The sequence below is a fragment of the Bos indicus x Bos taurus genome, chromosome 10 (assembly GCF_003369695.1).
Source record: "Bos indicus x Bos taurus breed Angus x Brahman F1 hybrid chromosome 10, Bos_hybrid_MaternalHap_v2.0, whole genome shotgun sequence".
NCBI lineage: Eukaryota > Metazoa > Chordata > Mammalia > Artiodactyla > Bovidae > Bos > Bos indicus x Bos taurus.
Window position 1 is genome coordinate 91,692,224 of NC_040085.1, and position 144,179 is coordinate 91,836,402.

Here is a 144,179-nt window from a genome sequence, read left to right on the forward strand (position 1 = left end):
CAGGAGACATATGTTCTATCCCTGGGTCAGGAAGATCCCCTGGAGAAGGAAATGGCAACTCACTTCAGTATTACAATGCCAAAGAATGTTGAAACAACCACACGATTGCATTCATTTCACATACTAGCAATGTAATGCTCAGAATTCTCCAAGCTAGGCTTCAGCAATGTTCTTGCCTGGAGAATCCCAGGGATGGGGGAGCCTGGTCGGCTGCCATCTATGGGGTCGCACAGAGTCAGACATGACTGAAGTGACTTGGCAGCAGCAGCAGCAGCAGGCTTCAGCAATATGTGAACAAAGAACTTACAGATGATCAAACTGGACTTAGAAAAGGCAGAAGAATCAGAGATCAAATTGCCAACATCTGTTGGATCACAGAAAAAGTATGAGAATCCCAGAAAAACATCTACTTCTACTTCATTGACTCACAACAAACCAGGAGATTCTTCAAGAGATGGGAATACCAGACCATCTTACTGCCTCCTGTGAAACCTCTTTGCAGGTCAAGAAGCAACAGTTAGAACTGAACATTGGGCAACAGACAAGTTCAAAATTGGGAAAGAAGTACATCAAGGCTGTGTCTTCTCACCTTACTTATTTAACTTATATGTAGAGTACATCAAGTGAAATGCCAGTCTGGATGAAGCACGTGCTGGAATCAAGATTGCCAGGAGAAATATCAGTAACCTCAGATATGCAGATGATGCCACTCTTTTGGCAGAAAACGAAGAACTAAAGAGCCCCTTGATTAAAATGAAAAAGGAAAGTGGAAAAAAAAAAAAAAACAAAACTGGATTAAAACTCAAAAAAATTCAGTCCCATCACTTCATGGCAAATAGATGGGGAAACTAGTGGAAATAGTGACATACTTTATTTTCTTGAGCTCTAAAATATCTGCAGAATGTGACTGCAGCAATGAAATTAAAAGATGCTTGCTCCTTTGAAGAAAACCTATTACATACCTAGGCAGCATATTAAATAACAGAGACATTACTTTGCCCACAAATATCTGTCTAGTCAAAGCTATGGATTTTCCATTAGTCATGTAGGGATGTGAGAGTTGGACCTCAAAGAAGGCTGAGTGTGGAAGAATTGATGCTTTTGAACTGTGATGTTGGAGAATTGCTTGAGAGTCCCTTGGACTGCAAGAAGATCAAACCAGTCCATCCTAAAGGAAATCAGTCCTGAATATCCATTGGAAGGACTGATGCTGAAGCTGAAACTCCAATACTTTGGCCACCTGATGCAAAGAACTGACTCATTGGAAAAACCCCTGATGCTGGGAAAGATTGAATGTAGAAGGAGAAGTGGACAACAAAGGACATGCTGATTGGATGACATCGCTGACTCAATAGAATATGTTTGAGCAAGATTCAGGAGGTGGTGAAGGGCAGGGAAGCCTGGCGTGCTGCAGTCCATGGGGTCACAAAGAGTCGGACATGACTGAGTGATTGAACAACAATCAGGATTCTTGCCTGGGAAACTCCATGGGCAGCAGAGCATGGCAGGCTACAGTCCCTGGGGTCACAAAAGAGTTGTGTGTAACTTAGGAACTAAGAACAAGAAACAAAAATATCAGTCTTCAGAAAGGAAATCTAGCAGGTACATAAAGCCTTTGCAAGTAGTACCCAACAGAGGTAGTAGACAGGAGTCAATTTTGAAATCCTCAATTGTGAGATTCTGAATTTTCACGTAGTCTCTTTCTAAAGCTGAATGCGAGCATGCATGATCCGGAGAGCCTTTCCCTTACTTCACAAAAGAAAGGTATAGCACTAAGCTTCATCAAAGAACAAAGAAAGGACATATATTATTTTTATATAAACTCCACTAATGATTAATGGATATGACTTAAACTTAGAGGCCTGCCTTCTTTTCCTGGCATTTTGCATATAAACATTAAGAGTGTTGGAATGTTCTAAATTCAAAAGAACTCTTGAGTTAAGGGTAACTGAACCTGATTCTTTTAAACCTAACGGAATTTTTGCCTGGGATGACCAAATTCCTCAAGGCATATTAAGTAAAAACTTCAGGATTAAAAAAAAAAATGTACATGAGTCTTTAAGATAAGATGTGCATTATTCAATAAGATATTTAAAACACATTTTATTAAAATATTAAATATTTATTCCAATTACAGTGAATCCTTATTTCATTTTACAAAATACTGAATGCACTTGTCTCCCATTAACCAAATATAATCTTCTAAAATTGTGATGATATATTTAAATTTGGGATAATTATTGAGGGAGAATGAAAGCAAAATATTTTGAAGACTATGGTTGAGGTCTTCAATGGTGAATCCCAAGGCAGGAAGAGGTGGACTTGTTAATCGCAGTTAACCTTGAGTGATATTAACAGTGAGATGGCAGAAGTTCTATCATGATGCATTAAGGATTTTAAAAGTATTGTGAAATCGAAGTGCAAACCAAATTGCTGCTTCTGTCTTCCACAGGTGTGCACGCACCCTTCAGTTAGTTAAGCAGAGAGCTTCTAAAAACTCCAGGGTGGAGCAGGGGTATGAACATGGCAGATGTGTCTTCTCCCACAAGATCATGTACATAATGCTCTCCCAGTGTTTTTAATTATCATTCTTAAAGGTAAAGTATGTCAGTTTTGGAAGTTCTACAGGAAAGAAATTTGATGCAATGCTTTTATAGAAAGGAATATTCATTTTTTGAAAAGTGAGTTCAGTATTTTCAGAATGAAAGAAAAAGTCTGTGACCTGATCAAAGACATGTTAAGAACCATTATCAGAGGATCTTAATTGCGTCATGCTTCCATTTTTTTGCTTCATTTTATTCCTTTTTCTTCTTTCCTTCTTTTTCTCCCCCATCTTCTTCTTGGTCATATTCTCTCTCCCTTCCTCTTCTTCATTTCTCTCTCACTCTTTCTTCAGTAGTGATATTTGAAAACAAACTATGATGTTGATAATGTCTGTAATTTTACATTCTGAGAATTTTGCTTTCTGGTTCTCCTCCTTGGAACTGTCCAGTGAAAGCTTCATCTATGGCCCACTGCCGTATATGTGGGCTGTGTCTAGAAATGTAACGCTTGCACCATGATGTTGCTGAAACTTCAGGTCTGTAGTGAGAAGTGCTGGCGCATACACGGAGAGGACATCGTGATTATCTGGTAGCCACGCCTTACTGGAACGTGGATGAAACCACTGAACACCCATCCCACATCCTGCAGTGAAAATCTTCAAGAATTTTTCAAAGACGAAAGCCTGCCAGAAAGGCCAATTTTGAACTTCAGCTGTCTGAGCAAACAAGAATTGTTTTAAAGCCAAAATTGGAAAGGACTTCGGAGACCAATGTTCTCTGCCATAAAAATGAAATGGACTTTTTTTTTTCCAACTGGAAACAATTGCAAAATAATTCATGATCAATTGAAAGAAGAGTAAAAGTAGTGAATAACTTGTTTTGAAGAAGCAAACCTGTGTCTAATGAAAGTATGACTGCTTTAGGAAATTAATGTTGATGTTTATATATTTTGTGTGTTGGTTTCTATGAGCATTTCTGCTTTCTCAAAATATTTCCATAGTTTGTCAGATTCCTTTCTTACTGTCTCCCTTTCTCTCTCAGGAAATGTGTAGTTGAATACAATACTACCATTTATCTTCTGCTGCCACATGTTATATGTGTAATTATAAATTTCTGTTTAGAATTCAAACTTTTGTTGAAACATAAAGTCTCCTCCAATAACCCAATAAATGAGATCAAAATTGGCATTTTTGCTGTGAGAAATACCATCATCTTATATCAAGTCAAAGAATCATGGCCTGAAGTTGCTGACTGACTTGCCTGTCATTTCCTTTGCATCATGTGGTATAAGTAAATATGACTTTCTAGTAAAAATAGCAAATTTAAAAGAAATTCCTCCTGTCACAGTGTATCAAAAGCAAACTTCTGATTCAAGGCAAGGCTCAGAAAAACTTAGACCTTAGACAAATTCACAGGAAAGCTTTGGCAGAATGCTTAGTTGATTAATAAATATGCTCATGCTGTAATTTGGGTATCCAAGAGAAAAGTAAATCTATTTAGCAGCACTTGTTAAGCAAATATAGAGCTTCATAAAACCATGCCCTTGAGTGCTTAGTGAAAGAAACTGGAATATCATAAATGACATGGTGAGCAAATTATTATTTTTTGTATTAATACAAGAACTGCAGGGGGGAAAAAAATCAGTGTCTGAAATGCTCTCTTATTCTAGGAGTGTGGTATCATCAAATGGTTAACTGCAATGTTAATGCAAAATGTCAGGGTGAATTGTCAAGGTTGTGAGATAGTATATATTAATGCTACATAAAAAGCTCGTATTATGTAGTATACAATAAGGCGCTGTCAATTCAAAGGCTTATTTTAAAAGTAGATAATTCTGAATTATATTCTTGTCTCTGTGCTGTGACAGCCTAAACCGAATATGTTCTTTGCTTTTCATTCTAAAGATGAAACTGATGTTAGTTCATCCGAGGGGAAAAGAATGGAAATGGGAGGCATCACAGGGAGTTTGGGACTATATCATAGTCTAAATTAAATACCAATTTTGCCTCTATGTGAGCCAAGGCTTTCCCGCTGCACAGAGGTGGAATTCAGCAAAGGCAGAAGCTAATTTCCTTGCTCTGTTCCTGGAATGCCAAAGGCAGAACATTCAGCACCCCATCAGGCAAGACACCCATAAAGCTAATAGATTTAGCAGAACTGAAAAGTAATGTGACCCCTGGAATTGAAAAACTTGTTGGCAAGGTAGAAATACCATAACCTTAGGATTTTCTACTCTTGGTTCTATAGCCAACTCAGAGGAGTTTGGCGCCTGCAGAGGACCACCTGGTAAGACAACAGGCTTTTCAGAGGAAGAATCCAAGACCCATAAGCTTTATCATTTGGTCAGGCTCACAGAGTGGTCTGTGGGACTACACACAACTGGGAGTGGTGACCACAGAAAATCCTGGTTTAACGGGAGATAAACGATGCAGCTGGTGCATCGTGATAAGACTTTCACGTTTTATCAGATTCCCCTCTTTCTCTTTCCTTCCCTTTCTCTCTTAGGAAGCAATGTAATTAAATGGGATACTACTGTTGACCTGCTGCTATGTCTTATGTTCACGAATAAAAATTTGTGTTTAAAACTAAGACATAGGTTGAATTACAAAATCACTACGAATAACCCAATATATGAGATCAAAGCTGACGTTCTTGCTCTGAGAAAATCATCATCTTAAATCAAGTAGGCTATTTTGGGAAGGTCAAGTGGGGTCAGCAGGAGAGACGGGACAGAGTTACACAAGTCTCCCAGTCACAGAACAGGCAAAAGTCAGGTCGCTGAAACTAAGAACCAGAGGTTATTACGAACGATTATGAAAAATGCTCCACTTCCAACTTGGCAAATTAAAAACTTGCATTTTGCAATTTCTATATAGTTATGAAGGTGTACATGAGATATATTATTGTTACCATAAAATTCATATTCATATTAAATCACTATGACCAAAGGGTCTGTAGCTTTATGTGTCTGCGTATGTAGAGAAAAAGAGAAAGAGATTATTAGAGGTTGCAAAAGAGCTGATAAACCCATTGAAGAGGATAGATCAAATATAGCAAACCAAAATAAGGTCAACATTTACCTAACAAATTTCCGATAGGCTGAAGGAAACTCCTCTTATCTTTGACAACAGTATAGACAGTGCAACATTCAGTTATATTGAAACGTTTCGCTTTTATCTGCCTCAAGAGTTTAATGAGCTCCAACTCATTATATTCCTAATAATACAAGTTTAGATTACTTGGCAATAGAGTGCATAACTAGCAGTTGCATTTATTAAAGAAAATGTTTTGTATTTTACAACCTAATATTTGAGAATTTGTTGGTCAAAATCTGAGCTGCTTAATTTAAAGAAGCCAGTTATCTGAACTTGTTTCCTAATAATAACTGTTAGATGATAAATCTTTTTTCTTGAAAGACCTTTGTGTTATTCATACAGGTATTGAAATTTGGGGTTATGCCCAAGACATTTCTCGTGATAAACATCTGACTTTCGAGCAGCTAAAATTTTAGCATGTTCCTATGGGTTAACATCGGAGAAGGCAATGGCAACCCCCTCCAGTACTCTTGCCTGGAAAATCCCATGGATGGAGGGGCCTGGTAGGCTGCAGTCCATGGGGTCGCTAGGAGTCAGACACGACTGAGCAACTTCACTTTCACTTTTTACTTTCCTGCATTGGAGAAGGAAATGGCAACCCACTCCAGTGTTCTTGCCTGCAGAATCCCAGGGACGGGGGGCCTGGTGGGCTGCCGTGTAGGGGGTCGCACAGAGTCAGATACGACTGAAGCGACTTAGCAGCAGCACGGGTTAACATAATATATAAATACATACATATTCTAATCACCTATAGCAGAAATGGTATTAGTAATAAAATAAATGCTACAATAAAATATTAGATAATAATTAGAACAAGGAAGTTAAACATCATTTAAATTATTACTGATAATTTTCTGATGTCTCATTTATGTTTCAAATATTTACCAACTGTGCCTTAATCAGGATACTCTGAATGTAGGTAGTTTAATATTGAACACAGAGACAAACACACACACACACATACATATATATACATGCAAATATATCTTTTTTAAACTTACTTTTTCTATAAAAATAGAAGGAAAAAATAATAGATTATATAAGCTGAATTATGAATTTTGCTTCACTTGTATAATGTCATAAGATGCTCTCGTAAGAAAATGGGTTCCAAGAGATTTTGCCTGAGTATTAGTAAAATTAAACTGGGAAATTTTGTTGGTTACTTTGTATCTTATAAAGGTCAGAAGGGATAAAGTTTACTGTCCTCCAATGTAGAGAATTGGCAAGGTCATTTAATGAAAAAATTAAAACATTTTCCAAAAGCTGCATTTACATGTTGAAGTCATCCAAAGACTGTGTTTATGTCCCATTAAGGTATGTGGGTTTATATAGCTATCTATTACATTATTGAGACCAGTTCTAATAGCAGCTGCCATTTACAATACCTGAGAGATACTGAACAGTTTATTAAAGTGCTTATTTTCACTAATAGGAAATCTGATCACTAGTTTTTTTTTTTTTAAGTTTTTTTTTTAAATTTTATTTTATTTTTAAACTTTACAATATTGTATTAGTTTTGCCAAATATCGAAATGAATCCGCCACAGGTATACCTGCGTTCCCCATCCTGAACCCTCCTCCCTCCTCCCCCTGCCACCCTCCCTCTGGGTCGTCCCAGTGCACCACCCCCAAGCATCCAGTATCGTGCATCGAACCTGGACTGGCAACACGTTTCATACATGATATTATACATGTTTCAACGCTATTCTCCCAAATCTCCCAACCCTCTCCCTCTCCCACAGAGTCCATAAGACTGATCTATACATCAGTGTCTCTTTTGCTGTCTCATACACAGGGTCATTGTTACCATCTTTCTAAATTCCATATATATGTGTTAGTATACTGTATTGGTGTTTTTCCTTCTGGCTTACTTCACTCTGTATAATAGGCTCCAGTTTTATCCATCTCATTAGAACTGATTCAAATGTATTCTTTTTAATGGCTGAGTAATACTCCATTGTGTATATGTACCACCACTTTCTTATCCATTCATCTGCTGATGGGCATCTAGGTTGCTTCCATGTCCTGGCTATTATAAACAGTGCTGCGATGAACACTGGGGTACACGTGTCTCTTTCCCTTCTGGTTTCCTCAGTGTGTATGCCCAGCAGTGGGATTGCTGGATCATAAGGCAGTTCTATTTCCAGTTTCTTAAGGAATCTCCACACTGTTCTCCATAGTGGCTGTACTAGTTTGCATTCCCACCAACAGTGTAAGAGGGTTCCCTTTTCTCCACACCCTCTCCAGCATTTATTGCTTGTAGACTTTTGGATCGCAGCCATTCTGACTGGTGTGAAATGGTACCTCATAGTGGTTTTGATTTGCATTTCTCTGATAATGAGTGATGTTGAGCATCTTTTCATGTGTTTGTTAGCCCTCTGTATGTCTTCTTTGGAGAAATGTCTGTTTAGTTCTTTGGCCCATTTTTTGATTGGGTCATTTATTTTTCTGGAGTTGAGCTGTAGGAGTTGCTTGTATATTTTTGAGATTAGTTGTTTGTCCGTTGCTTCATTTGCTACTAGTTTTTTTCTAGTGTTATTAGGAAGGCAAAAAATACATATTCTCTAGGTTAGATTTGGAAGCCATTTGTCTTTGTAGTAGATATAGATTTACCCTTACTGTTTCAATATATCAAAAAGGTAGGATTATGAAAGTTGTTTAATAAAAGGAAATCTGCAGAAAATGTAAAGAGTAATGGTGCACTCTGCCAGAGATATTTCTCCCAGAGAATGAATTGAAGCAATTAACTCACCCACATCCAAGTATCTAGATCTCTCATTTACTTGACTTTTTCACTCCTTTTGAGGAAAAATATTGAATTTGGAAAATAGAGCAGGTGGCTTCAGAAATCTAGATTTCTACATAAAATTTCTTCTGCATGATTTGTTTTGCTATTAGTGAGCACAGTCCCAAGGTCAATGAAAATCGAACTTTATTTTTCTTGGCAAATAGAGATAAGTAGCAGCTTGAATAAAAGAAATCAGTAGAATCTATTTCAATACTTTTGGAAACAAACATTCTTAGATACTAAATATACCTCCAATTAGTCCAGGGTATTCCAGAATATTAAATCATACCATAACTTATGGTTACTTAAATTGGAATATCATATCATTTCAAACAAAATTTCCATAACATGGGAAATCATTTATAACAAAATAAACATCTATTTAGGACTAATGATAATAAAATAACAGTGATGATAATTATTTATTGTGTGCTGTCTGGATGCAAAGTATTGTGGCAAATGCTTTACCTACAATCTATTATCTCATCCAGACAACTGAAAGTGAAAGTGAAGTTGCTCAGTGGTGTCCAACTCTTTGCCATCCCATGGCCATGGGATTCTCCAGGCAAGAATACTGGAGTGGGTTGCATTTCCTTCTCCAGAAGATCTTCCTGACACAGGAATTGAACCCAGGTCTCCTGCACTGCAGGCAGACTCTTTACTGTCTACTCTATGGGTATTATACTAGTCACCACCAACTCTGATACTTTCATTAATTTCTGTCTCATTTTCCTTAACTCTTTGTAATTATCTCATTTTGCACCCTGCAGGGATGAAAAAATAAAAAGAAAAATTTTTTTTTACTTTGATTTCCCTAAAACATGACTTACAAAGACAATTATTTGCAATCTAGTTTTCATTCTATTTTGTAGGAAATAACAGAGTCACTTTTCTGAACATTACAGCAGAATGTATCCATGCAATAAAAATATTCCAGGTTTTTAAATCCTCATCCTTTCCACTTATTAGGTCTGGCTCAATTCATATCTTTGGTCTTGATGTGTGTCCAGAAATTCAAAAGCTCATTTAATTTTTGTGCAGAAGAATTTAACTCTCTGCCTATAATAATTTATATGTACATACCCTGATGAACTGCTGCATTTTAAATCAGTTAAAACAACAACAATAAACCACAAAGTTTCCACTACTACAGTTAAGAAAATAATATTTGACTCTGATTCTAACATGTAGTGATAAGACAAGCTTGATCTGTATCCTTTGCTGAATAAATTCATTTCTGACTAAGTAGCTTAATTCAGTTGGTCTCTGCTGGTTGCAACTCAAAATATCAGCTGGAAATATGGCCCAGAGGAAATGTGATCAAATTTTCTGTTATAGATCACATACATTCCAAAATGGGCTGTCTGGACTTCCGCACTCCGCCTGGCTCTTTGGAAGAGTACAGACTTAGGCAGAGTTTTCAAAGGTTTGGAAAGCATTTCCCCCTACTATGAACTCTGAGAGTATTTAATTGTCTGTATTTATTTGTCTCTTCCGGGTTTGCACCTCTGCACCATGCCGTAGTGAAGCAGAGCATGACCTGGACCAGAGACTGTGGGCTGTGTCTGTGACATGCAGCCTGCCAGGGGAGGTGCGTTTCTCATTCATACATGGCCTGTGGCCTTGAATAGTCTGCTTTTCATGCACCTGCGCTTATTATCTGGTGGAGTGGGCCGTGCTTGCTTCCTCTGTTCACTTAGTTTTTCAATCCAATTTTTAAAGTTTGAACTCCATTTACAGTTTTTACAAAAATATTGGCCATCTTCCTCGTGTTGCGTAATACATCCTTGTAGCCTGTTTTACATCCAATAGTTTGAATCACCCACTGGCCCACCCCTATTCTCCCCCTCGCCCCCCAGCACTGGCACCACCGTGCACCACTGACAACCAGTGCTTATTCTCTGTATCTGTGCTTCTGCTTCTTGCTTGCTTTAGTCACTTTTCTTTGGTTTGTTCCCTAGATCCCACATAAAGTGACAAGTATTTGTCTTTCCCTGTCGGATGTATCTCACTGTGTATAATGCCTTCCAAGACCATCTATGTTGCTGCAAATGGAAATTTTTCATGGCTGAGTAGTATTCCATTGTATGAATGCCTTTATCCACTCATCTGGTGTTTAGACACTGAGACTGTTTTCATATCTTGGCAATTGTAAATAACGCTGCTATGAACATTGGGGTGCATGTACCTTTTTGAATTAGTGCTTTTGATTTTGGATGAATACCTAGAAGTAGAATTGCTGTGTCATACTGTCATTCTACTCTTAGTTTTGGGAAACCTCCATACTGTTTTCCACAGTAGCTACACTGGTTAGAATGTATGAGAGTTCCCTTTTCTCCACATCCTTGTCAACACTTGGTGTTTGTATTCTTTTTGGTGATAGCCATTCTGACAGGTGTGAGGAGATATCTCATTGTGGTTCTGATTTGCATTTCCCTGATAATTAGCAATTCTATTCCATTCACTTTTGAGGGGCAGCACAAATATGTTCCTTATACACCTTTTGAGTTTTTCATATTTTTAAATCTGTCTGCAATGCAGGAGACCCTGGTTCGATCCTCGGTCTGAAAGTTCCCCCGGAGAAGAGATAGGCTACCTACACCAGTATTCATGGACTTCTCTGGTGACTCAGATGGTAAAGAATCTGTCTACAGTGCAGGAGACCTGGGTTCAATCCCTGAGTTGGGAAGATTCCTTCGAGAAGGGTATGACAACCCACTCCAGGGGGTGGGTTGGAGAATCTTGCCCGGAGAATCCCATGGACAGAGGAACCTGGTGGGCTACAGCCCATGGGGTCGCACAGAGTTGGATACGACTGAGTGACTAAGCACAGCCATATGGTACACACTGAAGGTGAATAGATGAACTATAATGACTAAAAGACTGAACCCAGCACTTATCTCACAAATCCCTTCTAAAACTTCCTGCATCACACATAGAGAACTCCCTAGAAAGTGTTCTACAAATGCTCACAAACAAGCCCAACTGGGGCCACAGTTGTTGGGTTGAAAGCCACTTTCTGGGAAAGCCTTCATTTCTCAGGAGTATCATGGCATATTACATGTTACTGCTCTGCTATATTCCTGGATAATTAGATATTTTTACATCCATGCCCCAATCAAATATTAGCTTTTCCCGCTATCTTCTCTGTAAAACGGTATGCTTTTTAAAGTTAAATTATGAGATACAATCTGGAGATACGCTCAAATGATAAAGTCATGCTTAGAAAATATGGTTCTCTCTAAAAATTCTAGCTGAAGTGTCCATGAGAGATGAAATAAATGTTTCCCATGACAATTTTCTGCTGTGAGCACAGTAATGCAGAACACTCGTCCTCAACTCTCACAGCCCAGGAGAATTCACCTGGGAGCTTTTAAAATTCAGGATGCTCAGGGTGCATCCCAGGCCAATTAAATCAGATGCTCTGGGGGTGGAGCTAGGGCACCAGAAGTCTGTCACACTTCCCAGGTGATTCTAATATGTGACTGAGGTTATGAGCTCCTGATGCATGTGCCATTTCATTTTATTTGCAATAGAATCAAGTATGTGATAGACACCAGTTAATAATAGAATGGAAAGAATATATATTACGCTTTTGATACAAGAGCCAAAAGCCAGTCTTACTTTAATTAATGAATCACTAATGTTTGACCCTCAAATTGTCTGGAAAATTCAAGGTAAAGAAACCCAACAGTCATAGCTATTTATTAGCTCGTATTTAATTTGAATAAGTGCGTGATGTACGTACGAGAGATATTTTTATAAGAACAAAACTTTCACTCTTAATAGAGCTCAGTTTCCTGCCGCCTGTTTCCCGCTTAATATCTTAATCTTCTGTGACATCACAATTAATTCCTATGGAGATGGTGCTAGTTACACAGAGAGGATTATAATTTCAGGCAAATGATAAACAGCAGGAAGAGAAGGTCATTTTTCACTTCTGAAGCAAAAACAGCCTGATAGGAATGACAGCCAAAAAAAGAAAAAAACAAACAAATAAAAAAATAGTTACTTCAGAATATTATGAAACTGTAGATTTAGCTTCTTTTGTGAAAGGCAATTTACTCTTTAAACAGTTATCTATCGATGGCACCAGCTTAATGACTTAAACGGTGAGTGTTTTGTTAGATCAGATATTTCATTAGGATTACTTTAAATTAAGATTACTGATGTACCTTTGTGGTTTGGATTTATCAGTATCATTATTGCGGATATTGGCTACCTGTGACCGTTTAGCTTTGCAAATACCTCCAATTTTAGAACTTTAGAATAATGATAAGATATATTTGGCCTTCATGGAGTGCATTCATTTCTCCTTAATTTTTCAAGAGTTGGGTGATAAAAGTTATTTTTTTGCTTATATAGCTTCATATTTCTTTGAGTGCAGAATCTATCTGCTCTTAATGCCATGGTATAATAATCAAAGGGCTCTGTACAAAAGATCTCCATCTGCACTTTCACTTGGACATCGTTACTTGACTCACAAGTCTCTCTTGATAATACTATCTGTCTATGTATCTAGAAAGTGAGTACCATATTTGGGATGTGACATAGGTTTATGCCAAAAATGGCAGAAATAGGAATAGCCAAAATGCAGATCAAGTTTGACTATTAAACAAATATTATTTGCACTTGGCCTGACCATCTGATGAGTTTACCAGCAGGGATATTTGAGTCGCTACAATTTTTATTTGTCTGTCTGTATAACAGATTTTCATAGAAGTTGTAGTCAAATACGTAAGGGGATGTAAATAACCAGCTCCCTCAACTAATCGTTTACACAAAAATCACATTTTAAGCTCAATGGTGGTTTTTTGTTTTGTTTTGATTTTTCAAAAATTTCTAGGAGAGCAGGAGCATTATTTAATAGTTAAACTATACTCAGTCTTGAAGGATTCAAAATTATCTACTTGGTTTCTAGAAATTCTTGAGTTCTCTTAGAAATCTTAAATGCTATAATCACAAATGGTTAACTCTTTTCTTTTTCACAATTTTGATACTGTGCTTGAAACTTAAAATCAAAACAAAATTTAAAAGTTTATAAATAACTTAAGGAACCTGCAAAATGGCATTATGTGAGGCTGTCTTTCTATAAAAACTTTCTTGATAATTGCCTGCATATAATTTTCACCCTGAAAGCTTTTTAGCTTTGAAAATTTCCTAAATTATAATTAATTGATTTAAATCTTGCCTTGATGAAAGAATCCAAGAAGATAAGATTAATTTCTTAGTCTCTAACTATCTAGCTTACCCAAGAGGCTATTCCAAAATGCTCAGCACTCATACACCCATCGATTATAATTGTATAAATGGTCTTTTTTTCTCTAAAACTACTGAGGAAGTATAACAGATACACAAGTCAGCAGGCTGGAGGGAACAGACAGAGCAGACTCTCCACATGGGCTATTATGAAAGCTGATTTAATTATTTCTTTCAGAAGTTTAATACATGAAAAGTTAACTTCTAGAAATAGTCAGACCCTTTCCAGATGGCTATGAAAATTGTTTTTCATTAAATTGGACTGTTCAAATTTTCCAGGCCCATGAACCCAAAGACAGTCTAATCATAGTCGAGAGGGAATAGTAACTCTGGAAAACTAAGTGGAACGCTGTAGCCAGGGCTATAAGGATAATTATAATGAACTAAGACCACATGATCGGCAATCAGTCTACAAGAAGTTAATTCTCGTCATCTCGTCATGGCATGAGAGGTTTATCAACAGCAAGCCTTGTGGAACATTTCTGGGTAGGTTCTTGAAGAAACAGGGAGTGGAAGTCTCTTTAGAAGACAAGGTGATGGACATTGTCATCTCTGGGTTGTGCGAGCCATTAAGTTGGGATTATGGTTTCTCATGTAATATTCATTTACCCAGTGAAAGGGACATTTATCAAATACCTAATTTGCTATTCAAAATTTGGATACAAACTCAAGTGATTGATTTTGAAAACTGTCAAATGAGTGACATTTTCACCTGTATCTTTATTAGACGTTTTCTGCAAGGCTCCCCAATTCTCAGACTATTTTGGAAATCCCTCTTTGCAAAGCATTTTCAGAATAATTTCCTAAAAATGGAAGAAAATATATTATTACTTCAGATGTAGAATGTTAAAAGCATCGGGACTGAATTTTGTGGCTTGATGAGGTAGTAAAGAATTTAAGACTAACCTGAAACAGAGTTATTTCCAGGCTATGTAGCAAGTATGGAGTGTGTGTGCACGCTCAGTCATGCAATCATGTCTGACTCTTTGCAGACCAATGGACTCTACCCCACCAGGCTCCTCTGTCCATGGAATTTTCTGGGCAAGAATACTGGAGAGGGTTGCCATTTCCTCCTCTAGGGTATTTTCCCAATCCAGGGATGGAACCCATCTCCTGTGTCTACTAAATTGCAGGTGAATTCTTTACCAGTGCACCTCCTGGGAACCCTAAGTATTGTGTGGCTCAGCAGTAAAGAATCTGCACCCAATGCAGGAGACACGGGAGATGGGGTTTGATCCCTGGATTAGGAAGACACCCTGGAGGAGGAAATGGCAACCTACTCCAATATTTTTGCCTGGAAAATCCCATGGACAGCCCACAAGATCGCAAAATAATTGAAAATGACTCAGCAAGTACACAAAAGAGTGGTACAAACGTAGCCTCTCAAAATACTCCCGCAGCAAGATCAAACTCCCAGTATTCATTGTCCTGCTGCAATGGGTACGTTTGATGGTGTTGTTTAGGGATTATTAGGTCATTCTTATTTGTGCAAAAACTAGGGATCTATTTTCACAGAAAAAACAGTCAGGGAATGCACCTTTGCACCCAGAGCAGATTTAATAAGTCTGATGCCTTCTCTAAGTTTGCAAACACTAATCCCACACTAAAAAAAGATAAAGTCAAAATAGAATCACTTTAATAATCACTCAGAGTTTTATAGACATTGCAGAGATACAAAGCCTTTCATAAACAATTAATGAAAAGTAGGTACCTGAAACCTTTACAAAGAGTAATTTAAATGCAAAGACTGGGCTCTGAAGCAGGACCCATACATCTTCCTCAGGAGTATTGTGAGATTCCCAGAAAACACTTGAGATTGTAACAGAAATATTCTCTTAGTTCTCCTGGTTACAAGTTGTACCTGGCCTCTGTAAACAAGAATTCAAGTCTAACAACAGAAACTGCTATCCTTCAAGATTTATATATATCTATGTGTGTGTGTATAAATATATATAAATGCATAATCATAATTCTCATTAAGGAATGGGATTCAGTAGATCTCAATTAGTGATTTTGTCATACTTCTAAACACCTTCATTCATTATTATAAAGATATCACAACTGAATTTTTATAGTCAAATTATGGGACATTGAAGGATGAACATACTGGTAAACTCTCACCTGTAAACGTCTGGCTGAAATAGACCTATGTTAGATAGCAGCTGGACTGTAATGTGTGTGTTTTTAAATTCAAAAGAAACTCCAACAAAAGCATTATCTAAGGCTGACAGCAATGGGTTAACTCCATGCACGAGTTTCCATTTGTTCTTTCCTGAAAAGCACTGAAGTATGCACATTATTTTCTAAAATAAATGTACTCGGTTATCGAATGACTCATTACAATTTGCCAGAAAAGAAAAAAAAAAAAAAGTCTCCTAATGGTGATTTTATATCCAAAGATGAGTCAAAGTGTTCATCGCTCAGTGGTATCTTTATCTTTGTGACCTCATGGACCGTAGCCCACTAGACTCCTTTGTCCATGGAATTCTCCAGACGAGTATACCAGCATGGGTTGCCATTCCCTTCTCCAGGGGATCTTCCTGACCCAGGAATTGAACCTGGGTCTCCGGCACTGCAGGCAGATTCTTTAGTATCTGAGTCACCAAGGAAGCTCCGAAGATGAGTCAAGGCTTACTTTAACCAATAATGACTGTTCCCTTTTCTGCATTTCATTAGGTAAAGGACAGAAAGGAGTTAAACAAGACTTTCTGAAAAAAAAAAAAATCGACATATGCAAGAAACTAGTAAAATGCACACCAGTAATTTGGTGTGGATTTTACACCAAATTACACCATATGTATATATATTTTCTTTTCTTATTTTTATCATAAAATACATCCCTAAAATTGAAATTGATGTGTCAAAGCCTTTTTTTAAAGGCTTTAAAACCTTGCAGCAAAATCCAGAAAGCTCATGCTTTTGTTTTGAAAATACTCGAAAGGCCTCAAAGAAACAAAGCTAAATGTTAGCACTTGATTTGAGGATGATATGTTTTCATTTGGTGATTATTTGGAGTCCTTCCTCAGAGACCGCCCTTAGGCTCATGGTGCATGTATGCTCAGTACTGTCTGGCTCTTTGTGACCCCCAGCACTGTAGCCCACCAGCCCCCTCTGTGCATGGAATTTTCCAGGCAAGCATACTGGAGTGGGTTGCCATTTCCTACTCCAGGGGATCTTCCCAACCCAGGGATAGACTCCATGTCTCCTGAGTCTCTGCAATGGCAGGCAGATTCTTTACCACTGCGCCACTTGGAAACCCAGCTAACATGGCTTATGACCCTGGCTCCAGCAAACACTGGGAGGGACAAATGATTGGACTTACTAGGAACTGGGATCTTTACATGAGCTCCCAGTGTTTTATCTGCCAGGGGTCACTGATATGTTCTTTGACTGACATAAGAGCTACAATTTTCTACTAGTATCCCAGGTGACACAAGAGGTACAGAGTCCGCCTGCCAATGCGGGAGATGTGAATTTGATCCTTAGGTAGGGGAGATATCCTGGAGAAGGAAATGCAACCCACTCCAGTATTCTTGCCTGGGAAATCCCATAGGCAGAAGAACCTTGCAGGCTACAGTCCATGGGGTCTCAGAGCGTTGGACATGACTGAGTTACATAAAAATGATCTAGTTTAAACCAAACTTTTAAAAAGAAAGTGTGGGTACATTCATGGCTGAACCCCACATCTGTTTATTTGCACTCTTAGAAAGGAAACATATCTTGGGAATCTCTGTTTCTATGATTCAGTTATTAAAAAAAAAAACTCTGCTCAACACTTGTTCCCAGAAATGTTGTAGATGGTTTGATCCTGAATTCTCACACACTTTCAGAACAATTCTTACCTCTGTCTTAGGATCATTGAGTTTAGTGATCTTTTAGGACCATTGAATTGAGTGACCTTTAAATGATTTAATATTTACAAAACATCTGGACCTCCTAGAAGTACTATGTAAATATGAAAATCACAGACAAGACAGTCAATATATGTAAATACCCCTTAATTAAAAAAAAAAAGAGAGAGAGAGAAATAAAAGGACTTGAATTAGGCACAAAAGGCTGTCTATTAACCTTATTTGGACAGAAAAAAAAAAAAAAAACAAAACAAAACACGAATTCTAGAGAAGGTTTTTCAATTTCACTTGTTTTTTCTTTCTTTTTTTTTTCTTCCGCCCAGCTCCCCTGCACTCTCTCCACACCCAGCCGACTCCCGGCTGCGCGGCGGGGTCACAGCTCCAGCTGCAGCGCCCGCGGAGCTTCCAGTGGTCGCCTTTCCCAGAGCCAGCGAACAGGAAGCTCCCGCCGTGCTCTCGCGAGAACAGCTCCCGGACCTCTCCTCGAGCCGAGATTTTACCCAATATCTTCACTTGATTTTAAAACAATCCCTTGAAAAATCCTTTTTAGCGTTTTTGAATAGTTGATGACTCAAATCTACACGAAGAAACAACATTGACTGTGCAACGTGACTTGTTTTCAGACTTTCTTCCCCACAAAATGATGCAGGTCTTGACCTGATGTAGCACATCACTCAACAAGGGCTGGGACAAAGCGGCAACCAAATATCAGACGTAGTCATGACAGTTTGCTTAGAATTCTTTGTGTTTATCCCTAAGGTTGTCAATTACCCCACACCCCTTGGTGCTGAGACTCCTTCCCGAGTTACAGGGATGAGAAACATTTGTCACAGCCCAAGAACTGCTTCCTGAGGTCATGCCATAAGACATAACAGGCTAGACCAAGCCCTAAAAAGTTTGCATGCTTATCTGTTCTCCATTCAAAAGCAATCTAAATGACTTTTGATATAATATTCTGACACTTTCCATTTAGATGTTGTTGGAGAGCAAGGGCAGAAGCAATAAAAAATGAGATAAAAATGTAAGGTGGGAAGAGTAAATATTGAGACTTCATGAACATAAAAGATTCAAATGAAATTTGTGGTGAAGGTCTGAAGAGTGTATTGATGGAAACTGGTTATCTATTACCATAGCAAAGCCATCCATCACGTCCCCCTGGAAAATGCACATACCATAGGGTTAGCTAAGATCCTTGTCTATGCAGGCTGTTCTGTTTCTCAATGGAATAACAGACCTAAGACCCAATTATCTATTTTTGTTGTTTGTTTGTCAACAAGATTCTGTTTTTATAAGCTGCATGAAAACAGAACAGGCACAGCAAAGACAAGCAAATTCCATGGTGTTCAGGGCTCACCCAGTTTACGGATATTGCTGATGCTGCCCCTCCCTGCTCAGAGCACAATGCTCACTCCTTACTGAATGGTGATAAAGGCATACCCAGAGTTGGGAAAGGGAAGACTTGGCTTCAGTACCCAGGCTTCCCTCAGCCATACCCTGTGATGGATGAGAATCTGTCTTCTTCTGCATTATAGTTGTGTGTGTATATGATCTATCTATCTATCTATCTCAATTCAGTGGAATGACTCAGAATTAGAAAGTAAGATAATTCTCTGGAAAATGAAAAATAATCAGAATGAGATCATGTCCAGATTAGAATCAGAAATATTTTACAGGCATGTAGCTTAAGAATTGGTTTGTAAATATATCACTGGAAAGCTGGAAAGGTTGGGAAAAAAGATATATATATATAAGTTCAATTCAGTTCAGTTGCTCAGTCGTGCCTGACTCTTTGCAGCTCCATGGACTGCAGCACACCAGGCCTCCATGTCCATCACCAACTCCTGGAGTTTACTCAGACTCATGTCCATCAAGTCAGTATGCCATTCAACCATCTTATCCTCTGTTGTCCCCTTCTTCTCCTGCCTTCAAATTTTCTCAACATCAGGGTCTTTTCCAATGAGTCAGTTCTTCACATCAGGTGGCAAAATATATATATGTGTGTGCGTGTGTGTGTGTGTGTGTGTGTGGTTGTGTGAGTGTGCTAAATCTCTTCAGTCGTATCCAACTCTTTGCAACACCATGGACCGTATCCGACTCTTTGTAACACAATGGACTGTAGCCCGCCAGGCTCCTCTGTCTATGGGATTCTCCAGGCAAGAATACTTCAGTGGATTGCCGTGCCCTCCTCCAGGAGATCTTCCCGATCCAGAGATTGAACCTGCATCTCTTAAGTCTCCTTCATTTCTTTACCACTGGTTTCTTTACCACTAGCCACCTGGGAAGCCCACATCTATGTATGTATATATGTAGAAAAATAAATAAATAAATAAATAAATATATAAAAACAGAACTTTCCCCCAATATTTTCTCTTTTTAAAAAGACTGTTTATTTGTTTGGCTGTGTTGGATCTCAGTTGTGGCACGTGGGATCTTTCACTGCAGTAAGTGGGCGTCTCTCGTAGTGGCTTGTGGGCTTCCCCATGGCATGTGAGATCTTAGTTCCCTGATGAGGGATTGAATCTAACTCCCTTGCATTGGAAGATGGATTCTTAACCACCAGGGAAGTCCCCCCCAAAATCCTTAGCAAATGTTTGAGTCTCAGTGGAGAAAAGAGTATTTATTTAATTATGTTTATTTTTGTTGTCATTGTTTTACTATTTTGATTTACTCTTAGACCCAAATGCCAAAAAGTGTCTGATACACTGCAGTTCTCAGTGTCAGTTGTATTAATAGAATTCAACAAATCAGTAATAAGCAAAAGCTAACATCTTAGTATAAATACTGAAAAAAAAATATAAGGGTACAGTTTAAAAAGTAAAGCAAAGAATTAGTAATATTGGTATTCAGCTTGTTAATAATCAAATATATATATATGTAAAACAAATACATTTGCCTATCAGAGTGACAAAAATTGACAAAAATCACTAATATAATTTTGATCAAAGTGTGGTACAGTTCTGCTTAAAAGTTAAATTCTGGAAAGCAATAATGTTCATATTTAAGCCAAATTTTCAAAATGTACATACCTTTGACATATCAATTCTAGTTTTAGGAATTTATTCTATGATAAAAATAAAAGAAAAAAACATACATACATATGTAAGGATATTTTGTCCAATAAAAATTCATAAACAAAGGAAACTTTATGGTAGATGTAATCTAAATTTCTATCAAATTCATTGAATATGTAAAGTATGGGTATAGTTGTAACCAACGGAGAAGGCAATGGCACCCCATTCCAGTACTCTTGCCTGGAAAATCCCATGGATGGAGGAGCCTGGTAGGCTGCAGTCCATGGGGTCGCTAAGAGTCCGACACGACTGAGCGACTTCACTTTCCCTTTTCACTTTCATGCATTGGAGAAGGAAATGGCAACCCACTCCAGTGTTCTTGCCTGGAGAATCCCAGGGACGGGGGAGCCTGGTGGGCTGCCGTCTCTGGGGTCGCACAGAGTCAGACACGACTGAAGTAACTTAGCAGCAGCAGCAGCAGTTGTAACCAAAACATGAGGTATATTAATCAATGCCACTAGATGTTAATAATCTATCATTGAATTGCAAAGATATTTATAAGTACTGTAGGTTTATGTGTACATTATGTGTGTCAAAAGATGCAAAGATTTCTTATAAGTATCAATAGAGGTTGGAGAAAAGGTGATTTCACCTTCACACTTTTATATTTAGTAAATATTAATACATATTTTTGAAGGATTTATGTTACATTTATAATCTGATAGCTTTTATTTTGGAATATATATCCTTATAGAAAGTTAAGAACTCTAAGTCTTACATTTACTACAATTTAAAGAATCTTTAAGGAAAAAAGTGTGTGATCTAGAAAATTAGTAAGAGTGATTCTAAGAGAAAGGCCCATGCATTTATTTTTAGGCCTCTGAAATGACTTTGATTTTGCACATAATTAATTTTACATTTTGTTTTTTCCCCATCGATGAATGGATTTGTTATGCTAACTTATTTTCATGTTTCCATCAGTAAAATTTTCCAACTCGTGTGTTCTGTTTGTAGGCTTCATGTGCAAGACAAAATGGACTACAAGTGGATACCAGTGTTCTTTCACATTTAGACCTCATGTTATCTGTCTCTTGTGAATCTGACCACCCTAAACTAGAATTCTAGATGAGCTAAACAAACTGAGTTTCTGATCTATAGAAGTGAGGACACGTTGGTCCTCTTACAGCAGAAGGCAGTGTCACCTGGGGAGAGGCATAGCTTCTCCCATGGCCAGCAGATCCTCCTGTAGGATGTGGCTTCATGGGTATGACTGGGGCCAGAATTTACAGCTTCCGTCTTATTGGACCATAGGGAGCTTTAAATATACACTGTCTGTACCATGCATGGCATGAAAATCCTCCTGTGATATGACTCATGCCTGCTCCTCCAGTGTGACCCCATGGACTGTAGCTCACCAGGCTCCTCTGTCCATGGGATTTTCCAGGCAAGAATACTGGAGTAGGTTGCCTTTTCCTTCTTTAATGGATCTTCCCAATCTGGGGATTGAACCCGCATCTTCTGAGGCTCCTGCATTGGCAGGTGGATTCTTTACCACTTGAACCACCAGGGAAGCCCCAGTGCTATCTATAATCACGGGCAGGAATTCATAATCCTCTTGGCTGTAGAAGCATGCATACATACCTGAGCACACCATTCCTCCAGACTCAGCCCTAAATATAAGCTCCCAATCATACCAACTGGCTAATTTTCCCTGTTTGCCATTGAAATGACCTCTGTGACTACAACTAACCCCTGCTTTCTGCAGTCCATTCTTCTCTGCTAAGCTTCCTCTGATGACGGTATTGTGCTCTCATAGTTCATTCTGCACAATTCCAGTTTCACGTTGCTCAGGTATATGTTGGTTTTCTTGTCTCTTTGCCTGTTAGATTCTAATTCCCTAGAAGGAGTGACATGTCTGGTATAGCCTATGGTAAGACAATGACAGACACTAACCACACAAAAACTGTTAATATGAATGAATGTATAAATAACAGCATAATTGAATGATGGAAAGTGAAATAAAGAGACTACTCTCCCTCTAAAGATAATCAACACAGTCCTCTCATAAGTGAAACTCAGCATTTTTGGACTTTGTATGTTTTAATTACTATATATTTTGCTATAGATATTATAAGATATTTAAATGACAGGAAGAAAAATCAAATAAATCCTAAGCATATAATTAATGTTATGCCTTGGACTTTATCTTTGTGTTCCTTATATTATTTGCACTGCTAGCTCAAAGTTAATATTTACAGTGAACTACATGACAAGACAAGACTCTGCACATGGACATCACCAGATGGTCAACACCAAAATCAGATTGATTATATTCTTTGCAGCCAAAGATGGAGAAGCTCTATACAGTCAGCAAAAACAGGACCTGGAGCTCACTGTGGCTCAGATCATGAACTCCTTATTGCCAAATTCAGACTGATATTGAAGAAAGTAAGGAAAACCACTAGACCATTCATGTATGACCTAAATCAAATCCCTTATGATTATACAGTGGAAGTGAAAAATAGATTTAAGGGCCTAGATCTGATAGAGAGAGTGCCTGATGAACTATGGAATGAGGTTTGTGACATTATACAGGAGACAGGGATCAAGACCATCCTAACGGAAAAGAAATGCACAAAAGCAAAATGGCTGTCTGGGGAGGGCTTAAAAAGAGCTGTGCAAAGAAGAGAAGTGAAAAGCAAAGGAGAAAAGGAAAGATATAACCATCTGAATGCAGAGTTCCAAAGAATAGCAAGAAGAGATAAGAAAGCCTTCCTCAGTGATCAATGCAAAGAAATAGAGAAAAACAACAGAATGGGAAAGACTAGAGATCTCTTCAAGAAAATTTGAGATACCAAGGGAACATTTCATGCAAAGATGGGCTCGATAAAGGACAGAAATGGTATGGACCTAAGAAGCAGAAGATATTAAGAAAAGGTGGCAAGAATACACAGAAGAACTGTACAAAAAAGATATTCACGACCCAGATAATCACGATGGTGTGATCACTCACCTAGAGCCAGATGTCCGGGAATGTGAAGTCCTGGAATGTGAAGGCCTTAGAAAGCATCACTACGAACAAAGCTAGTGGAGGTGATGGCATTCCAGTTGAGCTCTTTCAAATCCTGAAAGATGATGCTGTGGAAGTGCTGCACTCAATATGCCAGCAAATTGGGAAAACTCAGCAGTGGCCACAGGATTGGAAAAGGTCAGTTTTCATTCCAATCCCAAAGAAAGGCAATGCCAAAGAATGCTCAAACTACCGCACAATTGCACTCATCTCACATTCTAGTAAAGTAATGCTCAAAATTCTCCAAGCCAGGCTTCAGCAATATGTGAACCGTGAACTTCCTGATGTTCAAGCTGGTTTTAGAAAAGGCAGAGGAACCAGAGATCAAATTGCCAACATCTGCTGGATCATTGAAAAGGCAAGAGAGTTCCAGAAAAACATCTATTTCTGCTTTATTGACTATGCCAAAGCCTTTGACTGTGTGGATCACAATAAACTGTGGAAAATTCTGAAAGAGAAGGGAATACCAGACCACCTGACCTGCCTCTTGAGAAATCTGTATGCAGGTCAGGAAGCAACAGTCAGAACTGGACATGAAACAACAGACTGGTTCCAAATAGGAAAAGGAGTACGTCAAGGCTGCATATTGTCACCCTGCTTATTTAACTTCTATGCAGAGTACATCATGAAAAACACTGGGCTGGAACAAGCACAAGCTGGAACCAAGATTGCTGGGAGAAATATCAATAACCTCAGATATGCAGATGACACTACCCTTATGGCAGAAAATAAAGAGGAACTAAAAAGCCTCTTGATAAAAGTGAAAGAGGAGAGTGAAAAAGTTGGCTTAAAGCTCAACATTCAGAAAACGAAGTTCATGACATCCGGTCCCATCACTTCATGGGAAATAGATGGGGAAACAGTGGAAACTGTGTCAGACTTTTCTTTTTGGGGCTCCAAAATCATTGCAGACGGTGACTGCAGCCATGAAATTAAAAGACGCTTACTCCTTGGAAGGAAAGTTATGAGCAACCTGGATAGCATATTCAAAAGCAGAGACATTACTTTGCCAACAAAGGTCTGTCTAGTCAAGGCTATGGTTTTTCCATTGGTCATGTATGGATGTCAGAGTTGGACTGTGAAGAAGGCTGAGCGCTGAAGAATTGATGCTTTTGAACTGTGGTGTTGGAGAAGACTCTTGAGAGTCCCTTGGATTGCAAGGAGATCTAACAAGTCCATTCTGAAGGAGATCAGCCCTGGGATTTCTTTGGAGGGAATGATGCTGAAGCTGAAACTCCAGTACTTTGGCCACCTCATGCAAAGAGCTGACTCACTGGAAAAGTCCCTGATGCTGGGAGGGATTGGGGGCAGGAGGAGAAGGGGACGACAGAGGATGAGATGGCTGGATGGCATCACTGACTCGATGGACGTGAGTCTGAGTGAACTCCAGGAGTTGGTGATGGACAGGGAGGCCTGGCGTGCTGTGATTCATGGGGTCACAAAAGTCGGACACAACTGAGCAACTGAACTGAACTGACATGAAAGTATCTTTATAAGTTAGGGAAACAGGTGAATAAGATCAACAGGGTCCATGACCTCATAATATCTGTGCTGGAAGCAATGAGTACACAATCAGCAACCAAATAAACACATCTTTAAACAATATAATTTGAATACAATGGAAAATAGGAAGAACAGGTCTTATGAAGGAGAGAACAGTATAAATGGTATTTTTGATTTAGAATAAGTGGTTGAAGAGGATCTATCTAAAGAGGTGATGATTAAATACTTGACCTGGACAATATCAGAGTTTAGAAACTTCTCTTTGTCTGCCTGGTCATAACTTTTTTTCAAGTCCTAAATCTTCACCTAACTTGATAATCTCCCAAAACCAAGGATATGTTTGATGGAGAAAGAATTCCTCAGGAGATGGAATTTCAAGATTGTACTTGCTCCTTATTTCATGGATCTTAACAAAAGCTGTCAGATTTCAGGCTTCTTTTCTCTTGACATTTTGAGATGCAACTTTTTCTTTTCCTTTCTGCTGGTTAATTGGTGACATATTTGCTATTTTTTAAGGGTCGCTCCAGACCCGTGGGCACAGTGGGATACTTGTCTTCTGCATTTACACTCTTTGTCAAGAAAAAACAAAACAAAAAACCAAAGCTGTTGAAATTGATGAAGGAAACCACTGTCTCTCTAGCTTTAGAGAAAATATTTCTTCAAGTTTCATAAATATGTTCCAGTTTGTTACAGCTCTTGAATAATATTAATATAGTTGCTTATTGTTCAGTTCCCACTCTTTGCAGCCCCATGGACTGCAGTACGCCAGGCTTCCGCATCACTTCCTATTTTATTAACATGTATTATATATATACATATATATGCATGTATAGCATGTATTATATTAACATAAGTATATTTCACACTCTCCCTGTACAAACATAAATAGGCCATCTATGCAATGCATGTGTATAAATAATAAGCTATATGCCATGGCACATCATATAGGCTCAAAACATCATGTTCATTTTACTTAGTAAGCATTTTTCTAGATTATTTTTTGTAGACTATGATTGGCTTCTCCAACACATGGGCTAGATTATAAGATAAATTCTTAGATGGATATAGAAACCTTCTGACAATTTTAACTCTTCACAATTTAGTGATGTTCTCAGGAGGGAAATCTGAGATAGAAGACCAAAGTGATATGAAAAAAGTGCAGCCATCAAGTGGTGTCTTTCCCACTGCTTTCAAAACACTGTTTCTGTTGTCACACATTCCACTTACTCTCATGGGAACAGAAAAGCAAAACAAAACACAAACACAAAAATATCCACAAAAGAACAAGACGGACACGCATGCACTCAGAGATGCATGCACACCTTTAAGGCACAAACTTAAAGAGTTTGAAGCATAGCTTTCTATTTCACCTTAGAGAACAACTGTAGCAGTATTCAGACCAGCAAAGTTATAAAATGATAAATCTTTTTACAGTCTCTCTGACAGTTTCTAAAAGAGCTAAGGATTTCATGCCCCCTCTCCAACTTCCTGCCCCTTCCCTGGGCTTCCCTCATGGTTCAGCTGGTAAAGAATCCTCCTGCAATGCAGGAGACCTGGGTTCGATCCCTAGATTGGGAAGATCTCCTGGAGAGGGGAAATTCCACCCACTCCAGTATTCTGGCCTAGAGAATTCCATGGACTGCATAGTCCATGGGGTTGCAAAGAGTCAGACAAGACTGAATGACTTTCACTTCACTTGGCAATTAATCACTCATTATCTAGTCTTTGGTTTTGATATTTTGAAGTGTTACATAAATGGTCTATTTCCCTCAGCAGGTCTCCAGAGTTTCCTTCTTTATTTCCTCTAGAGCAGCAGTCCCCAACTTTCTTGGCCCCAAGGACCAGTTTCATGGAAGACAGTTTTTCCACAGACCAGGATGGGGATAAATGGTTTCTGGATGATTCAAGTTCATTGCATTTATTGTGCACTTTATTTCTATTATTATTACAAAAACTCCACCTCAGATCATCAGGCATTAGATCCCAGAGGTTGGGGACCCCTGCTCTAGAGCATTCAGAGCCTCAGAGAAGCTCCATTCACGTTAATTGATGCTTCTCTCTTCCCTTGTCAATAATTCTATTGCTTGAATAGAAACATATTATAAAAACAAGTATAAAATGACAACATCTTGTCATTAATTAATGAAAACAATAAAAGCCCTGGGATATTTTATCTAAAGGAGGAACACTTAAGTTGAGACCAGGTAAGCAGTTGGGATGGCACCCCACTCCAGTACTCTTGCCTGGAAAATCCCATGGACGGAAGAGCCTGGCAGGCTGCAGTCCATGGGGTCGCTGAGGGTCAGACACGACTGAAGGACTTCACTTTCACTTTTCACTTTCATGCATTGGAGAAGGAAATGGCAACCCACTCCAGTGTTCTTGCCTGGAGAATCCCAGGGACGGGGGAGCCTGGTGGCCTGCCGTCTATGGGGTCGCACAGAGTCAGACACGACTGAAGTGACTCAGCAGCAGCAGCAGCAAGCAGTTGGGAAACTGAGAATCAAGAAATCAAAGAATCTCACTGTGGCTGGTGATCAAAGAACAAGAGGAAATTCTGGTGAAACAATCCTAGAGGAGAATGCAGAAACCACATTATGCGATATTTGTACGACAGGCTATATAGATTTTGAATTGTATTCCACATGTTAAAAGATAAACTGAGGCACAGTAAAATGTTTCAATTCAGTTCAGTCGCTCAGTCGTGTCCGACTCTTTGTGACCCCATGAATCGCAGCACGCCAGGCCTCCCTGTCCATCACCAACTCCCGGAGTTCATTCAAACTCATGTCCATCAAGTCAGTGATGCCATCCAGACATCTCATCCTCTGTCATCCCCTTCTCCTCCTGCCCCCAATCCCTCCCAGCATCAGAGTCTTTTCCAATGAGTCAACTCTTAGCATGAGGTGGCCAAAGTACTGGAGTTTCAGCTTTAGCATCATTCCTTCCAAAGAACACCCAGTAAAATGTTTAGGTTTATTTGATTCCAATCTGCAACAGAAAAGCATAAGTGGTTGTTAGCACTCTACCCATGGAAGGTTGGGGGCAAGGTTTTTATAGAGAAGACAGAGAAGTGAAATAAGACAATTATTTGATTGGTTATGGCTTAAGGTTGCACTATTTAGGAAGGCCTAGTTGGCTGTTTGTGTTCGGTTTTCTTAACCTTGAGACATTTACAGAAATTGACTTTGGCTTAGGCTTGGGTTTGTTTATGTAGACCAAAGCATGAGAGCCACTTCACTTTAATGCCTCCTTTTTTGATCATTTTAGCACGGATATAAAGGGGAACCAATAAAGGACATTATGAAGGAGAGAGAAATTTTATACATCAAAACGATGTCATGATATGTTTTCCCCTTGACTCAAGGTCTTAATGTTTTCTTTCCTATGTTACTTCCTGGTTAAACAACTTCAAGTGCAGTTTTTATTTCACTTTATTCAGAAATATAATCACAATCACAGCTCTTTCTGGAGAGCTATCTGTGTGCATCTCACATACATTTTCACATTTATCCTTTATTGTCACCATAAAAGCCCCAGAGATGTAGGTGTTAATATTCTCATATTAAATATAAAGAAACTCAAGGCTAGAGACATTAAATAGCTTGCCATATTTATCCCAGGTTTGACACCAAAGTTGGTTGTGGGATATTGTCTATTATCCTCCACAAACCTCAATCACATTTGAACTCACAAATATATTTGTCGACATTTATCAGATGACAATCTTATATCTACATTTATCTCTCTATTGTCATCAAAGAAATTTCATTTGATTTTTTTTTCTTTACCCACTAATTCTCATCTACTGTTATCACTCATGACATGCTTACTCTATCATCTTGGATGACAATATACAAGATTGGCAAGATTGCTGGTCAGTAGAAAATTTCAGCTTCGGTTCTGTTTCTTCCACAAATTGGGCCTCAATGAATGAACCTCAAAAAGTTTTCTGTAATTTCAACATGGTTATTTTTAGTTCACCTACGCTCTAGGAATGAAGTGAAGTTTACATGATATGTTGAACATAAGCATTTTCTTTTAACTCTATGAGACTATGCTGCTGCTGCTGCTGTTGCTGCTAAGTCACTTCAGTCGTGCCTGACTCTGTGCGACCCCATAGACGGCAGCCCACCAGGCTCCACCGTCCCTGGGATTCTCCAGGCAAGAACACTGAAGTGGGTTGCCATTTCCTTCTCCAATGCATGAACGTGAAAAGTGAAAGTGAAGTCGTTTAGTTGTGCCTGACTCTTAGCGACCCCATGGACTGCAGCCCACCAGGCTCCTCCATCCATGGGATTTTCCAGGCAAGAGTACTGGAGTGGGTTGTCATTGCCTTCTCTGCTAAGTGACTATACAGGTGTCCATTTTATTTAATATCTTGTCTAAGATTCTGTGCTTAGTCAGTGATGGTTTTCTCCCATCCTCCATCTGTCTAAACACCACCATATTCAAGAAATGAAAGAGAAGAAATGCTGTGAACAATAAAGCTTTTCTCATTGAACATAGCTGCTGTGTTCTTTGACTGAACTCATATCCACAGCAAATTAAGAGCTAATAATTATATTTTCCTGTGTTTTTGTGTGTTTAAATTATATTTGGCTATCAGTGATGCAAAATTCTTACAAGGGTCATCTTTTCTGCTATCTGCATTCTTACCAGGCCTGGCATGATGCTACTAGAAAAGCCAAGCCTAGCAGCTTAGAGAACAGATCCTAGAAGCAGGCAGCTCTGAAATCGAGTTGTGGCTCTGATCCTTATTAGCTGAATAGGTGGCTTCTATGCTAGAGAATCTGCCTGCAATGCAAGCGACCCAAAATCTATCCCTGGGTTGGGAAGATCCCCTGGAGAAGGGGAGTATTCTTGCCTAGAGAATTCCATGGACCGGGGAGCCTGGTGGTTAGTCATTCCCTTCTCCAAGGGATCTTCCTGAGTCAAGGCTCAAACCTGGGCCTTCTGCCATGCAGGCAGATTCTTTACCATCTGAAGTATCCCAATAACAGGGAAGTGAGTGTATTCTATATGTACACTTAAAACAATTGAATTGAACTCACCAGATTTAAAAACATTTTATTTTATTTTATTTTTAACTTTACATAATTGTACTAGTTTTGCCAAATATCAAAATGAATCCACCACAGGTATACATGTGTTCCCCATCCTGAACCCCGCTCCCTCCTCCCTCCCCATACCATCCCTCTGGGTCATCCCAGTGCACTAGCCCGAAGCATCCAGTATCGTGTATCAAACCTGGACTGGCATCTCGTTTCATACATGATATTTTACATGTTTCAATGCCATTCTCCCAAATCTTCCCACCCTCTCCCTCTCCCATAGAGTCCATAAGACTGTTCTGTACATCAGTGTCTCTTTTGCTGTCTCGTACACAGGGTTATTGTTACCATCTTTCTAAATTCCATATATATGCGTTATTATACTGTACTGGTGTTTTTCCTTCTGGCTTACTTCACTCTGTATAATAGGCTCCAGTTTCATCCACCTCATTAGAACTGATTCAAATGTTTTCTTTTTAATGGCTGAGTAATACTCCATTGTGTATATGTACCACCACTTTCTTATCCATTCATCTGCTGATGGGCATCTAGGTTGCTTCCATGTCCTGGCTATTATAAACAGTACTGCAATGAACATTGGGATACACATGTTTCTTTCCCTTCTGGTTTCTTCAGTGTGTATGCCCAGCAGTGGGATTGCTGGATCATAAGGCAGTTCTATTTCCAGTTTCTTAAGGAATCTCCACACTGTTCTCCATAGTGGCTGTACTAGTTTGCATTCCCACCAACAGTGTAAGAGGGTTCCCTTTTCTCCACATCCTCTCCAGCATTTATTATTTGTAGACTTTTGGATCGCAGCCATTCTGACTGGCGTGAAATGGTACCTCATAGTGGTTTTGATTTGCATTTCTCTGATAATGAGTGATGTTGAGCATCTTTTCATGTGTTTGTTAGCCCTCTGTATGTCTTCTTTGGAGAAATGTCTGTTTAGTTCTTTGGCCCCTTTTTTGATTGGGTCATTTATTTTTCTGGAGTTGAGCTGTAGGAGTTGCTTGTATATTTTTGAGATTAGTTGTTTGTCAGTTGCTTCATTTGCTATTATTTTCTCCCATTCTGAAGGCCGTCTTTTCACCTTGCTAATAGTTTCCTTTGATGTGCAGACACTTTTAAGGTTAACTAGGTCCCATTTGTTTATTTTTGCTTTTATTTCCAATATTCTGGGAGGTGGGTCATAGAGGATCCTGCTGTGATGTATGTCAGAGAGTGTTTTGCCTATGTTCTCCTCTAGGAGTTTTATAGTTTCTGGTCTTACGTTTAGATCTTTAATCCATTTTGAGTTTATTTTTGTGTATGGTGTTAGAAAGTATTGTAGTTTCATTCTTTTACAAGTGGTTGACCTCAAAACAGAGGACACATATAGACTGAAAGTGAAGGGCTGGAAAAAGATTTTCCATGCAAATAGGGACCAAAAGAAAGCAGGAGTAGCAATACTCATATCAGATAAAATAGACTTTAAAACAAAGGCTGTGAAAAAAGACAAAGACGGTCACTACATAATGATCAAAGGATCAATCCAAGAGGAAGATATAACAATTATAAATATATATGCACCCAACACGGGAGCACCGCAGTGTGTAAGACAAATGCTAACAAGTATGAAAGGAGACATTAACAATAACACAATAATAGTGGGAGACTTTAATACCCCACTCACACCTATGGATAGATCAACTAAACAGAAAATTAACAAGGAAACACAAACTTTAAATGATACAACAGACCAGTTAGACCTAATTGATATGTATAGGACATTTCATCCCAAAACAATGAATTTCACCTTTTTCTCAAGGGCACATGGAACCTTCTCCAGAATAGATCACATCCTGGGCCATAAAGCTAGCCTTGGTAAATTCAAAAAAATAGAAATCATTCCAAGCATCTTTTCTGACTAAAATTTTTATTTTATACTAGAGTGTAATTGATTTTCCCTGGTGGCTCAGAGGTAAACAGGAGACCCAGTTTGGATCCTTGGGTTGGGAAGATCCCCTGGAGAAGGGAATGGTTCCCCACTCCAGTATTCTTGCCTAGAGAATTCCATGGACAGAGGAGCCTGGGGGGCTACAGAGTAGGACACAACTTATGGACCAAACAACACCAACAACATATTTGATTTACAATATTATATTAATTTCAGATGTACAGCAAAGTGAGTCAGTTATATATACACATATACCTATTTCAAATGTTTTTCCCACATAGGTTATTACAGTGATGAGATTTTTAGTAGTAGCTATTTCCCAACAGCCTAAGGTAAATCATAGCCAGGTTGCCTGAAGCTTTGAACAAAAGAAGTTGCTTTCTGTTTTATTAGCTTATAACACCACTTCCCAGAGACTAAAAGCATTATAATTTATGTTTAAATAACTTTTATCAGTGGTTATCACTATAGTTTTGAATATTTAATAATTTAAAAGGCAGTACTTACATCAAATATTATTTTTCAAGGAATATAGAAGCAGCAGGGCTGAGGAAGTGGAGCTGAGTGTTTTATTACCGGTTGATTTACTAAAGATGAATGTGGTTGAACGGAAGAGCCAGTGTCTTTTTGTCAAACGGAAAGCTGAGTGTCGAATTGCTCCCACGTAACTATGCAAAGAATGCACCTGCAAATGATTTAAGTTGTCATCCTTAATCTCTTAAAATTTTAAACTAGATATTAATTATTCTATAGTACCATGTTCAGCTCATCACACATTCACCTTATGAATATTTTGAATCCTCTTGCCCTAAGTAAAGGATAGAGAAAATTGTAGGGATAAAATATTAAGTACTTTAGACAAGGAAGACTTTGGAAAACACTTTACAGAGAATCTATATGCCTTTAGAACTGTATTTATAAATCTGATTTAAGAAGGTTTAGTCACGTCAGTTCTTGTTTATATTCATGGGATTAAACTGATGGCTGGGTTTGAGAATGGAGAGTTTTTAAAGGACAACGTGAACATAATTTGGCTTCTAGCTATTTTGTAATTGAAAAGTTCAGTTCATTAAGCAGATTTGTCTTAGAGCTTGTGTGACAGAGCTCACCATTACTTTAGAATTCCTCAGAACACTCAGGTCAACCTAGGAACGAAGCTCTTTGAAGCTTTTAAGTTTTTCAGTCTCAATATATTCAAGAATTGAAGCAGAATTGGAGATTAACATCAATCCAACTGTCTGCTACATTTCTCTTTCTATAATTTCTTTCTTCTCTTTCTCTTTGCCCCTCTTCTTTTTTTCTCTTCCTTGCCTCTTTCCTACAAGGAAATTGAGTGTATAGGACAGATACGTGGAACAGAAAGAGATTCTAGAGCTTAACTACTCAGTCTAAACCTCACAGGTAAGTGTCCAGTGGGGAGTAACTGATTTATTTTGATTCTAGTGTCTTTATCCTACCCCACAGCCTAAACTGAAGGCAGGTACAAATTCTGTTCCTCGAGAATGGGTTGGCAAGCTGGGTGGCCAGAATGCCTGCTATCAAAGCCAAGTTCTTCTGTTGCGCTGCTATGGGGCACTGGAGAAGTTGTTTTACCACACTCCACATCATTCCTCATCTATAAAAGTGAAACTCGCTCAACCGTGTCTGATTCTTGGCAGACCCCATGGACTCTACTGTCCATGGAATTCTCCAGGCCAGAGTACTGGAGTGGGAAGCCTTTCTCTTCTCCAGGGGATCTTCCCGACCCAGGGACTGAGCCCAGGTCTCCCACTTTACAGGTGGATTCTTTACCAGCTGAGCCACAAAGGAAGCCCAAGGATACTGGAGTGGGTAGCCTATTCCTTCTCTAGCAGATCTTCCTGACCCAGAGATCAAATCGGGGTCTTCTGCATTGCAGGCAGATTCTTTACCAACTGAGTTGTGAGGGGAGCCCTCGTCTACAAAGGAAAGATAATACTAGCATGTACTACCAGGTTTATTGTGAGTATTTAAAAAGTTAATCTACATAAAGACATAAACTTGTGTCCTAAACATAGCTGTGATTAGGGACTTCCCTGGTGGTCCAATGGTTAAGAACTGGCCTTCCAATGCAGGGAACACAAGTTCTATCCCTGGTTGGGGAACTAATATTCTACATGCCTTGGGGCAACTAAGCTTGCATGCCAACTACTGAGCCAGTGTGCTCTGGTGCCACAGCTAGAGAGCAGCCGGTGCACCACATACCTTAATGAAAGATTCCGCACCCCGCAACTAAGGCCTGCTGCAGCCAAACAAATGAATATTCAAAGCATAAATACAGTTGTGATCAATAAATATTAGCTATTATGATATTCTTAATTGTATTATTAATATACAGGAGATACAGATCGGGAAGTGGTAATTTCAGAAGACAGAATAGGCTGTTAAGAGGAGTCAGATTTTAAACGTAGCAGTCTCCTTATCTGGAAAATTGGAAAAATTATTATAGTGTCTACTACTGAGTTGCTTTAAGGATTCAGGGACGTAGTGCATTTAAAGTATTCAATTCAGCATTTTGTGCATGGTATACACTTTAAAAATGGATGCTGTTATGGTAATGGCAGTGGTGAATAAACTGACATAGAGCCAAAGTTAGCAGGGAGTGACCTTGTTGCCATATGCAGACTAGAGACAGGGAAACTGTTGAAAGGAATGCTAAACATGATTCACGTTGATGTATGGCAAAACCAATAAAATATTATAAAGTAATTAACCTCCAATTAAAATAAATTTATATTTTAAAAAATAAAAATAAATTTTAAAAAACCTATTATTCCAAAAGTAAAAAAAAAAAAAATGTTACTAAGTCTTACAAAAGCATAAAGAAAATCATGATACTTCTCTTCCTAAAAGCCCTTAAGCTCTTTTCACTGTTGTATCTCAGTCCTTCCTAAATCTGTCCCCTTAGGTAGATGCTACTCCCACATGTGTTATCATAGGGTACACTTTCTGACTCTGTCTCCTCCTGAGGAATAATGTTCAAGAAACGATATGTTGGTGCCTGAATTGTATTTTTCCCAGGTGCATACCCCCTAAAATGTGTAACTGTCAAAACTAAAAATCAGATCATCGACGCACCAAGAAACACCTTGCATGGCTGTGTGTGATCCATTCGTGGGAAGACTGAAAGTGGCACATATTAGTCACTACCTTTACTGTCACACGCCAGATCTAAAGAATGGAGTTTCATTCAGAAAATAAGCGACCAGTCACACCGAATTCAGGCGTGGGTTCTCCAGATCCCTGCCTCTCCGTAATCAGTCAGTCAATCTTGGAGAGTTTTTCACTTCACATTATGACAAGTTGATCCAAGAGCTTAGCATTTTACAAACAGCTCAGACACTTAATATATTTTACTTGCCTCTTATTATACACGTGTGTTATATGTTACTAAAACTATATTATTGTTATGCATAGGGTGTGCATGTGTGTGTTTAGTTTATTGTCTATTTTATTTTGCATGGGTTAGTGATGATCAGGATGTCATGCTTGTAAATCTAGGCCATAACACTTAGGTAAAGGACTGAAGTTAGCATTCTTAAAATTCAACTCCCTCCCTTAATTTCCTTCTTTTTATTCTTTGCCTCTCTCAAGAGTTCTTAAAAGTGGAGGGAAGAGGGAGTAGTTTGACTCAAGTGGTTCAGATAGTTTTCTCACCTTCGTGCTTCACGTTGAGACAGAGACTATTAATTATTACAACTCTGAGTCGAGAGATAAGAGAGATGTACTGAGACAAGGACGAGGCATAAAGCCGCTCATTACAGCGCAGGCATCCTCTGCCCGCTCCGAGGAGGCTCGGGGAGCCTTGATCACACACCTGTGCGACTCATCTCTGCTCCCCAGGCCCTGCGCAGACGACCCGCAGCCGCTCTGACCTCCCTGCGAGCTCTGGGTTGGGTTTTTCATTTCACACATCATTCAACTCCTCGCCCCAGTGATTCCGGAGGGCCAATAACCCATCCGATCCTGTGTGCACATCAGCGCCAATCATGCAAATTCCTGCCTCAGAAAGGTGGAGATCCTAATACAAATTCTTGAAAAGCGTATACCCTGGGACTTTTATAGCGGGTCCTCTTACATCACCTCAGAAAGGGATGAAATCTGGAGCCAGAAAACAGAATAGTTTAGTTCCCGACCAAGCTTGGCAATTATATTAATGTTTCCTTGGGTAACTTTCTCTTTTCATGGTCATAATATGTAATTGAACTTGAGTTTACATTAGACAGACAGTATTTTTATTAAATTCAAAATAGCTTCTTCGGTCAAATTGACTTAATCTGGCCATCTAATGGAGAGTAAGGAGAATCGGTTTCTAATCCTGAGTTGGTCCTCACCTAAAAATATCCACTTGCTCTAAAAGTAAATATTTTCAAATTTGGTTGTCTACCTGATACTGATTGGAATAGTCTCAAATAGAGAAATTAAAAATAATAATATTTTTAAACCAGCAACCCAATAGCAGGCCCTTTTGTGATCAAAAAGAAAAAAAAAAAAGCCTAAAGTAATAGTTAAGCATTTATTAGAAAGCTTTACTTTCTTTAGAAGTGTTTTCGCTTGATGTTGAGTTAATAAACTCAGTGATAATGTTTTTGGAGCTGCTATAAAACTTTTAATATTAGGAAAAAATAGAAAATTTAAATAGAAATTAATATTAGCCATATTTTGAATTTAAAATTAAATTTGAATTTGGGTATGAAGGGGAAGGAGCATTTTCCCCACACCCTTCTTTGTTCTTGCTGAGACTCCACTGTAATAAAACACAGGCAAACTGGAGAAAAAAATAAGTTTAATAAAATGTATACCCCCTGTACCTATGGAAGATACCCACAAAACTAAGTAACTCCCTGAAAGGGCCCAAGACACCACCTTAAATACCTTCTGCGGCTAATGACAAAGAATGTTAGCGGGAGGGGGAGGACAGTTGTAGGAGGCTATCAGGAAAAGCACAGAAAGATTCTTATATAGATTGAATTTTTTGCCTTTTTCATTGATATATTTCTAGAGATTTAGTCATCTTTCCCTTCCCGGCAAAGAGAGGGACGCGCGCTTACAAATAGAGATTTCTCTTCTAAATATTAAATATTGCTTACAAACAGATAATTTCTACTCTGTTGTCAAAGCTTTTACTGTGTCTACTATTTCTTAAAAATAATCAATCTGAAATAATTCTTATGCCAAAGAAGCATATTGTGGGGTGGTGAATTCTGCGTCCCCCCCCACCTCAGGGCACTGTAAAATGTTGAGAGGTCATTTTACCTCCCTGTCTGAGTATCTTTCACACTGGAGTGGGTTGCCAGTTCCTTCTCCAATGCATGAAAGTGAAAAGTGAAAGTGAAGTCGCTCAGTCGTGTCCGACTCTTAGTGACCTCATGGACTGCAGCCTACCAGGCTCCTCCGTCCATGGGATTTTCCAGGCAAGAATACCGGAGTGGGGTGCCATTGCCTTCTCCGTTCATATGGTCAGACACTGTCATCTACTCAGTAGCCATTGTTTACTTTGTCTTTGCTAGCAGAACCCTGCATTTTTTTTTCCAGAAATCATGCAACCGTTCCTTTTATGAAATCTGTTAGCTCTGGATAATAAATGTTGGTTAGCAGAGGGAACCAATTCCAGTAAACCCCACTTAACTGTAATTTGTTTAGGCAGGAGAATTTGATACAACATTGGACTCTTAGAACATTTTTTTTGGGGGGGAGGCATTAAAAAAGTATAAAAGAAAAATTTTGTTTCCCTAAAACTGAGCCGTGAGAATTAAAGTTCTCATGAAAATAAAAATGCCTCTCACTGACCTTGGATATTAAAGTTCGTAATACAACGCTTGGATTCGCTGTAGTCATTGTTAACACGTTGCTAGTATCCTAGAATAATGCAATTCCAGAGTACATTTTTATATAAGAAAATAAATATCCCACTGTGAAAATAATTTACGGTAAGATTTTCTGATACCCCAAACTAAGAGCAGAGTAACTTTAACTTCAAGATTTTGGATCAATCACTGTGTCTTTATGACCTCATTATTTTATGTCTGCATGAATCAGATTAAGCAGAATAAATCAAAGTTTATTTCCATCTATATAAATTCTGCTGCAGCTCCCATGGAGTTCCACGTAAACTCTAAGCATTGACTTTGGGATTCATTATTCTTCTCTTTTGTGATTGTTCCATCTAGAATTATTAATATGATTTCTAGGGTTACTGAATGAGGAGAAGAGAAAGCTAGACAGTTACTCAGAAACATTTTACTGCCTCAAAATGATGGTGACTTCTATTTTTCAGTCCACTGTCCAGAGATAGGCACATATACTGGGTCAACCACAAGACTCTGGAAAGCGTAGGCTATCTTGGATATTCAGTGAACTAAGAAACCTCTATTGAAGTGTGCCTGATGTAGATTAGACATATTAGAAGCCAGGGTTAGGAAATGTATTTCTCTTACTATATAAGAAGTAGAAGGAGCTCTCCAGATTCCCTTCAGTTCTATCGATCCTTTGAAGGGACATTTTAGGAGACTTAATTTAATTGCAAAGCAAAGGTTTTATAGTGTAAGAGTTTGAATAGGAGAAAGGACACACTGTAGGGAACTGCACGTGTATGTAGCAGAATGCTCGCATTGATGGGACTGAATCAGAGCGTGGACACTGGAGTCTGATGAATCTGCAATGTGCATCAGCTCGTTTACACTCTACTTGTGTAACGAGGGGAAACTTGAGCTTTAAATATTTGAGCTTGAATTTTTGCTGTTGTTGTTTAGTCGCTAAGTCGTGTCTGACTCTCTTTTGATCCTATGGACTGTAGCCCACCAGACTACTCAGTCCATGGGATTTCCCAGGCAAGAATACTGGTGTGGATTGCCATTTCTTTCTCCAAGGGATCTTCCCGACCTGGGGATCGAACCCAGGTCTCCTGCTTTGCCAGGTGCATTCTTTACCACTGAGCCACCACGGAAGCCCCTGAGATTGGATTGCTCATCTGAAAAATGGGAATAATATGAATACCAGTTCCAGAGTTTTGGAGAAAATATTCTCAGTTTTAGAAAAATGCACAATATATAATGAACTGTATTTTCCTATAACGTTGTAAGTATGGGACTTAAATAAGTCCAACAATAACCTAAACACAATTTTGAGAATCCAATATGGCAAAGCCATCTGTGTTGTGTGTTTTCCGACAGTACTGTGCAGTTCTTCAGTTCTCTGTGGACATTGACCGGGTGTGCTATGAATTTACCTCAACTCTGATACTATTTATTTAGGGATAGTGTCATATTTCACAGGTTAAGAGCTCATCCTATCCCCCTTTCCCAGAAGAAGTAGGTGGGTGGGCTTGAAAGTTCCAGCCCTCTAACCCCATAGTCTTTCTGGAGACCAGCCCCATCCTAAAGCTATCTAGTAGCCCCATTCATTGCAAGTCACCTCATTAGTGTGATTTCAGGTGTGACTGAAAGGCCTCCATGATGAATAACAAAGACACTGAGTCACTCAGGAAATTCCAAGGGTATTAGGAGCTTTGTGCCAGGAACCTAGGAAAAAGACCAACTATATTTCTTACCATACCACACCATCCTATATGAAACAAACATTTTCTTTTCTTCTGTAAGTTTGCTACTCAGGATGCATATATTATACTTAATATGCAGGAGAGCTAGAATTAATAAATGTGTTATTTCACAAGTAAAATGGTCTTCCCAGGTGACTCAGTGGTTAAAAAAAAAAAAAAAAAGTCACCTGTCAATGCAGGAGACACAGGTTTATCCTTGTGTCTGAAAGCTCTCCTGGAGATGGAAATGGCAACCCAATCCAGTATTCTTGCCTGATAAATACTGTGGACAGAAGAACTTACCTCAGTCCATGGGGTCACAGAGTTGGACATAAGTTAGCAACTGATCAGGCATGCACAAGTAAAATAACACATTCTTTCTTAAGCAAACTTTCTCCAAACTGCTCTCCGTGTTTGGTATTTTACAATCATGTCATCATTTTGTCAGTGGAAAGAGGATAGCAAAAGGCAATTAAGTATACTTAAGGTTATACTAGGCAATTACAGCAAATGGAGTACCATGGCAATAAAGCATAGATTTTTCTCAATAAATAAAGTCTTGGGTTATAAATTCTTCTGCATTATATTTCCTACTCTCTGCAGTACATCCATAAGAAATTATGCTAGAAAGACTGTGTTATTGATATTTTAAGTGCACATTGGCATAACAGCACCAGCATTCTTCAACCATAATTGTGTCAAAATTTGCTAAACTTTCTTACTTTAAATATATATAGAGAAAGAATAGCTTGAGCATAAAAAGACTCTTAATCCCTTTATATCACCAAAGGTTAAGTCTTGCTTTTGGTAATTCCATGTTCTTTGTGGATATGGGTGTGCACGTTTGTGTGTACATGTGTGTGAGTGCGTGCGTGTGTGTGTGCTTGGTGTTGGTGGCGTGATTAAGTGGAACAAGAGAGGAAGTAGGGTCTGCTTCCCTCTTGGTCCGCTCTTCATTTATTTGCCAAATTCCTACTGAGCATTCATTATGTGCTGAAAACTCGGGCTAGGCAAAGAGGGCAAACATAGCCTGGGTCATCGAGAGTAGGAAGGTTCAACATCCCTAGCGGTGTAGTGTAATGGATGGAAGCCTGCCTGCCAGTGCAGGGGACACACGTTCTATCCCTTCTCAGAAGGATCCACATACTGTGGAGCAGCCGGGCCCGTGGGCCACAGCTGCTAAAGCCCACGTGCCTAGTGAGTGTGCTCCGCACCAAAAGAAGGTGCTGCAACGAGAAACACACACTGCGACCAAGAGCAGCTCCTGCCCACAGCAACTAGAGAGAGCCTGGGCAAAGCAACAGAGACCCAATACAGCCGAAAATCAAAGGAATATATACTTTTTTATTAGAAAATAGTGTCCAGGTTAGCACAATAAAGATATGGTCACCCTACTTTATATATATATAAAGTATAAAAGTTAGCAGCAAAGATTAAACACACTCAATGAACTATGATCAGAGTCATGGCATGCCACCATGTTATACAAATATTTATCTGATAATGCAACGTAGTTTAGATGAGTCAGATGGGCTTACGTGAAGAGCAGAAATTTAACAGAATGGGTAGGAGGCAAAAGAAGGAGTCAAAAAAAAAAACATTCCCACAGTTCAACACATTCATTCTATTCTGAGATTCATTTTCTGCATTTTGTCATACACGTGTGTACAAGGGTTCCGAGGGCATGGGGTAGAGGGATTTTCAACCAAACCGAGTAATTAACATCTGCAAGGATCTCCCATCATTATGCAAAAAGATTATTCTAGATCCCTCTATGCACTGTAGTCTGGAAAAGAAAACATAATGAGCCTGGAGTCTGACAGATATGTGAGTGAGTGTGTGTGTGCCAGTTGTGTGACTTGGGGGAGTTTTTGTTTGCAGGGGAAAGGGGAGATTTTTCAGCAAGCAAATTTTCTCAGTTCAATCAGATACTGATTAAAACTTAACCTCTGCTGGTGCTTTGGTGAACCAGAAGAAAAAGATGCTAAAGCAGATGACTATCAGGAACAGAGGAGGAGAAAAGGGTATTTTTAAAATGTGGATGGATTCATGAAACATGGCATTCACTGTTCATATATACTGTACACTGAATTAGATAATGGAAGATTAATGAGGGCTGTAACAATAGCAATGATTACCAATGTGTGAATATTGCCCTAACACAGTACACAATAACTATTTACACCTATTCTCGGTATTGATCTTTATGTCAGCCACCTTAGTTCCAATTCCGTAAGCTTTTGCAAGGCAGAAGCCAATGAATGGTTTTATGTTAATTCCTACTCCATCATCAATTATTGCTGTGGCCTTAGGCATGACGTTTAAGTTTTGGCCTTGTACTCCTTAGCACAAGGAGTACAAGTACGAGCACTTGTACAAGGAGTACTCAGGAGTACAAGTTCAAGTCTAGCACAAGTGCTCCTTAGGCATGCCATTTAAGTTGTGGCCTTGTACTCCTCGTCTGTAAATGGGACTGCAGTTCTCCAGACTTACTAGAGCTTCTGTAAAATAAAAAGCATTCATCCTACACAAACACGCAACTCACTAGAGGCAAAACTTGGTTTTTGGTGATACAAAAGAAAGATGAGTGTAGTAAGGCAAAAAATCTTTCTTCTCTATCTTTTCAGAATCCTTAACATTACAAAGATTGCCTTAGCCAAAAACCTGGAGGAGCAGAGGGAAAATAATTTTTCCTCCTTTACAGAGGATAAGAGAAAGGCAGAAAGGGAAAGAGAGAGAAAGATAAAAAAATTACTTAAACTTAACCCATGTTATTTCACGCAGTGCAAAGCCTAAAAGTAGTTTCATCCACTTGGGGATAAATATGAATAGATTTGAGAAGATCGAGAAGAAACGAAAATGTCAGAAGTAGATGATCGTGAGAGTTGCCAGAATGATGGTATCATGGAGAAGGGAGGTTTGGAAGAAAAGCAGATTTTCTTGATAAATGTATTATCGTGGACATTTCTATGTTCATTCTATGCTAAATCAATACTTTGAAGCAAACTTAAGTTTTAAAAGCAAGGCTAGATACTATTTTTTCACAAGAACAATATTTATTTGAACTCTGTTTTAAAATATTTTTTATGATATAAAATATTTATGTTTTCCTTAAAACAGAAAAAAAAATCAAGGTCCACTTCCTTTGTAGAATAAAAGTATGACATTTACCTTATTTATCATTTTTCCCTGTAATGTTTTTTTAATCTAATGCAGCCAGGAATCAATAGTACAGAAATATTGAATGTTAGTAACAATGCCTGAAGGCTCAGCAATGTTGACAAGCACATTCCTAACCACCAATGAATAAACCGACCATGACTTAATTAAATTTGTGTATTAAGAATGAGTGGTGCTCTTTGCTCCTGAGAAGGCACTTTCATTTATTCAATAAGCAATATTGAGAGACTACTGTGCATTGGAGCTCAAAAATAAAGCAGGTAAATCCTTATGCATACAAAGTTTGCAGCCTAGAGACAGATAAACAGAAATTCGCAGCCGCTTGTACTGAGTGCTGCAGTCCTGTGACAACAAGTTTGAACTTCATTGTAACCTTACAGACTGTGTGCTTGTGTGTACATGTGCATGAATGCTCAGTCGTGTCTGACTCTTTGTGAGCCCATGAACTGGAGCCTGCCAGCCTCCTCTATGAAATTTCCCGAGCAAGAAAACTGGAGTGGTTGTCATTTCCTCCTCCAGAGGAAACTCCCTGATCTAGGAATCGAACCTGTATCTCCTGGGCTTCCTGCATTCACAGGCAGATTCTTTACCAGTGAGTCACCTGGGAAACCAAATTACAGATTAGATTAAGGCAAAAAGCATAGGTGACCCTTAAATAATGTGGTTCTAAATTGTGCAGGTCCACTTATATAAGGATTTTTTTTACGTAAATAATTACTAGAAAACTACATGATCCAGGTTTGGTTGACCCAGAAGATGAGAAACCTCAGATTCAGAGGACTGTTTATAACTTTATAGGAGGACTTACCACTGAGAAGAAGGTTGGTGCTCCTAACCTTCCCCACTCCCCGTGTCGTTTGAAGGTCAACTGTAATTTGTCTAGTTGCCATAAGTTTTTAAAAGCAATGTACAAATCTTAATCTTTTACCCCAAAGTTACTTTTTTTTTCAATAACTTCTGACTTTTTAAAATACTATCTCTTTATAGAATATGAAGAACATATATTTTTAAGAGTTTCTCATTTGCACACTCAAATTCCATGATCCCCTCCTTCAGCTAAGGTGGACATACTGATAGACACGTGTTAGCTACCAAACCACAAAGTCTACCAACTGCCCTAGCATGTCTGTCTGCAGAGGGCTGCATCGGGAGCACGTTCAGGGCCATATCCAGTCTCCTCTGTCAACCCACTGACTTTGATCTGACCATCAGTCACCAGTCTGGACTTTTCTTCTCTTGCTATCATTTCCATTTTGTATGTTGTTGCTCTTGCAGTCACAGAAATTGGAGTACCTCCTTCTTAGGAACCTGTTCTGTTACCCAAAGATTTTACTAAATCTTCACTCTTAGGGTCATAAAACTTTCCACCACATCTTTCTCCAAAGCAACTGATGCCAGCTAGTCTTAGACTTCCATAATCAGTGGAACCAAGGGGAAGCAATGTACAAAAACTCTTGGAAGTAAGGATCAGCTAGAAAGTGACACCTAGTCACCAACCTTAGACAGCCTTAGAGTCTTGCATAATTTTATGTCTCATCCCAGGGATTTCGTTGTGTTATTTATGTCTTAGTAGGAAGATTGGGTGTCCCCTATATTGCAAATACAATTATAATAATGGAGACATCTCAGCCTCAAAATAGCACACCTGAGCCAGTTCTTGACCTGAATGAGCTCACCCAATGAGCATTGAAAATTCACATATATTGCCGCTGAAAGCTTTCTCAAAATGGCACGATGAGAATTCTATCCATAGAAAGCAGCTTTGCAACAGTTTCTTGCTGGTGGGAGTGTAGCTTTCCACCACTCTCCCCTTGCCAGGTATCCGTTCCTTTTCCAACGGAGTATAAAGTTGGAACACAGTTTTCCAACTGTGCTTCTTCCTCGCCTTTGCCTACTCTCATTTCTTAACTCTATTCACATTATGTGTATTTTAGTGTGCAGTTTGTCAATTGACTGCTTAGCAACTACAAAATTATGTTGGAGGAGAATCTGTATTAAAAAATCAACTTTCAGTAATGTGTCAGTGCTTGTCCTTAGAAAACCAATTTTAGTGGAAAGAGATGCTCAGCCAAGACTGACATGATAAACAGTAGTAATGTGCATTTTAGTATATCTAATGGTAATAAAAATGCAAGCTAACGTTATAGTCCTCGTTTTACTTATTTTTTCTGAAGTAACATCCCATTTGTTTACTGTTTGATTCTCTGCTTAAACCAATTATTTTAATTTCAGAATTATATCTTCTTAATCATTGCAAACAATTTTTAAAAGCTGATTTATTTTAATTGAAGGATAATTGCTTTACAATATCGGGTTGGTTTCTGCCATACATCAACATGAATCAGCCATAGGTATACATATGTCCTCTCCCTCTGGAACCTTCTTGCAAACTCCCTGCCCATCCACCCACTCTGGGTTGTTATAGAGCCCCAGTTTGAGTTCCCTGAATCATAAAGTAAATCCTCACTGACTATCTATTTTACATAAGGTAGTGTACATGTTTCCCTGTTACTCTCTGTTCATCCCACCCTCTCCCCTTCCCGCACCCTACATCCGTAAGTCTATTGTCTGTTACTCCATTCATCCCACCCTCTCCCCTTCCCGCACCCTGCATCCGTAAGTCTATTGTCTGTTACTCCATTCATCCCACCCTCTCCCCTCCCGCACCCACATCCATAAGTCTATTGTCTGTTACTCCATTCATCCCACCCTCTCCCCTTCCACACCCACATCCATAAGTCTATTGTCTGTTACTCCATTCATCCCACCCTCTCCCCTCCCGCACCCACATTCATAAGTCTATTGTCTGTTACTCCATTCATCCCACCCTCTCCCCTTCCTGCACCCACATCCATAAGTCTATTGTCTGTTATTCCATTCATCCCACCCTCTCCCCTCCCGCACCCACATCCATAAGTCTATTGTCTGTTATTCCATTCATCCCACCCTCTCCCCTCCCGCACCCACATCCATAAGTCTATTGTCTGTTACTCCATTCATCCCACCCTCTCCCCTCCTGCACCACATCCATAAGTCTATTGTCTGTTACTCCATTCATCCCACCCTCTCCCCTCCCGCACCCACATCCATAAGTCTATTGTCTGTTACTCCATTCATCCCACCCTCTCCCCTCCCACACCCGCATCCATAAGTCTATCTGTGTCTGCCTCTCCATTGGTACCCTGCAAATAGGTTTTTTTATAACAATTTTTTTTGCAGTACAGTTATTTTTTTTAATATGTAAGAAGAATAAAGGATAGGTTGTATTACAATGGCATCAAAGCATTCCATATTTTTCTGTATGTAACATTTTTCAGTCGTTCAAGTGGATAGTATGGCTAAGTGGGTTATGCCGGGAAGGAATAGTGACAGCTATACACACCTAAGGAGATATTGGGAAGCGATAATATATAATATGCCACAGGGTAAAACATGCACACAGAGGGAAACAGGATATACATTTATTTCAGTTGAACCCCAGATCACTTTTCCAAAAATTTCATTATTGTTTCTGGAACAGCCATGTCATCAGTGTCTTTTTAAAATTTTTTCTCTCTTTGTTTTTTATTTTATTTTTTGACTGTTCCGTGGTTACGGGATCTCAGTTCCCCAGCCAGTGATTGAATCCAGGCCACAGCAGTTAAAGCTCAGAATCTGTACCACTAGGCCGCCAGGGAACTCCCATAATGTGCCTTTCTTTCTTGGCCAGAGTTGATTTATTTTGTAGGAAGACATATCTGCTCAAATTGATAAGAAGAATACTCTGGCCACCAGTGCCACCGAAACAACCTCAATGGCTGTTTCAGCGGCTGAGAACCAGCTCCAGGCTGAAATCTGTGAGTTCTTCATCAAGTTCTCACTTGGACCCAAGTGACTTGGGACAGTAATTCCTTGGGTACCTGAATCCTAAGATGTGCAATAAGGGAGCCAAGAACAGCAATGTTTTCTGCTTTATAAACTGAAAAGAAGGAAGATGTTCTCCAGATACAAGGGGCTGTAGAAAGTGATATATGAAAGAAATAGGGAAAGGTGGAGAAAGTCCTGATGTTTGAATTCTTGGATTTATAGGTCTCTAAAGCCAATACACATTCTTGCCATTGACTTCTGAATCTAAGAATCTCCTTTAAGCATTACTCCTTTTTGAATAATGCAGCATGTGGCCCTGCTGATCTGTTGCTCCTGCATCCTCAGGCACTTCTCTAGCCCATGGTTGTTGTTTAGTCACTAAGTCATGCCCAACTCTTTGGGACCACATGGACTGTATCTGCCAGGCCCCTCTCTCCATGGGATTTCCCAGAGAAATTACTGGAGTGGGTTGCCTTTTCCTGCTCTGGAGGATCTTCCCAGATTAGGGATCAAACACTCATTTCCTGTGTCTCCTGCACTGGGCCACCTTGGAAGCCCATTGGTGGCCTCATGATTAAGCTCCATGATTAAACTCTCCAAACTGCAAGACATCCCCTACGGAAGAAGCAGCAAATGGTACTCAGACTATATCAGATGCCACTTCATTCAAAAAACAACAGCCTAGAAGCCAATAAGCCAGGGCAGACTGAATAACACTTGGTTGAAATAATTGACTTTTTGCAAGTGCCCTGGGGTCGAACTTTGTGTTACCTTATTCAGTTATGTCTCTCTCAGCAGCTTTCCCTCTGATCCTCTCTCTTTCCAACTCAGGCATAGGTATCACAATACATAGACTTCTTTCCTACCCTATATATTTGTGGTCAGGAAAATGAAATAAAATGAGTATGAATCTGGAATTGTCTGAAGCTGAGTACAAAAGCTTTCAAGATCTATGGACTTTAGATATGAGCTTAAGGTAGACAGAAGTATATGCAAGTCCTCACTTCTGTGTACATTAGAGATGGGATGGACTTATGGTAGTTGGCTCACAAAACTCTTGAACGTGGGCTGTTTAATAGCAATATTTGGTATAAGTTATCTTAATGTATGTGAGTATATTTGTATATGTGTGATCATGAAGTTGTGTATTTATGTAAAATGCCTATTAACTTCAGATAGATAGCATTCTTGACAATTTCTAGTTTTATTACTTTTCATATCACTTTGAATTAATGACATTCATCCTTGGGCAATAACAGACACTTTTGCACCCTGTTAGTAATCATCTTAGGGGAAAAAAGCCTTTGTTTTTTTATTAGTTTGCTGTTTTTCTTTAGGCAGTTCTTTTATAGGATATCATCAGACTGTTTCACTTTCAGGATTCTTAAGCCGTGGTTAAGGAAACTGAATAATAAAGGCCATGGCATGTCTGATATTTATGATAGAACTTGTGTTCTACTCATGAACTTCTGTTTAATTGTGAATTACTTTATCTGAAGTCCAGATGAGATATTTGTTCCCTTCTCCAGGGGATCTTCCCAACTCAGGGATTGAAGCTGGGTCTCCCTCATTGCAGGCAGATTCTTTACCATCTGAGACACCAGGGAAGCCCAGAACTTGGGTGCTGAGGCTACAAAGAGTAATGCCTAAGACTGCAGGATGCTTCTGGCACCGGTGGAGTTGTTTTCTGGTGTGTTTAAATAATGAGTGCAGTGTGGGGGCCAAAACAAGCTGCCTCAGATGGGCATGTTTGCATTCATCAGAGACAAGGGCAAGAAGAGGATAGAAGGGGTTGATTGGGAAGAATAGAATGCATTTAAAATCCAGTGCCTCCTGGACAGAGTGTAATTGACTCCCACTGGCAGATCGGGGCCCTGTGCCAGGTGCTGGCATTGGCAGGGTGTGGGTTCTCAATTAGGCACATCTAATCGCTTCTTACCACCAGCACTGCGCGTGCTCCGGTCTTTGGCTGAGATTATTGCAATAACCTCCTAACAAGTCCCCCTGCTACTCCTTGGGCCCCTTTACAATCTACTTGCCATATGTCAGCCCAAGAGATCCCTTTCAGTTTGTTAAGTTACATTACATCACTCTTCTGCTCAATGAACTCAGTAGTTCCCACTCACTCGGCGAAAGTCAATGTTCTCATGGCTTATAAGGTGCTAGATGCTCTGCTTTTCCCACTCCTCGTTTTGGCCTTAAATCCTGCTTCCTCTTCTTGAACCCTGTCCCACCAGTCACAGGTGGCTCCTCGCTGTGCCTCCAACAGAAAAGGGACGAGTCTTCTTCAGGGCCTTTGCATTTGCTGCCCCCCTCTCTGTGGCATGCATTTCTCAAATAAGTACGTGCATGCTTCTGTACGTCCTCAGACTCAGATGAGGTGTAAGCTTCTCAAACCTTCTGTGCTTCATGCTAACGCTACAGGCCTCATGAGTATTCAAAAATCCATTCCTCCAACTAAAATTCTCTGTATAGAAATGACAACATGTAAATACATGTGTGTGTACATATTTTGTTTAATCTTCTATCTCTTGAAAGATAGAGTTTATCTGTTTTATTCATTGATCTACTGTAGTACTTAAACATGTCATATACATTATGTTCTCAATGAATTTATGTGCTCAGTTGTGTCCAGCTCTTTGCAACTCCATGAATTGTAACCCACCAGGCTCCTCTGTCTATGGGATTTCCAAGTAAGAATACTGAAGTCGGTTGCCATTTCCCTCTCCAGGGGATCTTCTCAACCGAAGGATCAAACCCATGTCTTTTGTGTCTTGTGCACTGCAGATATATTGAGCCACTCTCAATCCATATTACAAATTTGTTAAAGGAATGACTCCTTTAATAATTTGAGATGCCATCAATTGAAATCATTTTTCTTTATATATATATCCTAAGATGTAATCAAATATATAAACATATACATATACATGCCTATGGGCTTCTCTTGTGTCTCAGATGGTAAAGAATCTACTTGCAATGCAGGATACCTGAGTTTGATCCCAGGGCCAGGAAGGTCGCCCGGGGAAGGGAATGGCTACCCACTCCAGTATTCTTTCCTGGAGAATACCATGGATAGAGGAGCCCAGTGGGCTACAGTCCATGGGTCACAAAGAGTCAGACGCGACTGAGCAACTGACATGTTCACTTTCATATATAGTTTCACGTATGTTTATGTGTGTATGCAACTTCTGCTTAATCAGCTGGAAAAGAAAAGGTAATGACAGCAAAGAGGAGAGGAATAAGGAGGGTATAAGAAAAGAAGAAAATGTCAACATAAAGAGGAAACAAAAGACGAGAAAAAAAAAACAGAATGAATAAGGGAAAGACATTGGTTTAAAAGCTAGCCATCAGTCATCTTTAAAAGGAGATTTTTAATTTTTAGGAGGATGGGGGGAATTCATTAAAGAATTTAAAAGTTAAATGGACCTGGGGAAGAGAGCCAGGGCTTCTTGGAGAGTTGGTGATTCACAGTCTGGGGCAGGAAATGTACCTTGAATATCCTGTCATGCTAGAAATTAAGCATGCTATAAAAAGTCCTTGAACATGATACCATTGACCAAGGATAAGACAATTTGAACATTAACATGAATGATAAATATGTGGTAAATTTTATTAAATATGATGATATATACAGATTCATAATAAAAAGAAAAATGAGCAAAGAAACTGGAAATTGACCATCTTTGGGAAGTACTAGGAAACAAGCTTATAATTTTGGAACTGATACATGAAGAATCAGACATTTACACTGACTTTTTGATACCAACTATAAAACTAGTAAGCCAGATATTAGATGCAGGGAATTTTCTCTTCATAGAAATGTTCATCTGAATAAAGAAAGTCCTATAACATTAGGACTTATCATCTTGAAACTTTTATTTGAGCTAATGAATATAAGTACTTAGCATCAGCAAAAAAGAGATAATTAGACATTACACATGTCCTGATGGAAGAACATACCACCAATGAAGCCATATTGCCAGAAGAAACAAAACTGAATCTCATCAAGCCTCTTTAAACAGCCACCAGTTTACAGAGAAACCCTGGGAAGGTGATCAACAAAATGCAGATCAGGAGAAATTTATGGGAGAAACAACTCAGTATTTTCAACAAGTAAATCAAAAGGATACATAAACTGAGCAAAACATAGGCAAGAGACTAAAGGAAACATTGAGCAATTACTTTGGATTTTATGAGGACTCTGACACAAAAACTCATAAACATAAGGAGACAATAGAAATTTGAACAGAGTGGGTATTTGAAGTTATTAGGATTTATTGTTAATTTAGTTTAGGTGTGATAAGGATACATGAATATCATTATCTCTTGAAATATTTATGGTTGAAATCATATGATATCTGATATTTCCTCACAATTCGTGTTCTCTCTTTTCTTCAAAATGCTTATCTAATACTTAACCCTTGTGGTAAACTTGTGTGCACCAATGGCAGAGGCAGAAATAACAATTGTGTGCAAGTGGTTCACTAAGAAAACACTCTCAGGGAGACCCACAAGCTTGTGAAGCAGAAAGGGGGAGAGGAAAACCCAATAAGAGTGAAGCAGCAATATATAAATAAAAATATAATGTTAAATTATATTTATAGACTTCCTTTTTCCAACTGGGTTGTAATCTTCTTGATTAAAAAAAAATCTAATAATTCTTTTATAATCCTAGTAGCCTTTCCATAAGAGGTGTTTGGTAATATTTCTAATGCTACGTAAACCTATATCTTTAATTAGAATTTTTATTCCGTTTCGTAATTGTCTTTATTTCAAGATATAACCCTCCTTTCTCACTTGCTTATGAAGCAGTCGTGTAAAATAAGTCTTTACTATTTTCCACTGGAATTACTGAAGAGGTTCCTTAACCTGTGTCCCTAAAGATGCACAGCCCACAACTAATCTTCCAATTTTATTGTTATTTTCATACTTTAATGAATTTTATAAAAATATAAAGAAAATTACAGATTCTTTAAGTGTGCCTGAATGATCCTGTAGAATCAGGGATCAACCTCATTTTCTGTCTTTATCTTCCAACATTTCCCCATCCAAACCATTTTTTTTCCCAATCAAATAAGACTAAATTTTGTCTCTTGAATATGCTTTGTCTTTTTCCACTTTTTTTCCCCTCTGCTTCTGTGAGAATTAAATAAAGTATGTGAAGATATTTTATCAACTTGTAGTTTGGAAAATTAAAATCTCCATTTTCCAAATTAAAACTTTAACATCTTTGAGACACTTATCAATAGGCTGAGTCTCTTCTTTTTACCTTGTGAGATTTTTTCGTTTGTTGTTGAAACTTTTTATCAAGCTGCTGAGCATAGTGTAGTAAAATTGTAAAATTAAGTGAGCTCCCATTATATATAAAATATCCAATCTCATGCAAACTTTCTCAAATCTCAGCCATTACTGGTTTCTATTGGATTTCTTCTACAATGTCAATTTTTTGTCAATTTCCTCAATTACCAATATATACACAACACTTCCATCTTTAGACATGCTTATCACCAACCAAAAGATACATCACAATTCAGGGACTGGGGTCCTTTGAAAGTGAAGTCGCTCAGTCATGTCCGACTCTTTGCGACCTCACGGACTGTACCCTACCAGGCTTCTTTGTCCATGGGATTTTCCAGTCAAGAATACTGGAGTGGGTTGCCATTTCCTTCTCCAGGAGATTGTCCCAACTCAGGGATCGAACCTGGGTCTCCCACATTGCAAGCAGATGCTTTAACATCTGAGCCACCAGGGAAGCTGGCTGGGGTCCTTTAATTTCCTTCAAAAATTCGTCTCTAATAATTAACCATTTGTACATATCCTGTATTGGAAGAAGCAGAGACTGAGATGAAGATTGTGTACAAGTGAATTCCTCAGGAAATGCTCTTAGGAGACACTTGTAAGGCTGCAGAATCAGGAGAGTGAAGAAGAAGAAGACAAGTGAGATAAAATTCCAGTCTCAGTCAGATTCTGCAGAGAAGCACAGACATATTAATTTCACATTGGAAATCTGGAAAAGACTCCAGGTATCTGGAAATGAGAAATCTGTAGGAATGCAAAAAGGGAAACAGTCAACTTCATGGTCATGGAGGTTCAGAGTGGTGAAAAGTATGACCTCAGGAATCAGAGAGCTGAGATTTAAATTGTATATCCTGGCTCTTCTACTTACTGTGTGTCAGCATTCACATCTGAAAAATGGGGATAATAATAGCATTCACCTCAGAGAGTCATCATGGGAATTAAATGAAGCAATACTATTATCAATCATTTAGAGCAATGCTTGGATCAAATGCTTGATTGCTAATATGCTCTTTAACTGATAGATTCCCTGAAACATAGGATCTGTTTTTAAGGACCCATAAAGTTAGTAATAGATATAAGTAATACAAAACTATACATTTGGTCAGGCATGGAATTGTTAGGAAAGTGTTCAACCAAAGAGATGGGGACCATCTTAGGTGGTTTTCCCAGGTAGCAAAATCTGAGATGCTGATATGAATGTATTGAGGAGTACTCTTAGGAAAAACACCTCTGAAGACCAAGAGAAGCAGAAATGGAATCTTAAGTAATAATGGGGAAGCAACATGGGATCTCCACTTTCAGGATGAACATACCTGAAAATGAAACAGAGACCTAAAGCCCTACTCGAGTAGAGGCAGCTGGATCCCATGATCAATTACATCAATTGAGTTTAAAGTCAAGTACAAGATAAAATTCTGATTGCTGTATATGAAGTATTAGGTAAGAGTACATAGAACAAGAAGGTTAACTTGATGATATAGACTGAGTTATCTCATTTAATTCTCACAGCAACCCAACATGGTTCATCATCATGTCAGGGATGATAAACTTTGGAGGTGAAGTTTGAGTATTATGTCCAAGTCAACGCAACTATTAAGTGAAGCAGTTGTGACTAAGTTCTATATTTTTCTAACTCCAGGGTTTAAGTTCTCAACTTGAATGCTGAAGTTTTAGTCTTAGGGCTATGAAGGAATTCTCAGCAGGTACTTGACCATTAAGTTCCATAAGAACATGGCCTTTTGATGGAATAGATCTAATATGAAGACTCTCCACAGAAAGTCACAATATTCTCCAGTTAGCATGCTGTCCCAAGCGTTGAATATTTTTGATGGAAATCCAGAAACAAAAGAGAATTATTTTAAAAGTTTTTATTCTATTTGTTCCTTTTCAACCTCCATCAGTGCTGAGAGATATGAAACTGAAGTTTCTGTTTATAAAAGTAGTATTGCATTGTATCTTCAAAGAGACAAAGTTATTTTCTACTTTGTAAATTGCCCTTAAAAATCACTGTCTATTGATCAAAAGAAGTGAAGGCAGAATCTTCCAAAGGATCCCTTATCCCTAGATATGATAAAAAAGAAGATAGCCATATATTATCAATTGAGGATTGAATAATCTATGTTAGAGTAAACAAAAGAGAAAAATCTAAAAGTTGAGAAATAAAATATATCAAGAACTTTAAAGATATTAAAATTATTTCACAAATTATTAAAACATATATAAAAGCTAAAAATAAACATCTTCTAAAGGTGGGTTCCAAAAAGAAAAAACAGCATGCATGGGATTTATGAAGTCCATTGGCCTCAAACATAGAAACAAAGAAACACAGCTATAGAAATATTTTTTGTATCATTAGTCGTTGTTACTTTGTCAGCAAGCATGAGATCATTTCCATTCGACTACTGTATTAATGCCAATTTAGGGACAGAATGAGAGTAATTGGCTCAACATGCCTGTAGTCACTTTTTTTTATCTAAGAATAAAACACTGAGAGACATGTTGGCAAATTAAATGAAAATGAATCCTGTTCGTAATCAAACAAAAATTCAATACCTCCAAGGAATATTCTTGTATTGAACTTTCCCCCATGCATTAATGAACTGGATAGAATGACTATCTAAGTTCATCTTATACTTTTATTTCTTAAGTTTTTTGAAATGCAGGATGTTCCATTTAATGAGAAAACTGCATTTTATTGTAAAACTGGACTACAAGTCTTGGCATTGCTATTCAAATTAGAAACAGATTTTTTTAGAGGTATCTTTTATTAAGCATATAGATAAGCACAAATCCTAAGTAAATTTTTATTCCAGGATGAATTCCTGGAATCTGACCCATAAAGAGAAAAACTGTAAAAAAAATATTTTATTATAAATATAATCTCAATTCAGTTCAGTTCAGTCACTCAGCTGTGTCCAACTCTGTGACCCCATGGACTGCAGCACACCAGGCCTCCCTGTCCATCACCAGCTCCCGGAACTTACTCAAACCAGTGTCCAACGCATTGGTGATGCCATCTGACCACTCATCCTCTGTCGACCCCTTATCCTCCTGCCCTCAATCTTTCCAACCAGCAGGGTCTTTTCCAATGAGTCTGTTCTTCGCATCAGGTGGCCAAAGTACTGGAGTTTCAACTTCAGCATCAGTCCTTCCAATGAATATTCAGAACTGACTTCCTTTAAGATTGATTGGCTGGATCTCCTTGCAGTGCGAGGGACTCTCAAGAGTCTTCTCCAACACCACAGTTCAAAAGCATCAATACAATAGAGTCAAGGCAATAGAATAAAAATTCATGAATGGGGCATACGACAATATTAATGCTTAAAAATCAATCTAGGTGAAAAGAACATTATCTATCATTCTGAATAAATAATGATAGTTGTGGAAAGATTATTATTAAAATATAAAGCTCTGGTAAGTAGTTTTTTGGTAAGTATTATTCTGGTAGGATATAAGACTTCAGAATGCTTACTAAATATTTGAATTTGGGGTAAGTAGAACAAATTCAAATCATGGTTTATCTGAATTTTTAATCCAAATGATGAAGGAAGAAATTTCCATAAAGACAAACAAACAAACAATCCTAAAAAGCATGGCTTATGGACTTGGACATAATGCTCATTAAGTCTTATTATGCAATATGAATCCAGGGAGCATGTGTATTGAACAGTCAGATAAAGCATGAATTAAAAGTCCAGTTAGAAAATTTATTAGACCTTACACAGGACTGGAAAAGGTCAGTTTTCATTCCAATCCCAAAGAAAGGCAATGCCAAAGAATGCTCAAACTACTGCACAATTGCACTCATCTCACACGCTAGTAAAGTAATGCTCAAAATTCTCCAAGCCAGGCTTCAGCAATATGTGAACTGTGAACTTCCTGATGTTCAAGCTGGTTTTAGAAAAGACAGAGGAACCAGAGATCAAATTGCCAACATCCGCTGGATCATGGAAAAAGCAAGAGAGTTCCAGAAAAACATCTACTTCTGCTTTATTGACTATGCCAAAGCCTTTCACTGTGTGGATCACAATCAACTGTGGAAAATTCTGAAAGAGATGGGAATACCAGACCACCTGACCTGCCTCTTGAGAAATTTGTATGCAGGTCAGGAAGCAACAGTTAGAACTGGACATGAAATAATGGACTGATTCAAAATTGTGATAAGAGTACATCAAGGCTGCATCATGTCCCCCTGCTTATTTAACTAATATGCAGAGTATATCATGAGAAATGCTGGGCTGGATGAAGCACAAGCTGGAATCAAGATTGCGGGAGAAATATCAATAACCTCAGATATGCAGATGACACCACCCTTATGGCAGAAAGTGAAGAGGAACTAAAAAGCCTCTTGATGAAAGTGAAAGTGGAGAGTGAAAAAGTTGGCTTAAGGCTCAACATTCAGAAAATGAAGACCATGGCATCCGGTCCCATCACTTCATGGGAAATAGATGGGGAAACAGTGGAAACCGTGTCAGACTTTATTTTTTGGGGCTCCAAAATCACTGCAGATGGTGACTGCAGCCATGAAATTAAAAGATGCTTACTCCTTGGAAGGAAAGTTATGACCAACCTAGATAGCATATTCAAAAGCAGAGACATCACTTTGCCAACAAAGTTTTGTCTAGTCAAGGCTATGGTTTTTCCTGTGGTCATGTATGGATGTAAGAGTTGGACTGTGAAGAAGGCTGAGCGCAGAAGAATTGATGCTTTTGAACTGTGGTGTTGGAGAAGACTCTTGAGAGTCCCTTGGACTGCAAGGAGATCCAACCAGTCCATTCTGAAGGAGATCAGCCCTGGGATTTCTTTGGAAAAAATGATGCTAAAGCTGAAACTCCAGTACTTTGGCCACCTCATGCAAAGAGTTGACTCATTGGAAAAGACTCTGATGCTGGGAGGGATTGGGGTCAGGAGGAGAAGGGGATGACAGAGAATGAGATGGCTGGATGGCATCACTGACTCGATGGACGTGAGTCTGAGTGAACTCCGGGAGTTGGTGATGGACAGGGAGGCCTGGCGTGCTGCGATTCATGGGGTCACAAAGAGTCGGACACGACTGAGCAACTGAACTGAACTACATGGCTTATTTAACTTTCTGTCAGTTTTTGTACTTAAAAGAGGAAATGTACTTTAGTGAAGAAGATGAGAAATAAAGGAATTTAGCATGTGAAAGAATCTAAAATTATACTTTACATAAAATAGCCACTTTAACTCATTTTATAAATAATTTGAGTCTGAATTCTCCTTTCAAAAACAACTGTTACCTATTAGCAACAGTACTGGCAGATGCACAAGGAAGTCTATTGGAGATGGTAGCAGTGTTGACATGTTTTCTTTATGGATGAACAAACTCAGAATTGGGATGATGGTTTTAGGAAGCTATTCTTTGATAAGCTCAGGAGGATTTGAGAAAAATTCTAGAAACAAAATGCCTTCCAGAATGATTCAGCGTATTTTATATGCCACAAAATGTAACAGATATCTCAGTGTCTAATTTTAAACATGAAATGTTATTCAGTTTACCTTTTTAAAAGTTATCCATAATCATTTAACAGTATAAAGAACCGGATGACCGAATAACAGGATGAGTGAATAACATCATAACTGAACCTGAAAAGTGGGCTTGAACAACACCATTAGTTGTAAAATTCCTAGCCATTTACTGAAACCATCTAGGTTCTAATTCCTACAAATCTGAACATTATAGCATAAGAATCTACTTAAGAAAAATAAAGTTGAGAAAGAAGATAGTCTAAATAAATTTGAGTGATACCACATACATGAGGTGACATAAATCTTAATTAAGTAGCTACTAGACTTCTTGAGATATTTTAGTCAACAAATCATAGATTTTTCATATAGAACAGTGCTGCAGCCATGTTTGTATAGATCAAGCATCAGTCATAGTATAATATGATCTCTATCTGCCCACATTAACAAAATCTAATGTTGGTAATGCCTTATATTGTTAAAGACCCACCTCTCTCCAGTTTCATATGGCATGTTTTAAAGATAGAAATTTCACTAGAACATTAGGGACATTACACAAAGCAATTGCAATTCCTCATGAATTCTTTCAGAAAACTGAAGGAAGAGAGATAAATAGAAAAGATTCCTCTAGAAATAAAGGAGGAGGGAACAATTTCTGACTCATTCTGTTAGGAAAGCTTTATCTTAGTCTTATCACTAGGGAAAAAAAAATATATATATATATATATATATATAAAAACATCAATAGGGAAAAACAAAACTAGCCAATATATCCAATAAATATAAATACAAAGATTCTTAAAATAGAAGATAAATCTCTAAAAAACAGCCAAAGGATTATACACCACAGCTAAGTGGTATTTGTCTCAGGAGTGAGAGGTTGGTGTAATATTCCCCAAATCAATCCAAGTGCTTCCAGGGTGGTGCAGTGGTAAAGAATCTGTCTGCCGTGTAAGAGACTCGGATTCGATCCCTGGGTCAGGAAGACCCCCTGCAGAAGAAAATGACAGCCTACTCCAGTATTTCTGCCTAAGAAAATCCATGGACAGAGGAACCTGGACACAGTCCATGGGATTGCAAAGAGTTGGAATGACTGAGTACCAATGCTCACACATGCATACACTACATTAATAAAATAGAGTACCAAAACTGCATGATAATATCAAGGATTGCAGAAGTATATTTTTTAAAAAAATCTTATATCCATTTTCATTATAACTTTTAACCAAATTAAGAATAGAAGGGAACTTCTTTAAACTGATAAACAGCATCTACAAAAATCCTATAACTCTTTTTCCTGATTTTAAGGGGGAAGCACTTGGTTTTCCTCTGGATAGAAGTTCCTAACATTGTAGAGGAGGTGCTGATCAAAACCATCCCCAAGAAAAAGAAATGCCAGAGGAAAAAGAGGGGGGGGGGGCTGCAAAATGGTTGTCTAGCAAGCCTTACAAATAGCTGAGAAAAGAAGAGAAGCAAAATGCAAAGGAGAAAAGGAAAGGTATATCTATCTGAATGCAAAGTTCCGAAGACTTTTGTTCCAACGCAAGGAGACATAAGGAAGCCTTTTTAAGTGAATAATGCAAAGAAATAGAGGAAAACGATAGAGTGGGAAAGACTAGAGATCTCTTCAAGATAACTACAGATACCAAGCGAATATTTCATGCAAAGATGGGCAGAATAAAGGACAGAAATGGTATGGACGTAACAGAAGCAGAAGATAAGGTGGTGTCAAGAAGGTGGTGGCATGAACACACAGATGAACTGTACAGAAAAGATCTTCATGACCCAGACAACCACGATGGTGTGATCACTCACCTAGAGCCAGACATCTTGGAGTATAAAGTCAAGTGGGCCTTAGGAAGCATAGCTAGGAACAAAGCTAGTGGAGGTGATGGAATTTCAGCTGAACTGTCTCAAATCCTAAACTGTGCAAAATCCTTTAAAAGATGGGAATACAAGACCACCTGACCTGCCTCCTGTGAAAGCTGAATGCAGGTCAAGGCACAACAGTTCGAACTGGACGTGGAACGGACTGGTTCCAAATTGGGAAGGAGTATGGCAAAGCTGTATGTTATCTTCTCACTTATTTAACTTCTATGCAGAGTACATCATGCTAAATGCCAGGCTGGATGAAGCACAAACTGGAACCAAGATTATCGGGAGAAATATCAATAACCTCAGATATGCAGATGACACCACCCTTATGGCAGAAAGCAAAGAGGAGTTAAAGAGCCTCTTGATGAATGAAGGTGAAAGAGGAGAGTAAAAAGCTGATTTAAAACTCAACTTTCAAAAAACTAAGATCACGGCATCTGGTCCCATCACTTCCTGGCAAACAGGGAAACTATGGAAACAGTGAGAGACTTTATTTTCTTGGGCTCCAGAATCACGGTGGATGATGATTGCAGCCATGAAATTAAAAGACACTTGCTCCTTGAAAGTAAAGAAGAAAGAAAGTGAAAGTGAAGTCATTCAGTCGCGTCTGATTCTTTGCAACCCCATGAACTGTCACCCTCCAGCCTCCTCCATCCATGGGATTTTCCAAGCAAGAATACTGGAATGGGTTGCCATCTCCTTCTCCAGGAGATCTTTCTGACCCAGGGATTGGACCAATGTCTCTCCCACATTGCAGCCAGATTCTTTACCTTGGAAGTAAAGCAATGGCAAACCTAGAAAGTGTATTAAAAGCAGAAACATTACTTTGCCGACAAAGGTCCATATAGTCAAAGCTATGGTTTTTCCAGTAGTCACGTATGGATGTGAGAGCTGAACAATAAAAAGTGCTGAGTGTTGAAGGACTGATGCCTTTGACCTGTTGTGCTGGAGAAGACTCTTGGGAGTCTCTTGGACAGCAATGAGATCAAAGTATTTAAAGTAAATCAACCCATAATATTCAATGGAAGGGCTGATGCTGAAGCTTAAACTCTAATACTTTGGCCACCTGGTGCAAAGAACTGACTCATTTGAAAAGACCCTAATACTAGGAAAGATTGAAGGCAGGCGAAGGGGACGAAAGAGGGTCAGATGCCATCACCTTTTCAAGGGATATGAGTTCGAGCAAACTCCGGGAGATGGTGAAGGACAGGGAAGCCTCGCGTGCTGCAGTCCACGGGGTCACAAAGATTCGGACATGACTGAGTGACGGAAAAACAACAACCCGTTTTTTCACCACTAAAGTGAAAAACTTCATAAAAAACATTGTTAAAGTAAACCCTTCCCCTTAAGATCAAGAAAAAACAGGGAAAAAGAAGGAATGCTTGTTCTTACCACTTTCATTCAACATGCATTAAAGGTATAAACAATGCAATAAGGCAGAAAAACAAAACAAAGCAAAAACAGCAGAAGAAAAAGATTAAAAAAAAACCCTGATATCCAGATTGGAAAATCATAAATAAGACTGTTATTATTTGCAGATGACCTTATCCTGTATGGAGAAATCCAAATAAGTCACAAAAATTGCTAAAACTTCTGACCAAGGCTAAGATCAAGATTACACGGTTTAATATCTATATATTAATATTAGTGTTTCTTTCATTAATGAATATTTTGTAAATTAAGTTACAAAATTATAATTGTATGAAAAATAAATAAAATACTTAGAAATAACATTAAGTTAAACAGGCAAGAAAATTTGGCACTTGGCAATAAAAATTAGAAGATGCTCTTTGAGAAAAATCTAAACAAATGGATAGACATTTCATGTTCATGAATTGGTAAACTAAATGTTATTATGATGGAAATTTTCCATGAACTTATCTATAGGTTTGATAGCATCTTTCTAAAAACCTCAGCTGGCTTTTCTGTTTGGAGAAATTGAAAAGTTGATTCTAAAATTTATAGGGAAACGCAAATGACCTAGAGTAGGCAAAGCTGCTTGACAGAAAATAAAGCCAGCACTTACACAGCAGTTTCAAAACTGTTATAAATCTACCATAATCAAGGCAGTGGGACATTGGCATAAGGATAAGGTTACAGATAAATTGAGCAGAAGTGAGAGTTCAAAATTAAACCATTTACATTTATGGTCATAGAAGCAATGCCATAGTTAGATTTATGTTCTAAATTTTTTTGGTAACAAACACCTGAGAGGTTTATAAAAAGAATAGTTACCCAGCAGAACGACAAAGCAGATTGGCTGAAAACTGAGTCATGTATCATAAGCTGTGTCTCGAAGTTACACTAAAGTATGCTAGTTGTGGAGAAACATCAAAGAAAAACACAGCCTAGACACAGCCCAGCAATTATCTGAAACAGTGAAAATAGATTTTACTCAGTCACTACTAACTGTAAAGGAACATGCTTAATTCCTTTCTGATCTGTTTTGAGGAAATTGGGCATTTTAAAGGAAAATGAGAGAGTAAGGAGGAGCAATGTCGGGGCATGAACAGTCAGGGAGGTGAAAACTTACAAAAAGCGAGAAGGGCCAGGGTGGTCCATGTGGAATTCATCTGGGTTTGCTAACTGGTACTTATCAAGCAACGATCAGTTCCTATCTTTACACAGAGACTGATGAACAGGGGCCCTGTGTTAAAATTTTGGCTAGAAGTGACACTAAATTCTTGTGGTGGTCTTGAGTTTTCTCAGTAGACACTTTAAAAGGGACTGGAATCATTTTTGGGTGCTGCCTTAAGCTGTTAGAAGGTACAGTAGGGTTTATTCAAGCTTCTAGAGGAGGAGATATAGTTGAGAAGAGGGCTCAAGGGAACCTGACTACAGCTTGGTCAAGGAAAGAATCTTTGTTAGCAGAAAGCTTAAAGAGTGCTCTCTACATCGGAACCTTTGGGGTACTTAATGGAAATGAAATCTCTGAATTCTACCTATAAATATGTAATTAAAATATCATATTTGGGACCCAAAACGCATTATATTTAATTGTCTCCCCAGTTAATTCATACATACGTGAAAGTTTGAGGGTGACCATAATTTTAGAAATGGATATATGATACAATTTTTACAATTGCTTACCTGAAAAGAAAAATGTCACAAATGAAGATGTGATAATGATAGCAGATATGTAGGAAAAATCTAAATATGTTTCAGGCTCATTTTAAGCACTTTACATGTATTAATTTGCTTGGTTAAATTTTATCTTTGTAATATTAATGTCAACGATAAAACTGTTTACAGAAGGAGAAAACATTTATTCAAGGTCATACAGTAGAGAAGGAATTTGTCCCCAGAAATTATGCTTTCCGAGGCTGTATTGTAAGTTACTATTACAAACTTAACTGTTGAAATAATGATTAACGACAGCCAGTGCTTTTTAAGAAAATTTTCTTTGGCTGTAGCAATGTGGAGGTCTTGTTGAATTTGACAAGATTTATTTTTGTAGAATAGAGGAGTTAAAAGACAGACTGAATCAGCTTAAGCATAAAATGGTCAAAGAAACTAAGAAAATATAGTAAATATAAAAGCAAAAACTGCTAACTTATCAAGCAAACACCTTTCCCTCTACTGAAGATCAAGAAAGTAATTTTTTTTTTAAATACAAAATCTAACAAGACTGATCAAGGAAAAAGAAAACAAAAAATAATGCATTTCTAACATTAAAAAAAGAAAATTGAGCATCATTACAAATTTTAAAGATATTAGAAATTTCAAGAGAATATTCAAAAAAGAATATACATGTTAATGTGATGCATGATGTGGACACATTAAAAATAATAATATAATAAAAGTGAAAGAAATAACTATCAACAGCACCATCTCTGTTAAAAAACAAAAAAAAAACCATTAAATCTATTATTTTAAAAATCCCACAGAAATCTCCATGTTCAAAGAATTTCACTAACAAACTCTTCCAAATATTCCAAAAAGGGAAAACAACGCCTATTGAAAATGAAATCTTCCATTTAATAGAAAAAGAGAACATAATTTTCAGTTCCTTTTTTTAAGTTAGGCTAAAATAATCTTTATATCAAGAAGCTGGAGCCTGCTACACAGAGTGAAGTACGTCAGAATACTAAATACTGTATATTAACACGTAAGTGTAAAATCCAGAAAGACAGTACTGATGTGCCTATTTGCAAGGCAGGAATAAAGACACAGACATAGAAAATGGACTTCTGGAGGCACCAGGGATAGGAGAGGGTGGGAAAAACTGAGAGTAGCATTGAAATAAATACACTGACATGTATAAAATGGATAGCTGTGGAAAGTTGTTGTATAACACAGGGAGATCAGACAAGTGCTCTTGTAAAAACAATATATGTATTTAACACATTAATTTAAAATATGTGGAAGATTTCTGAATAAAACAGCATTGGTGAAACCACTTCCTTTGCAGTGGAAATAAAAAATAAAACAAGAGGAGTCGGTATGTATGCATTCCTGACAGTGTTCTCTGCGTTTCACAATTCTGGGAAGAAAAGAGGTTTACTACTGGGCAATTCTTCACAGCTTTCCTGTGAAGAATTTTATATCACTAACCAATTCACTTAAATTGTGTATTTCTCTGTTGGATTTTTATCTCAGAATAGATGACTGAGTTGTGCAAAAATTTGATTTTTGAAAGTCCAATATATTTCAAAAATAATATGAGATCATAGACTGCATTTAACTATTGTCTCAGTGCAAAAGTTTTGAGGAAAATCCCAATGTCTTGGCTATTATTTATAAACTAAAAGAGAGTTATGTAATCAAGGAAACAATAAAAACACTTCTCTCTCCCCTTTATCATCTTTGATATATAATTTTAGCCAGAGGATTCTCAACCACACAGTTGATACTGATTTGAGCATATGATAGGATAGCAACTGTCTTTTTAAATCCAAGAAAATAATTTTATACTGTAGAGTGGAAAATGAGAGTGGTCTGTTGGTTCACAGTTTCATCCCTGGGGCAAATCCACTGATTATTTTATGCTGTATTGCCACTATATTGAAAGGAGATTTCTTCTTCATGTTTTTCTCTCTTTGGTCAAACGAAAAATGTCACTAGGATTTTTAAGGAATTATAATCAATGAAGAAGGCTTCCCTGATAGTTCAGTTGGTAAAGAATCCACCTGCAGTGCAGAAGACCCCAATTCAATTCCTGGGTTGGGAAGATCCCCTGGAGAAGAGAAAAGCTACCCACTCCAATATTCTGGCCTGGAGCAAACCAGGGACTGTAAAGTCCATGGTGTTGCAAGAATTAATCATTTAAGAATGTAGGATGGGTTTGTTAGACCATGGTGTTTACCAAGGCTGGTACTTTATACATCAAATGATTTACCCTTGTCCACTAAATGCCTGCTGTAGTCCAGGAAATTTGCTAAGTACCGTTGCAATATCGTAGCAAAGAGGAAAATTTAATCCCAATATAATATGTGTGTGTGCAATATGTGTATAAGAATATGTATATTTTCTACCTCAGCTAGAAATTTAAGGGAAAATCCATGATAAATTTTCTGGTGTTGTCTGTATTTAAAACCATGGGTCACAGAGAGCATCTGAACCACTTTTTAAAGTAATGTTGGAGAGGATACTTCAAGCTCTCCATTATATTAGCTCTGCAGAGAATGATGAGTTTTACCTCCTCCTGCCATCCTTTATGAATGAAAATCTCTAGAGATGTGAGTTCATGTTGCATCTCTTCTGTGCTTTGGAATAAACTAAGGGAGTCAAAGCGAGTGGCCAAGAATAAAGGTAGTACTTGGGTCCAGAATGGAAGGCCAACTGAGACTAAGTATCAAGTAGATCTTTAGCTCCCAGGGTGCCCTGTATTAGCTGCCAGGAGCACAGTGCTGGCAAAGGCTTGGCTCAGTTCAGGACTAGCAGACAAGCACATTCAAACATAAATGTGCACCCTATAAGCACAAATATAGCTCATCTTTCCTGACTCAAAGAAAATTTCAGGAATAAAAAAGTGAGCTAAAATTACCATGACAAAGAAAAAACACACAGCAACAGTTTTGATCAGGAAATTTCCCTCTTCTCTCAACTCCTTCCAATAATTTTAGGATTATCTGATAAGTCTTTAGGCTAATTTACGCTTCTGCCTTCACCGCCACTCCCTGCTTATTTCCTACTTCTGGTCATTCCAGCTAAAACCATGTGGTGTGTAAACACTGCTGCCTGCCCCACCTGAATCATCTCACTCCCTTTGAGTACATACTTGATCTCTCAAGAAAAAGTAACCTTTACAAATATGAGTAAGCTTTCATTTCATATGCCAACCAACAGAAATGAGGCTCAAGCCTCATTTCAATGGTGAAAACATAACCCCAGTTACCTAAATTGATACTAATCATATAAGGATACCTGATAGTGTTTTCTATATTCCAAGCATCTTGGTAAGTATTTTACGTCTATTTCCCTGAAAATCATTACAACCAACATATGAAATATCATTATTATTGTATCTATGTTAATAGATAAAGAAATTGTGGCATTTTAAGGATTTGCAGATTGATTAAAGTTTCATGGCTAGTCAGGGAAGGAACCAGAATACCAATTTAGGAATATGAAGCCAGAAACCAAACTCTTAACTAATGTAGTATCTGCTTAACGAATACTCTAAAATTGTCCGTTGATCTTAGAGTTTCATTAAACAGTACTCTGGGTAAGCAATGGTTTATTCAACGTGAAATGAGTGAAGTGAAGTGAAAGTCGTCATTCAGTCCTGTCTACTCTTTGCGACCCCATGGACTGTACTGTAGCCCCGCAGGCTCCTCTGTCCATGGGATTCTCTAGGCAAGAATACTGGAGCAGGTTGCCATGGCCAGGGGATCTTCCCCAGGCAGGGATCAAACACAGGCCTCCCACATTGCAGTTGGATTCTTTACAGTCTAAGCCTCCAGGGTAGCACAATAAGTCTATTAAAACTATGAACTTCTCCATTAAAAAGAAGAAGAAATATACACAATTAATACAAGTAAAATTTTATAAATATGCATATATAGTTTTAATAAATATTACAGTGTATTTCATAAAATTCATCTTTTTCCTCAAAACATAATTAAAATAGAACTCAAGATATCCTTTAATAAAATAAGATAGATGTCTTTTATTTCTGCAGTTCCTATTTACTTCATGGAGAAACGCAGGAATATTCTTTTTTAAAAAAATAATTAGAAGAGAACAGGATTCTATCACCATTACTGTTGGGAAAAGTCATTTTAGCTGACATTACTATTTGTAAAAACATTTCAAATATTATATTTCTCTGTCTTTAAAATAAAAAAATACAAATATTCCAAACTTGCTAACCAAGCTGATTGCAAAACTGGCCTGCTAACCACAAAATTTTCCAGAAAGCTACACAGGCAGCTATATTCTCTCCTCTTAATTTAACCAGGAAATAGTTTCTATTGCAACTTGTAACACTCCACTGACACATGTGATGCAGTACAGTTGCTTCTTCAATTATATAAAAAGCTATGCTCCATAGACCCCAGGCTGGGCGCGCTGCTCTGAGGTTTAATGTGATATACAGACGCTTTCCTGAAGTGTCAAAGCAATGGAGTCTTTGCTTACAAACTACCTTCCAGTGTGAACGGGTCACTTCCTGTTCTACTGAAATATAATTTTATTTCTTCCCCAGGTTTGATTCTTTTCACCACAGCTTCCAGGAGGAATACATATTTTAAAACATTGATATTATTTAAGACATAATATAAATCAACTAAAAGTATCTCTACATTAGAGAAGTATGCAGAAGTAATCAAATCCCTTGGCATAATATAAACAATTTGAGACTGAACTGTCATGATATTTATGAAACAAAATATTAATGCCCTTAGAGAATTAGCATGATTGTATTTGAACTGATCAATTTGTCCCAAAATTAGTGTATATATAATATTTTCATAAGAAATTTGGAAGCTTTCACCATTTTCTTAACCAGTATAGCAGTGAACTTTTGTCTTATGGGTAGTTTAATTTATCTGTGAAATTTTACTGAATTCATTGCTTTTATATAATGTGGGGAAGGTTAAGAGAAAAGGGAAAGATTTTTAACAACTTCTCACTTTCTCTTAAGTCTATGATATATTTAGATTTGGTAAACGTTTCTGTGTCAAATTAAGAATTTGTATTTTCTCCATAGATCAGCTGTTTCATCCAGTATTACCAATATATTTGCCAGAGTTGAATATAGTATATGTAATTATTTTATGACAGCTTGCATTGATATTTATTTTCATTCTTCTCATTGTTTTTTGTGTTTTTCTCTCCATTTTTAAATGAAATACTAGTACTTTATTGGAGAAGGCAACAGCACCCCACTCCAGTACTCTTGCCCGGAAAATCCATGAACAGAGGAGCCTGGTAGGCTGCAGTCCATGGGGTCGCTAAGAGTCGGACACGACTGAGCGACTTCACTTTCACTTTTCACTTTCATACATTGGAGAAGGAAATGACAACCCACTCCAGTGTTCTTGCCTGGAGAGTCCCAGGGACGGGGAGCCTGGGGGGCTGCCGTCTATTGGGTCGCACAGAGTCGGACACGACTGAAGCGACTTAGCAGCAGCAGCAGTACTTTATTTTTCAGTACTTTATCTATTTTCCTGATTTTCTGTTAAATCAGGTTATTATTATGACTCTTCCGCCTGTGCTGTGTGGCTCAGTTTGTAGTAAGTGCAGAGCGTTCTGCTGCTGCTACTGCTCAGTGGCTCGGTTGGCTCCGACTGTGTGACCTTATGGACTGCAGCCCTCCAGGCTCCTCTGTCCGTGGGGTTCTCTAGGCAAGAATACTGGAGCAGGTTGCCATGTCCTCCTGCAGGGGATCTTCCTGACCCAGGGATTGAACCCAGGTCTCCTGCATTGCAGCCAGATTCTTTACAGCAGAACATTCTATATAAACATAAATCACCTGTTTTACAGCACTTTTTTTATTATTGAATACAAGTTGCTTGAGTTCTTGGAGTACATTTTTGAGAATATCTCAAAGTAGATACATAATATTAAAATTGTTTCATAGAAGGCCTTTAATTAAATGTTTTAATGTTTCCTTTTGGTTCAATCATATTTCCTCTGGCTCTTCTCTCTAGGCTTGAAAGTTTTTTCCAATGGACAGAAAAATTTTCACCTCTGAAAAAAGCCAGTGGTTTGTCTTGGGTAATAGTGTCTCTCCATCAGACTAATCTTATAGGTATTCTTAGAGAAATTTCCTATTTTTTTTTTCTTGGCATGTATAAATGTCCTTCTACTTCTCATTTTCTTCCTTCTCTTTCATGTTTGTAGTGATTCAAACACAACTTGGGAAAATATTAATATCCCTTATCAAAATTGTTTCTGTAAAAATGTTTTGATGTATATCCAGTTTGAATTAACAGTTTTTCTTTGGTTAATACAAGTTTCTTTGAAAGCAGATTTTTTGCAACATCATCATAATGTTTGTATATTCTTTACATATTGTTTTAAATGATAGCATATGCTATTTTCTGCCTTTAAGACTATCAGAAGGGCTATTCTGATTATGCTGACTGAATGATTAGGTCAGCTCCTGAGAATTATCACCAGTCAACAGTTAAGTGATTATTTTCCCCTCGCATCTTCAAAAACAAAACCAGCTTAGTTGTTATCCATAGTTGTTTCACTGTCAGATACACATACAAACGGCAACGTCTGCCCAACTTGATAAACTAGCAGTATACGTATCACATTCTGCTTTGTCCGAGGGGCTTTTGGCACAAAAAGCAACTGCAAATGCAAATATTTATTAGTAGCATTCTCCCTGTGCCCCTATCAAATAGCATGAGTGTAGTTATTAGAAAGATATGTGAACATGGCGAATTGTAAGTATATACTTAAAGGTACTATTAATGCTCATTTGAGCTATAGCTGAGTTCCCCAATTGTGCTTTACCCAAGAATGAGTAACACAATATCTGAATAAAATAAGTCTCATGGTGTGATCTTATAAAATGGAGGGCTCTGAAATGCAAACTTCTCAGGTTATACAATTTATTAAAATGGAAGTAATTTAAAACAGCCTGTTTCTTGTTAGTCTTTAAATATGCAAATAAGAGAAGCTATTCAATTCATTCATTTTTATTTATGCCTTTCCAGATGGGAGCATAACTACTCATTACAAATTCATTTTCACTTTTCAGCCTCTTGACTTTGCATCTTAGTTTTGCTTTTTAGCATTTTAGAATAAATTGATACCTAAATATTACAAATTGAATTTTAACTATTATAAACCCAAGGTGGTATAAATTTCAAATTTCCAACAGTGAAGTATTACTTCAAGTTATTGCCTTATGCAGTTTAGTCTAAGGTTTTTAATGATAGCCATATCAAGAAATTCATTTGTATTTAATTTAAATAAATGATTTACAGATGAAGAAAGGATTATATTTCATATGTTCTCACATTTCTCCTTGAACTGGAAAAGACTTCATGACTTTTTGCATTGTTACAATGAAGTTGCTTTGGTGTTGTTTTTGTTCAAGGAAGTATCGTGCTTTTTTTTTAATCAAGGAAAATATATTCAATTTTCACAATTAGAGGCATTTTTCAGATGGGGTCCTAATTCTCTGATAGAGTTGACCTCTACAGATAGCTTAATATGTAAATATTAAATATAAATATGTAAATGTAAATATAAAAGAGTTCCTTGAATGAAATTAACCAGACTTGAAGATTAGATGGAGCACTGGGAAGTTGGAGAATATCACATTCCTCATGGTTCCTTTTAATTGAATATCAAAGCTTATGCCTATGAAAGCATCAAATCATTTTTACCAATTATGATTCTTCACAACCTGTGAAAAAGACACTACTTCTGTTAACTATTTTTCATTCATTAAATCCACAATTATTGAGCATTTTCTAAAGGTCAAATGTTATTTTTTATCTACACAGAATTTTAAGATTTGAATTGAACACAAACTTTTGTCTTCCTGCTACCCATTGTTCACAGCCTCATCCAGAGCCCAACTTCCTAAAAATTGTTTTTATTTGCTATCTTTACCTCTTATGTACACTGTTCAATCCATTTAATCATGGAAACTATAAGAGAAATGTTTCAAAAAGAAAAAAAGTACTCAAAATTACCAAAAGGTGTTAAGTCAATTAAAGATAAATGTCCAATCAGATGTTGCTCATCCTGGATAATTTCTGTAGACTGACAAGTGGTTAGTTATCACAGCTCAGTGAATGTCAGTGGTAAATATTCCCACTTTCCCTACTATCTTAGAAACATTTTCCTCCTCATCTTTACTTTGTATAGGGCATCTATGAGATCAACCAAATAACCAATTAAAACCAATCGCAGTTGTTTGAGCTACTACATAAAACCTTCTCTGGTAAATGCATTGCTATTGACACTTTCAGCCTGTTGAGAGATGATTCATTACTTTTGGCCTGGCAGCTTCAAGAATCTATTCCCAAATACTTTCTCCATGTATGGGCCAATGTAAATTATTCAGGTTTTGTAGGTGTTCCAGGTTTAAGCTTTCTTCTCCGAAGTCAGATTTCAGATCTTGTACTTTCCATCTCATACTGCAATACAGCTCTTGTTATGTCTGGAGACAATGAGCAAGTGACATGAGGACCTTTGACTTCCCAACCAAAGGTCAAGAAGCAAGGTTGAAGAGTCTCATCAGGCAGAGATGGACAGGCTGCGTCTTCTGCTAAGCACCACTTAGCTTGGTTTTAGGGCTCAGATTCTCTGAGTCATGTGATCACATTCTCAATAATATGCAGATTTTATTTGTTATAGTCCAATTTTGTTTTCTTCTTTCTGGTTAATATCTGAAGGTTTACTTAAGAGGCCTGGTGAGACTGTGATCTCATAGTAGCATATGAAGAATAGAACTTTAATTTTAGGCTATGCCAGCCAAAAACATGCTGGGAGTCCTTTAATACAGGAAATATCATTGGAGACACTGGTTGTTCAATTTGCTGTAATTATTCTTTGTAGTACAAGCCATGACATATATCTCTCTCTTATCCTGATGTGGTTACATCCCATAAGTTTATGTGTTTTCATTTTGATTTCGTTTTGAGTATTTTCTATATTCTAAAGTGTGTTTTTTTACCTTTTATTATCCTTTTATTTTTTTCTATATACTTAATATTAGACTGTTTCTAGTGAATAGCATGCAATATTTTTTAAATGAAATTGATTACTCTTAGACTTTTTTCTATATTTTAATATATATATGTTGCTTATTTACAGTTAATGGAATTAATGATACAGTTAATTTTGAATATGATCTTATGTTGTGAGTCCTACCTGTTCTCTATCAATTTTTCTTTCTAACTTGATTGTATTTATCATTTTCCTTTTCATTCCTCTGTGGCCTATGAAAAGCATGTTTAACTTATCAAAGACAAAATGATCTTTCCTTTTTCTTGTATAGTATCAGAAACTGAGAACACTTTTAACAATCGTTTCTTCTTTTCCTGGTTAATAATTATTTATTGTATGTTTAAAACTTCTGTAATCTAATGAAGTATGATTCTATACCATTAGTATTCCTTCAAAATTACCATCTTTTTTTGACTGCCCCTTTTTCTTGCACCTTAGACCTTCTATCTGCTCATCAGAAGTTGTACTCCTTCAAAGACATTTTACATGTTTTTATTTCTGCAAAATAATACTATCCAGCAATCAATCAATCCAGGAGTATTTTACATTAATTTCATAGACTTTTTCTGTATGACAAATTCCTAGCCATGGATTCTCAGAGATTTTATTTAAGACCCAGCCATCATCTTAAGACCCAGCCCTGATTTCCTATGTGTATATGGCCTACTATGCCAAACTCCCTGATTACTGAAGATAGCAGTCCATCATGGGGCAGCTCAAGACAGTATCTTTAGTAGCTCTTGTTTTTTAGTTTTTTGTCTCGAGGGCTCAGCTATGTATTGGGGGACTTATTTCTATCTTATTATTTACCTCTCATGTTTAACTTTTTCTAGGGTTCAAGTTATTTTTTGTATTTAAGTTCTCCAAAATGATAGACTTATAAATTGATGCTTTATAAAATTATAATAATTTTATGAGGAAGAAGTTGCAGTCTTCATTATTTAAATTTCTGCTATTTTTCCTTAAATATCCTCTCCATGACATACTCAGTAACAGAATATACAGGAGGAGACAGTGCAGATCCTCATAATTTTCACAATTAGAAAAAGGTTTTGAAAGAATCGCAACATTTTTCAGGGCCCTGTGCTGTTTTATACTACATTTATAGAGCATTCTACGCACTGTAAATATTTTGTAACTTTGATTTGCTTTTTTACAGCCTATGTAGAATTACTTTATCAAGAAAGCAACAAAATGAGTATCTGATTTGATACCTCCTAACCTCTAATTTTATGATGATTTGTCATTATAATTTTTCTGAAAGTGGCATGTCATTACCTTTAAAATGAAAGTCATTTAGTAAATGGGGTTAACGTACCATTTTTTTATTCCTCTATCAAAACAGAAACATACTTTTTGGCAATGTAAGATAACGGTAAGGTGGAAATAGTGAAGTCTTGAAAGTATGGTAAAGGAGATTCAGTTCCCAGTGCTTAGAGCTTTGTGACCTTTCAGTTACTCATTTCACTTCCTGAACAATGGTTGGGTATTCCATACAAAATAAGGCCAATGTTAGTTCTTAAATTAATGTATTATTTTACACAGTTCAGTTCACTTCAGTCGCTCAGTCGTGTCCGACTCTTTGTGACCCCATGAATCACACCACGCCAGGCCTCCCTGTCTATCACCAACTCCCGGAGTTCACCCAGACTCACGTCCATCAAGTCAGTGATGCGATCCAGCCATCTCATCCTCTGTCATCCCCTTCTCCTCCTGCCCCCAATCCCTCCCAGCATCAGAGTCTTTTCCAATGAGTCAACTCTTCACATGAGGTGGCCAAAGTACTAGAGTTTAAGCTTTCGCATCATTCCTTCCAAAGAAATCCCAGGGCTGATCTCCTTCAGAATGGACTGGTTGGATCTCCTTGAAACACTGTTTCCACTGTTGCCCCATCTATTTCCCATGAAGTGATGGGACCAGGTGCCATGATCTTCGTTTTCTGAATGTTGAGCTTTAAGCCAACTTTTTCACTCTCCACTTTCACTTTCATCAAGAGGCTTTTTAGTTCCTCTTCACTTTCTGCCATAAGGGTGGTATCACCTGCGTATCTGAGGTTATTGATATTCCTTCCAGCTTGTGCTTCTTCCAGCCCAGCGTTTCCCATGATGTACTCTGCATATAAGTTAAATAAGCAGGGTGACAATATACAGCCTTGACGTGCTCTGTTTCCTATTTGGAACCAGTCTGTTGTTCCATGTCCACTTCTAACTGTTGTTTCCTAACCTGCATACAGATTTCTCAAGAGACAGGCCAGGTGGTCTGGTATTCCAATCTCTTAAAGAATTTTCCAGAGTTTATTGTGATCCACACAGTCAAAGGCTTTGGCATAGTCAATAAAGCAGAAAAAATGTTTTTCTGGAACTCTCTTGCTTTTTCCATAATCCAACAGATGTTAGCAATTTGATCTCTGGTTCCTCTGCCTTTTCTAAAACCAGCTTGAACATCAGGAAGTTCACAGTTCACGTATTGCTGAAGCCTGGCTTGGAGAATTTTGAGCATTACCTTACTAGCATGTGAGATGAATGCAATTGTGCGGTAGTTTGAGCAATAATTGGCATTGCCTTTCTTTGGTATTGGAATGAAAACTGACCTTTTCCAGTCCTGTGGCCACTGCTGAATTTTCCAAATTTGCTGGCATATGACCAGTGCAAGAAAATGCACTAGTCATAACAAACACCCTCTTCCAATAACACAAAAGAAGACTCTACACATGGACATCACCAGATGGTCAACACCAAAACAGATTGATTATATTCTTTGTAGCCAAAGATGGAGAAGCTCTATATAGTCAACAAAAACAAGACCAGGTGCTGACTGTGGCTCAGATCATGAACTCCTTATTACCAAATTCAGACTTAAATTGAAGAAAGTAGGGAAAACCACTAGACCATTCAGGTATGACCTAAATCAAATCCCTTATGATTATACAGTGGAAGTGAGAAATAGATTTAAGGGCCTAGATCTGATAGATAGAGTGCCTGATGAAGTATGGAATGAAGTTCGTGACATTGTACAGGAGACAGGGATCAAGACCATCCCCACGGAAAAGAAATGCAAAAAAGCAAAATGGCTGTCTGGGGAGGCCTTACAAATAGCTGTGAAAAGAATAGAAGTGAAAAGCAAAGGAGAAAAGGAAAGTTATAAGCATCTGAATGCAGAGTTCCAAAGAATAGCAAGGAGAGATAAGAAAACCTTTCTCAGCAATCAATGCAAAGAAATAGAGGAAAACAACAGAATGGGAAAGACTAGAGATTCTTCAAGAAAATTAGAGACACCAAGGGAACATTTCATGCAAAGATGGGCTTGATAAAGGACAGAAATGGTATGGACCTAACAGAAGCAGAATATATTAAGAAGAGGTGGCAAGAATACACAGAAGAACTGTACAAAAAAGATCTTCACGACCCAGGTAATCATGATGGTGTGGTCACTGACCTAGAGCCAGACATTCTGGAATGTGGAGTCAAGTGGGCCTTAGAAAGCATCACTACGAACAAAGCTAGTGGAAGTGATAGAATTCCAGTTGAGCTATTCCAAATCCTGAAAGATGATGCTGTGAAAGTGCTGCACTCAATATGCCAGCAAATTTTTCACAGTGGCGTTACTTTATATTGATAGTAGTAATATCTCATTTTTACAGTGACTTTTTGCTAGTTTTTATTCTATATCATTCATTCATCTTCTCTTCAAGAATATAAATGTATCAGAAGGGCTGTATGCCATTAGAAATATTGTTATACCCTTGGCATTGACCGTTAACCTTGCTTACTACTTTGACTTAAAGTTTGAGCATTGTAGATCATGTGCTTACATGCTAAGTCATTTCAGTTGTGGTCGACTCTCTGAGACTCTAGCCCATCAGGCTCCTCTGTCCATGGGATTCTCTAGGCACAACTATCAGATTGGGTTGTCATGCCATTCTCCAGGGGATCTTCCAGACCCAGGGGTGGAACCCATGTCTCTTACATCTCCTCCATTGGCAGGCCACCTCAGAATGCTCTTGTAGATAATGTAATGATCCTTTAATGCTATTTTCCCTTAGACTGCCCCTAATGCAATACTAAGATTCATACCTAACTTTCAATCTTAATACCTTTAAAACTCTATTTAATTACTTAAGGTTAAGTAAAACACCAATGTTACTGTCTTACCATCTTACTGTCAAACAAAATTTAATACAATAAATAACTTAAATTTATTACCCTACCCTACTTCCTCAAAAAAATTCCCAGGCTTCTCTGGTGGCTCAGACAGTAAAGAATCTGCCTGCAATGCAGGAGACCCAGGTTTGATCCCTAGGTCGGAAAGATTCCATGGAGAAGGAAATGGCAACCCACTCCAGTATTCTTGCCTGGAAAAATCCCATGGACAGAGGAGCCTGGTGGGCTACAGTCCATGGAGTTACAAAGAGTTGAGCATGACTGAGTGACTAACACACACACACAATTATTCCAGACTTTCCATGAAGTCCTGGAAATAAAAAATTATTTTCTATAACTTTCATTTCTTCTGAAATCATTCTTACTCTATATTCATTGTTTTCAGTGAAAGATATATGTCTGCCCTCCTGAACTGTATGAGTATAAAGTTGAAAGAATATAGATGCAGTGTTGATTGAATGGACACCTGTTGATTATAGGTGGACAGCACAATGAAGGGGATTCTCACATGAATTACCTGAAATCTCTGCCACTAGGGAGCTTTAAATCTAGTGAAGGGATATAAACACACACAGACAGATGTATAACAGAGAAGTGTTGAGATTAGTCTATGGAAGAAGAAATTGGTTTAGATAAAGGAGTCCTTTTGTATAGTCTGAGAGTTGAACGAATGTATTAAAAACAGATGATGGTGCATTCAATGCAGACTTGTTGAGTGTAGGCAGAATATGGTTTCTGTGTTCAAGAGTATATGACATGGTTGTGTCTAAATATTCCTAATTTTTCTTAATTGAAGTAATACTTAAAATGTATACAGATATTCACAATTCCTTGGGAGCGTAAGAATGGTATCAGAAAAAGTTTTAGGCTTTTGAGCTAAAGGGACTGATGGGGCAGCTGTGAAGTCCTAGGACTGGGAAACACTTGGCACACACAATTAGGGTGGTATTTATATCAGATGCTTCAAATGCACTTTAACCTACATCTCTGAGACTTTGTAATAGGAAAACAAAGTAATCCACATGGTACTACACGTGTGTGATAAGTCACTTCAGTCATGTCCAACTCTTTGTGACTCTACGGACGGTAGCCCACTAGGCTCCTCTGTCCGTGGGATTCTCCAGGCAAGAATACTGAAGTGGGTTGCCAGTTCCTCCTCTGGAGAGCTTCCTGACCTAGGGATCAAACCTGCATCTTTTATATCTCGTGCCTTGTCAGGGGGATTCTTCAAAATTAGCACCACCTGGGAAGTCCATGATGGTGCATAGCATAGAATAACAGGGCTTTCATCGTGGCTCAGATGGTGAAGAATCTGCTTTAAAAAATCTGGAAGAAATACAGTTATCCTGTGAATAAGCAGTGTCATTCAACTTGCAGATCAATAAAACCACGGGTATCTTGGTACTTTTATCTGGACTTGTCATTGAGGGAGAGGGTAAAGCAAGGCTCAGCTTTCTCTACAAAACAGCAAAGTGTAGTAGTATGAAGGTTCAGTAAAACTTAATTAGTATCCCTCCTGTAATCCAGACATATATGTGATAGATGCAGGTATAAATGAATGCACTGGTGCAAAGTGATAACATATTAAATGGAAATTTCCCTTTTCTGAGGGCAGTCAGCTTAGCTGCCTCTATAAGTAAAACTTGTTGTATAAACAGATGTTCTAGAGGTGAGTGTGCAGCTTCTGTGTGGTTCCTGCGCATGTGTGTCCTGTGGCATTAGTTGTCATAATTGATGGCTATCTTCTGAATCATGGAGATAAACTTAGTAACTTACAACCACTTCTACTTTATAAGTAGAAGAGATTGAGTGGTACAGAGGAAAATATTTTTTCTAGCATGGGAAGGGAATTAGTCAACTTGCTATTCATATAAAATGCTATGATAGTTCAGAAGGAAGAGCAATTTGAACATACTGAGAAAATTTAATTGAAGCTAGACATAGTAAAATTTTGGTGATGACTCTTCTAAGATGGCAATCAGCATTTAATTCATAACTTTCAGGTAATACCTTTATTTTGATTATCTGAGATCTTCACAGTTAAGAAATTGTAATAAAGAGGTCAAGAAGTGAAATGCATGCTACAGAATTATAGTTATTAGCACAGCACCACATATACCTAGGATCTAAGTATTTCTAGATAGGAACTTGATAGATTGTCATTGCCTAATATTGTCATTTATTAAAAGAGAATGTGGGAGTGTGAACAAAAGTAGGTTCATAACAGATTTGAATCCATTTTGTTGTTGTTCAAGTTCAACTGAAAGATTTTGAATAACATAGTAATCAGAAGCTGAATGCAGACTTGATTATTCAAACAATTTAGGGTTTTGTCAATTCTCTTCAAGACACTCTGATGTGATCATGAAATGCAATGCAACTTACAATGTTAAATATAAATAGAATATGTTTACAGGTATAAAAATATGACAGTGTCTAAAATAGGGTGCTATTTACATGAATGTGTCTGCTTTTTGACAATTAATCAGTCTATATGCTGTATGTTCCTTATTGCCAAATTAAGATTTAAATTGAATAAAGTAGGGAAAAGCACTAGACAATTCAGGTATGACCTAAATCAAATCCCTTATGATTATACAGTGGAAGTGAGACATAGATTTAAGGGATTAGATCTGATAGACAGACTGCCTGAAGAAATATGGAGAGTGGTTCATTGTAAAGGAGGCAGTGATTAAGACCATCCCCAAGAAAAAGAAATGCAAAAATGCAAAATGGCTGTCTGAAGAGGCCTAACAAATAGCTGAGAAAAGAAAAGAAGCTATAGGCAAAGCAGAAAGGAAAGATATACCCATTTGAATGCAGAGTTTCAAAAAATAACAAGGAGAGATAAGACAGCCTTCCTCAGAGGACCAATGCAAAGAAATAGAGGAGAGTTCCAGAAAAAATATCTATTTCTGCTTTATTGACTATGCCAAAGCCTTTCACTGGGTGGATCACAATAAACTGTAGACAATTCTGAAAGAGATGGGAATACCAAACCACCTGACCTGCCTCTTGAGAAACCTATACGCAGGCCAGGAAGCAACAGTTAGAACTGGACATGGAATAATAGACTGATTCCAAATAGGAAAAAGAGTACGTCAAGGCTGTATATTGTCACCCTGCTTATTTAACTTATATGCAGACTACATCATGAGAAACGCTGGGCTGGAAGAAGCACAAGCTGGAATCAAGGTTGCCGGGAAAAACATCAATAACCTCAGATATGCAGAAGACACCACCCTTATGGCATAAAGTGAAGAGGAACTAAAAAGCCTCTTGATGAAAGTGAAAGAGGAGAGTGAAAAAGTTGGCTTAAATCTCAACATTCAGAAATCTAAGATCATGGCATCTGGTCCCATCACTTCATGGGAAATAGATGGGGAAACAGTGGCAGACTTTATTTTTGGGGGCTCCCAAATCACTGCAGATGGTGATTGCAGCCATGAAATTAAAAGACCCTTATTCCTTGGAATGAAAGTTATGACCAACCATGATAGCATATTCAAAAACAGAGATATTACTTTGCCAACAAAGGTCCGTCTAGTCAAGGCTATGATTTTCCGAGTGGTCATGTATGGATGTGAGACTTGGACTATGAAGAAAGCTGAAAGTCAAAGAATTGATGCTTTTGAACTGTGGTGTTGGAGAAGACTCTTGAGAGTCCCTTGGACTGCAAGGAGATCCAACCAGTCCATTCTAAAGGAGATCAGCCCTGGGATTTCTTTGGAAGGACTGATGCTAAAGCTGAAACTCCAATACTTTGGCCACCTCATGGAAGAGTTGTCTCATTGGAAAAGACCCTGATGCTGGGAGGGTTTGGGGGCAGGAAGAGAAGGGGAGGACAGAGGATGAGATGGCTAGATGGCATCACTAACTCGATGGACATGAGTTTGGGTGAACTCCGAGAGTTGGTGATGGACAGGGAGGCCTGGCGTGCTGGAATTCATGGGGTTGCAAAGAGTCGGATACAACTGAACTAAGGAACTGACTGACTGACTAAGAGATCTCTTTAATAAAATCAGAAATACCAATGGAAAATTTCATGCAAAGATGAGCACAATAAAGGACAGAAATGATACGGACCTAACCGAAGCAGAAGATATTAAGAAAAGGTGGAAAGAATACACAGAAGAACTACACAAAAAAGATCTTCATGACCCAGATAACCCTGATGATGTGATCACTCACCTAGAGCCAGACATCCTGGTGTGTGAAGTCAAGAGAGCCTTAGAAAGCATCACTATGAACAAAGCTAGTGGAGATGATGCCATTCCAGTTGAGCTATTTCAAATCCTAAAAGATAATGATGTGATAGTGCTGCACTCAATGTGCCAGCAAATTTGGAAAACTCAGCAGTGACCACAGGACTGGAAAAGATCAGATTTCATTCCAATCCCAAAAAAGACAATGCCAAAGAATACTCAAACTACTGCACAATTACACTCATCTCACACACAAGCAAAGTAATCCTCAAAATTCTTCAAGTCAGGCTTCAACAGTACGTGAACCGTGAATTTCCAGATGTTCAAGCTGGATTTAGAAAAGGCAGAGAAATCAGAGATAAAATTGTCAACATCCACTGGATCCTTGAAAAAGCAAGAAAATTCAAGAAAAACATCTACTTTTCTTTATTGACTACACCAAAGGCTTTAACTCTGTGGATCAAAACAGACTGTGGAAAATCCTTAATGAGATGGGAATACCAGACCACCTGATCTGTGTCCTGACAAATTTGATTGCAGGTCAAGAAGCAACAGTTAGAACTCGACATTGAACAACAGATTGGTTCCAAATCAGGAAAGGAGTATGTCAAGGCTGTATATAGTCACATTGTTTATTAAACTTCTGTGCACAGTACATCTTGCCAAATGCCGGGCTGGATGAAAAACAAGCTGGTGTATGGCTGATTCATGTCAATGTATGGCAAAAACCACTACAATATTGTAAAACAATTAGCCTCCAATTAAAATAATTAATTAAAAAAAACAAGATGGAATCGAGATTGGCAGGAGAAATATCAATAACCTCAGACAGACAGATGACACCACCCTTATTTCAGAAAGCAAAGTAGAACTAAAGAGCTGCTCAATGAAAGTGAAAGAGGACAGTGAAAAATTTGGCTTGAAGCAATGTTCAGAAAACTAAAATCGTGGCATCCGTCACATCACTTCATGGCAAATAGATAGTGAAACAATGGACACAGTGAGAGACTTTATTTTGGGGGGCTCCAAAATCACTGCAGATGGTGACTTCAGCTAGGAAATTAAAAGACACTTGCCCCTTAGAAGAAAAGCTATGACCAACCTAGACAGCACGTTAAAAAGCAGAGACATTACTTAACCAACAAAAGTCCATTTTGTCAAACGTATGGTTTTTCCAGTAGTTATGTATGGATATGAAAGTTGGACTATAAAGAAAGCTAAGTGCCAAATAATTTATGCTTTTGAACTGTGATGTTGGAGAACACTCTTGAGAGTCCCTTTGACTATAGGGAAATCCAACCAGTCCATCCTAAAGGAGATCAGTCCTGAATATTCACTGGAAGGATTGATGCTGAAGCTGAAACTCCAATAATTTGGCCACTTGATGTGAAGAACTGACTCATTGGAAAAGACCCTGATGCTGGTAAAGAGTGAAGGCAGGAGGAGAAGGGCATGACAGAGGATGAGATGGTTGGATGGCATCACCAACTCAATGGACATGAGTTTGAGTAAACTCCAGGAGTTTGTGATGGATAGGGAACCCTGGCATGCTGCAGTCCATGGGGTCGCAAAGAGTCAGACACAACTGAGCAACTGGACTGAACTGAATGCTCATGATTTCTGCAATTTTTGGTACGTATGCTATCCTTCAAGAAATATTTTGCTAAAGCTGTTATGGTGCTCTTTTTTGTCCATGATTCTAATATATGCTCCAGTTATTGTTGAATAAAATTGACTTCTGGGCATAATATGAAAGATGAGAAAAAGTGTATTGAACCAGAAAATAAGCTTATAGAAATATAGATATGAAGGATCCCAGGTACATTGGAAAAATTTTGATTAGACAAAACTTTGGAAGCTTTGTATTGAAATTCATCAGGACAGATTTTTTCATGGTAAGTCAGTAAAACATATTATCTTCCATCTGGGGTGGTTTGTTGAAGTGATGCTATAGGGCTAAAACTATTATTTCATTCTCTATTTTAACAACAATGAAAATAAAATTCTCTGCTTCAGAGTAAAGAATGACTCTGTTACACCTAGGTTGAATTTTGGAATCACAGTAGTTTTATAGTAAGTGGAAAGAACTTACAGAGCTTAGAATTATCCACACCAACTCTCAAGTATTACTTAAAATTATTAACATTTTCATTTGCAATGAGAGAAGGACTATTCTTATTCTCAACCACCTGCTTTCAGTGTATTGATAATTTGTCTCTTTTATGGCATGACAATTATACTTCTGATTATATGAAGAGGGTGGATGAGAAATGAAGAACATTTGGAAAAAAATATTAGTGGTTGAGAGTCAAAGAAAATAAAGACTATTGCAAAAGAAAAGGCACCAAGAATATGTGAAGTGAGTATTGCACATATCACCTTCAGCATGTCTTCTTCTTATTCTAAATTTCCCATTATTAACATGCTTTATAGTGCCTGAACGTTGCTCAGTCATAATTTGTTGAGTTATTACATTTCAGATCCTGTGCTAAATGGTAAGGTAATAAAAAACCGCATCTAATATTTGTGTAAGCATAGCTCCTGTCCACTAAAAATGGTATGGAAAAAGAAGAGCGTGAAAAAAATTGAATAAGCAATAAAGATGGTATCTAAATTAGGTCAGTGGCCTAGTTTCTTAGCAGACAGTCTAGGCCTGTTTCCTATGTGCAAGTTAGAGACAGGAAAATTGTTGCAAATATCTGAAATTTAATGGATACCCATTCATCCAACCCAATTTCTTACATCCTAAGTGTGCTATTCCTTGAGACAGAAAGATGTAGAAAACACATCCTCCCCTTACACTCTAATGAAATGTAAATGCAATAGAGCATATAGTAAAAGATAATAAATATTGCTGCTGCTGCTGCTAAGTCGCTTCAATTGTGTCCGACTCTGTGTGACCCCATAGACGGCAGCCCACCAGGCTCCCCCGTCCATGGGATTCTCCAGGCAAGAACACTGGAGTGGGTTGCCATTTCCTTCTCCAAAAAATGAAAGTGAAAAGTGAAAGTGAAGTCGCTCAGTCATGTCCGACTCTTAGTGACCCCATGGACTGCAGCCTACCAGGCTCCTCTGTCCATGGATTTTCCAGGCAAGAGTACTGGAGTGGGGTGCCATTGCCTTCTCCTAATAAATATTATGATAGGGAAAATTAAAAAGTGCTATGGGTAATGTTGAATAAACTTCATCCTCAGTCTGTTACCGTTCTGGTGAGTCTTCCCAAAGAAGTTAATGTCTTTGAAAAATAAAACTGCCATGAGAAAATCAGAGAAGTTGGATTGTGAAGAAACAGAACTATGTGAGAAAAGATACAAATATGGATTACAAATCCATATTACATTTTCAAACTACTGCATATAGCTGACAAAATGGATATGAGTTTGAACAAACTCTGGGAGGTGGTGGACAGGGAAGCCTAGTGTGCTTCAATCTATGGGGTCACAAAGAGTTGGACACAACTCAGGGACTAAACAAGAGCGTGTAGCCTGGCTTAACAAAAATATGTGTGCAAAACAGAACAGTGAATGTGAAGGTTGGATTGGGATAAAGGAACTGAAAACCTACAGAATGTTTGTACACCAAGGGACATCATTGGATTTATCCTAAAGAAGGTGAAAAACTAGGGAGACATTTAAAGCTGGAGGTGACATGATTTGATTTCTATTTGAAAAAACAAACAAAAACACTCATGTGGCAAGTAAAGGGTGATGTTGGGCATGGCTTGGGCAGGATTTTAGAAAGAATGCAAATCACAAGGGAAATAATCAGTTTCTCCTGCGATAATACTCTTAATGGTTCCCTCTCTAATATGGCTTCTCTTATATGGCATCTGGTACCATCACTTCATGATAAATAGATGGGGAAAAATGGAAACAGTGACAGACTTTATTTTCTTAGGCTCCAAAATCACCATCGATGGAGGCTGCAGCCATGATATTAAAAGATATATGCTCCTCAGAAGAAAAGCTATGATGAACCTAGGTAGTGTATTAAAAAATATAGGGACATCACTTTGCCAATAAAGATCCATATAATCAAAGCTATGGTTTTTCCAGTAGTCATAGTAGACATATGTCTAGTAGACATTTTCCAGTAGACTGGTCTCTCCAGTAGAGATGTGAGGATTAGACCATAAATAAGGCTGAGCACTGAAGAAATGATGCTTTTGAATTGTGGTGCTAGAGAAGACTCTCAAGAGTCCCTTAAACAGCAAGGAGATCCAATCAGTCTATTCTAAAGGAATTCAACCCTGAATATTCATTGGAAGGACTGATGCTGAAGCTTCAATATTTTGGCCACCTGATGCAAAGAGCCGACTCATTTGAAAAGATCCTGATGCTGGGAAAGATTGAAGGCAAAGAAGGGGACAAGAGAGGATAAGATGTTTGGATGACATCACCAACTCAACAGACATGAGTTTGAGCAAACTCTGGGAGATAGTGAAGGACAGGGAAGAATGGTGTGCTTCAGTCCACGGGTCGCAAAGAGACAGTCAAAACTGAGCCACTTAACAACAGCTCTAATTATGGAATGGGTCTCTGGCTTTCTCTAGCATCTCTCTCTTCAAAGCAGAAGTGCTTCAGGTAGACACCAAGATTCTGTTTGCAGAATCTTTTTAATCAGTTGTATCTTTTATCTAAGGTTGGCCCTTTACTTCAGACCTGATGGATGTTCTCATTCCTTGCATTGGATTGAGAGGGCAGACAGCAAGTCATGCTGAGTATTCAGGTCAAGTATACTATTTGGCCTCCCTCTGAGAAAGGTGCTTTTGTTCAAGATGAATACAAACTCTGTGCTCACGCTAATTGTGCCCTACTATTTGTGACCCTTTGGACTGTAGCCCACAGGCTCCTCTGTCCATGGAATTTTCCAAACAAGAATAATGGAGTGGGTTGCCATTTCCTTCCCCAGGGACTCTTCCTCACCAGGGAATCAAACACGCTTCTCCTTTGTCTCCTGCATTGCAGGCTGATTCTTTACCCTCTGAGCCATCGGGGAAACCCTCCCAACTAGGTACTCTTAAAAATATTATCTATTTATTTAGGTAGATGATATTAAATAATAAATGATATTAGATAAGTAATATTATCTCTTTAGATGCTGCTGCTGCTAAGTCACATCAGTCGTTTCTGACTCTGTGCGACCCCATAGACAGCAGCGCAACAGGCTCCCCCGTCCCTGGGATTCTCCAGGCAAGAACACTGGAGAGGATTGCCATTTCCTTCTCCAATGCATGAAAGTGAAAAGTGATAAGTCGCTCAGTCATCTCTCACTCTTAGTGACCCCATGGACTGTAGCCTCTAAGGCTCCTCCATCCAAGGGATTCTCCAGGCAAGAGTACTGGAGTGGGATGCCTTTAGATGACATCTCTTTAAATACATAGAGACAGGAGAGTTGTTGGAAATATCTGAACTTTCATAGATGCTTAGAAATCAAGTGGTTGATACTTATAGAAACATGGCTACTATGTGTTATACATTTGTTTCAACAACTAAACATAAAAAGAAGAAAGTAGGAATTGTATACAGGGCCACCACATCCAGTTACTTTTCAGGGGTTGCAACATTTTCCTTAGGACACTCGTTATATAGCCTGAGAGCAGATGCCATCACTGGTGGAACGTGGCAGAGTGATACTCTGTGTGATGAAGGATACTCAGGGTGATAAAGGACAAACTGAAGACCCTAAAGAGCAGATTCAATATTTTGGGTAGATGAAGGTTCCCACTTAGAAGATATAGCAGGTCAGATTCAGTGTGTTGAATAGAAAGAAGCTGGTGTCCAGGCAGGTCAAGACACAAGGAGAAAACAGAAATATAAATCCAAATATGTGCCAACACCCAGGTCCATATTATAAAATTTCTCAGCGATCTTCCATACTCCAGACTTATACCAATATCCCCCCTCACTTGTCCTCACTCTAGTCAGCTCGGGAGACCTCTGAATTTCAACTGAACAAAGGCATTGTTTTCCATACACATTGGACTGTCTGAACTTTTGATGATATCCATATGAATATTTCGTTAGGCAGTTGGATCTTCAGGCCAGGCAGTCAGGAGAGAAATATCAATTGAAGTTAGACACTAGATACTTCTAAAAATTGAGGTAGTTAAAAACATGGAAATAAATGTGTTCTCACAGGTCTGTAGATTGTAGGGCTGCTGCTGCTAAGTCACTCCAGTCGTGTCCGACTCTGTGCAACCCCAGAGATGACAGCCCACAAGGCTCCCCCATCCCTGGGATTCTCCAGGCAAGAATACTGGAGTGGGTTGCCATTGCCTTCTCCAATGCATGAAAGTGAAAAGTGAAAGTAAAGTTGCTCAGTCGTGTCTGACTCTTAGTGACCCCATGGACTGCGCCTACCAGGCTCCTCCGTCCATGGGATTTTCCCAGCAAGAGTACTGGAGTGGGGTGCCATTGCCTTCTCCAAGATTGTAGGGCAGGAAGATTAAAAAAAAAAAAAATTCCCTATTCATTCTTTCCATATGACTATGCTAGACTTCAACCTGTGGACAATTCAAACTAATAAATCGAAGGTCACTAGAAAAGTGATTGTCAATAAAGCTGGAAAAAAGTTATGAAGCCAGAATTTTAAAAAAAAGTTATCACACCTCTGTTTCAATGTTCACATCACAAGTGGGGAAAGTCAATGACTACTAACACCTCTGTTCATTCCAAAATGTAGATTTTTCTTAGGCTAGTGTGCTAGTTTAGAGCTGGTAATGTTCAGGAAGAAAGGGCAAATGCCAAAACTTGTGAAGCTGACTAGCCCCGTTACACTTTAATTTAGGCAACATTCCAAGCATAATAGACACCACATTAGCAAAATTCTTTTCTTGATTTCCCAGAATACATTTGCAACTCCTAATGGGCTGGATTATTCGGATTAGCAGGGATCAGACTACAAACTTTACAAAGCTTTTGTAAAGTAGGCCCAACCTGGAAGCTTAATAATTCATAATGCAAAATGTTTTGAATTTACACTTGAAAATGGCTATTGTGCGTAATGAAGCATGCATTACAGTATAATTTTATACCATTGTTCATACAAGAATGGATTACAACTGATTATAGCTGTATTGAAAATACAATTCTCCTCAATAAGACACAGTTCAGTGCCTGCATGGTGTGGGAAGAGGTCCATGAGAATGGGGCCAGGTGGACAAGACAGCTCAACCATGCTCATTACGCTGAAGGCTGAGAAATGAAACCAAATGACACAGTGACATATTTCCTGAACAATTCCCAAGCACTACAGTTTTAGGGGCCAATTTTTATTTTAGTTTTTTTTTTTCTTTAATTTAATCAAGATGCAGGGGTAGGGATCACAAATCTCTTAGCCAGAGACATTCAATCATGCTGGTTATATCAAACACATAGGACTTTATTTTTATCTTTGGGAGGAGTTCCTCTGCCAGGAAGAAAGGTGATAAAGACATCAATGTGCATGCTATCTCTGTTTGTTTCCAAGGCAAACCATTCAATACCACAGTAATCCAAGTCTATGCCCGAACCATTAACGCTGAAGAAGCTGAAGCTGAACGGTTCTATGAAGACTTCCAAGACCTTTTAGAACTAACACCAAAAAAATATGTCCTTTTCATTATAGGAGACTGGAATGCAAAAGTAGGAAGTCAAGAAACACCTCGGGTAATAGGTAAATTTGGCTTTGGAATATGGAATGAAACAGGGCAAAGGCTAATAGAGTTTTGCCAAGAGAATGCACTGGATGTAGCAAACACCCTCTTCCAACAACACAAGAGAAGACTCTACACATGGACTTCACCAGATGGTCAATACTGAAATCAGTATTGGAGAAGTTCTACACAGTCAGCAAAAAAAAGACGGGGAGCTGACTGTGACTCAGATCATGAATGCCTTATTGTCAAATTCAGACTTAAATTGAAGAAAGTAGGGAAAACCACTAGACCATTCAGGTATGACCTAAATCAAATCCCTTATGATATACAGTGGAAGTGAGAAATAGATTTAAGGCACTAGATCTGATAGATAGAGTGCCTGATGAACTATGGACTGAGGTTCGTGACATTGTACAGGAGACAGGGATCAAGACCATCCCCATGGAAAAGAAATGCAAAAAAGCAAAATGGCTGTCTGCAGAGGCATTACAAATAGCTGTGAAAAGAAGAGAAGTGAAAAGCAAAGGAGAAAAGGAAAGATATAAGCATCTGAATGCAGAGTTCCAAAGAATAGCAAGGAGAGATAAGACAGCCTTCCTCAGCGATCAATGCAAAGAAATAGAGGAAAACAATAGAATGGGAAAGACTAGAGATATCTTCAAGAAAATTAGAGATACCAAGGGAATATTTCATGCAAAATGGGCTTAATAAAGGATAGAAATGGCATGGACCTAACAGAAGCAGTAGATATTAAGAAGAGGTGGCAAGAATACATAGATCAGATCAGATCAGTCACTCATCGTGTCTGACTCTTTGTGACCCCATGAAACGCAGCACGCCAGGCCTCCCTGTCCATCACCAACTCCCAGAGTTCACTGAGACTCATGTTCATCGAGTCAGTGATGCCATCCAGCCATCTCATCCTCTGAGATGTGAAGAAGGCTGAGCACTGAAGAATTGATGCTTTTGAACTGTGGTGTTGGAGAAGACTCTTCAGAGTCCCTTGGACTGCAAGGAGATCCAACCAGCCCATTCTGAAGGAGATCAGCCCTGGGATTTCTTTGGAAGGAATGATGCTAAAGCTGGAACTCCAGTACTTTGGCCACCTCATGTGGAGTTGACTCATTGGAAAAGACTGATACTGGGAGGGATTGGGAGTAAGAGGAGAAGGGGACGACAGAGGAAGAATGCATAGAAGAACTGTACAAAAAAGATCTTCACAACCAAGATACTCATGATGGTGTGGTCACTCACCTAGAGTCAGACATCCTGGAATGTGAAGTCAAGTGGGCCTTAGAAAGCATCACTATAAATAAAGCTAATGGAGGTAATGGAGTTCCAGTTGAGCTATTTCAAATCCTGAAAGACGATGCTGTGAAAGTGCTACCCTCTATATGCCAGCAAATTTGGAAAACTCAGCAGTGGCCACAGGACTGGAAAAAGTCAGTTTTCATTCCAATCCCAAAGAAAGGGAATGCCAAAGAATGCTCAAACTACCACAAAATTGCACTCATCTCACATGCTAGTAAAGTAATGCTCAAAATTCTCCCAGCCAGGCTTCAGCAATACGTGAACCATGAACTTCCGATTTTCAAGCTGGTTTTGGAAAAGGCTGAGGAACCAGAGATCAAGATGCCAAAATCTGCTGGACCATGGAAAAAGCAAGAGAGTTCCAGAAAAACATCTATTTCTGCTTTACTGAGTATGCCAAAGCCTTTGACTGTGTGAATCACAATAAACTGTGGAAAATTCTGGGAGAGATGGAAATACCAGACCACCTGAACTGCCTCTTGAGAAACCTATATGCAGGTCAGGAAGTAACAGATAGACCTGTACATGGAACAACAGACTGGTTCCAAATAGGAAAAGGAGTATGTCAAGGCTGTATATTGTTACCCTGCTTATTTAAATTATATGCAGAGTACATCATGAGAAATACTGGGCTGGATGAGGAACAAGCTGGAATCAAGATTGCCAGGATAAATATCAATAACCTCAGATATGCAGATGACACCACCCTTATGGCAGAAACTGAAGAGGGACTAAAGAGCCTCTTGATGAAAGTGAAAGAGGAGAGTGAAAAAGTTGGCTTAAAGCTCAACATTCAGAAAATGAAGATCATGGCATCTGGTCCCGTCACTTCATGGGAAATAGATGGGGAAACAGTGGAAACAGTGTCAGACTTTATCTTTCTGGGCTCAAAAATCACTGCAGATGGTGATTGCAGCCATGAAATTGAAAGATGCTTACTCCTTGGAAGGAAAGTTATGACCAACCTAGATAGCATATTCAAAAGCAGAGACATTACTTTGCCAACAAAGGTTCGTCTAGTCAAAGCTATGGTTTTTCCAGTGGTCATGTATGGATGTGAGAGTTGGACTGTGAAGAAAGCTGAGCACTTAAGAATTGATACTTTTGAAGTGTTGTGTTGGAGAAGACTTGAGAGTCCCCTGGACTACAAGCAGATCCAACCAGTCCACCCTAAAGGAGATCAGTCCTGTGTGTTCTTTGGAAGGACTGATGCTAAAGCTGAAACTCCAACACTTTGGCTACCTCATGCGAAGAGTTGTCTCACTGGAAAAGACTGATGATTGGAGGATTTGAGGGGAGGAGGAAAAGGGGAGGACAGAGGATGAGATGGCTGAATGGCATCACCAACTCAGTGGACAGTGATGGACAGGGAGGCCTGGCATGCTGCAATTCATGGGGTTGCAAAGAGTCAGACACGACTGAGTGACTGAACTGAACTGATACAAAACCAGTTACTAATGTTATGATTTTTTCAATGCTATAACATCATTTATTTTGATGTGAATATTATTGAATATTTAAAATATTATCTGGTCCCGTCAGTAACCAGTGGGTAAGCCTTAGGAAAAACTTCAAACAAACTTTTGTTTTTTGTGTCTTTCAGATCAGTTCAGTTCAGTTCAGTAGCTCAGTCATGTCCAACTCTTTGCGACCCCATGAATCGCAGCACGCCAGGCCTCCCTGTCCATCACCAACTCCCGGAGTTCACTCAGACTCACGTCCATCAAGTCAGTGATGCCATCTAGCCATCTCATCCTCTGTTGTCCCCTTCTCCTCCTGACCCCAATCCCTCCCAGCATCAGAGTCTTTTCCAATGAGTCAACTCTTCCCATGAGGTGGCCAAAGTACTGGAGTTTCAGCTTTAGCATCATTCCTTCCAAAGAAATCCCAGGGCTGATCTCCTTCAGAATGAACTGGTTGGATCTCCTTGCAGTCCAAGGGACTCTGAAGAGTCTTCTCCAACACCACAGTTCAAAAGCATCTATTCTTCAGCACTCAGCTTTCTTCACAGTCCAACTCTCACATCCATACATGACCACTGGAAAAACCACAGCCTTGACTAGATGAACCTTTGTTGGCAAAGTAATGTCTCTGCTTTTCAATATGCTACCTAGGTTGGTCATAACTTTTCTTCCAAGGAGTAAGCGTCTCTTAATTTCATGGCTGCAATCACCATCTGCAGTGATTTTTTAGCACAGAAAAATAAAGTCTGACACTGTTTCCACTGTTTCCCCATCCATTTCCCATGAAGTGGTGGGACCAGATGCCATGATCTTCGTTTTCTGAATGTTGAGTTTTAAGCCAACTTTTTCACTCTCCTCTTTCACCTTAATCAAGAGCCTTTTTAATTCCTCTTCAGTTTCTGCCATAAGGGTGGTGTCATTGCATATCTGAGGTTATTGATATTTCTCCCAGCAATCTTGATTCCATCTTGTGCTTCTTCCAGCCCAGCATTTCTCATGATGTACTCTGCATAGAAGTTAAATAAGCAGGGTGACAATATACAGCCTTGAGGTACTCCTTTTCCTATTTGGAACCAGTGTCTTTAGTCACCCAATATTTATTTCATGTTCAACTATGTGATATTAACATGGGAAAGGAATTATTGGCAGATGGAGTACTTGATGATGTTTTATTATTATCTGAGCCATGAAATATATTAAAATAAGAAATTTTAGATGCAATATATAGGAGAGATTTAAATTATCACATAGATATAAGAGTTTAATTAGATTTCTCATTTTATTATTTTTCCCCATTGACTTATGGATAGGAGCTTTGAAGATATGCCAATTTAGTTACAGGATCTTTTCATTTGAGACATAATTGACACACAACAATGTTCAAGTATAACATGTGCAATACATTAATTTGATGGATCTGAATTGCAATATGATTGCTATTGTAATGTTAGCTAACACTTCTATTGTGTCACCAAATGAGGTTCGTGACGTTGTACAGGAGACAGGGATCAAGACGATTCCCATAGAAAAGAAATGCAAAAAAGCAAAATGGCTGTCTGGGGAGGCCTTACAAATACCTGTGAATAGAAGAGAAGTGAAAAGCAAAGGAGAAAAGGAAAGATATAAAGATCTGAATGCAGAGTTCCAAAGAATAGCAAGAAGAGATAAGAAAGCCTTCCTCAGCAATCAGTGCAAAGAAATAAAGGAAAACAACAGAATGGGAAAGACTAGGGATCTCTTCAAGGAAATCAGAGATACCAAAGGAAGATTTCATGCAAAGATGAGCTCGATAAAGGACAAAAATGGTATGGACCTAACAGACGCAGAATATATTAAGAAGAGATGGCAACAATACACAGAAGAATCATACAAAAAAGGTCTTCACGACCCAGATAATCACGATGGTGTGATCACTGACCTAGAGCCAGACATTCTGGAATGTGAAGTCAAGTGGGCCTTAGAAAGCATCACTATGAACAAAGCTAGTGGAGATGATAGAATTCCAGTTGAGCTATTCCAAATCCTGAAAGATGATGCTATGAAAGTGCTGCACTCAATATGCCAGCAAATTTGGACAACTCAGCAGTGGCCACAGGACTGGAAAAGGTCAGTTTTCATTCCAATACCAAAGAAATGCAATGCCAAAGAATGCTCTAACTACTGCACAATTGCACTCATCTCACATGCTAGTAAAGTAATGCTCAAAATTCTCCAAGCCAGGCTTCAGCAATATGTGAACCGTGAAATTCCTGATGTTCAAGCTGGTTTTAGAAAAGACAGAGGAACCAGAGATCAAATTGCCAACATCCGCTGGATCATGGAAAAAGCAAGAGAGTTCCAGAAAAACATCTATTTCTGCTTTATTGCCTATGCCAAAGCCTTTGACTGTGTCGATCACAATAAACTGTGGAAAATTCTGAACGAGATGGGAAGAGCAGACCACCTGATCTGCCTCTTGATAAATTTGTATGCAGGTCAGAAGCAACAGTTAGAACTGGACATGGAACAACAGACTGGTTCCAAATAGGAAAAGGAGTTCGTCAAGGCTGTATATTGTCACCCTGTTTATTTAACTTCTATGCAGAGTACATCATGAGAAACGCTGGACTGGAAGAAACACAAGCTGGAATCAAGATTGCCAGGAGAAATATCAATAACCTCAGATATGCAGATGACACCACCCTTATGGCAGAAACTGAAGAGGGACTAAAGAGCCTCTTGATGAAAGTGAAAGTGGAGAGTGAAAAAGTTGGCTTAAAGCTCAACATTGAGAAAACGAAGATCATGGCATCCGGTCCCATCACTTCATGGGAAATAGATGGGGAAACAGTGGAAACAGTATCAGACTTTATTTTTCTGGGCTCCAAAATCACTACAGATGGTGACTGCAGCCATGAAATTAAAAGAGGCTTACTCCTTGGAAGGAAAGTTATGACCAACCTAGATAGCATATTCAAAAGCAGAGATATTACTTTGCCAACAAAGGTTCGTCTAGTCAAGGCTATGGTTTTTCCTGTGGTCATGTATGGATGTGAGAGTTGGACTGTGAAGAAGGCTGAGTGCTGAAGAATTGATGCTTTTGAACTGTGGTGTTGGAGAAGACTCTTCAGAGTCCCTTGGACTGCAAGGAGATCCAACCAGTCCATTCTGAAGGAGATCAGCCCTGGGATTTCTTTGGAAGGAATGATGCTAAAGCTGAAACTCCAGTACTTTGGCCACCTCATGCGAAGAGTTGACTCACTGAAGACCCTGATGCTGGGAGGGATTGGGGGCAGGAGGAGAAGGGGATGACAGAGGATGAGATGGCTGGATGGCATCACTGACTTGATGGGTGTCAGTCTGGGTGAACTCCGAGAGTTGGTGATGGACAGGGAGGCCTGGCATGCTGCAATTCATGGGTTCGCAAAGAGTCGACACGACTGAGTGACTGATTTGATCTGAATTATCATTTATTTTTGTTTTTTCAGTGAATAAATTATAGTCTCTTAGAAAGTTTAATGTCATAATACAGTTTTGTTATCTATAATCACTGTTCTGAAATCTCCAGAACTTATTACTAGTTGCAGTAGTTACTATACTCTTAAATGATATCTCTCCCATTCACCCACCTCTTTCTATATATATTTGTGTATATGTGTACATGTTTATATCTATATCCATGGATAATAATATGATCATAACATCAACATATATTAAACTTTTTTTACTTTGTTATAACTTTCTTAACACAAGAAACAAATGCTAACTTTGGAAAAGGCACCAAGCAGGGTAAGGTCAGATGAATTGAAAAATTATAGCTGTGAGGTATTTTCCAGGAACCCAAAGATTACACTTTTTTTTGGTAACTTTTCAATTCTGTCTCTGCAGACAAAGGTCCATGAAATTAAAAGGTGCTTGCTCCTTGGAAGAAAAGCTACGACCAACCTAGACAGCATATTATACAGCAGAGAGAGTACTTTGTCAATAAAGGTCCATCTAGTCAAGGCTATGGTTTTTCCAGTGGTCATGTATGAATGTGAGAGTTGGACTATAAAGAAAGCTGAGCACCGAAGACATGACACTTTTGAACTGTGGTGTTGGAGAAGACTCTTGAGAGTCCCTTGGACTGCAAGGAGATCCATCCAGTCCATCCTAAAGGAAATCAGTCCTGAATGTTCATTAGAAGGACTGATGCTGAAGCTGAAGCTCCAATATTTTGACCACCTAATGCAAAGAACTGACTCAATGGAAAAGCTCCCTGATGCTTGGAAAGATTGAAGGCAGGAGGAGAAGGGGACAACAGAGGATGAGATGGTTGGATGGCATCACCAGCTCAATGGACATGAGTTTGACCAAGCTCCAGGTGTTGGTGATGGAGAGGGAAGTCTGGCATGCTGCAATCCGTGGGATTGCAAAGAGTTGGACACAAATGAGTGACTGATCTGAACTGAATTCTATCTTATCTCATGGTGGACTTGCATAAATACTGAGTGTACCATGATAAACAATATAGTATCTGCTTATTGATGAAAAGCACATTTTGCTCAATTCTTCAGCCTATAAGAAGAAGAATAGGAAAAAAAAAAAAAAAACTTTCCCATGGATCATTGAGGATTTGAGTTCTGACTAGATTCTTTTGAGTCTCATCTCATTGCTGAGCTATTTTGCTATCCTAAGTGCTGTGTGTGCTCAGTGATGCCTGACTTTGTAACCCCATGGACTGTAGCTCACCAGGCTCCTCTGCCCATGGGATTTCCCAGGCAAGAATATTGAAGTGGGTTTCCACATTCTTCTCCATGGATCTTCCAAACACAGGTTACAAATCCTAAGATTTTTATAACCAAATAGAATTTGGTGTCAGATAACTAGAAGTATCTTTTATATAATACCATTAAAACGTGAGTGTGTGTGTGTTTTAAGCCACTTCACCTGTGTCTGACCCTTTGAGACCTTTTGTACTACACCCCACCAGGCTCCTCTGCTCATGGGATTCTCCAGGCAAGAATACTGGACTGGGTTGCCATGTCCTTCTCCAGGGAATTCTCCCTAACCCAGGGACTGTACCAATGTCTCATATGTATCCTGAACTGGCAGGCAGGTTCTTTACCACTAGCACCATCTAGAAAGCCCTCTTTGTCTATCTATCATCTATCTATTGATCTATCTATCTATCTATATAAAACCCTTAGATTATATAAAGTGAAAGAGAAGTCTCTCAGTCGTGTCTGACTCTTTTCCCCAAGGACTGTAGACTACCAGGTTCCTCTGTCCATGGAATTCTCTAGGCAAGAACACTGGAGTGGGTGGCCATTTCCTTCTCCAATATTATATAAATCCTTATATTAATTACAAGGTATTGGATAGCTCAGCAGGTAAAGAATCCACCTGCAATTCAAGAGACAAAAAGAAAGGGTTCCATCCCTGGGTAGGGAAGATCCCTTGGAAAATGAAATGGCAACCCACTCCAGTATTCTTGCCTGAAAAATCCCATGTACAGAGGAGCCTGGTGGGCAACAGTCTATGGGGGTGGCAAAGAGTTGAACACAACTGAGTAATGAAGCACACAGCACATGTTTCATATGTTTTTGTTTTGTCCTCAATGGTCTTTTGTTTCTGTTGATGTGTAAAGGGAATATTCTGTTGAAAGTGAATGGAAGCATAGGCTTAGTAAATCTCTATTTCCATACAAAGCTTTTATAAGGGAACTCCCTGTCTTGTCGTTTGGTGAAAGAGGCTCATTTTGGTTTATGTGTGCTTTGGATTCAATGTTGGTTGGGTCATTGATCATCTCTCCTATTTTAGTCTCTGCTTCTTTAGGAATCTTGAGATACCATGTACAAGCACACACAGTTTGAACAAAAGAAATAGCCTCTTTCTTAGTTGCCAAGGTTTTTGTCCATGTCAAAGCAGCAGTCTCCCAAGAGCTCTTACTTCATATATAGTATTGTAATATAATCCTAACTTTTTGCACTCTAGAGAAAATAGGAAACAAAGCACCAAACACTTAAAAGTCAGCTTCCTGAACAGATGTGCTGAGTTCTCATAATTCCAAGAGAGTCTCGAAGACTCTATAACCTTCTGATAAGTCAGATGTCACTTTGCACATGTGTCTCTCTTTCTACTCCACTTAACCTACACATCTCATTTAATATTTCTTCTATGTCTTCTGTTCCTTCTCATGTCCTTTTAAATGAGCTATGCTTCTTTGGAAATTTGTCAGAAGAAAATTAAATTGTAAAATTGCTGGACAAAAGGTGATCTACAGCATTTGAATTAAAACATTGATCAAGAGCCAAGTTAAGAATTATAATGAAGGGCTTTCCTATACCTCAGAAAAGTCACTACAGAATGCAAGATTTTGCTAGATAATTATTGCCCTTAAGTACAGATCAGTGCCAACCAGTTCAGCTAATTGTTAGTTGAGTTAATTTTTTAAAGGCAACAGAATAAGAAAGACTGTAGCATTAGCTAAGAAATTGGCAAGTAGGAAAGAGTATAGCATTGACTTAGAAATTGGCATCTACATCAGTAGCTGCTTATATATCACTATGTAAGTCTGAATTTTCTTTATTATTATTGTTATTTTATTTATTTATTATTATTATTATTATTTGCTTTACAATATTGTATTGGTTTTGCCATTCATCAACGAGGTGGATGAAACTGGAGCCTATTATACAGAGTGAAGTAAGCCAGAAAGAAAAACACCAATACAGTATACTAATGCATGTATATGGAATTTAGAAAGATGGTAACGACAACCCTGTATGCGAGACAGCAAAAGAGACACAGATGTATAGAACAGTCTTTGGACTCTTTGGGAGAGGGAGGGCGGGATGATTTTGGAGAATGGCATTAAAACATGTAAGTCTGAATTTTCTTTCAAGAATGGTGCAAATGCCGTCTCTTATGAGACACATTGTGAAACTGCGGGATCACTAGTTCCCTTCTTCTGTCCCTAAAGCTTTATGTAGACATGGAACAGTTAAACAGAGAACCCCATGAGTTGCTGTTGCCAAACCGGACACTTAAGGCCATGCAGAGACTACAAGATCGCCAAAGATGCTTTCCAAAAGAGAGTCTCTTGCTGCATTGAACTCTAATCCTGAAGATATTCTAGTTGCCAAGTTATTAGAGAACAAATATCCCTTTCAATACCATGATAAAGTCAATAGGCATGTACATAGAAGGAACAAAAATGCCAGACAGCTTAAAATATACCTGGAAAAAAATAAACCCAGAGACAGTTCTTTCAGTGATATTTGGATTAGGGTTTTCACACATTCTTGGAGAAGGAGAATAAAAAGGATTCTTTTCTGAATCCTTCTGAATGTAATTGTATCATTACATTTAAGCTAAATGAATGATAATAAACTGCTGGTGGCCATTGCAAATTGTAGAATCAACTGTTCTCAAATTACGTATGTGTGTTTGTCATAAATCTCAAGTTTAGTATCTTCATTAATTGCAAAGAGACACCTGGCTTTGAACCTTACGTGACTTGCATGACTTCCAAGAAGAGCATGTGTGCTTAGTTGCTCAGTCATTTCCGACTCTTTGACCCTTTGGACTGTAGTCTGCCAGGCTCCTCTGTCCACGGGATTTTTCAGGTAAGAATACTGGAATGAGTGGTCATTTCCTCTTCCATGGGATCTTCCTGATCCAGGGATCAAGCCCATATCTACTGAATCTCCTGTGTCTCCTGCATCGCAGACAGATTCTCGACCTACTGAGCCATCAGGGAAGTCCAAGAAGAATATGGTAGAAGAATTATTAAAGAAGAATTTTAATTCTGAATTATCCTGTTTCTTGCTGGATGTGCTAAGCAACACATCAGCATATCATTTTATTATGGCACTTACCATTGTGTTATGACTACACATAACTTTGTTATTAAATTATTTATTGCTAGAAGTAGTAGCTATATTATGTACTTTTAATTATGTATGTAAGAGAAAGTACCCAACTTAGGCCAAAGATAGAAGCCATTGCCTTGACCAGAGACAGACATACAAATTAGGTCAACAAGTCATTCCACCAAAATTGTGGACTTCAGATGGATTAAATATACTTGTCTTTTTCTTAGCTCCAAATGTGAAAGTTAAAGCTCAGTGTCATTTGTCCTGAGTGTTTGTTTGTTTGCTTAAAGTCTTTTTGAACTGAGCAAACCAATTAAAAGAAAGTATGGGGAGAACCCCATGAACAGCATGAAAAGCCAAAAGGTTAGGACACTGAAAGATGAATTCCCCAAGTCAGTAGGTGCGAAATATGCTACTGGAGATCAGTGGAGACATAACTCCAGAAAGAATGAAGAGATGGAGCCAAAGCAAATACAACACCCAGTTGTGGATGCGACTGGTGATGGAAGTAAAGTCTGATGCTGTAAAGAGCATTATTACATAAGAACCTGAAATGTTAAGTCCATGAGTCAAGGAATATTGGAAGTGGTCACATAGGAGATGGCAAGAATGAACATCAATATTTTAGGAATCAGCGAACTAAAATGGACTGCAATGGGTGAATTTAACTCAGATGGCCATTACATCTACTACTGTGGGCAGGAATCCCTTAGAAGAAATGGAGTAGCCATCACGGTCAACAAAAGGGTCTAAAATGCAGTACTTGGATGCAATCTCAAAAATGACACAACGGTCTCTGTTTGTATCCAAGGCAAACCATTCAATATCACAGTAATCCAAGTCTATGCCCCAATCAGTAATGCTGAAGAAGCTGAAGTTGAATGCTTCTATGAAGACCTACAAGACCTTTTAGACCTAACACCCCAAAAAGATGTCCTTCTCATTATAGGGGACTGGAATGCAAAAGAAGGAAGTCAAGAAACACCTAGAGTAACAGGCAATTTGGCTTTGGAGTACAGAATGAAGCAAGGCAAAGACTCATAGAGTTTTGCCAAAAGAACGCACTGATCATAGCAAACACCCTCTTTCAACAACACAAGAGAAGACTCTACACATGGACATCAGCAGATGGTCAGTACTGAAATCAGATTGTTATGTTCTTTGCAGCCAAAGATGGAGAAACTCTACACAGTCAGCAAAGACAAGACTGGGATCTGACTGTGGCTCAGACCATGAACTCCTTATTGTCAAATTCAGACTTAAATTGAAGAAAGAAAAACACTAGACCATTGATGTATGACCTAAATCAAATTCCTTATGATTATATAGTGGAAGTGAGAAATAAATTAAAGGGACTAGATCTGATAGACAGAGTGCCTGATGAGTTATGGATGGAGGTTTGTGACATTGTACAGGAGACAGAGATCAAACCATCCCCAAGAAAAAGAAATGCAAAAAAGCAAACTGGCTGTCTGAGGAGGCCTTACAAATAGCTGAGAAAAGAAGAGAAGCAAAAAGCAAAGGAGAAGAGGAAAGATACACCCATTTGAATGCAGAGTTCCAAAGAATAGCAAGGAGAGATAAGAAAGCCTTCCTCAATGACCAGTCCAAAGAAATGGAGGAAAACAAAAGAATGGGAAAGACTAGAGATCTCTTCAAGAAAATTAGAGATACCATGGGAGCATTTCATGCAAAGATGGGCTCGATAAAGGACAGAAATGGTATGGACCTAACAGAAGCAGAAGATATTAAGAAGAGGTGGCAAGAATACACAGAAGTACTGTACAAAAAAGATCTTCATGACCAAGATAATCACGATGGTGTGATCACTCACCTAGAGCCAGACATACTGGAAAGTGAAGTCTAGCGGGCCTTAGAAAGCATAACTATGAACAAAGCTAGTGGAGGTGATGGAATTCCAGCTGAGCTATTTCAAATCCTAAAATATGATGCTGTGAAAGTGCTTCACTCAATATGCCAGCAAATTTGGAAAATGCAGCAGTGGCCATAGGACTCGAAAAAGGTCAGTTTTCATTCCAATCACAAAGAAAGGAAATGGGAAAGAATGTTCAAACTACCGCACAAGTGCACTCATCTCACACGCTAGCAAAGTAATGCTCAAAATTCTCCCAGCATGGCTTCAACAGTACATGAAGTGTGAACTTCCAGCTGTTCAAGCTGGTTATAGAAAAGGCAGAGGAACCAGAGATCAAATTGCCAACATCTGTTGGGTCACTGAAAATGCAAGAGAGTTCTAGAAAAAGCATCTACTTCTGCTTTATTGACTATGCCAAAGCCTTTGACTGTGTGGATCACAGTAAACTGTGGAAAATTCTGAAAGAGATGGGAATATCAGACCACCTGACCTGCCTCTTGAGAAACCTGTATACAGGTCAGGAAGCAAAAGATAGAACTGGACATGGAACAACAGACTGGTCCCGAATAGGAAAAGGGAGTCCATCAAGGCTGTATATTGTCACCCTGCTTATTTAACTTCTATGCAGAGTACATCATGAGAAATGCTGGTCTGGATGAAGCACAATCTGGAATCAAGATTGCTGGGAGAATATGCAGATGATACCACCCTTATGGCAGAAAGTGAAAAGGAACTAAACAGCCTCTTGATGAAAGTGAAAGAGGAGAGTGAAAATGTTGGCTTAAAGGTCACCATTCAGAAAACTAGGATCATGGCAACTGGTCCCATCATTTCACGGGAAATAGAGGGGGAACAGTGGCTGACTTTATTTTTTTTAATTTTTTTTGACTCGAAAATCACTGCAGACCATGGGTTGGGAAGTTCCCCTGGAGAAGGAAATGTCAACCCACTCGAGTACTATTGCCTGGAAGATCCTATGGACGGAGGAGCCTGGTAGGCTACACTCCATGGGGTTGCAAAGAGTCGGATATGACCAAGGGACTTCACCTTCACTTTCACTAATTGGAAGGAAAGTTATGATCAACCTAGACAGCATATTCAAAAGCAGAGACATTACTTTGCCAACAAAGGTCTGTCTAGTCAAGGCTATGGTTTTTCCAGTAGTCATGTATGGATGTGAGAGTTGGACTATAAAGATGGCTGAGTGCTGAAGAATTGATGCTTTTGAACTGTGGTGTTGGAGAAGACTCTTGAGAGTCCCTTGGACTGCAAGGAGATCCAACCAGTCCATCCTAAAGGAAATCAGCCCAGATGTTCTTTGGAAAGACTGATGCTGAAGCTGAAACTCCAATCTTTTGGCCACCTGATGCCAAGAGCTGACTCATTGGAAAAGACCCTAATGCTGGGAAAGTTTGAAGGTGAAAGAAAAAGAGGGTGACATAGAATGAGATGATTGGATGGTAGCACCAACTGAATGGACATGAGTTTGGGTAAATTCTGGGAGTTGGTGATGGACAGGGAGGCCTGACGTGCTTCAGTCCATGGCATTGCAAAGAGTCAGACATGACAGAATGCCTGAGCTGAACTGAAGTGAACTGATGGGGAAAACCAAGGCTAGTAACAGGTACACAAAATCCTAAAAGATTTTTTCTTAAGGATTATATCATTCCTATCTTTGGGTACCATGAGACTCCAAAAATCTTAGTTTAAGGTGTGTTCCTCTTACTTTTAACCATAAAATTCCTAAATAATAAAAGAAGTGACAGTGAAGTGAAAATGTTAGTTGCTCTGTCATGTCCAACTCTTTGTGACCTCATGGACGAGCCCACCAGGTTCCTCTCTCCATGGAATTCTCCAGGCAAGAGCACTGGAGTGGTTTGTCATATCCTTCTCCAGGGGATCTTCCTGACCCAGGGATCCAACCCAGGTCTCCTGAACTGGCAGACAGATTCTTTACTGTCCGAGCCACCAGGGAAGCTCCAATATGAGGAGTGGGTGGGGATAAACAGAGACTTTCCAGTTAGAACTCACAAGGTTATAAATATATCCTCTTCACATGAGTTTATATAAAAATGTTTCTAACTAGAAAATTGATGAGCAGCTCATGGAAATCCAAGAACAGAAATCCTAATATAGGTAGGTTATGTGACAACAGAAAGGAAACTAAAATATCATCAGGCAGCCCTCCCTAGGAGGATAATTTCTCATGGCACCTGTGTGTCTTTCTGTACATTGAATCCCCTCTCCTTTCTCTATCAGTTTGCTAACTATTTATGGCCCCTGCTCTACTAAACTGTTGGATTGGCTATGGTCTCCCTAAGGCACCAAATCACTTGCTTGTACCTGATACCAGGGATAACAGGAACACAACAACAGCAACAGCTTACACATACAGCACTTAGCACTCTCCTGGCATCCTTTACGGTGGAGACACAGAAACATGACCGAGGCTCCACACATCATGCAAATCCGCCCGAAACCAGTCACGAGAAAGAACAGGGGAATCCATTCTGCAATCCATTTTGATGAGGATTGTAGAGAAATTCCCCCTGGTCCTATTCAGCATTTTCTGTTTCCAATTGCAGTTCCAGGGACAGCGTCAGCTGATGATAGAATGGAGGGAACAGGTGGTGGTATCTGTGCCTCACAAAGTACACAGCAGGCAGGTCTTCATGGGCAAATTCTACCACATGATTAAAAGCTCCTCTAACCTAGAGGTGTCGGTCCTGGTTTACAGAGTCACTCCCAGAGTGCGTGTACATTACCTGGCCTTTGTCATAATTCCCTTAGATTGCCTAGATGTGGTTGCTTTCTGCTTGGACGTGCAGTGCTGATCATTACAAGTGCCCTTAGGCCAAGAGTTGGCAAACTTTATTGTGAGTGGTCAGAGAGTAAATATTTTAGGCTTTGCAGGTCACGCGCAGGCAGATTCTTTGTTATCGTTGCTGTCGGTGACTGGCTGTGCTGAGTGCGTGTTTTGTTTTCTACAACCTTCTGTTCATGTGTTACACGCTGGAAATAGTTTGCAGTTTACAATCTCTGCTCTAAGCGCGATGTGCTGCTGCTCCTTACCTCAGTGTCTTACTTACTCAATTTCAGGTTGCAGAGAAATTGATTTCATGTTATCACCAGAGCAAGCTCTTCCTAAAGATGACTTCACAAGCAGAGGAAGGACTCTGAGGCCAAGAGTGCTTACTTGTTTAAGTGCATCACCCAGGGAAAGCTTGGGCTTTTGCCAGCCTGACTACCTCTAATGACCCAAAGTGAGTTTATCCTGGACATCACGTGATGCGTTTGGTCCCCAAGCATGTGACTCTCCTTTTGGGACAGAAGCGGAATAACCAGTCATATAAACTTTGAACATACTTATCCTATCTTTTAAACTAATGAAATAATCCTCAAAGGCCACATTTAGAATTTAGTATTACGTCCATTGGGTTGGCTAAAAAGTTTGTTTGGATGTAAGATGCTACAGAAAAACTGGAACAAACTTTCTGACCAACCCAATATTTTATGTAAATGGACATGAAAGCAAGCCTAATCAAGGAAGTTATAAAATGGAATAGAACAGAAAATAAACAAGAACGAAAAAACAAATTGTACTAGCCAGGGGAAGTTATTAGTGGCAATTAACTCTAAAACTTTTCTCAAGGAATAAGCGGCTTTTAATTTCATGGCTGCGGTCATCATCTGCAGTGATTTAGGAGTCGCAAAAAATAAAGTCTGCCACTGTTTCCACTGTTTCCCCACCTGTTTGCCATGAAGTGATGGGACCGGTTGCCATGATCCTAGTTTTCTGAATGTTGAGCTTTAAGCCAACTTTTTCACTCTCTTCTTTCACTTTCATCAAGAGGCTCTTTAGTTCTTCTTCACTTTCTGCCATAAGAGTGGTGTCCTCTGAGTGTCTAAGGTTATTGATATTTCTCCCAGCAATCTTGATTCCAACTTATGCTTCATCTAGCCCAGCATTTCTCATGATGTACTCTGAATAAGTTAAATAAGGAGGGTAACAGTATACAGCCTTGACGAACTCCTTTTCTGATTTGGAACCAGTCTGTTGTTACACGTCCAGTTCTAACTCTTGCTTCCTGACCTGGCTACAGATTTTTCAAGAGGCAGATCAGGTGGTCTGGTATTCCCATATCTTCAAGAATTTTCCACAGTTTGTTGTGATCCACATAGTCAAAGGCTTTGACATAGTCAATAAAGCAGAAATAGATGTTTTTCTGGAACTGTTCTTGCTTTCTTGATGATCCAACAGATGTTGGCAATTTGATCACTTACTCCTTGGAAGAAAAGTTATGACCAACCTAGATAGCATACTAAAAAGCAGATATATTACTTTGCCAACAAAGATCCATCTAGTCAAAGCTATGTTTTTTCCAGTGGTCATGTATGGATGTGAGAGTTGGACTATAAAGATGGCTGAGTGCTGAAGAATTGATGCTTTTGAACTGTGGTGTTGGAGAAGACTCTTGAGAGTCCCTTGGACTGCAAGGCAATCCAACCAGTCCATCCTAAAGGAGATCAGTCCTGAGTGTTTATTGGAAGGACTGATGATGAAGCTGAAACTCCAATACTTTGGCCACCTGATGCGAAGAGCTGACTCATTGGAAAAGACCCTGATGCTCTGAAAGACTGAAGGCAGGAGTAGATGGGAATGAGTGGATGAGATGGTTGGATGGCATCACTGACTCAATGGACATGAGTTTGAGTAAGCTGAAGGAGTTGGTGATGGACAGGGAGACCTGGTGTGCTGCAGTCCATGGGGTCACAAATAGTCGGACATGACTGAACTGAACTGAACTCTAAAACATAGATGCATAAACAGATAAGGAACAAGTGAGCAAATAAATTAACAAAACTCCAGAAAGTTTCCAGATTGTTGAAGCCTGACTCTAGCTTCTTTTCGCTAATCTTGCTTTCACCTCAACACCTAGCCCGAGGGGTCTCAATCTTCCTCTGTCACCAGTCAGGCTGATCTGGGCTTGCGTGCTAGCGAGCACCACCCAGTTGTTGTCCTTCAGTAGGGCGTGGGCAGCATGGGCACAATTAGTCATATCCATTGCAAGAAGGATATTATGGAGAAGGATTTTAGGAAGAGATGATGTAATGCCCAGTACCAAATCAACCAAATCAAAACAAGCCCATCTTGCTTACAGAGACTCAATTAAGCTAGCCAGACCATGGTGGCAAAGTGCAACTTGACATAGTAAATACTGTAATTAGTTAGTTCACTGACATTAAATTATATTTGATTTTGTGTTGCAAATTACAGTCATTCTTTTGTTTCTTAAATGAATAGAGAAGTATAGTTTATAGTTAGGAACAGCCAAGAAAGAAAGATGGTTGATTATCCTCTATGAGAATCTGTAAGATGCCTCTCTGGTCATCTTTGATACTGAAAAATTCTACATTTAGCCTTTTTTCCCCCAGTAGTTGAACTCCCTAATGGGAACAGGCTTCTGCCATCCCTTGTCAGCATTCAAGCTAAACTAGAGAACAATTTTCTTTCAGGTGTTTAAAATTGGACACAGCAGAGGTCTTTAATTGCCATGTCCATCATTCACATTTGATTATTACACGTTTCCCTGAATGAGGCTGGATTTAACTTAATCTTAGTCATTTAACAGGAATGCTAGCATTTTACACATATGTGGTTTAGATTTCCAATAATTTTGCAATATTATGAGTGTGAAAACCTCCAATGATGCCTAGTTAGTTTTCAGAAGAATCTTCAGGGCTTGAGGAGTAATATGAAAATCATAAAAAAAAAATATTAGGGGTGAGATGATTTTTTCTGTTTGATTTCAACACCTTTCATCTGAATCCTGTTGTATTTAAATGTTCTGGGAATTATTTCAATAAAAGAAGAAAGAAAAAGAAAAGAATTTAGCCCAGAAGGTTAACTCTAAGCATATCAAAATTATTTAAGTGAAAAGGAGGAATATAAGTATGCTAATATTTGAAGCAGTTGTAATGAAGTAGCTAAAAAAAAAAAAAAATCTGTCTGCTCAGGTTCAAATCCTTGCTTTGCCACTTAATAGGTCTACAACCTGAGCCAAAGTACTAAAAACCATACAGATGAATGTATAAGAGACCAGGTTTGCTGGTTAATTTGGGGAGAGAATGTGTACTTCAGCAAGTGCCCATATGATTTCAAGTACTTAGTGCTAACTCGCTTCAGTCGTGTCTGACTCTTGCGACCCTATGAACTGTAGTCTGACAGGCCCCTGTTTCCATCAGATTCTGCAGGCAAGAATACTGGAGTGGATTGCCATTCCTCTTCCAAGGGACGTTCCTGACCCAGGGATTGAACCCTTGTCTCTTGCGTCTCCTGTATTGGCAGGAGGATTCTTTACTACTGAGCTACCTGGGAAGCCAGGTGATTGCTAAATATTTACTATTAATAAGATCATGTTTTGGATTGCTAGCAATGACTTAGGATTTTGGTTCCCTCTTACTACTTGTTCAGTCACTAAGTAGGGTCTGACTCTTAGTAACCCCATGAATTGCAGCATACCAGGCTTCCCTGTCCTTTACTATCACCCAGAGTGTGCTCAAACCCATGTCCATTGAGTTGATGACGCCATCCAGCCATTTCATCCTCTGTCGTCCCCTTCTCCTCCCGCCCTCAATCTTTCCCAGCATCAGGGTCTTTTTCAATGAGTCAGCTCCTCGCATAAGGTGGCCAAGGTATTGGAGCTTCAGCTTCAGCGTCAGTCCTTTCAATGAATATTCAGGACTGATTTCCTTTAGGATGGACTTGTTGGATCTCCTTGCAGCCCAGGGGACTCTCAAGAGTCTTCTCTAACACCACAGTTCAAAAGCATCAATTCTTCAGTGCTCAGCCTTCTTTATGGTCCATCTCTCACATCCACACATGACTACTGGCCTTGACTAGACGGACCTTTGTCAGCAAAGGTGTGTCTCCACTTGAGTGATTGTCCTAGTCATCTTGGGTGGCCATAACAAGGCACCATATTTTGAGGTGGCTCAAAATACATAAATTTATTTTCTCATGGTTCTGGAGGCTGGAAATCCCAGGTCCAGTGTGGATAGGGTTGTTTTCTCCGAAGGCCTCTCACTGGCTTGCAGATAGCTGCTTTCCTGACTGTGTCCTCAGATGGCCTTTTCTCTGAGCATATCCATGCCTGGGTTTCTCTTTCTTTCTCCTCTTTCTTGAAAGGACACCAATGATATAGGGTTACGCCCAACTCTTGTGATCAATTTCAGCTGTAATTATCCACATAAAGGCCCTAGCTCTAAATACAGTCATAGGAGGAACTACAAATCTGACATATAGATTGTGTGTGTGTCAGGGTGGGTGGAGTAGGGGTGGAAGGTAGGTCACAGTCAGTCCATCACAGGGACCTGGGCCAAGTTTCTTTAAACCACAGATGCTTCATCTTGATGAGGAAAATAAAGCTATTGTGAGGATAAATATAAATAACTGGCCAGTTCCCAGAAAAGTGGCACAGGTGTGGGAACGTGACCTATTCACAAACAGCCCTTCCGTCTGGCCAAACTTTGAGTTCAGAAGCCATCACTAGGCAAATCTGACTAGGAGAAAGTTAACCTGACCTTGAGAACTACTGTTTTCCTGTGGGTCAAGCAACATAATGAAGATCTCTCAGAGTATAAGAGAAGAAATGGAGTAGAGCAAACCTCTAAAATACTAACACAGTGACTACAAGAATTCCTCTGTGTTCACCCATCTTTAGAGTTGTAAATGTGAGAGAAAACATTAATTGGGAAGATATGTCAAGTAGCATTTGCATGTTTTATCATTCAATAAAAAATCAAAATACTCCTATATTCTTCAAATAAAGCATACTATGAACACTTGTTAAAAAAAAGTCAGTTTTAAGATACCTTACAACTATTTCAATACAGAAAGTACATTGGATTAAATGTGCATGTTGAAAATGTTAATCGTTACTGTTGCTTAGTCTCTAAGTAGGGTCCTATTGTTATGCAATCCCATGGATGATAGCCCTTCAGCCTCCTCTGTCCACAGGATTTCCCAGGCAAGACATACTCGAGTGGGTTGCCATTTCCTTCTCCATGGGATCTTCCTGATCCAGGGATCGAACCTATGTCGGTTGCATTGAATTCAGATTCTTTATCACTTGTTGCAAATAATTCATTGATTCTTTACCTCTGAGCCTGCAGGGAAGCCTGAAAATGTTAATAGACACACAGAAAGTTTCATGTATAGAAATAAATCAGTAAGATTTCCAATAGAGAGACTGTGACTATGAAGGGTCTATTTTATGCTATCCATTAACTACTACCATTATTATTATTTGTCCATGCTAGTATATAGACTTAGCAACAGCAACGGCAGCAGCAGCAGCAGCAGAAGTATATAACCAGATGGAGGAAAACCATATCTATTATATTTTTATTGAAGTAAAATTGCTGAAGCTGAAGGTCCAATAATTTGGCTACCTGATGAGAAGAGATGATTCATTGAAAGAGACCCTGATGCTGGGAAAGACTGAGGGCAAGAGGAGAAGGGGACAGCAGAGGATGAGATGGCTGGATGGCATCGACAATACAATGGACATGATTATAAGCAAACTGCATGATAAAGTGAAGGACAAGGAAGCCTGGTGTGCTGTCATTCATGGGGCTGCAAAGAGTAAGAGACAACTTAGAGACTGAACAGCAATGTAATTGCTTTACAATATTGTGTCAGTTTCTGCTGTACAGTGAAGTGAATCAGCTATATACATACATGTATCCCCTCCCACTTGAACCTCTCTCCCACCCATCGAGGTCATCACCAAGATGAGCTCTCTGTGCTATTCAGCAGGTTCCCACTGGGCATCTATCTTACACAGTGTCATGTATATGTCAATCCTAATCTCCCAATTCATCCCATCTTCCCCTTGCCCTAATTCCACGTTTGGTCTCTATGTCTGTGTCTCTCTTCCTGCCCTGTAAATAGTTTCATCTATACCATTTTTCTAGATTTCACATATATGCATCAATACACAATATTTACTTTTCTCTTTCTTTCTTTATTCTGTATGGCATACTCTAGGTCCATCCTCAACTCTACAAATGACCCAAATGAAATTGGGCCTTTTTTATGACTGAGTAATATTCCATTGTATATATGTTCCATGCTTACTCCTTGGAAGGAAAGTTATGACCAACCTAGACAGCATATTCAAAAGCAGAGACATCACTTTGCCAACAAAGGTCCATCTAGTCAAGGCTATGGTTTTTTCTGTGGTTATGTATGGATGTGAGAGTTGGACTGTGAAGAAGGCTGAGCTCCAAAGAATTGATGCTTTTGAACTGTGTGTGTTGGAGAAGACTCTTGAGAGTCCCTTGGACTGCAAGGAGATCCAACCAGTCCATTCTGAAGGAGATCAGCCCTTGGATTTCTTTGGAAGGAATGATGCTAAAGCTGAAACTCCAGTACTTTGGCCACCTCATGCGAAGAGTTGGCTCATTGGAAAAGACTCTGATGCTGGGAGGGATTGGGGGCAGGAGGAGAAGGGGACGACAGAGGATGAGATGGCTGGATGGCATCACGGACTCGATGGATGTGAGTCTCAGTGAACTCCGGGAGTTGGTGATGGACAGGGAGGCCTGCTGTGCTGCGGTTCATGGGGTTGCAAAGAGTTGGACACGACTGAGCGACTGATCTGATCTGATATGTACCAGATATTCTTTATTTGTTCATCTGTTGATTCACATTTAGGTTGCTTACACGCCTTGGCTGTTGTAACTAGAGCTGCAGTGAAACATTGGTGTCTACGTGCCTTGTTGAATTATGGTTTTCTCAGGGTATATTCACAGTAGTGGGTTTGCTGGGTTATATGGTAGTTCTATTTTTATGTTTTTAAGGAACTTCCACATGTTCTTCATGGTGACTGTACCAGTTTACATTCCCACCAGTAGTGCAAAACAGTTCCCTTTATACCACACCCTCTTCAGCATTTATCGTTTATACCATTTTTTGATGATGGCCATTCTGACCACTGTGGGGTGATACCTCAAATGAAATAAAAACTTCATCTTTACTCTTAACCAAATAGCTAGTCTCATTTCAATCCTCCTTTGAACTCCAATTTTATTCAAAACATTGTAACTGTTTCAAAATGCAGCTGTTTCATGCTTTGAGTATCAATAATATGTTCTGGACCTCTTGTCATTTTCCAGTATCTGAGGAGTAAACAGCAGTCCCAGATGATTCAATCCTTTGGCTCATGCAAATTTCAAGTCCCTTAGAAGCACTGTTTTTTGCCTAATAATGGTAGAATTCAGGCTTTTTGTGTTTTTCAAGTGTCCCCTACATAGCTTTTAGAAGCTGTATATATCCTAAAACATTTTAAACATCTAAAAACTTACATTCTGAGATTAAAAAGTTGCAAAAAAGATAAATTTTACAGTATTGTATAAATATTTTAACCTCAGATTGTTGTGTTAATCTTTTAAATGTACTAAATGACTATAGATATCATTTTAGTTGGATATCTATCATTAAAATTATATATACATATAGGTTCTTCAAGTATTGCATATTTTTAAATCTCTTTTTTGCTCTCTTTGAATTAAGTTTTCCATTCTACAACTAACTCATAATTTTTTCTAACCTAACTTTACATTTAAAAGTGTTTTATTGATAACAATATTATTTTTTCTCCATTATTACATATATAGCATTTACATGTATATGCAACAGCTATGTACAGTTCACTTTTTAACAACACAAGAGATCCAGATGCTGACCCTCTTCTATCAAAACTATAATTAATATTTAGCTTTTCATATCCAAAGCCTTTCAGTTCAGTTCAGTCACTCAGTCATATCTGACTCTTTGCGACCCCATGGACTGCAGCATGCCAGGCCTCCCTGTCCATCACCAACTCCTGGAGTCTACTCAAACTTATGTCCATTGAGTCACTGATGCCATCCAACCATCTCATCCTCTGTTGTCCCCTTCTCCTCCCACCTTCAATCTTTCCCAGCATCAGGGTCTTTTCAAATGAGTCAGTTCTTCACATCAGGTGGCCAAAGTATTGGGGTTCCAGCTTCAGCATCAGTCCTTCCAATGAACACTCAAGACTGATCTCCTTTAGAATGGACTGGTTGGATCTCTTTGTAGTCTAAGGGACTCTCAAGAGTTTTCTCCAACATCACAGTCCAAAAGCATCAATTCTTCAGCACTCAGCTTTCTTTATAATATAACTCTCACATCCATACATGACTACTGGAAAAACAATAGCATTGACTAGACAGACCTTTGTTGGCAAAGTAACGTCTCTGCTTTTTAATATGCTGTCTAGGTTAGTCATAACTTTTCTTGAAAGGAGTAAGCATCTTTTAATTTCATGGCTGCAGTCACCATCTGCAGTGATTTTGGAGCCCCCCCAAAATAAAATCTGCCACTGTTTCCACTGCTTCCCCATCTATTTTCCATGAAGTTTTGGGACCAGATGCCTTGTAGTTCATAATTCTAGTATCAGAGGGAAGAGAGAAATGGCAGAACCATGAGATTCCTACGCACGTGTCAGTTTCTGCTCATTACATGGGTCAACACCAGTCACAGGGACAGGCCTAATGTTAATGGCAGAGAAGGCACAGGCACCCCACTCCAGTACTCTTGCCTGGAAAATCCCATGGACGGCAGAGCCTGGTAGGCTGCAGTCCATGGGGTCGCTAAGAGTCGGACACAACTGATCGACTTCCCTTCACTTTTCATTTTCATGCATTGGAGAAGGAAATAGCAACCCACTCCAGTGTTCTTGCCTGGAGAATCCCGGGGATGGAAGAGCCTGGTGGGCTTCTGTCTATGGGGTCACACAGAGTCGGACACGACTGAATCAACTTAGCAGCAGCATATATATATGTGTGTGTGTGTAAAGAGTGAGAGACATAACTTTAAAATATCTTGTCACCACAAGTTGTAAATCTTTTTAAAAGTTTGGATTCCTTTTGCTTTAATTATTTTACCTTTAGGTAAGAATCATTTGTGCCTCATATTAGAAAACACAGATTATTATTTATTGTTTTATTTAATCTTTTATAAATGAAAGGAATAAATGTTTGTTTACCTAAATAGTATGTAACTGAATTCAATAAAATTTATTTGGAAGCTATCACTTTTAGATATCAAAATGTATTTTTAAAAATCAATCAGCAGAAAATTCTTATTTTACTCTCTTTATTTTTGTTGAGAGCACCAATTCACACACACACAAAAAAGTTGTCCAGGAAGTTATTTACTTACTCAATTTCCTTAATGTGTACAAAAAAAAAAAAAAAAAAAAAACTTATACTAATGATTGTTAATCCTACTCATTCCCTTTTTCTTAGAGGAATCTTATTTATTTAACTGGGCACTCTCAAAAATATTTAGAAATATCAACTAGTATTTAATTCAATCTCATTTGTCAACACAATATTCTTGATAATAGGCTTTAATCTTATTACATGATTTAAGCATATTTTCAAATGTAGATGTGAAATATAATGAGTGAATCAGAGAAGAGTCCCTCCATTCTCAGTAAGAAGACCACAGTGCAGAAAGAAGACCAGATAGGTATTTCTACAATGACTTTCTAAACCTTTTGGATATTAGGAATACCCATCTTGTGATCTGGTTTCATGAATGGAATATATCAATATTATCGCTGTATTTAATATATTTGACAAGGGCTCTGTTTAGTTGGTTTTCACAACCTTTCTCTGTGGAAACAAACCACTTACTTTTTGAATACCTAGGAAACATCTCACTTTGTCACCCAACATATGATATATGCAAATTATTGGCATTATAATTTGTGAAAAATATTCAATTTCTAAAGACATTCTTCACCAATAACAGAAATATTTAAATGACAAGAAAGACACAAAGAGTATTGTGGGTTCAAATTCCTCAACACCTTTATTTAATTTGGAGAGCAGAGACTTGCACACTGTAAAGTCAATGTTAATTAATAAGATTTGTGGTCAGTAAGAATTATACTTTTATAAGTTGCAGCAAGAGCTATTGTGACACAGGAATCAGAATAAGACAACCAGCAAGACAGCAAGAAAACACAGGTGCAACATCAAATTTAGGGAACATAAAAATGGGAACATGCAAAAATTAAAGGATCTAAAAGGAAGAGTCTCAAAATTTGCTGCACACCCACATGATCTTTGGAAAATTTTGACATATCCTTTAGCATGTGCATACTGCATTTTACAGATTACAGTTTTAATACAGCCAGAAGTGAGACATGGCAGAAAGAACATGGACTTTGTGATTGGTCTACCTTCTCTTTGAACAATAGATCTGTAACTTACTACCCTTGTGGATTCCTTATATCCCCAGTTAGTTTTAGTTAGTTTATGTTTAATATGTAAAAAAAGAGATATCGATTATTTGGTTGAGATAAGATTTATATGCGATAACCTGTGCAAAATACCTAGCATAGTGGTCTAGTAGATAATTGGTACTCAAAAATGTTACTTCCATCTTATTTTCCCTGTACAAAAAATACTTAATTTTCCCAGAACTCACTTTTGCACTTGATGCAACAAGGAAGATTACAAAGACTTCAAATTGTCAGTAATTTAATTTTTTTATAAAAAATGTTTATTGAATTACTACTATATGCAAAACTTTACAACCTCCATGTACTTTATGGTCTAGATTACCAAAATCATTTCATGTTGTGATTTTTGTACAGGCATCCAGAATGTAAATTTCATAAGTATTTGTAAACATTTCTATGGAGAAAAAGAATTGTTCCTGTGCCTAGAATACTTTTGTCAGCCTGCTCATCATGGTTTGCCTCCCAAAGTCAAGCTTCATAAGGGAGGCAAGCTGGAATGTTTCTGGCCAAAAGTGAAGTTAGAATGTGGGGAACTGGGCAGTTGTATGAATTTGTTGCTTAATGGCATCAAATAAAGACATCATGATGCATCTTTCTTACCAGAGTGATGGCCTCCTTTGTTAGATCACAGACACTCAAGAACTTTTGGTTAAAGCATTGTCTCCTCTCTCCATATTAGCAGTTAAATTGTAGGTGGGCTTCATCTCCATTGGGCAACCTCTGGACAAAAAATATCATAGTTTGCTTTTGCAATCTATATTCTTTTCCTGTGGGTTTCTTGGAATGACAAATCAGTGTATCTATAAATGTGTCCTTTTTAGTCAGTCATTATTTTATTAAAAGGCAATTCAAGTTTTATGGGCTGAGGAGTAACTTACTGTTCAGGATATGGGAATGTGAAAGTATCAGTACTCTGGTATATTTCTATAATTTATGTTTAAAAATATAATGTCTCTAATTTCCAACTTCTTAAATAGTAGCAACAGTAGCATTATTACTACTTAAAACTATCATTATTTTTCCTATTAAAAAGAATTATTAGAAAGTAAATATAACAAAAAATTGTACATCCTAACATAATCAAATAAGACAAGTTTGAGGCTTTGTCAGTAACAGCACTTGTGATTAAAATTGCCATTGATTCGTGTATATATTTCTATCTGTGAGTTCCATTGTAGGAAAATAATTTATTTGAATCTACATAAGGGTATCATTTCTTTTTTTTTGTTGCTGTTGGCTATGGTCAGCTGAATTAACTACTAAGTTCTTACTATATTTTATAAAGACTAAATCAGGGGAAGACTGACCATCTAACTGATAGAAAAGTACATAAAAGAAGAAAGAAAACAGAAAGAAAAGAAGAAAGAAAACAGAAAGAAAAGAAGGTCATTAAATAAAACAAATGGTTTAAAAAAATGAAAAGAAAAAAGAAAAAAAAATCAGTGCTTAAAAAAAAAAAACAAACTTGCATCCCCCCAAAAGAATGTTTAATGCTGAAATTTGAGTATGTCATTCAGCTGTGAAAATTACCTACTTATTTTATGGAATTTTTCTGAATATATTTGAAAAGCAAAGTAAAATGATTTGGATGTTTTGAAAATTTAAAAATGGCTGCATGGCCCCCAAATTTCTGCAAAGTCTAAGCATGTTTAATGCATTTGCTTATTTTTTTACTTTACCTTATTCCGCAGACTATTTCAAGCAGCACAGAGTTTCAACTTATAACATGCAGCATATCAATAGAGTTAGAGTACTTACTCTGGCTTCATCCTGCAAGGGTTCTTTCTGACTGCTGTATTTATTCTGGACACCAGAATTGTGCATACATTTGGTATGGTCCATCTGGCTCAGTAGAAGCACTGACAATTGAAAATATAGAGAAAACCACTAACATTAAAGAATCTACATGATGGAACAAACCAGTTGCAAGTTGTTAAACTGTTAACCTAACTACATACTTTAATCTCAACAAACCATGATTAATAGACCAGCCTACCTACAGCATGGCTAAAAAAGCTCTCTGCCAGAAGTAAGTTTAAGATTTAGATATGTTTCTGAACCTACTTAAACATTTAAAACATATTTTACACAAAAATCTTATTATCTCTTTGCTAATTATTGAGATTGTTCAAAATTCGAAATTTCAAGCATAGAATATCTACTTGTATATCTGTTTCACTTTGGGATTTTTCTATATCTATTTCTTTCTCAAATCCTTGAAATATACAGTTTTAAATGTTTACAATTTTCAACCCATGCTCTTAGGTAAACAGTCATAGGAAGTCACTGAACACCCATTGTCTCAGTTCATTTCAGTTCAGTTGCTCAGTTGTGTCTGACTCTTTGCAACCCCATGGACTGAAGCATGCCAGGCCTCCCTGTCCTTCCTCCAAAGTCTTCAAGGAGGATTCCTTCCCTTTTTCAGTTTCTGATGGCCAGAGGTGTTCCTTGGCTTGTGGCAGCATCACTCCAGTGACCAAAACCATCCCCAAGAACAGAAATGTAAGAAGGCCAAGTGGTTGACTGAGGAGTCTTTACCAATAGATGAGAAAAGATGAGAAGTGAAAGACAAGGGAGAAAGGGAAAGATACACCAACTGAATACAGAGTCAAAGAGAATAGCAAGGAGAGATAAAAAGGGCTTCTTTGTGAACAATGCTAACGAATATAGGAAAAAATTAGAATGGGAAAGACTAGAGATCTTTTCAAGAAAATTGGAAATATCAAGGGAACATTTCATACAAGGATGTACCTGATAAAGGACAGAAAAAGTATGGACTTAACAGAAGTAGAAGAGATTAAGAAGTGGCAAGAATGCAAAGAACTATAAAAAAAAAAAGTCTTAAATTATCCGGATAACCATGAATGGTGTAATCACTCACCTAGAGCCAGACACCCTGGAGTGTGAAGTCAAGTAGGCCGTAGGAAGCACCACTAAAAACAAAGCTAGTGGAGGTGACAGAAATCCAGCTGAGCTATTTCAGATTCTAAAAGATGATACTGTAAAATTGCTGCACACAGTATGTCAGTGAATTTGAAAAATTCAGCCACAGACTGGAAAAGGTCAGTTTTCATTCCAATCCCCAAAAAGGGCAATGCCAAAGCGTGTTCAAACTACCATAAAATTGTGTTCATTTCACATGCTAGTAAGGTTTTACTCAAAATCCTTCATGCTAGTCTTCAGCAGTATGTGATCCAAGAAATTCTAGACGTACAAGCTGGATTTAGAAAAGGCAGAGGAACCAGAGATCAAATTGCCAACATTCCTTGGACTGTAAAAGGCAAGATAATTCCAGAAAAACATCTACTTCAGCTTCATTAACTATGCTAAAGACTTTGTGGATCACAACAAACTCGAAAATTCTTAAAGGGATGGGAATAACAGACCACCTTACCTGCCTCCTGAGAAGCCTTTATGCAGGTTAAGAAGCAACAGTTAGAACTGTACATGGAGCAATGGACGGGCTCAAAATTGGGAAAGTATTACAAAGCTGCATAATGTTACCCTGCTTATTAAACTAATATGCAGAGTACATCATGTGAAATACCAGATTGAATGAATCACAAGCTGTAATCAAGTTTGCTGGGAGAAATACCAACAACCTCAGAAATGTAGATGATACCATTCTATTGGCAGACAGTGAAGAGAAACTAAAGAGCCTCTTGAAGATTGTGAAAGAGGAGAGTGGAAAATACTGGCATAAAACTCAACATTCAAGAAACCAAAATCATAGCATGTGGTCTCATCATTTCATGGTAGATAGATGAGGAAAAGTAGGAGCAGTGGTGGGTTTATTTTTTTGGGTTCCTAAATTACTGTGGATGGTGACTGCAGCCATGAAATTAAAAGACAGTTGTTCTTTGGAAGGAAAGCTATGACAAACCTAGACAGCATATTAAAAAGCAGAGTTATCACTTTGCTGACAAAGGTCTGTCTAGTTAAAGCTGTGGTTTTCCCAGCAGTCATTTATGGATGTAAGAGTTGGACCATAAAAAAGGCTGAGTGCTGAAGAACTGATGCTTTGAATTATGATGCTGGAGAAGATTCTTGAGAGTCCCTTGGACTGCAAGAAGATCAAACCAGTCAATCCTAAAGGAAATCAATCCCAAATATTCACGGGAAGGACTTATGCTGAAGCTGAAGCTCCAATACTTTTACCACCAGATGTGAAGAACTGACTCATTGGAAAAGACTCTGATGTGGGGAAAGATTGAGGGCAAAATGATAAAGGGGTGGCAGAGGATGAGATGGTTAGATAGTATCATCAACCAAATGGATGTGAATCTGAACAAACTCAGGGAGATAATGTAGGACAGACGAGCCTGGTCTGCTGCAGTCCATGGAGTTGCATGCAAAGAGTCAGCTATGACTTCGGAGAAGGCAATGGCAACCCACTCCAGTACTCTTGCCTGGAAAATCCCATGGATGGAGGAGCCTGGTAGGCTGCAATCCATACGGTTGCTAAGAGTCGGACACGACTGAGCAACTTCACTTTCACTTTTCACTTTCATGCATTGGAGAAGGAAATGGCAACCCACTCCAGTGTTCTTGCCTTAAGAATCCCAGGGACGGGGGAGCCTGATGGGCTGCCATCTATGGGGTTGCACAGAGTCGGACACGACTGAAGCGACTTAGCAGCAGCAGCAGACATGACTTAGTGACTTTAAAACAACAACAAAAGGTATAGTAGTGATTATGAGATGGTACAAAAGGGCCTTTTAAGGGTGTTGATGGAAGGAAAGCCGGGAAGAGGCAAGGTAGCGACCTTCTCGTCTCCTGCGCCTGACACTTCCTGGGACCCGTGATGCGAGGCAGCTGCAAGGAGCGATGAACGGTTGGGGTTGAGCCCCGAGTGAGCTGAGGGCTAGCGCTCTTCTGGCCCTCCACTCCGGGCCCGCCCCACTTGAAGAAATAAGTGGTGGATTGGCCCCCAAGTAAAAGCACAGTGTGTGTATCCAATCTGCCCTTTTCCCTGACCAACAATGACTTATATCGGATATTTTCCAAGTATGGCAAAGTTGTAAAGGTTACTATAATGAAAGATAAAGATACCAGGAGGAGTAAAGGGGTTGCATTTATTTTATTTTTGGATAAAGACTCTGCACAAAACTGTACCAGGGCAATAAACAATAAACAGTTATTTGGTAGAGTGATAAAAGCAAGCATTGCTATTGACAATGGAAGAGAAGCTGAGTTCATCCGAAGACGAAACTGCTTTGATAAATCTAAGTGTTTAAGAATGTGGGGAAAGTGGACACTTAAGTTATGCCTGTCCTAAAAATATGCTTGGAGAACGTGAGCCTCCAGAGAAGAAAGAGAAAAGGAAAAAAAAGAAAATCCGTGAGCCAGAAGAAGAAATTGAAGAAGTAGAAGAAAGTGAAGATGAAGGGAAAGATCCTGCTCTTGACAGCCTCAGTCAGGCCATAGCTTTCCAGCAAGCCAAAATTGAAGAAGAACAAAAAAAAATGGAAACCCAGTTCAGGAGGTCCTTCAACATCAGATGATTCAAGACACCCAAGGATAAAGAAAAGCACGTACTTCCATGATGAGGAGGAACTTAGTGACTAAAAATATACATATATTATGTAAATATCATTAAATTTTTTTTTTAAGTCTTGGAGTACCAAGTTCCCTTGGGACTAAAAATTACTTTTAGAATTTGAACATAAGAACACTTAGTACCAAATACTTTTTTACTTTAGACAGTTGATAGGGAATGGTAATTTTATAGTATCATGTTTACCTTGCATCAAGATTTGCTAATAATCATTAATCTTGAAAAGTTCATTTGAATAAAAAAGGAAATGTACTACTATCATAACAATGCTATCCCAAGAAGAAAGTCAAAGTCGCTCAGTCATGTCTGACCCTTTGTGACCCCATGGACTATACAGTCCCATGGGATTCTCCAGGCCAGAAATACTAGGGTGGGTAGCCTTTCCCTTCTCCAGGGGTCTTCCCAACCCAGGGATCGAACCCAGGTCTCCCGCATCGCAGGCGTATTCTTTAACAGCTGAGCCAGAAAGCTAGATAGTAAAAAGATTTGAGACGTTCATTATAAAAGTTTATTCATGATTGATTTATATAAGAGCTTTTGAAATAAATTTCATCTTTAAAACAAAAACTTCATAAAGACTGTGGAAAGTCTGGAGTGATTTATTGTTATTCATGTTAATAAAGTTTTCTCAAAAGAAATTTAAAAAAAAATAAGGGTGTGGATCATTTCTATTTTTGACTTGGCTATTATTCGATGATGTATTCACCTTGTGATTACTTATTAGACTGTAGCACCAATTTGTAAACATTTTTGTGTATTAAAAAGAGAAACATAAGGGGGGAGTAGTGGTTACAAAGGGAGGTTTGGATTTTCACATTGTAAAATTATTGACTTGTTAGGCTTTCAATCTCTTTTCTGGGTTTCTGTATATCCAACTTTGATCTCCAGAATTTTTCTAATGGACGGCCACCAGTGGCCCTAGAGAGTTAGATGCTGTTGGCAGTTTAGGCCCAGGGAATCACTTGCTTTAAAGAAAGGCTATATTTCTCCAACATTCCATTTCCCTATCCATCTGCAACCTTGCTGAAGGAGATTATTTCCTGATGTAACACAATAAATATACCATAATAAAGCCTTCCCCCACCACTGTGAACTTGGTATTGCTAGCTCATTTGGTAAAATGAATGCACCTCCCTTGTCCCCAACCTGTGACAGAAATAATAAATAACTTTGCTTTCATTTCACAAAAGGAAAGCTGGACGAAAGTAATTTCAGTGATTTGCTGGGGTTGCTTATGGGGTCACTAGCAAAGTCGGGATGCAGACTCTCAATTGATATCTCCAAGTGCGTGTTTCCCCTGCCAGCTACGGGGCTGCTGGGGAGAACTTTTCCCAGGGTAGCACACTAGAATTCACTTGGTGGATAAGGTCCTTGTTAGGTTTCACACAGGAAGAATGAAAACTGAGCACAAGCCTTCAGGATACACTGCGATTATTGTGCTACAGGCTACAGTGGGTTTACCCAACAGCTGCAAGATCACAAGTTCAGAGGAAGTTAGATAAAATGCCACTGCACTCAGGGGTTCAAACTTGAAGAGTCATATTTCATCGTGCCTTAGGAAGTAAAAAATAATAATAATAATAATAATAACAATAGTATCACCGCAACCTAACAGCAATGACCTTCGTATCGTAGTTGGAGTGGCCGTCTGAGGAAAATCGGAGCAGAATTTGTGTCTTGCTCCAGCTCAACACATCATACATTCGGAGAGTCAGTTCTCTCATGCAAATAGGCTGCGGATGTGGCGTCAAACAAGGGAAATGGTTTCTGATGATGAAAGGTTGGGGAACCAGGCTGGATCTCTCATTGCACGCGACTGTCTGTTGCATGCGCCATCGGGGGCGTCACGCGATTTTGGCACTGGCCTAGAGGACCGCGCACCAGTGGAGTCAGCAGGCACTCAAGTTCTGCGACACTCATAGAACTAAATAGGAAACACAGTGGATTTCTTGTGGCCTTTAGCAATATGTTTTAAGTTGAGGAAAACTTACAGTTGGGAGCCTTGTTCTTTCAGATTGATTTAAATCCTCGGTGTTAGTGTGTTTATGTGATTCCTGCGGGGCTACGGCCACGAAGTACTCAAGAGTAAGAGCTCTAGAGATAGAAAAAATAAAATCACCAAACAACAAGACATCTCATTTCTCACAGCCAGGGTGGGTTAGGTAACACACAGGCTTGTGAAGAGTCTCGGCAAGGGCGGATTACTGTCACTGTGTGTGTGCTGAGTCACTTTAGTCAAGTCAACTGTGACTAGAGAGCTTCCGAATTTGAATTCCAGAGAAGGAGCAATGTAAAGCAATATTAGCTGTGTAAGTGTGGATAACAGAGATTAAACTGGAGTGTATGCAAAAAATCTATTTGAGTGAGAAAGAGAAACAGAGACAGCAAGAGGGGAAAAACAAAATCTGCGTTTTTCTTTTTTAGAGGGACACACATGAATGAGGAAAATATACTAAAAGAAGAAATTTGTATAGCCCTAATATTTCAAATTTAGAATCAGCCATCTTACACAGAGTTTATCTGCACTTTTGGAGTATGAGTTAGTTGGCCTTTTGAGAAGATGACATTGAGACAAAATTTCATTTTAGGCCAGGACCAAGAAGAATTTGGGGCTCTGATAAACGCAACTTTGCCTTCCCCACCCAGAGATACTTGTAGCATAAACATATAAGCACTCAAAATAAAAATGAGTATATTTTTGAAAATCTGGTTTTGAAGAAATCCAGAGACGTTCTAAAGAGAAAATAAACTTACACAGACATTGCCTGGTTTTCAAACATAAACAGGTGATTATATCACTCTAACTTTGGTCCTCAATTATCTTTTGAATGAAAGGACAATGTATAAACATTTTGTTCAGAAAACTGTTTCTCTTAAATAATAGTCTTATGGAGTGGCTTGGAAATACTGGCTTATCGGGGGAGTTAGTTTACACTAGAACTTCAGAATCAGCTAAAACAGTACCTTGGTTTCCCTCTGGGATATTGCCTCTGAATTGCATTGTCTAGTTGATGTTATAGCTCTTGCATCAATCTTAAGACTGAGAAAACAAAATCATATCCTTGAAAACAGTATAATCCACCCGACATCCCTCTATCCCAATATATGCTATATTTATCAAGGCCTCAGTCTCTTCACCCAAACCACCTTATAGTCCTCTTTAATACAACCCCCTTTACCACGCACTGTGTTGAAGTTTTCATCCCATTGACACTCCCATTGCTTGTCTAACAGGAATCCCAATAACAAAGGTATGAATGATAAGCAGAAAACTCTCCAATTCTCCCTTTCTTTAAAAAAGGTACATGTTCAAGTAACCCATGATTTTAAATTATCATAAGGATAAATAGAAAAATATTTCATCTAGAATAACATTGAAAGTAAAACATGCCAAACATTTTGAGATTCCCCAAAAGTGATGTTTCATGAGAAATACATAACTTTAAATGATTATAGCAGTAAAAAATAAAGCTCTAAAATCAATGACTTAAAGTAGTATCACAAGCATCTAGATAAGGAAGAGCTTAGTAAACTTCAAAGAAGGGGAAAAAATACTTGATAAAAGAGCATAAATCAATAAAAAGACAAGAAATTGACATTAAAATTAAATTAACATTTATGCTGCTGCTGCTGCTAAGTCGCTTCAGTCGTGTCCGACTCTGTGCAGTCCCATAGACGTCAGCCCACCAGGCTCCCCCATCCCTGGGATTCTCCAGGCAAGAACACTGAAGTGGGTTGCCATTTCCTTCTCCAATGCGAGAAAGTGAAAAATGAAAGTGAAGTCGCTCAGTCGTGTCCAACCGTTAGTGACCCCATGGACTGCAGCCTACCAGGCTCCTCTGTCCATGGAATTCTCCAGGCAAGAGTACTGGAGTGGTTGCCATTCCCTTCCCTGGGGGATCTTCCTGATCCAAGGATCCAACCCGGGTCTCCTGCACTGCAAGCAGATACTTTACTGCTGAGCCACCAGGGAAGCCCCATCACGTTGCTGATTGATACAGATATTCTCAAGCTTGCCACACCCATATCAGAGCACTATACCTCTCCATGCATCAGATGAAGGCTACATACCCTTCCACTCATTTGCCACAATTACTGCTACTCTTTTCTCCTAATGTCCAATGGATTTATTCCAAAATGGTTTGAAACCACTCTCCTCTTAATAATGTCCTCTTACAATCTTTTAATGTGAATATACTTTCAGATGACTGCAATCTGAGATCCTTTCATTTACGTATTCCGTCTGCTTTGCTTAAGCATCACTCTCTGGTCCATACATCTAGACAAGGCTAATCCATCACAAGTATATCTCAATAACCAAATTCAGTTTTAGGTATCTTCTCACTGCCTGCAAGTTTTCCACCTGTGATCTTTCACATTAATTCATATGTACAAATAGATCCTGTTCAAGCTTTTATGAGGCCCATGGCCACTTCCTATTTTGGGATTCTCCTACCTTTAAGTAACTGTTGCAAAGCAGTCCTACTGTGCATGGCTTTTTCATCCACATCAACCCTCCATGTCCTTCCCTCTTGCTTGTACCTGGTCTGATAAATGCTGTTGGAGTAATGTGCAGTAATGCTCCAACCTTCTTCACTATGAATTAAATCTTGTATAAGTCTTTGAATGGCCTTCATGGAGGCTCAATAATACTTTTAATTGTGGCAACACACACAAGTTAAAGCACCTAAAACGCATCCTGGGGTTTAAGTGCCAATTGTTATATCTCCTCTGTAACCACTTTCCCTAATTCCTCGGCCTCTTTCCACTTTATGATACATGTTTTATTCAGATCATTCTATACTTACCACAGCAGTACTTTCAAGTATCTTCTCTGCATGAACCTTGTTTCCTGTTTAATATTCCATCACCTGGTCAACAATCATTCATTCCTAGAAATAATTCTTCAGAACCTCTATGTGCAGAAAAGACTGAAAGTCAATGTATTCCATTCTCTTAGAATGAAAAAAAAAAAAAAACAGATATTTGTAATCTTCACATCACATTATACTAGACAGAGTATAAAAATAAGATTAACAAGAATTAGATCTTAGATTAACTTATTATTTAGTTTTCTAAAAAAGAAATACATGTTCATCTAAAATTCCATTATGTATATTAAAGTGTATAAAATAAAGGATTAGAAGTGTGCATTCTCCAATCATAAATTCATTCTCTAAAGACAAATATTGTAGATTGACAATTTGTAACACTGTTGCAGCTCTTTCTGATACTTATAATACATGCGTGGGTCACAAGATAATAGTTTTGCTACTTGCTTTATTATTCTTAACCATCCAGTTTCATTTTTCTATGCAACTACATACAGACAACATTATCTTATTTTGGTAACTGGATAAAGTTTTTGGGTGATTTTGTAAATTGAGATTCAGAAATAAGACAAATCTTTAAAATATACACTATTATTGACCATTCCATTATGCCTTCTTAGAAAGCAATGTAATAGAAAGATAGTTTCTTCTCTATGATGATCCACTTTGTTAATAATCTGCCTCTCCAGAATTGTTAACAATAGTAGCTTTGAAAACAGGAAGATATTCTCTCAGAGAAAGATCATATCATCTTCAACATAGAGTTCTGATTATCAAAAACACTTTTACAAAGATAAGTTGTGAGTTAGATAACATAATTTGGCCTTAATTTTACAAATCTATGACTAATAATAAGCTAGAATGGGTCTCAACTGTACTTCAAGAACCACTCAGATTTGCGAAAGTTTCTTGGTTCTTCCAATTGTGAATCTCTTGCACATCAAAGGTTGATAAAGCCTCATATGATTAATAGTCATTCTTAATTAACATAAAAGAGCACAGTATATCAGAATGCCTCTGATCTTGTAAATTTTATTACTGGTTGTTACAAAATTCTGAAAGCTCACAAAGCATATAATATGGAAGGCATGAAAAGGAAATGTTCTACTTGGGAAATAAATTTTGAAAAAGTGAGACCTCCAGTTCTCCATGAAAAATAACACATTGCATCGTTGTTGAAGCTTGCATTTCTGATCATACATCATTTTCATCTTTTTATAATGATAAATTAGGACATGTAATGTGAACTTCATTTTTATTATTATTGTATGACCTTTTGAAAACTTCTAAGAATGTCTGGATTCCCTTAATCAAAGGGCAAAGGATTTGAAAGGGAGGGATTTTATTTTCTGAAAGTGATAGGCTAAGTTATGCGTGTACTATGTTTACTTCAGTAAATAAATTACATTTTAATAGGTTAACCTTAACTGAGAAAATATGACCTACTTTTTCACAGTGACCATTGTTATGAGAGTCTTCATCTGTCATGATTATGTCTTTGTTATAATTGAGATCATGCTCTTATTAATGACTAGAAGAGAAAAATCCAAGTGAGATGAGCTATTCCCAGCTAGCATTTAAGAAATTGTTATAAAGGGCCAAATCATATTCTCTGCTTGATCTTTCCAGGGTAGTCAATTTGCTATCACTGACACAAATTTAAATCCCAACACTGAAAGGTCATGGAAAGTGCTCACTACAGGATTGCAAAAGCAGCAGCAGGGTGGATAGAGAAAATTAGACTGTCAGGATTACAATGCCACCAACACACTTGGCTTTCCAAGAACTGACGCATCCAGAACTTTGCAGATAATATTACCATTGTTGCTGTTAGCTGGTATTTACATTTACACAGAGTAAATGTATGTATATAAATGCATATGCTGTCATACATATGTATCTATTATTAATAAAAGGCATTAAGGTTTATTAACAGTAAAAAAAATGAGTGCTTTAGACTGAAATAATGGACACTTTGGGGATCATTTCTGTGGTTCACATTTAATGGATAATTCTTTTCTCAGTACTTTTCTCTTTATCATCATATCCAACATCACCAACATTACTATAATTACCACTGCAGAAGGTATTGTGTTAAATGCTTTTTATACACTATATTATTTAAAGAATTATTTTAGTGCAGTGAAGTAGATTTTATGTGTTTAAAGCTTAAAAAATGAAGACAGTCATATGTCATTAGGGAAATGCAAATTAAAACAGCAATGAGATACCACTGCACACCTATTTGAATGTGAGTTCCTAGACTGTAACAAAGATACCACTCTGCTGGGAATGTTGATGGAGACTGTGAAGAATGAGGGTATATGGGGATGCTCTGTATTTGCTGATCAATTTGCTGTGAACCCAAAACTGCTCTAAAGATAGAATCAATTAAAAAAAGAATGACCAAAATTTGAAACGCTGACAGCACTGAGTGCTTCCAAGGAGGTGGAGCAACAGGAACACTCCTTCACGGCTGACAGCAATGAAAATTGGCACACCAGGTGGGAAGGCAGTTTGCAGGTTTCTTACTGAGTTGAACATACCAATATCATATGACCCACAATCATGTTGCTTAGAATTTACCCAAAGCAGTGGAAAACTGATGTCTATGCAAAATCCTACACACAAATGTTTATATCAACTTTATTCATAATTGTCAAAACTTGGAAGCCAAAACCAAGATTCCTTCAGTAGGTGAATGAACAGATAAATTGTGGTGCATCCAGACAATGGAGTGTTATTCAGCCCTAAAAAAAAAAAAAAAAAAAAAAAAAACTGTGCTAGTAAGTCCTGAAAAGATGTGGAGGAAGCTTAAATGCATATTACTAACTGAAAGTAGCCAATCTGAAAAGATGACATACTGAATGATACCAATTACATGACAACTCTGGAAAAGGCAAAACTATGGAGACAGTAAAAAGATCAGTGATGCTAGGGATGAGGGCTGGAGGGGTGAACAGGTAGGGCATAGAGGAGTTTTAGAGCACTGGAAACAAACAGTATTATAACGATACATACATGTCATTATATCTTTGTTCAAACCCAAAATATGTACAATAAAAAGAATGAAACCTAAGTAAACTGCGGACTTTGGGTGATTGTGATGTGTCAGTGTCTTTTTATGCTGCTGCTGCTGCTAAGGAGAAGGCAATGGCAACTCATTCCAGTACTCTTGCCTGGCAATTCCCATAGGAACAAATACCTCATTCTTGTCACTGATGTTGATAATAGAGGAGGTCATGCATGGGGAGTTTTGGGGGTTATATAAGAAATATTTTCTATTTTGTTGTAAACCTAAGGCTGCTCTAAAATATGCAAACTCATAATAAAATAAATTAATAATAATTAAGAAATATTTGCTGTTGTTCAGTCTCTAAGCCGTGTCCTAAGACAAGGCAAATGAATTTGTGTAATCTGCTTAAGTGGACAGCTTTATTTTTGGGGGGCTCCAAAATCACTGCAGATGGTGACGGCAACCATGAAATTAAAAGACGCTTACTCTTTGGAAAAAAAGTTATGACCAACCACCCTGCATATTAAAAAGCAGAGACATTACTTTGCCAACAAAGTTCCATATAGTCAAGGCTATGGTTTTTCCAGTAGTCATATATGGATGTGAGAGTTGGATTATGAAGAAAGCTGAGCGCCGAAGAATTGATGCTTTTGAACTGTGGTGTTGGAGAAGACCTGAGAGTCCCTTGGACTGCAAGGAGATCCAACCAGTCCATCTTAAAGGAAATCATTCCTGAATATTCATTGGAAGGACTGATGTTGAATCTGAAACTCCAATACTTTGGCCACCTGATGTGAAGAACCAACTCATTGGAAAAGACCCTGATGCTGGGAAAGATTGAAGGTGGGAGAAGAAGGGGAGGACATAAGGGGAGATGGTTGGATGGCATCACCAACTCAATGGACATGAGATTGAGTAAGCTCTGGGAGTTGGTGATGGACCGGGGGGCCTGGCGTGCTGCAGTCCATGGAGTTGCAAAGAGTTGGATGTGACTCAGTGTCTGAACTGAACTGAATCTGTTTAAAGTAGCAGAGTGAATGGCAAATTAATAGCTAACGTCAACAATGACACTCATACACAAAACTACACTGACTGACTCTCTTGTAACTCTTCACGAGGAAGACAAGAACAGGAAATACAGGAAGCTTTCTGTGAGAAACAAAAGTCCTCAATAAACTCACGTGTCTGTCTTTTTAATATCACCTACTTATGACATCTGCTATACTCTACTACTTCTTTATATGAAAGTTTCTCCAGGGCTCTCACCGTCTGTGTGACTCTTTCACTTTACAGATCTTAATAATAACTAACATAGACATTTTAAGGTCAAATATATAATGTCTCTCATGAAAGAAAAAATAGTATGCCTAAAAAAACATAATCCAGACACTTGTCTTTAAAATAGCAACATTAATAATTTATCAAATGATGTCTATGTTATTTTAGAATAATTTAAAGCACACACTTCCTCTGTGCTGTCCTGAGTTTAAATATAATAGATAACAATTTTAATTTCATGTAATTATACTTTCTCTTGAAGAGAATATCTTTAAAAGTTTTCAAGGACTATTCACTGTTCCCAATAATCCTAATTTCAACAACTTCTGAGAATTACTTTCATCTAAGGACCTCTTTCCCAAATAAATCTAGAGTTATGCATGTCTGAGTGTGTGTGTGTGTGAGCACATACCCACATTATGCCAATGTGAGATGCTATTTCAAAAATATTTTTATTTTCATTTACAACTTTGTTGAGCTCACAGTTGAAATTTTAAAAAAGCAGAGAGTAAAAAGCATAAGATAAAAATTGTCTACATCACCTACATCAATTTCCTACATCAGTAGGAAAAAATATCTTTGATAATTTATTGAATAACTTCTTACCTTGTTATGCGTATTTGAAGTATATAGAGATACTAAATAAAAACTAACAAACAGGGGAAACGTGGCCTAAGCCAAGGGATTCGCATTCTAAAGGGTCTCTGGGACAGCACAGTCCCTGCAGACCTTAAAAGAAAAAAAAAAAAAAAAAAACTAACAAACAATAAAAGGGACAGAATCACACACATAGAGAAAAAACTTAAAACAATTTTATTGATGTATAGCTGCTTTACTGTTGTGTTATTTTCTTCTGGACAACTGATTCTCTTTGCTGTACAGCAGAAAATAGCTCAACGCTGTAAGGCAACCAAACCGTGGTTTTCAGAGCAGGTTGCGGGGGGGCAGGTTGTAATCCAGGAGTGGGGGAGTGGAAGGTGCAAACTGTTAGGTGTAAGATTGGCTCAAGGATGTGTTGCACAACATGGGGAATAGAGCCAACCATCTGTAATATCCACAAATGGAAAGCAAGTGTATAAAAATTTAAGAAAATTAAAAATAAAATATATAGTGGTTGTGATGTATATGTAGTAATTTGGCCACTGTGTATATCTTAATAGTGTATTATTTAGAAATAATTTTTATCGTTATAACTTTTTCTTTTATCTATATGTCTTAAGACTTTTAACTAAATCCTTATTATAAGTTCTTGTTATAAGTCCTTATTATCTATCCTGTAAATAATATTTCTTTTCAGAAAATAAAATATAAATAATCCTGCAATTTCAGCAGTGAAATATATCTTTTATCACCTAGCTGCTTATGTTTTAGGAGGCTAATAATTATAGCAATTGTAATAGCAGCAATAATATTAGTGATTAGATGCCATTTACCAAGTGCTCATTATGTCACTTGGTAAGTATATTGTGTCTATAACTGGATTGGATCCCCACAAAAGCCATCATGAGAATGAAAAATAGGTTTCTTTCTTTCTTTTTTTTTTATTTATTTTTTAATTTTATTTTATTTTTTAACTTTACAATATTGTATTGGTTTTGCCATATATCGAAATGAATCCTCCACAGGTAAACATGTGTTCCCCATCCTGAACCCTCCTCCCTCCTCCCTCCCCATACCATCCCTCTGGGTCGTCCCAGTGCACCAGCCCCAAGCATCAAGTATCATGCGTCGAACCTGGACTGGCAACTTGTTTCATATATGATAGTATACATATTTCAATGCCATTCTCCCAAATCATCCCACCCTCTCCCTCTCCCACAGAGTCCAAAAGACTGTTCTATATATCAGTGTCTCTTTTGCTCTCTCGTATACAGGGTTATTGTTACCATCTTTCTAAATTCCATATATATGCGTTAGTATACTGTATTGGTGTTTTTCTTTCTGGCTTACTTCACTCTATATAATAGGCTCCAGTTTCATCCACCTCATTAGAACTGATTCAAATGTTTTCTTTTTAATGGCTGAGTAATACTCCATTGTGTATATATACCACAGCTTTCTTATCCATTCATCTGCTGATGGACATCTAGGTTGCTTCCATGTCCTGGCTATTATAAACAGTGCTGAGATGAACATTGGGGTACACGTGTCTCTTTCAATTCTGGTTTCCTCAGTGTATATGCCCAGCAGTGGGATTGCTGGATCATAAGGCAGTTCTATTTCCAGTTTTTTAAGGAATCTCCACACTGTTCTCCATAGTGGCTGTACTAGTTTGCATTCCCACCAACAGTGTAAGAGGGTTCCCTTTTCTCCACACCCTCTCCAGCATTTATTGCTTGTAGACTTTTGGATCGCAGCCATTCTGACTGGCATGAAATGATACCTCATAGTGGTTTTGATTTGCATTTCTCTGATAATGAGTGATGTTGAGCAACTTTTCATGTGCTTGTTAGCTATCTGTATATCTTCTTTGGAGAAATGTCTATTTAGTTCTTTGGCCCATTTTTTGATTGGGTCATTTATTTTTCTGGAATTGAGCTGTAGGAGTTGCTTGTATATTTTTGAGATTAGTTGTTTGTCAGTTGCTTCATTTGCTAATATTTTCTCCCATTCTGAAGGCTGTCTTTTCACCTTGCTTATGGTTTCCTTTGTTGTGCAGAAGCTTTTAAGTTTAATTAGGTCCCGTTTGTTTTTGCTTTTATTTCCAATATTCTGGGAGGTGGGTCATAGAGGATCCTGCTGTGATGTATGTCGGAGAGTGTTTTGCCTATATTCTCCTCTAGGAGTTTTATAGTTTCTGGTCTTACATTTAGATCTTTAATCCATTTTGAGTCTATTTTTGTGTATGGTGTTAGAAAGTGGTCTAGTTTCATTCTTTTACAAGTGGTTGACCAGTTTTTCCAGCACCACTTGTTAAAGAGTTTGTCTTTTCTCCATTGTATATTCTTGCCTCCTTTGTCAAAGATAAGGTGTCATCCATATGTGCGTGGATTTATCTCTGGGTTTTCTATTTTGTTCCATTGATCTATATTTCTGTCTTTGTGCCAGTACCATACTGTCTTGATGACTGTGGCTTTGTAGTAGAGCCTGAAGTCAGGTAGGTTGATTCCGCCGGTTCCATTCTTCTTTCTCAAGATCGCTTTGGCTATTCGAGGTTTTTTGTATTTCCATACAAACTGTGAAATTATTTGTCTAGCTCTGTGAAGAATACCATTGGTAGCTTGATAGGGATTGCATTGAATCTATAAATTGCTTTGGGTAGTATACTCATTTTCACTATATTGATTCTTCCAATCCATGAACATAGTATATTTCTCCATCTATTAGTGTCCTCTTCTTTCACCAGTGTTTTATAGTTTTCTATATATAGGTCTTTAGTTTCTTTAGGTAGATATATTCCTAAGTATTTTATCTTTTCGTTGCAATGGTGAATGGAATTGTTTCCTTAATTTCTCTTTCTATTTTCTCATTATTAGTGTATAGGAATGCAAGGGATTTCTGTGTGTTGATTTTATATCCTGCAACTTTACTATATTCATTGGTTAGTTCTAGTAATTTTCTGGTGGAGTCTTTAGGGTTTTCTATGTAGAGGATCATGTCATCTGCAAACAGTGAGAGTTTTACTTCTTCTTTTCCAATTTGGATTCCTTTTATTTCTTTTTCTGCTCTGATTGCTGTGGCCAAAACTTCCAAAACTATGTTGAATAGTAGTGGTGAAAGTGGGCACCCTTGTCTTGTTCCTGACTTTAGAGGAAATGCTTTCAATTTTTCACCATTGAGGATAATGTTTGCTGTGGGTTTGTCATACATAGCTTTTATTATGTTGAGGTATGTTCCTTCTATTCCTGCTTTCTAGAGATTTTTTTATCATAAATGGATGTTGAATTTTGTCAAAGGCTTTCTCTGCATCTATTGAGATAATCATATGGTTTTTATTTTTCAATTCGTTAATGTGGTGTATTACATTGATTGATTTGTGGATATTGAAGAACGCTTGCATCCCTGGGATAAAGCCCACTTGGTCATGGGACCAGGAAGAAACAGAAAATCTTAACAGACCCATCACAATCACAAAAATTGAAACTGTAATCAGAAATCTTCCAGCAAACAAAAGCCCAGGTCCAGACAGCTTCACAGCTGAATTCTACCAAAAATTTAGAGAAGAGCTAACACCTATTCTACTCAAACTCTTCCAGAAAATTCCAGAGGAAGGTAAACTTCCAAACTCATTCTATGAGGCCACCATCACCCTAATACCAAAACCTGATAAAGATCCCACAAAAAAAGAATACTACAGGCCAATATCACTGATGAACATAGATGCAAAAATCCTTAACAAAATTCTAGCAATCAGAATCCAACAACACATTAAAAAGAAAAATAGGTTTCTCCATTTTACAGTTAAGAATGTTTATTTTCTTGTCTTCCACATTAAAATTTACAAGAGAGCGTGTGTGTGCATGCTCAGTTGTTTCTGTCCTGTCCAACTCTGCAAACCCATGGACTTTAGCCTGCCAGGCTCCTCTCTCTGTGGTATTTTCCACACAAGAATACTGGACTGGGTTGCCATTTCCTCCTCCAGGGGATCTGCCAGACCCAGGGATCAAATCCACATCTCCTGTGCGTCCTGCATTGCAGGTAGATTTCTTTACCACTGAGCCACCGGGGAAGCCCCAAGGATGTTGAGGTACAAATAGATTAAATAATTTTGTTAAAATCTCACGACAGTTTGGACAAGCTCCATCCTGGACCCACAGCTTCACTCCAGTTGCCACACAGGGGAGAGCATCAGAGGTTTTCAGATCCCCACCGTCAGGCTGGGGGCTACACAATTTGTGGGCTCAAGGCAAATGGAAAATAAGGAGGCTTTTGTTCAAAATGTACTGAGGATTTAAAGATGGTGACAGTAGAACATCAAAATGAGCACAGGTCCTTCTAAGCCAGGGGCTCCATGGCCCCAGGTTACACATTCACGAAGATGGAACTGCTACAGCTATGCAGGAAGGCTTCTGTCTCAGTGGCTTTAAAGCCACTGTTGATGTGTGTGATATCCAGAAAAGCAACATTTCAATGCCATTACCAACCCCTATACTGATTTCTTTTACCTTCTAGTCTATTGAACATTTTATGTTTTCTGTTTTTTAAACTGTTGCTGCTATTCAGCAGAATTGTTTGAAGTGTTTTACCACTAATGATGATATTGGATTCTAATTGAGGAGTTTTCTCATTTTCAGTTCCAAGTCATTTTATCAGACTTCCACAAATGGGTGTTGGGTTATTAGTTTTTTTTTTTTTTTTTAATTCAAGACCTATTTAAATAATCATATAGTTATTGCATGTTTGACACATGGATATGATATAATGTATTAATGGCTTTAATAATATTAAGCTACCTTTGTATTCCTGGTGTTTTAGGAAATGCTATTAACTTTTGATGTGTTTTGCTGTTGTGGGGAGAAAGGCTACCAAAGTACAATTTCCCTTTCTTTTCTCTTCTTGCAGGAAAATGGAACAAGCCTGGAAAATAAAGCAGTCATTTCTGCCTCCTCATCCTCTCTTCCACTCAACTCAACAGCTCTCCCTGGCTCACAGTTTTGGTTAAAGAAAATACCTTTACAGGTATTGATAAAAAGAAAAAAAAGTCATCAACTAATCAGGGCAGAATGAATCCATGGATGATGCAGGAGAGGGTATTGAACAGGAATAAGGGACTGGCTAGACCATGGATGGGAGCAAAGGGAAGAGAAGGTGGATGGTTTCTTTCAGGGATTGCAAACCTGCTTCCACACAAGGATTATGGAAGAAATACGGACAGGGGTGGTTGCTCAGTAAGTACTGGGATTCTGCGGACCACGGTGGGGTGTTCTGATCTCAAGCTATGTGTAGCTGAGGGTATGTCTTAGCTGCATGAAGCATCAGCATTTAGAAGATGCTCAGGGCTACTGTGCTATAAAACAGAAAGTGCAAGAGAAAAGAGTGAAGATCCCTGAACTGGGACTATGTGACCGTTCCTTCCTTCTCTCAGAAGTCGTCATTGCTAGGCTATGTGTGTGACACCTGGAGATAGTTGTGTGTGTGCGGCAAGGGTCAGGGGGATGGAATGACTCAGTGGAACATGAAGCCTGCCTTCATTTCACTTAGAAAAATAAAGAAATGAGATAATTCTCACTCCTGGATATTGAATGGCAAATTCGCATCTGTTTTGCCAGCATATAATCTTCTTGTATTATTAACAACATCTTTTGAATGTTGCTTGCTAGTCTTTTATTTAGGATTTCTGCATCATAACTCACAGAGAATGGAGACTTAAAATCTGTGTTTGAAAGATAGTATATGCAAGTGTATGTGTTTCTGTGTTTCTGCTATCTGTCCAAGTTTCTATAAGGACTATACTAACTTCATTTAAGAACCTGGCTTATTTACAAAAACTTTCTAAAGCTTTTGCAAATATTTAAACTATATGAAAATTATTTATTCTATGAATATTTTGGCAATGGCACCCCACTCCAGTACTCTTGCCTGGAAAATCCCATGGATGGAGGAGCCTGGTGGCTGCAGTCCATGGAGTCGCTAAGAGTCAGACATGACTGAGCGACTTCACTTTCACTTTTCACTTTCATGCATTGGAGAAGGAAATGGCAGCCACTCCAGTGTTCTTGCCTGGAGAATCCCAGGGACGGGGGAGCCTGGTGGGCTGCCATCTATGGGGTCGCACAGAGTCGGGCACGACTGACGCGACTTAGCAGCAGCAGCAGCATGAACATTTCAAAGAACCAAGCTGCAAATTTATCTAAGCCTACATCATTTATTTTTCTTGTTTTTTTTTTTTTCTTTCTTTCCATTTTGCTTTGATAAGCTGTCTCTTTCTCATATGTGTTATCATGGTTATTGTTCTAAAGAGATTTAGTATTCATTTATTTATTTACTTACTAATTGCATTTCTAGAACAATGCCTATTTTGGTGAAAATGTCAGTTTGATAACTTACAAGGCTAAAATACAGAAGCTGTTTGTTGTAAAGACTCTCTGTATTCAAATTTCAGCTCGTCATTTTCCAGCTGTGTGACTTCAGGCAAGTTTACCTCAGTTTCCTAACTTATACAAATTTTGGAAAAATTATGACATGTACTGCACAGGGGTTTTAATAGGACTAAATATTTTAAATACATGAAGATTTTAGCATCAGTGCCAGTCACAGGTCATGAGGACCAAAAAGTAGACAACCATGTTTTTATCTTCTATTCCAGTTTCTACTCTATACTAAGAGCTGTGCTCAAAATGAAATCCATATCCTATTCTTTTCTGATTTCCAACTGAGTTCACCCAAGCCCTAGACAAACAAGCTAGAGAGTTATGCTTTGAGTGTGGTATTTTTAAAAGTAAACTAGAAAAAAAAATACAGTGAGGTATTTTTGTAATTATGCAAAATTAACTCAGTAATTGTCTCACTAAATTACACTAATGATAAAAAGAATTCGGACAGATTTTTCAAGGTTATATGATAATAAATGCCTTTAACAGAAAACTAAAATAACAAAAGCCACAGTTTAATTCACAGATATATTCAAACATGTTTGGGGGTTTCTTTTGAGCTGCAAAATATTACATGAAACCTATAGAAATGTTTTCAGAAATATTTTCTGTGTGTCAAAGCTTAGTATGTATAACACACCATTCAGGACTGACTGAGGATAACCTTACTCAGCTAACTCTCTCTAAAAATCCTTCAAAATAAATATTCTGTCCTCATTTAAAACATTAAGTGATACATTTAAATGTTTGAACTAGGAAATATAGTGAGGCATGCCTGCTCAGTCATTTAGTCATGTCTCTCTTGTGACCCCATAGACTATAGCCCAACAGGTTTTTCTGTCCATGGGATTATCCTGGCAAAAATACTGGAGCGGGTTGCCAGTTCCTCATCCAGGTGATCTTCCTGACCCAGAGATCGAACCCTTGTCTTTTGCATCTGCTTGATTGGCAGGAGGATTCTTTGTCACTGTGCCACCTGGGAAGCTCCAGGACATAGAGTCAGGTACACCTAAATCTGAACCTAACTATTTTTGTATAGTTTTTCACTTAGTAACTTTCTTAGTTATTGAAAACAGACACACCCAGATAAATAAAGCGTCTTTTCTGCTGATAGAGGAACATATTTAAAAGAATATGACAATGAAGTTCATTTTTTTGTAGGATGTCTATATACACAAATATTTATTCTCCATGGAGAAATCAGGAAAGGCTTTGGAGTGAAGTGCATATTAGGTCCAAGGATGGAAAAGGTGATGAGGTGAGCAAAAGCATCTGGGAGTGGAGAGTGGGAGGGAAAAGAATGAGGTTATAGGTGAGAGGAACAGGAGCAGTGGAGAGACATGGAAATGTAGCATCCACACAGCCCCCTGCATGTACTTCTACTAGAATAGGACCGAGTCTCCTGTAACTCTTTTCTGAAGAACAGCTCTGCAGACAGAACAGGACAGCTTCAATTTCACAACATAGCTCATCTCCTTGGTGGTGGTAGTTTGTTTGCTAAGTCGTGTCCATCCCTTTGTGATCCCATGGACTGTGGCCCACAAGGCTCTTCTGTCCATGGGATTTTGCAGGCAAGAATACTGGAGTGGGTGGTCATTTCCTTCTCCAGACGGTCTTCCCAACCCAGGGATCAGACCCACGTCTCCTGCAACTCCTGAATTGCAGGTGGATTCTTTTCCAACTGAGCCACCAGCAAAGCCCTAGCTAATCCCTTTGTGTTTTCTTAAAAAGAATATAGATACTGTAATGGCCCTGCTCTTCAGCTGCTTCTCGTATTGCTCACCCTACCTTCCCTTGGGAAAGCATTCCCACAAAGCTGTTGTTTTCTCACAATGATGGAAATAGCAGTGCTCACTTAGGAATGAATTGCAACATTACCAGCAATTAGAATCAGCAGACGTTCCTAGCGAACCAACCTCAAATTAATGTACCTGCCCTGTGCTCTGCACATTATAGAAAGAGTACCCATCAAATGATGATAATAGAAGCAACTTGCATTTACATGGACCTTTCCAATTCGTAAAGCTGTGTGTGTGCTTTAATATTACTCTATTCAGGTCAAACAGGAGAAACCAGAAAATGAAACTGGGAATTGGATATTTGCTCCCAGGTGATCCTGTTATCTCCACATAGAAATGAATTCCCTGAACATTCTAAGAGTTCAGAATCAGAGATCATCAGGATAGATTTTGTATGTATTCAAGGAACAATATAAATGAGTTCAGAAAGACAACATTCTGACAACGGTCTACACTGTGGCGACATGCCCCACTGTGTCTTTATCCTTCTTAGCATCATAACTTGGTTCGTCTGAAAGATAAACTTTATCCATCTACCTGAATATGTGCAAATGTTTCTGAGTGCCTCATATGCTTCAGCTCTCCACTCTGTAAGTGGTTTTGGTCTTAACAAAACCATCGTCTCATCTTCTACTTTCCTTTCTTAGTGGCTTTGCACGAGCACCTCGATCAAACGTATTTCCCTGACTGCTCATGAACACACCCTCTGCTCTATTGCCAGGTGCTGGCACCACAAAAGAGTGCAAGTAATGGAACTTGTCTCCCAGGAACTCACTCCAGAAGAAAAGCCATGTGTTTATCTAGTCAGCAACTATTTCTTAATCTTCTCTGTGAGATTAACTGCATACCAGAGATGCAAGAGAAGTGTTTACAACAGTCTCATGGCTTGAAATCACCCCAACTTCCATTTGATCCCTGTCTCTTTAAATATTATAATCTTAATGATTGCTTTGCAATTGTCCCCTTCTCTCAGAACCTTTCTAATCAAATAATGTTTATAAAATATTTGTCATTTCTGTTAGAGTTTAGAAGCATTCATCTTTCTCCCCTTGAGAATCATTAGGTAAAGCTGTTCTTTATCTTTCTGGATTTATTGACCTTAAAGTCCAGTTAGACAATATTAACTTTGCAATTTTTTTTTAACCTCTGTAATTTTTATGATCCTTATTTTGAAAGTTTGTTGACACTACATTTGATGGTCTACTTACTCAAAGGAGGATTTGTGGTTGGTATAGCTCAGTATTTTAAGCTGACATAATTGAGAAACTGATTAAGATGTTTTAAACAAGTATTTGAAACGTAGAGGTCATCATATCCTATGAGGTTGAACTTGGGAAATTTCATTATCTAAAAGTTTCACTGAACTGCTTTCAGAAAGCTATTAAGCATAACATTGCTTTCCTGAACCATGCAGGTCAGCCACAATGCCATAAATTGGGAGAAAAAAGAATACAAGTTTTTCTTCTGTATACACAATTCTGCATCTCGGTCAATCCATGTTGAACAGAAAGATCTAAAGAGTATTATAATAAAGGGAATGTGGAATTCTCTAGTCCACTTTAAAATGTAGACCTTTGAGCCTGACTGCTTATCTATTGCACTGAAAATCCCTAGTTTTTCTCCTAATGGCCTCTGGAAATGTTTATAATGAGAAGCAGATTTTGGTAATCCACATTGTGATCAAATTACTTTTGTCAGTGTCTTTCATTTAGTAATTATTAAATATACAAAGCCTAATTTGATAGATGAAAAATATTCCTTTCTAAGCCACCCTGATTATCAACTGTCAGCCACTGATATAAAATGACTCATTGTGGGAACACAATTAGAATCTTAAAATACTAATGGAAGCATGCATAAATGGAATTCAAGGGGTTTTTCAGATCCATTAAATACACCAAAGCTTGCTTATAATGTGCCTACACTCAATGCTTTTCTATACAATAACTGAAATAACTGAAAATTGGAAAATCCCGACCAACGGCCCAGAAAGTATTATTTCCTGCGTTTCGAATGTTTCTGTCTTCTTCATTCATTGCCTTTCAAAAGGCTGATATAAATTAATCTATTTCTAACCATTTCATGGCTTTCTGTACAGGGAAAAAAAAATATGTTAACAGAATGAAGCTGGCAATACAATTTAGTCTGCTAGAAATGGAGAACAATAGGACAAAATTCACAGTCTATGGGTCTTTTTACCTCTATCAACCTTAAGGCTAATGATCTCTATCTCAAATTGCTTCTGAAACCACAAAGGTGGAAAGTATTAGTGATCACTACCCCTCACATTCTGAAGAGAGATGATGGATTTTTTTCATGATTGACTAAAGTAAAAGGGGCAGAGCCCACCCTGTGACTCTCAGTTTTCATTAATGAACAGAGTTGGACCCGACTGAAGCGACTTAGCAGCAGCAGCAGCTGATGCAAAAAACAGGAAGTGATCCAGTCAAGTGACCATGTTAGTCACTCAGTCGTGTCTGACTCTTTGTGACTCTTCGGACTGCAGCCTGCCAGGATCCTCTGTCCATGGAATTATCCAGTCAAAAATATGGGAGTGGGTAGCCAATCCCTGCTCCAGGAGACCTTCTCAACCCAGGGATGGAACCTGGGTCTCCAGCATTGCAGGCAGATTCTTTACCTTCTGAGCCTCCAGAAGAGTCAACAATGTCATGATCTATAAGCCTAACGGTACACCTTCTTTCTCCCTTCTCTTTGAAGAAAGAGAGAATGAAGTGTCTTAAATTATTTAGGTTATCTATTTAAAGATGTTTCTGTTACAGGTGTTTTGGAGAGAATGCTTGCAATAGGAGGGTACTAGATTAGAAAACAAAAGTATGAGTTCTTTCCATGCAAAGGTTTTTGTAGTATTAGACAGGACATGATGGGCTAGCCAATCAACGAACCTTCAACAGTACTTCTTTCCAATCACACATATACAAAGTTGATCCATGGAGTGAAATACAGTATTGTCATCAATAGTTTAACCTTAATGTTTTTGAAAACATTAAGCATACTGAGTGACTGCATCCTTACTGAACAGAAATAAAGACATATTTCTTAAGATTTAGTTAAGAGATTAAGCTGCTTATATTAACTTGTTAGCTATTGCCACCAAATGAGTTAGTCTGAATTTTTCTACTAATAAAACGCTTAATATTTTTTTCATAACTGAATAAGCAATGAAGTAAACACAGATAGTAATTCTGAATCATTTTATCCATTGAGGAACTTGAAACAGTTACTTTAAATTGCTTTTTTCTCCTCACCCACTGTCTTCTTTCCCTCCTCCCTCCCTCCTTTCTTTCCCTCTCTCTCTCTCTCTCCTTTCACATTATTGATATCTCTGTGCTGCTGCTGCTGCTAAGTCGCTTCAGTCGTGTCCGACTCTGTGTGACCCTATAGATGGCAGCCCACCAGGCTCCTCCGTCCCTGGGATTCTCCAGGCAAGAACACTGGAGTGGGCTGCCATTTCCTTCTCCAATGCATGAGAGTGAAAAGTGAAAGTGAAGTCTCTCAGTTGTGTCCGACTCTTAGCGACTCCATGGACTGCAGCCTACCAGGCTCCTCCATCCATGGGGGTCTCCAGGCAAGAGTACTGGAGTGGGGTGCCATTACCTTCTCCATGATATCTCTGTAATTGTTAGTAAATATTTTATCAAAAGGTACCACTTGTGACTATTTTTCCTCCTTAAACTTCCCTTTCCCCTGACCCTCTTTGAACTTGACAATGTGATTTTTGGTTGGATTCATAGGGTTTGGGTGGATCAAAGTTGACAATCATCCTTTGAATTCTTTTTTGCATGAGTAAATAGATTTTAAAACTCTCTCCTCCTTTGCTCATGAAGAAACTGAACAAATTCATTAGACCCTTCAGTTAGTGTCCAAAAATAAATAAAAACTTTTCATTCTTCTAGAATTTTTTTTTTTTTTGCCCTGAGGCATCCAAGTGTAGAGTTAGTGCATTATGAAAGAAAACCATGAGCATTGATAAATGTGGAAAAGCTACAGATTTATCTTGGGAACTATTTCCTGGAAATGTGATGCTAAAGTACCCATTTTGGAATATTGATCTTTTATTCATCAAAGAAGATTCAAAATCAGCAAGCAAAGCAGTGCAGCATCTGTCTGGCCTTCCTTATGAATGTAAGCATATAAAGTGGAGAATAGCACTCTTTGGACGTGAGCTCACTGGAATTGAATCCTGGGGCTACATCTATCCTTCACTGGCTGTGTAAGTGATCTTCCATTTCCTTATCCATCAACTGTGCCTAATATCTAACAATATCTTAATTGGTTTTGAAAGAAATGAACATACTCCTGAATGCATGTAAATTTCCTGGAACAGTATTTGGCACAATGGGGGTGCTCAAGATTGTGGTGATGATATTAATATCAATAGCAGTGGTAATGACAGTGGCCGAAATAAAGTAGAAAGAGTAGGATAAAATAAATGGCGTATCCTGAGACACCCTGGCAATGAAAAATAACATGTCTCACGAGGCGTGATAGGTTCCCTTTCCCATTAGCCCTACATAGCAATGTATGATCTTCTGTATTCACGACTATACCAGGAACTGCACATTCAAGACTATGTAGTTCATAGTCAGAGTTCACAGTCAGAATTCATAGTCATAGTTCATAGCACGGAGATGTAGTCAATGGCCGGGGACTCAGCAACTTTCCAAAATCTGTTGTTGTTTAGTCATGTCTGACTCTTGGCGACCCTGTGGACTGCAGCACACCAGGCTTCCTAGCCCTTCACTATCTCCTGGCGTTTGCTCAAACTCATTCATTGAGTTGTGAGGCCATCCAACAATCGAATTCACTGTTGCTACCTTCTCCTCCGGCCTTCAATCTTTCCCAGCAACAGTCTTTTCCAACGGGTCTGCTCTTTGCATCAGGTGGCCAAAGTATTGGAGCTTCAGCTTCAGCATCAGTCCTTCCAGTGAATATTCAGGACTGATTTACTTCAGGATGGACTGGTTGGACCTCCTTGCAATCCAAGGGACTGTCAAGAGTCTTCTCCAGCACCAAAATCCTAAAGCATCAATTCTTCAGTGCTCAGCTTTCTTTGTGATCCAACTCTCACATCCATACCTGACTACTGGTAAAACCATAGCTTTGACTATTTGGATCTTTGTTGGCAAAGTGATGGTTTTGCTTTTTAATATGCTGTCTATGTTGGTCAGAGCTTTCCTTCCAAGAAAAAAGTCTTTTAATTTCATGACTGCAGTCACCATTCACAGTAGTTTTGGAGATTTCCACAATCTCAGTTCAGTTCAGTCGCTCGGTCATGTCCCACTCTTTGCGACCCCATGAACTGCAGCATGCCAGGCCTCCCTGTCCATCACCAACTCTCAGAGTACACCCAAACCCATGTCCATAGAGTCGGTGGTGCCATCCAACCATCTCATCCTCTGTCATCCCCTTCTCCTCCTGCCCTCAATCTTTCCCAGCATCAGGATCTTTTCAAATGAGTCAGTTCTTTGCATCAGGTAGCCAAAGTATTGGAGTTTCAGCTTCAACATCAGTCCTTTCAATGAATATTCAGGACTGATTTCCTTTAGGATGGCCTGGTTGTATCTCCTTGCAGTCCAAGGGAGTCTCAAGAGTCTTCTCCAACACCACAGTTCAAAAGCATCAATTCTTCTGAGCTCAACTTTCTTTATTGTCCAACTCTCACATCTATACATGACTACTGGAAAAACCGTAGTCTTGACTAGATGGACCTTTGTTGGCAAAGTAATGTTTCTGCTTTTTAATATGCTGTCTATTTTGGTCATAACTTTCCTTCCAAGGAGCAAGCATCTTTTAATTTCATGGCTGCAATCACCATCTGCAGTAATTTTGGAGCCCCCAAAAATAAAGTCTGACACTGTTTCCACTGTTTCCCCATCTATTTGCCATGAAGTGATGGGACAAGATGCCATGATCTTCATTTTCTGAATGTTGAGCTTTAAGCAAACTTTTTCACTCTCCTCCTTAACTTTCATCAAGAGGGTCTTTAATTCTTCTTCACTTTCTGCCCTAAGGGTGGTGTCATCTGCATATCTGAGGTTATTGATATTTCTCCTGACAATCTTGATTCCAGCTTGTGCTTCTTCCAGCCCAGCATTTCTCATGATGTACTCTGCATAGAAGTTAAATAAGCAGGGTGACAATATACAGCCTTGATGTACTCCTTTTCCTATTTGGAAGCAGTCTGTTGCTCCATGTCCAGTTCTAACTGTTGCTTCCTGACCTGCATATAGGTTTCTCAAGAGGCAGGTCAGGTGGTCTGGTATTCCCATCTCTTTCAGAATTTTCCAGTTTATTGTGATCCACACAGTCAAAGGATTTGGCATACTCAGTAAAGGAGAAATAGATATTTTTCTGGAACTCTCTTGCTTTTTCCATGATCCAGTGGATGTTGGCAATTTGATCTCTGGTTCCTCTGCCTTTTCTAAAGCCAGCTTGAACATCTGGAAGTTCATGGTTCATGTATTGCTGAAGCCTGGTTTGGAGAATTTTAAGCATTACTTTAAGGACAAAAAGAGAAATGTGGTGTGTGCATTCCTTGGTAATGAATGTGACCTGCTCAGTTCTCAGAGTATCCTTAATGTAAGGAGAAACAAAGACTCATACTAAACCAACTAACAAAAATTAAATATAAATAAAAATATTAATAGCAACAAGGGAAACAATAACAAATAATGTTAAAGAGAATCCCCATAGGTTTATCAGCTGATTTTTCACCAGAAATTCAGCATGCCCGAAGGGACTGGGATGATATATTCAAAATGATAAAAGGGGGAAATCTACAATCAAGAAACTCTACCCAGCAAGGCTGTCATTCAGATTCAAGGGAGAAAAGAAAAACTGTACTGACAAGCAAATGCTAAGAATTCAGCACTACCACACCAGCTTGACAACAAATGCTTAAAGGAACTTCTCTAGGCAGGGGAAGGAAAAAAAGTGAGGCTGGTCACCTGGAAGTGCTGAGGCATTCACTGTCATTCTGAAAGCTGTGCTTTTTGTTTTTTTGTTTGTTTGTTTGTTTGTTTTTTGTGGAAAGGGATTTAGATTTAAGAGGTAGCCCATTGATTTATACAAACCCCATTATTAAGAGAAGAACCGTCTTGGAATTCTATTTACATGACTATTATTGGGTTTTTAGGGTGGTAAGAGAAACTATCTTGTCTCAAATTTTTTCCTGATAGTCACTCTTCCCTTTAATTTTCTACTCATTCATTGCTTTTAAATGCTTTGATTACACATATTTTAGACATTTATATGTGCTAGGCACTCTTCAAGTGGGTGGTATTTTGGAAATGAATGAAAAAGACATT

The 144,179-nt window shown here is 38.5% G+C and overlaps 1 pseudogene; it reads left to right on the forward strand.

The window, feature by feature from the left end:
• The first annotated feature begins 42,526 nt into the window (after positions 1-42,526).
• LOC113899666 lies at positions 42,527-118,906 on the forward strand (annotated as a pseudogene).
• The last annotated feature ends 25,273 nt before the right edge of the window (positions 118,907-144,179 follow it).